Raw genomic sequence first — 119,128 nt, 5'->3', positions numbered from 1 at the left:
TTAGGGGGATTCAAAATTGATCCAGGAAGCGTTCCAGGTCGGATTTTCCAGGAAAAAAAATCGACCTGGAACACTTCCTGCGGACCTGCGCTCCTTCTTCCTATGCCCTTCCAGGTCCTCCAGGACGACAGGAGATCAGGAAAAATATAAGCGCACAAAGACATAAATTCGAACTTTTTTCTTGAACACCGGTCCCCCGGCTCTTCCCCCTATCCTGTCTTTTTTCGGCACCCATCACCACATCTTTGCTAGCAAAAAAATTCATACAACACCATGCCACCTAAGAAGAAGAACAATCCTACCTCCGCAACGTCCGCAACACCGATCAGCACCGCGAGCCAACCCAAGAAGAAGAAGCCCCCTGTAGCGTGGGACAAAGATGGTGAGGATGGCCGAGATTCTAGCATTCGCATCCTCCTCGACTGGCTCGCTGTTGAAGGCAACTACGAACGATGGCGCGGCGATACCAAGACCGGGTCAACCAAGTCCGCCCTAGCAAATGAAATCTTAGCATTGATGGTCGAAGCTGGTATCACCCACCGAGACAACAAAGGAGTGCAAACCAAAATGCAAGAGCTTCAAAACTCCTACTCGAAAGCTAACGACTTCCTCCGCAATACGGGCTCTGGCCTCCAGGAGGATGACATAGCCAATGGAACAACTACCCTCAAAAGTATGTACATTTTTTTCTGAAAATCTCTCCTCCGCTGCAACTTACTGTTTAACACCTTTCAGTTGCTTTGACAAAGATCTGTAAATATTGGGACGAACTTAGTATCATCATGGGTACACGGACTGTCGCAACTCCTCTGCACACGGTCACATCGCATGACTTACCGGTACCGAACCTTCTGCGCGACGGCTCACCTGATAACGGTGATACCTCAGCCTTACAACAAGTGCCCAATGCAAATGTCGGCGCCAGCTCTGAGCCGAATGAAAATCTGACAGACGATGACGATGACGAGCAAGAAGAACCCAACACGGGCCGGACAACTTCCCCTGGTCCCACTGCTTCTGCCCGCCGCGGCGGCACAAAAAGGAAGGCCAGTGCCAAAAGTTAGTGAAAATTTCACTTGCCTTGGCTTCTATCATGTTTCTCGGACTGCCTAATAATTATGTGGCTTGGCTCTAGACCGCGACCCCCTTGGCTTGGAGAAGGTTCTAGCCGAATCTAACAATTATCGGCGTGACTGTTATGAAGCGCGCAAGAAACGCGATGAAGATAAAAGAGCATCAGAGAAGAAACGCATTAAGTTGGAAGCTTCACGTAACAAGGGGATGATGGAGATTGAAAAGAGGAGGGTCCGAGTTCTTGAAATGGAGGCTCAGATGAAGGCACGACGAACGGAGCTGGATGAGGTCCGCGAGCGTATTGCCATCATGAAGGAGCTAAGCGACTTGGGCCACTCCAAGAAAGAAATTGCGAAGTTCATGAAAGCACAGTTCAGCCAAGGCGAAGGCAGCAGCAATACCAAACCCTCCAACGATCAAACTCCTGGCAATGTTGGCTCCGAAGACGATTCCGATGACAGCTCGGACAGTTCAAGCAGTGATTCAAGTGAGGAATCAAGCAACGATTCAAACTAGTTCATCTTATTTGTTGCCCGAATCTTTTGTCTCTTTTGAATTCTCGCCATAATTTTTTCTTCGCACAACACACCTCCATATGCCCAACCAATTATCATGTCGTGAATTACATTTTTTTCCACCACTTGAGTATCCGGAGGGGGGTCTTTGTGAACACCTCAGAATCCCAACTCGGTTTTTATCGGTGCTCTGTCACAGTGTCTCAAACAGTTTAAGCCCAAAAACGGTACAGACTGAAACTGTACAGGATCTTGCCTCGGCTCCCAAGTCCGCTTGGGCTCGAGTTTGCCTATATCTGAGCATCATCCACAAGATACATATGTTCACTCGCCGGAATGCCAAAATCATTGCTCGACTTCGTTCGCTACAAGTTTAAGTTTGAAGAGACCGTTTTGCCAAGTAAACCCCGAAAGCGATCAAAGAAGAAGAATAAGAAGGAAGCAGTCAAATCTGGATCAACACCGCCTGCAAACAAGAAACAATCCGTTGATTCTGAACCACTCACGGCCGCAATCTCCATTCCAAAAGAAATCAATCATGCTCAGCTCGTTAATCAACCAGTGCCTAGCCTTGTTGAATCGTTAGAGTCTGATCTCCCAGAAGTCGATGTTTTGCTTGAGCGATCTTCGGCATTGGATGTCCCACCAGCTGGTGCCTCAAAAGAACCTGCGGTTAACCTGATGAAAGAAATGCAGGACGAACTCATGGCCCACGGGATTTCAATCGAGCCACAAGATGATAATTCTACAATCCACCCAGCTTTCCGACCTCGAAGTCATGGAAGATTGGATAGAATAGATCTTGAACATGATCTTGCGGAGTTAGAAAACGAGCTACATGCTGATGCAACTAATCCAAGTTAGTTTTCACTTTGGAGTTTGCAATGCCCACTTTCTTTATACGGCACTGTGCTGACATTAACCTCTCACAGATGATTTATGCTCCTTTTGTGACGAGTTATTACCCAAGAAACCATCAAAAATGCTTGTAGATTTAGCGAAGTATCTCAAAGGCCGTCCCGATGTCTGTCATAGGTTTTCACCTACAAACCCAAAGGCTTTGCATTTACCTGTGAGTGTCGTAATCTGCATGACATTCCAGCAGGTTTCTCACAGGTGCTTTCTCTTTAGTTTTCCGTTGTAGCCGATTACTGCCGCCGCCATCAGGATGAGATTTCCGTAATCCCAATGGGGCTGGAAAGAGGCTGGCCTGCACAGATTGATTTCTCAAATCTCCAAATGTGAGTTGAAGTCGAGTTCAAATTGAGAAATCTTTGTTATCTCCCACTGACAGTTTTTTAATAGCCGCTTGAAAACTATCAGCGGTCACCTATGGTCGGTAGCACATAAGCAAATTCCATCAGAGTTTTTAGATTACGCGTCAACTATTTGGAAAACTCTTGGTTCTACAAAATCTCAGAGTGTCTTCTATGACATTGATACCTTTAAGATTGAGCAGCCTGGATAGTAAGTTGCCCAGTGTGCAGTGCCAATTTATGAATTATATTACTGATCCACATGATTTCAGCTATGGGCCCCAGGGATTTGAGATCATATACCAAACACTACACAAAGAATTCCTTTGCTTGAATTTGGACTTAACCACTCAGATTGTGCATCCACTTGCTCCTGAGTATTTTTTGCGGAAGGTTTTAATTCCAGAAGCTGCACTTGGATTGATTGCACAGGACTTTGATTTACCGATCTCACATCCCATTGTGCGAAAAACCCTGGATGACAGTAGAGATTTTGGACTGGCCATGTATCCTGATGATCAAGAATGATGTTTCATTATTGTGATGTAAAGCTAAAAGTATCACACTTATTGATTAATACCGCCCATCCTCCTCCCTAAATTCCCTTGCAAGTTTGAGAACCTCTTGTCGCCTTCTTTTGCCTGCAACAGTGCCTTTTTCTGCGGGGTTCCTATTTCCAAATTCGTCGTCAGGATCATCGGTTTCAGGTTCAAAGTCATTGAAATCTAAATCAGATCCTTTATTTAGATAATTATGCAGAATCGCACAGGCCTGTAAATGAAATTTTCAGTTTAATCTAACTAAGCAATCAATCTCGAACAAGAGAGACCAACCATGATCCAAGCTGTAGCACGAACCATGTCCTTTTTGCTGGCAATCCGTAAGCGCAAGCCTTTCAGGCTTTGAAATCGATTTTTTAATAATCCAATGCAATTTTCAATCCCAACCCTAACTCCCGAGAGGTGACGGTTGAAATTGTGCTGCTCATCGGTTAGTGGTTTGTTTTTCTTGCGTCTGAAGGCCGGGACAGTATTTGCTGTTGGTACAAAGGCTGAGTCGGCTAGAAGGTACTCCCCTTCCGCAAAAAAATCCGTGGGACACGTGTTGAGAGTGCAGTTGGACATGAGTCGTTGATCGTGAGAACATCCGGGCCATCCCGTGTAGACATAGATTATATTTTTGTTTTCATCGCAAACAAGCAGGGTGACGATCCCGTAAAAGCCTTTGCGATTGTAGTAATCCGGACCATCCTTCTCCGGGCAGGTAGACAGTACAACAAGCGTGCCATCAATTAGCCCAACACAACCATCAAAGCCTACTTCCTTGTAGCTTTCTTTGATAATTTTGCGTGCGGTATTGTTTGGCCAGGTGAGTAGTTGGGATTGGAGGGCTACTATGGCCATGATGCACCGGTTCGTATAGAGCTCAACGGTACCATCGCCAATTCGATAATAGGTTGCAATTATACCAACTGCCACACCATTTCCAAAGCATCCAAAGCGGTTGAGTGCGACCATCATCTGTTTGATTACCGGACGTTGAGGATGATTGGAGTTGTTATGGAAAACTGGGTTGCCTTCAATCTGTTGGCATAGATTGAAGAACGATGACCAAGACATACGAAAAAATTGCTTAAACCGATACTCTTGCATCCGATTTAGCAGAAAATGGTGTGCGTCCGGACCCTTCTCGATACGGTGACGACCTCCGAGATAGCGCTTGCCTTGGATCTGGCCAAGTGCTTTTGCCTTAGCTTCTAGGTCCGCGATTTCCATATCTTCATCCTCACACTTATCGTCCTCGCAATCGGTATTGTATTCTGAGCTCGAGTTTTCTTCTTCGTGATCAGCTAATAGAAAATCTAATGCCTTTGTTAGGGTTGTGATCAAAAGCTTCCTACGAGAAGTTCGCACCATTCTGGTTGTTTTATTTGGTGAGGGTGAAGGAGCCGCAAGTGCTGATGTCTCAAGGCTCCGCACTTCATGTCTCATACAGGTTTTACAACAAAACCAAGTATTGGTTTCTCTCAGTCTCCTCGATCAAGTACCCTCTACCAAGGCCCCGGCTGAGATCACTTCCACTAGTGCTTTCCAAGCGCTCACATATGTATGTGACTGCATTCCCACTAGGAATAACATGATTCAAGACTCCGAATGAGAATGGCTTGCGCGGGGGAACACAATGGCGATGTCACAGAGAAAAGGTGGTGATGTACTATGGTTGCGTTGCAGATTTAAAAAACATCTTCTTCTCGAAATGGAAGCCGTCCCATTATGGGATGGAGTTGCTCCCAGTATCTGAAAAGCGAGCGAGCATGTGCTGGCGCAAGTTGGTCAGCTAAAATGATGGTTCACGGGGTGGCAGTTAAGGGGCCTCACTTTGAACGGTGCCAATGGCAGTGTTGGGATCATTTGCCAGCCCAGAATGCTCGAGTAAGTCCGCAACATGCTGGTAGCCATGTTTGAGTTGATCTATCTTCATGGAAATACCTGGAACAAGGTTGGTCAGCGATCAGCTCAACAAGCAAGCAATAGAGGGCTCTCACCACGTGCAGTGCGATGAGTTATATCATGATGACTCATAACAGCCAGGATTTCAGCGCAGAGGTGATCCCTTACAGGTGTAGTACACCATTGAGCATAGTTGTTGTTCGCGGTGAGCCAATCCAGAAGGATTGTGATGCTGCTAGGTTGACCATTGATGCCATCGGTGTCCCAGGGAATTCCACGAAAAGATGAAGGCATTTCTTGGGGAGTTTTGGATCCGGAGTGTGTGAAAACTGTGACTTGAAAAGAATTTGCACCACTAGACGGTCTAATGGGATGCGCTTGTGGTTCTGGGGGGGGGGGGAAAGGTTCAAGAAAGGGTTTTCCGTTCGGGACCCCGGAGGCATGGACAAAACACAAAGAACTATTGGATTAGTTCCAGGAGGCATGCTCCTGGATTCGAATCCAGGAAAATTCCCCTTTTGGGGGTTTCAATGTAGAACCTCCAGGAAATTCTTTTTGGCAGTGTTTTATTTTTCCTGGAATTCCGACCTGGGACACTTCCTGGATCAATTTTGAATCCCCCTATTCATTGTTTTCTTAATGATTGGTGGACAGTGTGACTGGATGTGGCTTTGCAGGATGATTGACTTGTGCATGGGCTGGGGGTGTTTATCGGGGGTGGACCTTTGACTTCGAAGATGATCCGGCCGATAGAATGCGGGCAAGTCGGGCCCGGGCAGTTGGCTGGCACCGGCAGTTGTGATAGTGGTCCCGGCGGCAGAAGAAGTTTGTCATTGTGTAAACGGCTGCGCCACACTGCGGTCGCGGACAGCGGTAAACCGTTCGTACATTATACAAAGCGTCGCATGTGCCGTGGTCATCTCCACCCTGCCGGCACCTTAGGGCCGCATTACAATGTGCGAGGGGGCCTTCGTCCACGGCCTCCGCCCCGACTTCGCATTCGGTGCACATGTGTTCAGGTTCGTTGGCGGAAACCGTCGCCAACAGCGTCACCTGGAGGAGAAGGAGCAGGCGGGGGAGAAGCATCATTGGGAGCTGTGGTCGTGTTGATGGAAGAACAGATGAGGGCTCGAACCACGGACGGCTGGCGACGAATAGAGCTGTGGCACCGGTGTTTGACGGTTCGACTAGTGTCGAATGATTGGGTGGGGCATTCTGCCAGTTTGGACGTGAGGTTTGCGCTGGTTTGGGCAGCAGGTGGGCTCGGGCTGAGTCAAGCTGGGGGGTCGCAAGGGGTTGCGTCGAAATGTCTCAGGGGTTCCGAATTACGACGTTGTGTGCTTCTTCTGACATTGGGTTACACCCGGGGAGTCCATCCACGGGGAAATCACGCGGATTCCACGAGGACTCCACGTGGTGGCCGCGCACGAGGTCGGACCAGCGGCTGTTGGTCGGGTCTCCACCAAGTGGATCACGGGGGCACCTCGTGATGGCCCCGAGGATCCCACGGATACTTACAGATGTGTGTTTGCCCATTACTGGAAGCGTAGCGTGAAGTGTTTAGTTCCGTGGATACTCTAGACGCGTCATCCCCCCAAGCGCCGGTGGAGCAAAACGCCACGTTTATGCTACTGCCGACCGAAGAGGATGCGAAACCCCCATTAGGCTATGGAATGAAACCATACATGGCTAAAAGCGGGAACCACCTTGGAACCCTTCCGTTTCCAGAGGCTCCTTTAAAAGGGTGACCCGCTTAGGGAAGACCAAAGGGGTTAACCGCTCCAGCCAGTCCCCGGGTACTGGTCCCCATATAAATAGTGGGGTGCCTCTCCCTCTCTTTCCCCCATTGCACCGTTACCAAAGCGAACCCCGTCTCCCTTAGCTTCTCAGCGCTTTTAGTAAGCGTTGCTTGAGAAATTAGCTCCTAATTTTTTCGACCTAGAAATCTGAATCTTCTTGCTCTCACTTACGGTGAATCATTCTTCATACCTACTTAGCATCTTCACACGCTATGTCCGACAGAGTCCAAGCAGTCACGGATGGCTTCCGTAACAAGAACCAAAATCCCGTAACCGACCCTAATGCTCCTCCCCTCGAAGACCCTACTACCACTGCTAGCTCCCCGGCAACCCGAACTGCAGCCCCAGCCATTCCGGCTGAAGGGGTAACCTCTGCCCTTCACCATCCCGCCCCTTCCATGCCCCGAGATGCCGCGGCAAAAAAGAGTAAAACCCATAAGAACCAAGGGAAAAACGGGAATCCGACTCGCCCCGGTAAAAGCTCCGCTGACGCGGCCCCAAATTCTGCAAACAAGACTGGGACTAGGAATGATCCGGACCTGTCCAAAAGATTCGAAGCGGACAACAGTAAGTCCAAAACCACCTGTCCGAACCATTTCGGTAGAACAGATGACTAACATTCAAAAAAAAAAAAAACGAATGAATTGTGAACGCGCGCGCATATTACAGCCGACGACGAGAGTACGGAGGCCGGGATAGAGGTTTTAGATCCGACCCCCAAGGATTCCTCCAAAGGTGTGCTCCTTGCCCTGCTTCTACTCAAGTTCATCGCTAGCCGAATGTGATTCCTCACTAACGGTCTGGTTTTAAAAAGGCAAAGCCTCTCCCCCAGTTGTAGCCCCAAAAAGTCTTGTGTTGAATGACGAGACCATTGCTACTCTCGTGGAAAAGCATCTGGCGGCGGAGAAAGCTGGCGACCAAGAAGCATCAGACCTCTACTTCGCGATGTTCAAATCCTTGATGTCAACAAAGCCCCCCGCGCATTCGGCTCAAACCCCGGTCTCAGCCTCGGCCGAAGACCTCAGCAACAAGGCGCGTCCAAAAAAGCTGGTCAACCCCGACCCTTACGCTAAGTACGCCCTGATCCCCAAATACCACGAGGACGAGGAGAATCACTCGGATGGTGAATCCGTGGTTGGCGACATACAGTTCAATGTTGAAGCCGTTCCCCGTCATGACGAGATGGGCTTTACCCCCTATTTCGACAAGAATATAAGGGAACTCAAGGTCCCCATTCCCTTGACAATATTTAACAAGGCATGGAAGAACCGCGCTATCCTCTATTACGCGGAAAAACGGTCCAAGTTTGAAGATTCTGCCTCCGACCGCAACCGCTACACGGGCTATCCTTACCCGTCGGAGTGGACTCAGTCATTTAGCGACTGGACTTCTAACCACCAGAATTTCTACAATACCCTCAAAGTAGAGTACAACTTCAAGCGCATGGCCAACTGGCTTCTTGCCCACAAAGCTAACGCCAACGCTATCCTGGCCGAGGACGGCTTTATGGTCGCCCTCCGCTATGACATCCAAGTGCGCACCAACGCCTTTGCTCATCGGGTGGCGCTAGCGGACGGTTCCCAATCTGTGGCAAACATCTTGGTTTTCCAAAGCAAGATCGCCCACTCCTGCTACGCCACTGCCAGGAAATTTGATGAGCTTGACTTCACAGACAACCCATACGCGGAATTTGGCACTCGAGCTAACTGGGACCCAACTACTGGTGCCCCAAAAACCGAGAAAAAGCAAGCGGTCGCTAAGGCCCCGAACGTTGCTAACGCAGCGGGCCCGTCTTCCCTCCCGGCAAAAACCGCTGGCGGTAGAGCCCCGAAGGGTAGCGGGTATAAAGGCAACAGTTTCGACCCGAATCACGCCGCAAAGCAAGGCGCGCAAGGGAACGGGAAAGCTCCCCAGTAGGCCTCCTTCCTCCTTTCTTTATCGGTTCAGCCATATGGGCACCGTAATCTTTGTCATCTCTACAGTACACAGTTCCATATAGCCTCCCCACTGTCCCTACCAAAAAAAAAAAAAAAAAAAAAAAAACCATTAAAAAGTCTTTTCCCGGTTGAGCGTCACCTCACCCTTGATCATGTCCTTTTTTCTGACCAATGAAATGAATAATCTCCATAGTGTGTTTAGTGAACATTCAGAGCAGAACTCACCCGAGTCCCCCCGTCAGCCCCCATGTGACCAAGGTGCTCCGGAAATTGCCGCAGAACCGGGCCCCTTTTGCCCCAATTCGCATAGTGCCTCGCCCTCGCGTTGGCCGACAAAAGTCTCCTGCGAAATGAACATTGAGGCTTGGGAGGCGGCTCTTAAAGACGCAGACCTCCTGCCTGAGTTTGCCGACGTCCTTGATGGCTTCAAAAACGGTTTCCATCAAGGAATTCTGCAACACTCGCTCGGCCCAAATAGGGCTTTCTTCACCCCAGACAACCATGCCTCGGCCTGGGAGGTGAAAGACTTAATAGAGGAAAAACTGCAGAAAGAGCTCTCAAGCGGATGAATGTTTGGTCCATTCAAACACACAGAGGTCGCTAAAAATTTTAGCTTCTTTCGCTCCAACCCGCTAGGAGCGGTGGTTAACGGCGATGGCTCGCTGCGCCCAACGAACGATTTATCCTACCCTCACTCTAGACCGGAGACCCCTTCGGTCAACTCTTTTGTGAACCCAGATGACTTCTCTACTACTTGGGACGACTTTAATATTGTCTCTAGCTTCTTGCGACGAAGAGAAAAGCCCTGCCTCCTAGCCATTTTCGACTGGGAAAAGGCTTATCGCCAGATACCCACAGCCATGGACCAATGGCCTTATCTGCTGGTGAAAGATTTTGACGGCAACCTCCTCTTGGACACTAGAATTACCTTTGGAGGGGTGGCAGGGTGCGGTTCATTTGGCCGTCCTGCTGATGCCTGGAAACAAATTATGCTGCATCGCTTCGACCTAGTTTCCGTCTTCTGTTGGGTCGACGATAACCTCTTTGTGAAGGATATTGAATCCACAACCAAGATGGACGACATCGTGGCCCTTTCAGGGGTTTTGGGAGTCAAAACAAACAATGAAAAGTTCTCGGCTTTTGCTCCAGAACAGAAATACATTGGATTCCTGTGGAACGGGGTTGACAAGACTGTCCGCCTACCGCAGGGGAAGTTATTTGAACGGGTGGACCAACTCAAAAAGTTCTTACACCAACAAACATACTCTTATAACAACGTCGAGGTCATGGTAGGACGCCTTAACCATGTGTCCTATCTGTTGCCCCAGCTCAGATGTTACTTGTGCAGCTTATATCGATGGCTCAAGAGCTGGGCAATAAAGTCCGCTTTACGGACGCTTCCGCAAGACGTGAAAGAAGATCTGGACCGATGGTTCCACACGCTTATCACTTTCAAAGAGACCCGACTAATCCCAAACCCCGCCCCAACCGAAATCGGGTGGATGGGTGACGCATCGACCGGTTTCGGCATCGGAGTGATGATCGGCCGCCGATGGGCCCAATTTCAGTTGTTGCAAGATTGGAAGGAACGCACAAACCAAGAAAGGGGCATTGCCTGGTTGGAAACAGTCACGATCCGTTTAGGCCTACTGATGCTAGAATCACTTGGCGTTAAGCAAGGCAAAACATTCATAGTTTGGACGGACAATACCACCACCGAAGGCGCAATCCGTAAACGCAAATCCAAAGATAAATGGGTGAACGAAGAATGGAAAATTATCCAGGATATCTTGGTTAGATTACAAGTGGATATCGAAGCACGAAGAGTAACCTCGGCAGAGAACAGAGCAGATGCGCTCTCTAGAGGCGTCAGGGACGGACATGAATGGCAACGAGCAATCCCCATTCACCTCCCTACTGACCTAGAACAATACATGTTCCAGATCTTGTACTAGATGGGTCCGGACTAGTTGCGATGTGTTACTTGTGTCAAACTTCCCCCCCCCCCATCCTACTGTTTTGTGTCTTGTCATGTTTCACCTGCGTGCCATGAGAGTATATAAGTAATGAATGCTCGCCCCTCCCAAATAAAGATGGTGTGAAGTCCATTGTCATCCTAAGGCATGCTTCCACTCGACAAGATCAAACCTTTTCTCTGAGATGGAAGCATCGAGAAAACTCCGACGCCACAAAACCTTTATTTTTTGAGAAGTTACAAACTAAACTCACTCCTCACACTCAACACCGCAGTCAAAAAATTCTCCCGCTTCAAAGCGGCGCAAGGAGTCAAAGACTATTGGTTACCAATCTCTGAAGAAAGCACTCTTGAAAAATATCTGAATGGTATCAAGGTATGGCACCTTTACCACCGTACGCGCTACCCCGACTCCATGAACAAAACAGTAAAATTTTTACTGCGGTCCTCAGCCAGAGCGGACGCCTTGGTCCCGGCGAAGCCCAAGAAAGGAGCTGTGCACCTTAAACACCTCCTCTATCTAGCCGAGCAACTCCAATCAAAAGGGCCACTAGAACAAGCGGTCCTTGACCTCGCTATTACCGCCTTTTGGGGGATGGCCCGGCTCGGAGAACTCACCTACAGTAAAGACTTGGGACCAAGACGACGTCTATGACTTTTGCTTCTGGGCCGGAAGAGACGAAGGGAAGAATGAGACGCAGGCCATCGCCGCAAGCACTCTTGAAAAATATCTGAATGGTATCAAGGTATGGCACCTTTACCACCGTACGCGCTACCCCGACTCCATGAACAAAACAGTAAAATTTTTACTGCGGTCCTCAGCCAGAGCGGACGCCTTGGTCCCGGCGAAGCCCAAGAAAGGAGCTGTGCACCTTAAACACCTCCTCTATCTAGCCGAGCAACTCCAATCAAAAGGGCCACTAGAACAAGCGGTCCTTGACCTCGCTATTACCGCCTTTTGGGGGATGGCCCGGCTCGGAGAACTCACCTACAGTAAAGACTTGGGACCACTCAACCCTGCCCTCTTGCTGTTGACATTGGACGTGAAATTTGTCACCGCGGCCGGGAAGATAAAAATTAAACTTGCTCTTAGGCACGCCAAGACCTGTAAACCGGGCGAAGTCCAACACATTGATCTAAAGGCCATCGGTAACGCGCTCTGCCCTGTAGAAGCCGTGAAGCGCCGGATTCAAGAGTCGAAAGGCCATCAGTCATCTCTCTTTGGGTATTTCGACGCCTCAGGAACTCGCCGACATCTCACCAAAAAAAATGTCACGAAAATCCTTACCGCCGTCTGGAAGAAAGGAGACTTCCAGGGGATTTCCGGTCACTCCTTCCGAGTTGGCGGGGCATCTCTCCGAAACGCGATGGGCGTGGACGTCAAAGACATTTGCCGCCTGGGAAGATGGGTATCGGAGTGTTACAAATTGTACATCCGGCCTTACACGCCAAAGGAGAAGTCCAACGCTATATCCCTGTTGAATGATCTGGACCGTTGTTGGGCTGCTGCCTCCCACTGTACGGCCAATTAGAAATGATCCCCAATTGCACTACCCCGTCGGGGGATTGAAAACAATAAAGAAAGGATACTCCCCGAGGCTCGAGCTCACTCGAGAGTTGGGTCTGAGGTCGTACCCCCCTCGCCCTTGTGGCGAGAACTTTTGTTTTTGTAAAGGTTTCCTCTCCCTCCGCCACGAAGCCAAGCGGCGCAACTCATTCCTCGTCTCGAGGTCGAGTTGACGTCCTGAACTCGTCTTCCGGAGTGAGGCACCTTAACCCCGACCCTCACTCGGCTAGCTTGGGAAGCAGTGTACACACCCTTCCGGGATAGCCTAGGCTTCTGGATCCAACCAGAGCTGAAAAAGTAAAGCAATTGAAAACCACACATATTTAGTGCGCAACCGCGCAAAGTAACAGCGCGCCCTTGTGCGCCAAACCTAAGTTACCCTCAGCCCCGACGTTGTCGCGCCGAGCGATGTGTCTATGAAACACTGGGCCGTATAGGCCCCCCGCCCCGCTGGCACCGCCTTGTACCGTATGAGTAACACAGATTGCCCATTACTGGAAGCGTAGCGTGAAGTGTTTAGTTCCGTGGATACTCTAGACGCGTCATCCCCCCAAGCGCCGGTGGAGCAAAACGCCACGTTTATGCTACCGCCGACCGAAGAGGATGCAAAACCCCCATTAGGCTATGGAATGAAACCATACATGGCTAAAAGCGGGAACCACCTTGGAACCCTTCCGTTTCCAGAGGCTCCTTTAAAAGGGTGACCCGCTTAGGGAAGACCAAAGGGGTTAACCGCTCCAGCCAGTCCCCGGGTACTGGTCCCCATATAAATAGTGGGGTGCCTCTCCCTCTCTTTCCCCCATCGCACCGTTACCAAAGCGAACCCCGTCTCCCTTAGCTTCTCAGCGCTTTTAGTAAGCGTCGCTTGAGAAATTAGCTCCTAATTTTTTCAACACCACCCACCCACCCTTGGGTCTGAGGTCGTACCCCCCTCGCCCTTGTGGCGAGAACTTTTGTTTTTGTAAAGGTTTCCTCTCCCTCCGCCACGAAGCCAAGTGGCGCAACTCATTCCTCGTCTCGAGGTCGAGTTGACGTCCTGAACTCGTCTTCCGGAGTGAGGCACCTTACCCCTGACCCTCACTCGGCTAGCTTGGGAAGCAGTGTACACACCCTTCTGGGATAGCCTAGGCTTCTGGATCCAACCAGAGCTGAAAAAGTAAAGCAATTGAAAACCACACGTATTTAGTGCGCAACCGCGCGAAGTAACAGCGCGCCCTTGTGCGCCAAACCTAAGTTACCCTCAGCCCCGACGTTGTTGCGCCGAGCGATGTGTCTATGAAACACTGGGCCGTATAGGCCCCCCGCCCCGCTGGCACCGCCTTGTACCGTATGAGTAACACGGAACCCGTGGAATCCACGTGACCACGTGTTAGGCAGGCCTTAAAAAGACAGCAGGAGCTGCCTGTTCAAAACTGTCGCAGGTGGGAGTCAAACTCAGATTCAAGGCGGAGGACATGGATGAAAGGGAGTGCCACACAACATGTACAGCCATTTCGCATTGTTGAACCCAGCTTCTTTACACACTATCAACCCCCCAAACAATGGTTTGCAATAGGTTTTTTTGTTAAGATTTTTTTTTCAATTTTTTTTTCCTGTCTTCAAAATCAAGTTTTGTTGGTCTTTCAAAACCTCAGGACCAGCCTGAGGTGGTCTTGGCTGGAAGGAAAAAAAAAAGAAAATGCCGTGGAACCGACGTGAGCAACAAGCTGACGTGGTCTCCACGCGTTGTGGTGGACAATCTGGTACACGCGTAGGATCAAGCTTTTTTCCGCGCATGGCGCGCGCCAGAGGACGTCAGGATTCAAGACATCAAGACTTCAATTTTCCGGCCCTCAAGGCTTCCTCAAGATTCAATGGCGCGGCGTGGCGCGCATCCTCAAGACGTTTCAGGTTTTCTTTTCCTTCTTTCTTTTTGTTTCTGTTTTTATGTCTTTGTTCCCTTTCTATTTCACTTTCATCATGTTTTGTTATTTTCCTCTTTCATTCTGCGCGCGTTGGATAGGGTTTGGATGAGGAGGGTTGGTTTTTGTCTTGTTTCCTTTTGTTTTGTTTTGTGTCTGCTGTTTTGTTTGTTGTAGCGCGCGCGTGCGCGCTAGGTTGTGATGAGCTGTCTGTTAGATGTCACGAGCTCCAGGGTTTGAGTTCAGTTCGAACTCCGGCTTTGGAGCGGCATGGACCTACTCTGAACCATAATTTCAGTCTTCCATCAAAATCTAAAGTTTATTACTCCTGGCGTCTTCCGCCCGTATTTCTGAGTTTTCTCACGCCTTCAAGGTTCTTTTCCCCTCAACGTCAATCCTCTCCAACTTCCTGGTTTAGATCACCCCCGCCGGCAGTATCCCCGGCTCCTCTCTCAAACAAAAATCGCCGACGCGCAACTCCAGCCGTCGTAAAATCAACCCCCCCCCACGCTTCAAGTTTCTTTCTGCGCTCACTCACGGCCAATCACCCCGGAGGGCATACGACTAGTTTCCTTTCATTTTCATTTTCCCCTCCACAAACTGCTTCCGGCCTAGCACCGGCCAGAGTTCCATATTTGGTCCCCCGAGCCGGGATCGAACCAGCAACCTCAAGATTTACAGTCTCGCCGATTTGAACGGTCAGAGACGCTTGGCGGTCTTTGTTTCTTTTTTTTTTCAGTTTTTAGTTTTTTTTAGGGTTCAGCGGCGGAGGCATAGGGGACTAGAAGTAAGTCCTCCCAGTTTGTGCACCTCCAGGGCTCTACTACCAATTCGTCAAAGCATTACATCGCCACGGTTGTGAGCCGCCCGCATTCGCTTCGTATTCCGTTTCAGATTAGCAAGCAAATCAATCGGCGCAATGGCGGACCCTGTGGCTGGAACATCCGAAGGTCGGATGGTCAAGATTAAGCCTCAAGACAAGTCTTTGGGCTTTGATGGCTCCAACGTGGAGAGATTTTTGGCCGATTATCAGTTGGCGGCTCGACTCGACGGGGCTTCAGAATTCGACATGGCCCAGCAAGTTCGGTTCTTCATTCGGAGCGCCGAAGTTAAGGACGTGGTCGAGACGCTTGATGGGTTTGACCCTCCAGATTGGACGGCTTTGAAGGCGGCCATGTTGTCACATTGGGGCAAGATTGATACTGCGCGTTTCACGACGCAGGATCTGGAGAATTTGGTGCAGAGTTGGAAGGGCAAAGGAGGAGTCGCTTCTGTCGTCGATTTCCAGGACTTTCGGAAGACGTGGCAGCCTATCCAGTCCTATTTGCTCAGAAAGGACCACATCGACTCGGTGGAGGAAATCAAGCGCCTTTACTATCAGTCATTTTCGTTAGGCGTACAGGAGCGGATTCGTGACCAGCTCATCAAGGATAAAACCAAGATTACGACGCAAGACAATCGGTTCAAGTTGCCCACCTTCGAGATCCTTAAGAAAGCGGTCGAAGAAGTCATGCGCAATCAGACGGCTCTTACCTTCGAAGGCTCTCGCGCGGAAGTTCCGGTACCGGAGGGTTCTTTCAAGCAGTCAAACGACGTCATGCAGCGGATGGAGGCCGATCGACGCCCCAAAGGGATTCCAGAGCAGGTTAGAGCCCCGGCTACGGTAGACGAGATTGAGCGGATGCTTCAGTCATTCGAACAGCGCCTGGAGCAGAAGTTTGCGAATCAGGCACGGCCCTCTACACCAAGAGGTCCAATGGTGTGCTACTCCTGCCACAGGGAAGGACACGGGCTCGGACGATGCGCAGAGCTGCAGAAGGATAAGGAGGCGAAGTTGGTGGAGCAGAGGGGAGGTAGTTTCTTCCTCCCGAATGGCGCGCTCATTCCGGTGGATAACTCTCGCCCAATTCGACATGTCGTGGCATCCTACAATCCTAAGGCCGCACCAGCTAGCGTTTCAGAGGCCGAGTTCAGGACTACCTGCGGATCCCTCGACCCCTGGCAGCCGCCTTCCATTTCATCTCAGTCTTTTTCTGGCACCTATCAGGCCGATCCCGCGCGAAAGAAGCACGAAGCTCCCAAACCGTTCAAGGCCCCTTCTGTACCCTCCGCCGCAGCACTGCGACCCGTCAGGAGAAAGTCTACGCCCAATGCGGGTTCTGATACGGATGAGATGGCCGCTGAGCCCGAGTTGTTCGAGCGAAACTCGACTCCAGCAGTGGACGATGTTGCTCAGGAAAACCCAGCCTCGCCGCCAGTACTCAAGCCGGTGCCTTCCGCTCCTTCCAAAGTCCGCTTCGAGAGAGGGATCGCGAAGGACCACCCAAACGTGACTGAAGGAATGCTTAAGAAAGTTTTTGATCTCCCGGTGCCCAACGTCACCGTGTCTGAACTTTTGGCCGTGGCTCCATCGTTGGCCGAAGGAATGAAGAGATGGGTATCGAGGCGGAGAGTCGAGGTTGGAGCGGATGAAATGAGAGTGTCGTCTGGTACGTTGGCGGAAGACTCGGAGGGAGACGGACGGATAGACGGCATGAAGCTCTACTCCTGTCCGCTGGGGTATATGCCTTGCTTGGTCGGCGAAGAGGAGAGTAACGCTCTTCCGTTAATCGACTCTGGATCTCAGTTGAATCTGATCTCGGATTCAATGGCTAACAAACTTAACATTAGCCCACGAGTGAATTTTAGTTCGGCGGTCTACGGCATAGGGAATCAGGCGTGCGAGCTAGTCGGCGTCGCAGAGGACGTTCCAATTCGAGTGGGAAAGACCATTGTCGGCTCCTGTCATTTTTGGATCACGCGCATGGACGGGCCTCTCATCTTTGGCCGACCTTTTCTCATGGACTTCAATGCTAGTCTCAACTTCGACAACCAAGTAGGCGAACGGATTCTCTTGCCAGACTCAACAGGCCGCAAGATTGAAGTGGCTTTGTGCTCAGTGGATTCCGGTCGTTGGGAGCGCGAGTTTCCAGGGCACGGGCGCAAGGCGGTCCTTTCTCACAAGGGAAAGGCGCGCGACGACCCGGTGGAGGGCCATCATTTTTTGTAAATGTGGTTGATCCGGGAGGCGGCAGATCTAATTTAGGGCTCCGACATCTCGCCGCTGGATCAACTGTTTATCCGAGGACCCATGGCTGCTATCTTTCTTTATCTTCTCACGGCTATCTTGAAAATCAACAACTAAATCCCGAAAAACAGTCGAAAAATTCACAAAACCTAGAAAAAACATTCCCTTTGGTCCACTCGGTTTCTCAAGTTTCTTTCTCATCTTCTCAAGCGTCAGGAGGGCCTATTTTCGGCAAGGACTTTGTAGGCGAGGGCGGAAAGGTAGAAAATGGGTGTACGTGGAGGCAGGAAGAACAAGAAGTAAGTTCCTTCCGATTATGCACCTCCGGGCAAGATGCCACGCTTTCGTCGAAAACTCTACCATGCGCCACATTTGTGAGCCCCACCAGCTATTCCACTTCCTCCTCTCTTGCAGATGGCCCGGCATCTCAGTCGACACGTCTCCGCGACGAGAATAAACTAGCCGCTACCTTACGCCTCCGGAATGAGGAAAAACTATCGTCGGTTCCCGTTATTTCATGGCTCCGTAACGAGAATAAACTAGATACGTCTTTGGACGTCCTCCGCAAGGAGATTAAACTAGCTCAGCTCCGCGATGAGCCTAAACTCCCGAGCCTCCGCAACGAGGAAAAACTAAAGATCCTCTGGAATGAGGTAAAACTACAATTCGCCTTGGACTGCGAGGGTGGTGAGGTGGAATTTGGCGCACCGTGGAGGGACTTTGGACTGAAAGTAAGTTCCAACCAAAGTGCACCTCCGGAGCGTGATGCTACGCAAAGTTGTCGTACCCTACCGCGCGCCACAGTCGTGAGCCAAGGACCTTCGCCCTGCTTTTCTTTTGCAGATAAGGCACCTTTCGAAGATTGCACCGAACACCGCACGTGGACGCTGATGGACTGCGGCTTGAGGTTTCAAGAGCAAGTCGCGCTGTCGGACGCGTGGACACGGGGCGAGCTTCTCTTGTTTGCGGCGAAGTATAAGCCGGTTTCGAAGAAGATTAAGCCCATCAATCAGGCCATGCCCCAGGGTCTCAATCCCCCCCTCCGCCGGCCAGCTCTATCACGCAATCCTTATCGACCTCTCCCACGAAGCCTGGCGGGTCCTTTCGAGCCACGTGGTCGCGTCAATGCGGAAAGGCTTAGAGTCGTCAACTTCGGCCCGGAAGGCTGGCTATGGCCTGAAGAGTTGAACCTGATCAAGAACGTCCTAGCCAAGCGTAATCTCGCAATAGCCTTCACAGAAAAAGAGCGCGGTCTTTTGAAGGAGTCATATGGACTCCCCTACATCATCCCCGTGGTCGAGCACGAGCCGTGGCAGAAAAAGAAGATCCCAATCCCCGCGGCTAAGTTAGATGAGTTCATCCGCGTGGTCCGCGAGCGTGTTGCTACGGGACTTTACAAACAGTCAACGTCGAGTTACACGTCTCCAGTTTTTTGTGTCCTTAAAAGCAACGGCAAAATTCGGGTCGTCCATGACTTGCAACCTTTGAATAAGGTTACGATTAAAGACGCGGGTGTTCCGCCAGCGACAGAGGAATTCGTGGAGTCTTTCGCTGGCCGAGCATGCTACGGCTTGGGAGATATCATGGGCGGCTACGACGAGCGCGCTCTGGACCCCATCTCTCGACCACTGACAACCTTTGACACCCCTCTCGGTCGTTTCCAGCTTACGCGTCTACCTCAAGGCGCGACCAATTCCGTCGCCGTGTACCAGGCACAAATGGTCTGGATATTGCAGGACGAAATCCCTGATCATGCAGGAATATTCATTGACGATGGGGGCATTAAGGGCCCGGCTTCTGACTACGGAAACGAGACGCTACCCTGGCATTCGGGAATCCGATGTTTCATATGGGAATATGCAACTACTCTCGAGCGGATCCTTTTTCGCATCGAGGAGTCTGGGCTAATGGTTTCCGCCTCTAAGCTGGCAGCATGTGTCCCCGCTCTTGAGATTGTCGGACACGTGGTATGCAAGGAAGGGCGAAGAATGGCGAAGACAAAGGTGAACAAGATCCTCTCCTGGCCTACCCCGGCGAATCCTACGGAAGTACGCGGCTTTCTGGGCGTGGTGGTCTACGTACGGATTTTTATACCTCATCTGTCCGAGATTTGTCTCCCGTTGAGACGGTTGACGCGCAAGGACTCGGAATGGATCTGGACCGTGGAGTGCGCGGCCGCGTTTGAACGACTCAAGGTTATCGTGGGAAAAGACATTGTCTTGGTAAAACTTAGGTATGGGTCGGACGCAGGTCTACTTAAACTAGCGGTGGATTCGAGTTTTCATGCCGCTGGAGCGGTACTCACGCAAGAAGATGGGAATGGCTTTGATCGTCCTGCCCTTTACGAATCCCTTCTTTTCTCCGAAGTCGAATCCCGTTATTCGCAGCCGAAACTCGAACTCTGTGGTGTGGCGCGCGTCCTCAAGAAGATGCAGACGGTCTTGTGGGGGCAACACTTCGAATTGCAAGTTGACGCCCACTCCTTGATCGAGATGATTAATGCCCCAAGTCTCCCCAACGCGCCCATGACACGTTGGGTGGCTTTCATTCAGCTTTTCTCTTTTGAGATCGTGCATCGGCCGGGAAAGGGTTTCACTATGCCCGATGGTCTCTCTAGGCGCCCGCAAGGGGACGAGGAATCGGATCCCCCTTCTGACTTTGATGAAGATGAGCCGCACATCAAGCCACGGTACTCTTACGCGCTGGGCGCGGAGGACACGTACTCCGGGTTCCAGCAGGGTTATTGGCGGGACTTGGAGCGCTTTCTAGCTACGATGACCAAGCCAGACGGAATGGACGCGAAGGAATTTCGCGCTTTGAAGCGCAGATCGTCAGAATTCTTCCTGCAATCCGGGCGTCTCATGAAGAGAGGGAGCCCCCTACCTCAAATCGTCGTCACAATCCCCGCCAAACAAGAATCCATTCTCAGCGAGCTTCATGAGGGACTGGGCCATCGGGGTGCTATCGAAACTTATAGGCGCGTGTCAGAGCGCTTTTGGTGGCCCTCTCTGAAGCAATCTGTGGCGCATTGGTGCCGGAGCTGTGAGGCCTGTCAAAAAAGAGATCTTCGTCGCCCACACGAGTTACGCTACCCGACAGGCGAGTCAACGGTGTTCGGCCGCGGTTCACTTGAAGGCGAGCGGCGCCAAGTATTTGATTGTCGCACGGGATGATTTCTCAGGCTGGGTTGAGGCAAAAATCCTCAACAATCTCACTTCGGAGGCGGTTGCCGGCTTCCTTCAAGAGCATTGGACGATGCGATATGGTTTGGCGCAGGCATATTCGACTGACGGGGGTTCCGAATTCGGTGGCGCGCTAGCGGAGATGTTGCGGGCTTTACCGGGAAAGCATCGAGTCTCTACGCCCTACTATCCGGAGGGACAAGGAATGGTCGAACGTGGGCATGGTCCTCTCAAAGCCGCACTGGTGAAGCTGGCTGGGGAAAGCGGCAAGAATTGCCGGAAATTCCTCCCCCTAGTCCTTTTTGCCGACCGTATCTCAACCAAGCGCACGACAGGGTATTCACCCTATGAGCTAGTTTTCGGCCAGCGGGCCGTCCTCCCTTTGGATTTGGAGATCGAATCATATCTCGGCGTCGATTGGGACAACGTGAAGAGCACCACCGACCTCCTTGTTGCGCGGTCCACGCAGTTGGAGCGCAGCGAGGAGACGCGCGGCATCGCGTATCGGAAGATGATGGAAGCGCGCAAGGACTCGATGCGCTACTGGGAAGAGAAGCACCCTGGACGACTGCGCGACGCCCTCAAGCCTGGAGATAGGGTCCTCGCGTACAATCGGTCTCTTGAGACGCAGTGGGGGCAGTTATTTGCGCATCGATGGAACGGCCCCTACCGCGTCGTGAAGCAGGTTGAGGGCGGGTCGTATGTTCTGGAGGAGCTCGATGGCACGGAGCTGAAGAGGCGCTTTTCTGCGGATCAGGTCAAACGGTTTTACTCCCGCGAGGACATTGCTGACCACAAGTAAGTTCCCCTCCAAGTATGCATCTCCTGGGTAGTTACTACCGCGATTCTTGAAAACTCTACTTCTTGCCACGCTCGTGAGCACCGCGGGCGCGCCTGGTTTCTTTCTCTTTCCTTTTCAGGGCTTGGATTTTCTTTAGGCACGGGCATTGGACAAGCAGTCTAGGGACAGACTGCAAGTCGTGGGTGGATGTGGTGGACAATCTGGTACACGCGTAGGATCAAGCTTTTTTCCGCGCATGGCGCGCGCCAGAGGACGTCAGGATTCAAGACATCAAGACTTCAATTTTCCGGCCCTCAAGGCTTCCTCAAGATTCAATGGCGCGGCGTGGCGCGCATCCTCAAGACGTTTCAGGTTTTCTTTTCCTTCTTTCTTTTTGTTTCTGTTTTTATGTCTTTGTTCCCTTTCTATTTCACTTTCATCATGTTTTGTTATTTTCCTCTTTCATTCTGCGCGCGTTGGATAGGGTTTGGATGAGGAGGGTTGGTTTTTGTCTTGTTTCCTTTTGTTTTGTTTTGTGTCTACTGTTTTGTTTGTTGTAGCGCGCGCGTGCGCGCTAGGTTGTGATGAGCTGTCTGTTAGATGTCACGAGCTCCAGGGTTTGAGTTCAGTTCGAACTCCGGCTTTGGAGCGGCATGGACCTACTCTGAACCATAATTTCAGTCTTCCATCAAAATCTAAAGTTTATTACTCCTGGCGTCTTCCGCCCGTATTTCTGAGTTTTCTCACGCCTTCAAGGTTCTTTTCCCCTCAACGTCGATCCTCTCCAACTTCCTGGTTTAGATCACCCCCGCCGGCAGTATCCCCGGCTCCTCTCTCAAACAAAAATCGCCGACGCGCAACTCCAGCCGTCGTAAAATCAACCCCCCCCACGCTTCAAGTTTCTTTCTGCGCTCACTCACGGCCAATCACCCCGGAGGGCATACGACTAGTTTCCTTTCATTTTCCTTTTCCCCTCCACGAACTGCTGCCGGCCTAGCACCGGCCAGAGTTCCATAGCGTGCCATCAAGGCACATCGTGGAACCGACGGGGAAAAGTGTGAAGCCCATCGGTTCCACGTGGAAAAAAAGTGTTTTGTGGAACCGACGAGCTTACCAAGGGGTTACCGAGCCAATCCTCGTCGGTTCCACGGATTACCCTCCTCTCGTCGGTTCCACAAACGGGCGGGGCAGGAAGTACCCCCGCCGTGTAGATCTGCAGCTCTTATCAGAAGGCTGTCTCAGTGGAACATTCACTCATGACGTGTGGATCCAGAGAGATCCAGAGTCTGGTTGTCGGCGCCACCCCTCATGGCGCGCCTAGGTGCGCCCGCCCCGCACCCGCGCACCTAGGCGCGCCCTTTTTCTGAAAACTGTTGTGACATATTGTCTTTTCCCCAAAGCTTGGAACGATACAACTTTTTCTTGTTATTTTTATGTTCTTATAACCCTGCAAATCCAGCACTTGACCTCTGACTTGGGACTGAACTCTGTAAGGCTGTAACCCGGGGTTTGGGACGGGGTCTGAGGGTCATCCCGAACCCCAAGCCCCGGAAAAGCCCCGGGGTGCCCCAAAGCCCCGGGGCATGACTTTTTTTTTGATATGCTCACCACCATGGTCCGCCCATGGTTCATGAGCTGAGTTTTGCCCTAGTTAGGGCTATTGGATCTATCCATCGGGCTTCAGCGGTCTGTAACGGTGAATTATTGAAGCATTCTCCAAATTAACCTTGGTTTGAAATTAAGTAGTAGCCTCAATTTTCAACAAGATGAAAAGAAGAAAACCGTCCGATTTACTCTCATCTCAGCCGGAATCCTCTGCATCATCATTGACAAACTATATCGAACTAGATGACAGTGAAGAAGAAACTACTCCAACCCAACCTAGCAAGCGCAGTTGGGTTTGGAACCACTTCAAGCCAACGGCGGACGGAACCGAGGCTATCTGTCAAGTTGTCCAAAAGACCGGAAAGTGTTGTGGAACGAGGATCAAGAAGGATAAAAGTGGAAGTACGAAAAGCTTCCATGGACACCTTATGCACATCCACCACCTTGCAGATCCAAAACTGCTGAAGAAAACAAAGAAGTCTTTGCACATGGATCTTGAGAGCTGGTCAAAGTCAGGTGCTTCAAAAACAAAAGTGAGTCAAATGAATTAGAATTTTTAATCCCTTCCCATCCTTTGTGTACAAAAGCCATGAGAATTCTGAGCAACTGACGGGTTTTGAGTTTTCATTTCAGGTAGAGCTCAACAATGAATCCCTCAAGAACGCATTGGTTTACTTCTTAGCCAACAGTGATCTTCCGTTTGCCATGGTCAAACGAAAGTCGTTCCGTGAACTCGTAGCCCTACTCAACCAGGGCGCCATCCCTCTAATGAACGATGTCAGCCGAACTGGCATTTCCGACCACCTCATGAGAGTGTATCTTCAATCGCAAGAGACAATTAAACTAAAATTCCTTGCAAAGCAAGATTCAATCTCCTTTACGACCGATGCTTGGACTGCTCCCAATGTCACCGCTTTCATGGCGGTAACAGCTCATTACATCAACGAAAAGTTTGAGATGAAAGACTTGACACTTGCAGTGCCTCATATTGAGGGTACGTCTTCAGTTGTTGACTCGCTATTTCTCCAAGAAGAAAACTGACCAATAACTTCCTCCAGGCCAACATACAGGCAAACGATTCGCTGAACTATTCTACGAGACACTTGAAAGCTATGATTGCATCAAAAAAATCCACACAATTACCGCAGATAACGCTGCGACTAACAATCGGATGGCAAAAGAGCTGTCTCTTCAGATCCCTAGCTTCAACACCTCGATGGAACTACTCGGATGTGTTGCTCATGTGATCAACCTCACTGCCAAAGCAGGAATATCCGCTCTTGGAACTGTAGATGATGATAACAAAGGCAAAGCGCTGCCAACTGATCAAATGGACTCTTCGGAGAATGAGCAAAGTCAAGCCCAGCCCAATCGGATGGGTATTGGATACGTGACAAGCGAACCAGATGGCGCTGATATCAATGCAAAAAGCATTCTCAAAAGAATACACGGCTTATGTACTTGGGTTTGGTTTTCACCTCAGCGCCGTGAACGCTTTGCGAAGGTCGTCAGCTTGATTCAGCCAGACCTCTACAAAAAAAAAATCAAGTGTCTTGACATTGATGTCTCGACTCGATGGAACTCGACGTTTGCAATGTTTCACCGGGCTATCTTACTCCAAGAATCATGTGATCATTTTTGCCTAACTCAAACGGAGACTCGAACCTTTAGGTTAAACCAAGAAGAGTGGAATCAGGCCAAGAACATCATGTCACTCCTTGAACCGCTCAGTGAGGCGACCCAGATGTTATGTGCATCTAAATACCCGACCTTAAACACAGCATTGCCTGTCTACATGCTGTTGATGGAACACTTCCACACAAATAGGCGAGGCCTTTACGATCAAGCTCAACTTATCAACCCAGCCGCAGAAATGATTGAAAAGATCAATGGTTATCTCACCGATGCACTTTCCAAACCCGTTTACATGTGCGCAATGATTCTAGACCCAACGTTCAAGACCTCGTTTTGGAAATCTCATGCTCGATTCATACACGACCATTACAATCTCACTATTGACGACCTACTCAACACCTTCCACGCGGCTGCCGAAGCCTTTCATGAAACGTTCCAATCTGATGAAAACGGAGCGAACAAGGAGAGCCACGCCCCGAATCCCTCCAGCTCTGCAAAACCGAGCTTCTTCTCTGCTGCGCTGTATCAACCAAGCGCGCCTATCGAGGGCATCAAAGCCGAAATAACACGCTACTTGAAGGAAGATACCGAACCGGAAGGGGTCAAACCCCTCGACTATTGGGTCGGTCGTCAAAAAAGCTATCCAATCCTTTCCAAAATGGCTCGCCGGTACCTTTCCATTCCGGCTACCAGCGCCGCCTCTGAACGAGTTTTTTCCAAAGGCCGACGAATTGTATCATGGCAGCGAGCCTCCCTCAAGCCAAGCAGTATTGAACACCTTTTGTGCCTCAAGGGGTGGTACCAAACCTTTGGTGGTCAATTCTAGGTGTTCTATCAGCTCTTCGCCTAATTTAAATACCTCGTACATAGTAACATGGTCATTAGAATGCATAAAAAATAGTAAAAAAAAAAGACATTGCGCCCCTCCCCTCCCTCTTGGCAGTTCTCCCATGCCCTGGGGCTTCGGGGTTTTCAAGAGCTCTGTCCCGAACCCTGTTCCCCGGGGTCAGACCACGGGGCTAGACCCCGGGGTGCCAGTTCGGGTCGCAGCCTTAGAACTCTGTGTTGATCGGATATTCATGCCAGTTGGGAATCAGGCAACTGTGCAAATCCTGGAGTCACGACGACTGCCTCGACATCATACCCGCAAGGTTGGATATTCAAGATGGGGAGGGCAGGTGATCTGATGATGTGATGCTGTGCACACAGACAAACAGCAAATCTGTGGGTGGATTGTCCCCCCCCCTCGCAGACAGCCCCCACCTCATTTTCCCCCTGCCAGACAGCCATTGACCTCCATGATCCCCGCCCCTGGCCAGACAGCCACTACCACAATCCCCTTCTGACTTTTTGCCGTCCTGTGCTTGCTTGCTCATCATGGGTTTCTGCAAGTTCGACCCCGGCACCAAAATTGCAGCAATCCAATTACTCACCCAATCCTACTCCAGGACCAAAGTCCGTGAAACCCTGGCTGTCTCAATCTCAAAGCAATCCTTCCTCCGCTGGATGCACCTCTCCCGGGAGACCCAGCGTGTTATTTGTGACCCCTCCAAATACAAAAGGAGGGGGCGTAAATTGTTACTAACCACTGAAGATCAGGTGTTCATCAAGGAGTTGCTTTGATCCAAGCCTGGCTTGTTCTTGGACGAGCTGGGAGAACGACTTTACAACGAAACCAACACACTCATGAGTATCACTTTGCTCCACCGCAACCTGGTCAAAAATATGGAAATAACATTGAAGAAAGCCAACACCATCAACATCAGGAAATCTCTTGTGGCAAAGTTCAAATTTGTTGCTTGGATGCAGAGCATCCCAGCTGAGTATATTATTTTTACCGGTGAGTCCTATCATTATCAATGGTCCATAATTTAGGAATGATTTGACCTTTGCTGTTTGACTCTGGCATCCAGATGAATCTGGGATCTGCTCGAAGGATTTACTTCACACACATTCACGTTTGGCCAAGGGTAGACAAGCCGATCGGACTATTGTGGACCAAAATGCCAAACGTTACACTCTTTTACCGGCGATTGGCTTTGACGGAGTCCTGGCGATGACAGTGACTGACAAGAATATGAAAGGTGCCAACTTTGCTCACTTTTTGAAATATTTCTTGGTGAGTTACATTCATGATACAACATCCCAATGAGGCTTGCTTGCTAATAATCTTGATTTTGACGCAACTGAACTAGCTCCCCCGGATGAACCGATATCCGGATCGTAACTCAATGCTGGTCCTCAACAATGTGCGCATCCACAGCAGTGAGCGAATAGTTTGATTGTGTCGGGCCGCTGGTGTGGAGCTTGTCTTTTTGCCCACCTACACCCCAGAGCTCAATCTGATTGAGTTCTGCTTCTCCCAGGTGAAGTACAATCTCCGTTGAACTCAAGCGCTTGTTGGCTGTCCGGATGCAAAGTGGGAAATTGAACGCACATTGTATCAAACGGTCTCAGCTTGGCTCTGTCAAAAGCTCTTCAAGCATGCGGGTTACCATTGTCCGGACACCTCAAACGATTCCGACCTCCACGAGTTTCATTTCTCAGGATAAGTTTGCTCTAGCTTGATTAGCTCTGTGTTTGTGGCTACAAATAGTGTGTCTCCGATTTTGGACTCTTCCAAAGATTATCTCTCATATAATATACAATATTATTGTGGCCTTTCTGAAACCATGTCTCAAGTGGCTTGTCTGTTCTGTCCTCAAATATCCCGTTGCTCTATGTCCGCGCTTCCAGACCCATCGCCCTTCCAACTTCTATGTATGCCTATGCCCACAGCAAGCGGCACGCAATGAATGCCCATGGTCGGTCTTTCGTCAAACTTCCATGCCCCACTCTGTGGGGCGGCACAGAGGCCTGGCCCAGGTTTGGTCCGTCAAGTAAATGTGCTCACGCTGATGCGTGTGATCCCAGTGGGATGGATCACATGCATCCGGTGTGTGATATCATTCCGTAGCACATCTGAGATTGTCCGACCCACTGTTCACGACATCGCGCAGCCAGGGTGGGTCATGGGGTGCAGCCTGGCCCTTGGATATGTGGCAGTGTTGGGTTTGTCGCCGGCCGGCCGGATGCCCCCACTTGATACCCAAGGGGATAGTTGTAGGATATAAAAAGGTGGGTTGTCTCGCACTTCCTTGTTTCTTCAAGCTCTCTATCCTCATCGCGCCACATTTGTTAGCCTGACCAACACCAGCTGTTATAACTGTTCACAGGCTTTTGTTCATAAACCCACCAAACACCCTCCAATCATGTCTGACAATCCAAGCCGCGTCCTTTGCCCAGAGACGCAATTTGATGAAGCCGAGCATCTGGAGCGACCGCCTCCAGTGGCCAGCGTGGCCGTGGATTATTTGCTTTGGGTTCGCAATCTGAAGGAATCCGATTATCCTCACTGCAAGGTCCTAACTCCGGGCCGTACGTGGACGGTCATCACGCCTGTCCGTCCGTTGGGGTCAATGGGTGTGGATTTGAGATCTATGACTTTCCACCGCTTCCAACACGAGTTTGTGAACTAAATCAACAAGCACGGGAGACCTGGCAATTTCCTGCGTGAGGCCCTTGCACGTGGCGACCTCAAATGGCAGGCTTTCTTATCTGGACACGCAAGGTACGGTCCGAATGTCCTCATTGACCGCCAAGCGGAATTCAATGCATTTGCGGAGGCGTCATACGACTTGTGGCCCAACCAATGCCTAATTAAGGCGATCATGTGGAAGCCTGTTGAGCCCAAGGATAAACCAGCCGATGTAAGTCATAGTCTTTATATGCGCATTGGATGTCGCCGCTTATATATCTATTCTCCGACGCCTCTGGCCTCACTCTGTTCCGCAGGCAAGTCCCGCCACACGAGCCCGCCCAGGAGATACCAATGAAGGTGCAGTGCGACCGGGGCCTGCCTTGGCCACCTCCACAGCCGTTCAGCCCGCCAGAGGCAGCAAGGTATTATTCTTCTGTTTTTGTGAATATGACCTCGATGTAACGATTGCTGACTCTTATCGCTTGCATGCACGCTTCCCTGACTATGCAGGGCTGTCCAGCCAAAGAAGCCAAACCCTTGGATGGTACTGAAGGAGTAACGCAACCCGTGCCAGCCTTGACCACCTCAAAAGCCGTTCAGCCCGCCACAGGCTGCAAGGTAAGGCTATCAGTCATGAGATACAACCGGATTGATACGACCGGTTTTTTGATGCTGACTGACTGCGTGTACCCGCACACGCGCATCTCATCTCAGAGCTTGCTGGGAAGTCCCGCCAAAAAAACCCAACCTGGAAGCGCCAGTGAGGGGCAAAAGCAACCACTACTGACCTTGTCCGCCGCCAAAGCAATTGACGTCTTCAAGGTCAGCTTCTGGAGTACCTCAAACAAATTTTTTGATATGATTCATTCTCAAATTGATAACCAAACCACCAGGCAAGTCCCGCTAAACGAGCCCACCCCGGAGACGCCATTGATGCCACCCGCCCGGCGCCAGTCAAACACATCCGTAGGGCCGCCAAGCCCCCAATGGTATGTCTGGCACGATTCAATGCCTCCCGGGATCATTGTTGAATTATTATTTGGTGTATATGTTTTTCAGGAAGTCAAGGATGTGTTACCGGGGCCGCGCGGCGAAGGCCCCAGAGCGGACAGCGAGATTCAAGAGATAGAATTCCTCTCCGGCCCAGCCCCGGCCCGAGGCGCGGGATCCTCACCGATGGCCCCTGTTGAATCGCTCATTGATCCGCAAATGCCTCTCGGGCCCGAGCCAGAAAACTTGGAGGCCATCAGCATGAAGACGTTCCTTGCGCAGGCTCGCATCAAACGTGGCGACAAATGGACGCACCACTGATTGAAAATACACGGCATATCTCATTGGAAATTCTTTTGCAGATCTACGGAGGACCAGTTGGTTGGTCTTGGTTTTCCTGTGGGGACTGCCCGCCTCCTATGTGAGGGCGCGCCTCGATTACGAGCCTATGTAGCCAAGCTCCTCTAGTCAACGGTGGGCCAGCTACGCTAACCGTAGCGTTAGCGTGGTGTAGCGTAGCGGAATCCCGCCAAACCTCAGCGTAGCGTTAGCGGAATTGCGCCTTCTCTGCGCTAACGCTACGCGCAAAGGGTGCACAGCTAATTTAGCTGTTAGCGTAGCGTTAGCGCAGATGCGCGCAATTGCACTAACGCGACACACGCAGGGCGCAAAAGAGCGCGCGCTACGGTGCGCCACAGTGCTTTTAGCTGAAAAAAGGCCTTTTTTTCCGCTAAAAGCGCTGTAGCGCAGCGTAGCGTAGTGACTGTAGCGGCGCGCTAACACTAACAAACAATTGGCGCGCTGTTAGCGCCGCTGAAACGTAGCGCAGCGTAGCGGCGCTAACAGCGCGCTAACGCTACTCAAAATGGGCGGGCGCATTTTGCCGCTATGCTAACGCTAAGTGGCCCTGTAGCGTAGTGTAGCGTAGCGGCCCACTGTTTCTCTAGTTATTTAGTGTTGTTATGTGTCCTTTGGGCACAACACCCCCCCCCCCCCCCCCCCCTCACTTGTAACTGTGACCCTCAAATCTGAAGCTATGTAGTCAAGCCCTTCTGGTCAGTCAATGCCCCATGTAGTTGGATTGTTGCCTAGTTACAGCCTGCAAAAAAGTGTACTCCACAATGACACGGAATTTCTTGCCATGTCTCCATCCAACAAATGGGTGCACCAGGCTCCGCGCCATACTTGCCAAGAAATGGGTGTCTGGTGGGTCTGTGATTCAGTAGTTGGTTGTGGGATTCAGTCTACCCCCGTTACTCTCACCCATCCCTTGCTTCCCGCCGCTCTGCCTGCAGGCTTGCAGACCTTGCTTCACACAAATATTCCTTCATATCCCTTCCCTAAAAACTGGCCCCCATGCCGACCGGGCTGTGGTGGCTGAAGTTTTCATACAGCGGCCTCACACCACTGTGAATTCTCATTCAAGATCTATGCATGTATTTATTGCTTGTATAATAAGTAAGACCATGGGGAAATGAAAAATATACAAGACTAAATGGGAAACAGAAGAGACTAGACCAAGCATGACTACAGGTGTCAAAAGACAATTTCATGTAAAGCGCGAACATGATAATATTGACGGGTGGGAGGGCTCATTTTTAACTTGATTTGGATTGGGGAAGAGGGGTGAAGATTTATGCTATGCCTCCAGGTGAGTGGACTGCAGGCAGATTGGGATAATCGGTGAGTGGACCGCAGGCAGATTGGGATAATTGGGTAGATACCCAACCAAACAAACAACAAGAAAGGTCGGAAACACATTAGCGGGAGACAACTAGCCCATGCCTACATAGACATCACCAGAGGAAATCAGCACCGAACCCAAAATCTGTCGCGTGCGAAGAGAGCGAGGGGAGGGGAAGATCACCGACCGTAAATCATCGCGCTACTGTCTGTCACGCGCAAGGCTGCGCTCGTAACGGCCTACGCTCTTCCGGAGCTTCGCCAGCGTCCCGTTGGCCAAGCCGACAGCCTTCAATTCTTCCACGGGCATGTAGCCATCCGCAAACATCTCGTAGCTGTCAATCTTGTGGGCGGCCAATTTTTCCAAGGTCTGCTCCAGATCAGCCACACCAGCAAAGTGTAGGTAATCAATAAACGGGCCGGCCGGGTTGAGCGGTGAAAGGGAAACCCGGGCCCTGTAAGCCCCAGTTGGACCACCACGCTCCACACTTGCCGGCGACACTGGTTGTTTCCCCATGGCATTGCATACCTGGACGATGGTTGCGACTATCTCGGAGGTAGTCATTTGCGGGGGAGGCGGCGGGCCCGGTGAAACTGGCCCTTGTGCGGCAGATTGCTTCGTCTTGCGGTTGTAGTACCTGATTGAAGGTGGCGGAGATTGCAGAGTAACCCCTGGTCGTTGCTCGTGCTGGAGATTGGGCAGTCAGACCAATAATCCAGAGAGGATAAAGATAAACAGGGAACATTTAAATGATTACACACAATTGCTTTGGCCCACATTGACACGTTTCCAGCTGTAAGAATGATGTATTGATTGACATCAGTGGAGTCCGGGTAGATCAGGAAGGAGGGGTCCACGCCAGTATTGTTCTTGTAGATATATTCAAGATATCCTCTTTGATAATCAATCTTGCGTCAAATCCTTTGTCACATGAATCCTCCTAATATTCAATTCAAGATTAGTTTATATCATCAGTTCACGATTCAACACAGACGCAGAACAGGAACTCACCTTGAGATCCTCATTGCCTATCCCACCCAGGCCCGAACCGGACTAACTGGCCTGAGATGCGGCTGCAAATGTGGCCGCCCAAGCCTCACAACGCCGGACAGTCTCCGCAAGCAAATCATTGTTCTCCGCTTCCTTTCTCTTATCCTCTGGGTTCTCCATGGTGATCAAAACCCCGCCTTTGCTGGCGCCAAAACTGGTGATGGCTCGGCTCCAGGCCCCAAACGCCGCTGGATCTGAGATGCTATTTGCGGCCCCCTTTGGCCAGTTGGCCTTTGGCTTGCAAAGAATGTAGCCGTTCTAGAGAATTGTTGGGGGGCTCGCGTGAGTTCCTTCTTGAAGCACGGAGCCAATCTTGGCATACCTCTCGGAGCACGCCGCAGCAACCAACTTCTGGAAGCCAGGCCAATCGACCGTACGGATGTCAAAGGCGATTGAGACGGTATGCGGATGCTTCGGGGAACGGATCGCTTGATGTACTAACTTTTTTTGTTGATTTTTCTTTGGGCAGTAGACAACGTAGGATAGATTGCATTTAAACATGTGTGGCAAGGGCTGGAGAACTGGACGGGATGGTGCACCATGGTGGTTGATTTGGCCCAATGGGGGTTGTGGATTGACATTTGTAGGCAAATCTTCAAATTCTTTGGGGGAGGATGCTTGAGAGGCGCAGATTACCATAGAAGAAGCGCGGAAGCCAGCTTGAGTTAATTTGGGAGAAGATCGATGGGGCGGGCCGGAAGCTGCAGGAAATCTGGAGTACGCCATGTGGATTTGGGAGGTCGGTGGGTATGGTTGATAGGGATGGTTACCCGGGACCACATTGTATGGTAAATCCTTGTTCATGGCCCGCAAACCAACACTATTGAATGATGAGCAAGAGAGGCCGGGAGTTGGGGCAATATGGCCGGAAGTTTGAACGGGGCGGCCGGCGGCGTCGAGGTCAGTGGATTGATATCCTTGTGGCGCTATGCTATCCGGAAGGGGGTGCCCAATGTACGGTTGAATCGGAGCAGATTGAGGCAGTGACACCTGAAAAGTCAAGTCGTGGTCAGACATTGGGAACCTGTTAAAAAAATAATCAGGTGTGATTTTGGAGGGTTCAGCGGGTCAGACTGTTCAATGGATGTGGGAGGGAGAGAGGGTGGAAACAGAATCGACTGACCCAACCGCAAGAGCTCCGTTGACCCTCTCGACTGACCCACGGTTTTGGATATGTATGCTGGCGGAAAGGCGCCCAGGTGACGACTGCATCTGCCTGGCCGTTGATGTTGCAGTCGAAGTGGCGCAACACAAAGTTTGGTGATCCTTTGGCTCTTTTTTGGTCAAGCCGCATGATTTGGGCCTCACCTGCTTGGGATTTCCCGCATTAGACTTTTCATAAACTCAGTTTTATGCGATTTTCCAGGATTTGTGAAGAAATTTTTTTTTGGCGAACGTTCCAAGCTTTTTGGAAAAGACAATATGTCAGATAGCCTACTCGGCTGCGGCTCAGCCTGGAGAAGGTACTTCCCCTCCGACCTGGTACTAGCAATACTATAACACTATCCACTGCTCACACTACAACAGGTTATGAGCCCTTAAAGGTGTCTCGCCCCCAAATACCAGCCAATAGCTGAAGAAATCCAGTTTTACCAACGAAGAATACCTTTTTTTTTCACCCTCTTATTTCAATCCGGAAAAAAATACCGGACTGTCATTGAACTTTTATTTTCCCTGCAAAACTTCATTGCCTTCCAATGGATCCCTACTCGTATGGCGCTTATGGTCAGATTCAACTTTTCATGGCCAACCTGAATTGTGTTCTGGGAAGTTTGATGCCTCTGTACCCCTACGGGCCCACTCCAACTTTCAATCAAGCAAGAATGTCTGGAAATTTCCACCTCGGCGGTTTCAATGAGCAGCGATTGCGCAAGCAACCAACTCTACGTTCACAATCATGGAAGGAAACACACTCAAAAATCTGTCCTTGTAGATCCCAAGATACTCGTCCGCTCCCTCGGTGAAGCAATGCCAGCCCAATGTAAATCATAGACTTGAAAATATTGCTTGTCCTCCGTCTATTAGTTGATCACCTCTTATTGATCTACATCCCACTGTTGAAGACCCTCGCAAAAATGACCATCGTTCGCCAGAGGAATCTCAGGATGAAGATGGTAGTGTGAACTATGATGAGAACTTGGTCGCCAATAACGACTGCGATTTGATTGATACTGATTTGTAATCCGAGCTTGGCAATCACCAAGAACAAGATGATCAGTCCAATTTGGACGTCAACCTAGGCCCAGAATGTGGTCAACCAGTTGGGTTGCCAATCTCGACAGTTCCAACGCTCGAGTATAATATCAGTTCTGATATAGGTGAAAACAAAGAAAAATCCCGGTCTAATCGATTCATCAAAGTTTTTTCTGATGCCAAAGACCCTGCTGTTATGTATGCTAACAATCAAGATGCAAGTGCTCACAGCAACACCAATGAACCATAACTTGACAATGTAACTTGCTCTCAATCAATTATGGTGTTCAAAGTTGGTTTGCATAGTTTTATGCATGCATAAATCATAAAATCATAAAAATATTTTGGTGAGGAAATTTTATATTACATAATCAGACAGTCATATCCCCTGCAAAAAAGTTTATGATTTTATGATTTATGCATGCATAAAATTATGCAAACCAACTTTGAACACCATAAATCCTAACGCCAATGGCACCATCAGAACTCGGCATTATCTCTCTCCCTCAAGCTCTGCATACCCCTTGCTTCCACAATGATAGCCACACAAATGATGAACCAGCTCAACACAAACCTGATCATCCTGATCTTGTCAATTATGGTGTTCAAAGTTGGTTTGCATAATTTTATGCATGCATAAATCATAAAAGTCTGATTATGTAATAAAAAATTTCCTCACCAAAATATTTTTATGATTTTATGATTTGTGCATGCATAAAATTATGCAAACCAACTTTGAACACCATAAATAACAATACCACTACCAATGCCAAAACTATGATAGAGTTAGATGTGACTCCATACAGCCAGCCCCGATGACTTATCCAATGGTTCCAATTCCGTTTCCTTTCATTCCGATCCCCTACCAAAATGTCTCAGTTCCGCATCAGCCTCATCCAATTGCCTATCAGCCTGATCCAACGTTGCACCAGCATTTCTCTAATTTTCAACCAAACTTTCATCCTGTTCCATCTTCCCCTACTACAGTCTATCCTCTCCCGCCTGTCCCTTTTCACCATCATTATCCGCCACTATCTCTTCCTCATCCAGCAATTCCAGATCTAGTCAACAATCACCCTGATCAGAATCATCAACCTGATAATCTTCAAAAACATCACACTGAATACTATCATGAAGACAATAAATCCGACTACTCTCAAGACTACAATTCCAATTTTGATGATCACCAAGATGCTCCCAATGATCAATTTGACTATCAACAATCTGATTCTGGCGGTTTCAATGAGGAAAGAAATGATTTTGACAATTATGACGGGGATCACAACCAGGACGACTACAACCAGCAGGATGATTACTACTAGCTAGTTTTATTTTCTAAACTCCTTTTCTAAATCTTGTATCTCATTTTTGTACATAGTTGGAGCCCCCTGCCAGGTTTCTTAGGGCCTTGCCGAGGGGGTGAGTGTTGTGACATATGTCACATAGCCTACTCGGCTGCGGCTCAGCCTGAAGGAGAAGGTACTTCCCCTCTGACCTGGTACTAGCAATACTATAACACTATCCACTGCTCACACTACAAAAAAAATGAGGGTCGGCGCGCACCCCAAGAGACTAATTTTTTCAGGAGCTGGGAAAGAGTGTAAAACAAGTCCCAGGACCATCAATCATGGAATTTGAATCCCTGATGGCCCTGGGAATTGAAGTTCAGAGTGTTGAACTCAAGTGGAAAGTAAAGAGTGAGGGCTAAAGAGACTCACCTAGGCTTGAGGAGGCATTCATTCTTACCTGTCTCTGTGTAGGTGGTCTTTGTAGGATTATGGACCCAGACCCTCACCCGTAGCTACCCGCAAGGAAGCTCGCGTGGTTAACCCCAGACACGCAGCATTCCGCAAGGAAGCTCGCAACCAGACTAAGCCCAGCTGCTAAGAAAGGTAAGCGGATTAAGCCCCTTTTGCAGTACAAAGCCCCAGTCCATAAGCTGACGATGTGGTAAGACCAATCAATGTGGTATTTCTTTTAAAAATAAGGGTGTTCAAAGTTGAAATCATAAAATTTTCAATGCATAAAATCATAAAATCATAAAACTTTCAAGTGATGATTTCATATGTACCATTCTAGAAATGTTGCTCTAATTTGAGTGCTTGGGTGCAACATATTTTCTAAGCTTAGAATTTTATGATTTTATGGTGTTATGATTTTATGCAAGTCAACTTTGAACACCCTAAATCTATAATTTACATATTTCATATAAATTACAACTAGATGCATACTCCAAAAGCGTGGATGTTACAATGTAACTATGTTCTAAGATGTTACATAAATTTTTCTGTGAAACTTCTTCATCCAAAAGCGCACCCATTAGCTGGTTTTTCATCTATACATAAGTACTAGGTTTTGTCTTCACACGTCACAGATATGATCATCTCTACATATTAAATTCCCATTCTAGTTACATTTCAAAGCTTAAATCTAGTCTAAGTAATTAGGGTGAAAGCCAGGAGTATTTTATTTCATAACATCTTCCCAATTTGGTATATTTTTCACTACACTCGGAACAGCTTTCCCAAAGTAGCTATTCCTTTTCACACTATATTAAATTCTTCTTTTCACACTTATCCAAGTTTATTAAAGGCACAGATTTGCCAGAACTTTAAAAAAAAAATCAAGGGTTTTGCCTACAATTTACAAACAATTAACAATAATGGAGACAAAAGTGCCTATCCCCCAACGCAAAAACATAAATAATAACAAATACAACCAACCTACAATATACAGTTAAATAAACAAATTAAAATTGAAAAGAAAATTTCAAATAGCCTTCCAACATCAGCAGAAGTGCTGTGCCACAGACTCAGCCCCCAGCCCGCGTCAAGCGCACGGGTCAAAAGGACTGGACATGAAGGCCCCCGGCCCGCAGCAAAGGCTGCAAACCAGTGGGGGGCCCACTCTTTGCCCTTCAAACTGTGCACGTGCAACAGCGGAAGGGTTGAGGGAGGTGGTTAGCTTCACATTCAGCATCCCCAAACTCCCTGGGGAACAATCAAACATCCGCCGGTCCTACCTATATACACAAATGCCTACTCGACTATTCGACCGTTGGACCCTTCCTCATATCTACGCCAATCAAAACGCCAAATTCACCCGCAATGGTTTCCATGTGAAACATTCCTTCCTAATTGGCCATCCTCGCGCGGGCCCAGAAAATCAACAAACAGACGAGCACCGTCAGGCCCACAACACGTCCATTCCTTCATCCTAATCAAGTGTTGAACCCTGCAGCGGTATCCACGAGAGACAACCCTTCCCATTCCGCCCCCTTTGCGCAGACCCGATAAAGTCAAGGAACAAGCCAACACCGTCACCCCCACAACACATTGTTTCCTTCATTTCCCATTACGGCCAGCCCGTCGTCTCACATTTTGACGGTTCCAGCATAAATTACACCCCCAATTCAATTAACCAATACACCCCAGGTCAACTGTCACAAGGCGCGACTTATCGGGCCAAAGTGCGGTCAAGGTTACCGTTATGCCCAGCCGCGCCCAGCCAGGCAGATCTGATTTTGGTTTTTCAATAACGCCTTGGTACCCCTCCTGTCGAAGTTCATCATGCGTCACTAGACCAGCGAGGCCAGGGGATGTCCTGAATGTGAACCCCACCAGATACTTGGCAACCCTCATCGTGAGCCTGAAGGGCTACATTATTTAAGATAGACTGCAGGACTGACTTTCACTGTTCCCCATCCTCCCATCAGACAACTGCCTTTCACTGCTTCTCCATCCTGTTATCAATCAATACCGCCGTCCGAATCCAGCTCTTTGCATAAAGTCAACGCTTCTCTACAACTTTCAACCCTTAGCCTTTGCCTCCCAGCAAGACGAAATTTTTGTGGAGCATGACGTCAGTCAGTTGAACCTTATCTAAATGGACACTGCTGACATTCTTGCGCAGGTTTCGGCGGATATCGATAGGCTCGGCGTAGTAGAGACTAATCTGATTTGGGCTTCTCTCCGGTCAAGCGGGCGTGGGCCGATGCCATTGTTTCCTGTTAACTTGAGCGCGAGCATTTTCAACGGAACGAACATATTTTCTAAGCGAATTTACTCAATGAAAGGTTCAATTTGTGGCTTCAGTCGCGACGGATCGCTTGAACTTGACTTCAGGTTGGTGATTCCTCTCCCAACTCCGGACTCAATGTCTCATTCAGGTTTTAAGTGTAGGAATACGGCTCCAGACCCGCACCCGCAGCAACCGTCAAGGAAGCTTGCGCGGTCAACCAGAACCACAGACACAGTAGAGATGGATCCGTCACACCCGGGTACCCGCGCGGGCGCGGGTACCCGCGGCCTGTTTTGACTGGATCCTGACATCCGTACCCGCATCCGCACTCGTTGGCGGGTACCCGCCGGCCTGGGCGGGTACCCGCGCGGATACCCGCGGATACCCGCTCCTTGAAACTCATCTCGGCGACCGGAAGGGGCCCCTTTCGGTCGAAGAGGGATGACCTCGGCGACCAAAAGGAAGCCGTTCTGGTTGCAATAAGACCTCTGGGACCAGGAGGTTTCCTTCTGTTCGCCGAGGTAACTTTGACGACCAGGAGGTTTCCTTCTGGTCGCCGAGGTAACTTCAGCGACCAGGAGGTTGTCTTCTGGTCGCCGAGGTGGCTTCAGCGACCAGGAGGTTAGCTTCTGGTCGGCGAGGTAACCTCGGCGACCAAGAGGTTGCCTTCTGGTCGGCGAGGTAACCTTGGCGACCAAGAAGTTGCCTTGATCTGGTTGGCGAGGTAACCTCGGCGACCAAGAGGTTGCCTTCTGGTTGGCGAGGTAACCTCTGCGACCAGGAGGTTACCTGCTGGTCGCGCGCTGAGGTTATTTAACCTCTGCGACCAGGACTATTTCCTCTTGGTCGCCGAGGTTTTACAAACTTTGTGACCAAGATAGTATCCTCCTGGTCGCCGAGGTTTTGTAACCTCTGCAACCGGGATGATTTTTTCCTTCTGGTCGCCGAGCTACAGCCCCGGTGACCGGAAGGAATCCCTCCTGGTCGATGAGGTTGTGTGTCCTCGGCGACCAGGTGGATTTTTCTGGCTGCCAAGGCTGTAAAACCTTGGCAACCGGAAGGGATCAGGCCTTCCGGTTGAAGCGGTGGGCGGGTGCGGGCGGGTGTGGGTTGAATTATCCGGGTACCCGCCCACTTTTTCCCGGAATCTCAGACATCCGCACCCGCACCCGCACCCGCTGGCGGGTACCCGCCAGCGGATAGCAGGTACCCGCAACGGGTTCGCCGGGGCCATCTCTAAGACACAGCTGCAATGAAAGGTAAGCCCCCTTTCGCAGTCCAGACCCCCAGACCCAGAACCCTAAGCTGAAAGTATTGCTCTGACAATCACAGCCGCGGAAGCACAAGCTAGAACCTTACTGGTCAACGCCAAGCAAAAGAACAGCCAAAACCCCAGAACCTTGTACGTACCCGAGATTGGACGTAAGCAGACTTTAAACAAAGTTGATCTTACTCCCGTTCTTATACAGAACACTCACAGAACGACTCGGATCCCAAACCCAGCAAGATCTGCTCAACAGAATCTCAGAAGCCGCTTCGGAAGGACCAACCATCCGTAAGCCCCTCACCAGCCCTCAATGGGTAAAGAAACAGACATACTCAGCTGATGCAAACGTATCACGTTCGCTAAGCAGACCAAGATATGTATAACGGACTTGTTCCGGCAAGACAAAACGGGACTACTCCGATAGAACGGTGTCGTACTCGTAAGTCAAAGAAAGAACAAGTCAGAGAAGAAAGAAGTAGACAAAGCTAACGAGAAGCCTGCCGCCGTTAGGTGCGAAGATCATCGCAGTCCCCAAGCCTATTGTCTAAGACCATTCCAAGTCTTGGCTCTCCTCATCTACCAGAAGCAGGCACATCTCGTTCTGCTTTCAGGTGCATCTTCACCTCCCAGATCACACTTGCTATTCTTTCTCTCTCTAGATTATTTGTAACAGATTATCTAATCAGAAATGAATAACTTTCAGTTGTCCTAAAACTTTTAGATTTACAGTCTCGGACGCTCGATAGCTCCCTCAACGCTCAACTGAAAGCAGGACCTGATGGCCAACACGAGGAACCAAAGAACTGCCAGCACGGAAACAGCTCCACAACCTCCCAGGACTGACGCCTATAGCCCCGATAAGGACCACGTCAACGTCCCGAAGTTCAATGGCACCAATTTCCCTCTTTGGGAAAGGAAAATCAAAATCCACCTGCGGCCGCGCCATCTTGAAGAATCTTGACGAGCCCTTGTCCAAAGATCCCGATGAAGACGAGCTCCAAGGAGCGCTTCGGACCTGTAGCATCCTTAGCGAAGCAATCTCCAATGAGATCTTCACAAGCGTAATCAATGACGATAACAAAACAGACCCTTACAAAATCTGGAACGAACTCAAGACCATCTATGCGTCGGATTCCCTCCTCTCAGTCTTTCAAGTGTGGAACAAATGGCTCGAGATACAATACAATTGAGACATGAATACATACATTGTCAAAATGGAGGCTAGTCTAGCTGAATTCAGCTCTCTTGGATTAAAAGTCCCGGACGTACTCGTCAGCTGCGGCATTGTAGGCAAGATCACGAAACGACGACCAATGCTCATGCAGGCTTTGTTTGCGGATCTCAAAGCCCTCGGCAAACCTCAAGAAATCATCGCCAAACTGAGGGACATTGGCCGTCACGAGACCACCACCAAGAGAAAATTCATCAACGAGCCTGAACAATCCACCTCCACTGCCCTAGCCACCAGTGCCAACCCCAACTGCAAGCCAAAGAGAAGCTCAGGGCCTATCATCAGATGCAGCGGTGGGAAACACAACCCTAGAGCTACAACACACACAGAAGAGACGTGCTGGACGATACATCCCACGACTCGACCTCCTGATCAACCACTTCAGGAGCAGGAGCGACCGCACAAGAAGCAACGTGGATATCACACCACCGCAGAAGACAAACAGCAGGAAGAAGCTCACCACACAGCCATTGCCAAACCAGCCTTCACGTATAACACCACCGGCAGCGGCTCTCCCCTATCCACCATCCTCGACTCAGGAGCCAGCAATCACATGCTGAACTCGCTCCAGTACTTCTCCCAGACAGAACCGGTGCACATCAACATCGTCACCGGAAGCGGCAAATCTGAGTTAACCGCTGTGGCGCGAGGCACCGCACAGCTACTTCTGCAGACGGGCCAGACAGTCACTCTCAATGAGGCGCTATTTGTCCCTAACCTCTCCAGAAATCTCATATCTATGATGCAGCTGATGGGGACAAAGGCCTCCATCTACAAGGAAGCCGGAAACTTTAAGGTCAGCCTAAATGCACTCCAAAAAAATCCCAAAAGCACTCCAAAAGTGAGTGTATGGAGTGTGCACTCCAATGATTGTTGGAGTACAGACTAGAGTACTCCAACTTGATTGGAGTGCAGAACTGGGGACTCAAGAATCTTTGGAGTGCACCACAAAGAACTCCAGTGGCCAGGAAATGTAATGAGTGCCCATGAGTCTCACTCCATCAGAATGGAGTGCATCCCCCTAGCACTCCATTCCTGATATTTCTCCTCCTCAAAAGGGGAGTGCAGTACTGTGCACTCCAGCCAGAGCTGGAGTGCCTACAACTTCAACCGGGCTATGTACAAACACACCCCACTTGATCCTCCTGATATCCATGACCGGTACAGACCGGCATTGAGCGGATGAACATCTCCTCTCAATGACCGGTCTGTACCGGACCGCCGGTCATTGAGGGAAATCACACCTCTCGATGACCGGTCTGTGCCGGTCATCGAGGGGAGTAACATCTCCTCTCAATGACCGGTCTGTGCCGGTCATCCAGGGGAGTAACATCTCCTCTCGATGACCGGTCTGTGCCGGTCACCGAGGGGACTCACACCTCTCGATGACCGGCGCGGACCGGTCACACCTCCCGATGACCGGTCATCGAGGGGACTCACACCTTGATGATTGGTCACCACCGGTCATCGAGGCTAATAACACCTCCTCTTGATGACCGGTCATCACCGGTCATGGAGAGGGCTCACACCTCTCGATGATTGGTCAGTCCGGTCATCGAGGGTAACAACACCTCTCGATGACCAGTCATCACCGGCCATCGAGGTGAGTCCCATCTCTCGATGACCGGTCAGACCGGTCATCAAGGGTAATAACACCTCTCGATGACCGGTGATGACCGGTCATCGAGGTGAGTCACATTCCTCAATGACCGGTCAGACCGGTCATCGAGAGGTGTGAGATGGTGTGAGTCCTCTCACACCTCTCGATGACCGGTTAGACCGACCGGTCATCGAGAGTAGCACCTCCTCTCGATGACCGGTCATCACCGGTCATGAAGAGGGCTCACACCTCTTGATGACCGGTCACCACCGGTCATCGAGAGGACTCACACCATCTCACACCTCTTGATAACCGGTGATGACCGGTCATTGAGGTGAGTCACATCTCTTGATGACCGGTCTGTGCCGTTCATCGAGAGGAGTAACATCTCCTCTTGATGACCGGTCTGTGCCGTTCGTCAAGAGGAGTAACATCTCCTCTCGATGACCGGTCAGACCGACCGGTCATCAAGAGTAGCACCTCCCCTCGATGACTGGTACACACCGGTCATCAAGAGGTGTTATTACCCTCGATGACCGGTCTGACCGGTCATCAAGAAATGTGACTCACCTCGATGACCGGTGATGACCGGTCATTGAGAGGTGTGAGTCCCCTCAATGACCGGTCTGACCGGTCATCGAGAGGTGTGAGTCCCCTCAATGACCGGTCTGACCGGTCATCGAGAGGTGTGAGTCCCCTCGATGACCGGTCTGACCGGTCATTGAGAGGTGTGAGTCCCCTCGATGACCGGTCTGACCGGTCATTGAGAGGTGTGAGTCCCCTCGATGACCGGTCTGACCGGTCATTGAGAGGTGTGAGTCCCCTCGATGACCAGTCTGACCGGTCATCGAGGGGTGTGAGTCCTCTCGATGACCGGTGGTGACCGGTCATCGAGGGGTGTGAGTCCTCTCGATGACCGGTGGTGACCGGTCATCGAGGGGTGTGAGTCCTCTCGATGACCGGTGGTGACCGGTCATCGGGAGGTGTGACTGATGACCGGTCCGCGCCGGTCATTGAGAGGTGGGAGGGAGTCCCCTTGATGACCGGTAAAGACCGGTCATCGAGAGTAGCACCTCCCCTCGATGACCGGTACACACCGGTCATCGAGAGGTGTGCCTGATGACCGGTCCGCGCTGGTCATCAAGAGGTATGAGTCCTCTGGATGACCGGTCGTGTGCCCCTTGATGACCGGTCCAGACCGGTCATCGAGAGGTGTGATTGTGGGCACTCCAAAAAAAAGGAGACATTGGAGTGCACCCCAATGCACTCCATTTGGTATTTGCCAGCTGGAGTGCAAAGCCAAAATCCTCCACTGAAAAGGTGGAGTGCTTGGGCTTGCACTCCATTTTTTTGGAGTGCATCTAGCTGCACTCCCCTATTTTGGTCAATTTTGGAGTACCCAGTTGTGTACTCCAATAAACATGGAGTGCCCATCTGGGGACTCCATGTTTTGGGAGTACAAAATTAAGGCACTCCAACTTTTTTGGAGTGCTGGCCCCCCAAAGCCAAAAATTTGGAGTGCATGAAGTAAAAGTTTGGAGTGCATTTAGGCTGACCCAAACTTTATGGCTAAGCTCAATCACCTGCCATCGTTCCAGGTCAACATCTCGAATGATCTACTTGAAATCGTCAGAGTCACCCCAGTCAAAACCTCTCCGGTAAACCTACATACTGTTCCAGCGTCAACCCTGTCAGATCACCAGAAGTGGCATAACCGCCTCGGCCACGCTAGCTCCGGTCGGATCGCTCAAGCCGTCCCGGACAAGCTCTTTCTCACTAAATCCCACTTGTGCACTGCATGCATGCAAGGGAAGCTCACCCAAGTCCCCTGCAACGGTACCTTCAAAGAGGCTACAGCCCCTCTTAGCGTTGTACACGGCAATCTTGTAGGACCCATCTCGCCTCCAACGAATGGCGGCGCCAGGTACTTCCTCACGCTTGTCAATCAATACACCGGACTCATACACACGACAATCTGGAAGGAGAAGAGCCAAGTGACTCAAGCAATCCAGGATTACCGCGTGTTCTTCGAGAAGCAAACCGGACATCAGCTCAACAAACTGATCACGGACGGCGGCGGGGAGTTCGTCAACGGTACGTTGCATGAACACCTTTGCAGCCAGGGCATCCAACACAACGTTGCCCCAGCATACACCCCCCAGAACAACGGTATAGCCGAGAGGGCTAACCGCACGGTCATTGACATGACCCGCTGCCTCATGATGCAGGCCAATCTCGCTCCCGAATGGTGGGCTGAGGCAGTCCAAGCGGCGACGGCCACCACCAACTGCCTTCCCTCGCTATCAAAGACTAAAAGCTCCCCACTGGAGCTGATGTTCAAAACAAAGCCGAACATCCATTTCTTTCGACCGTTCGGTTGCAGAGTCTGGGTCGTCAAGCCAAAGCCAAAATGTGAAACGAAGTTTTCCGCCATTTCCTGGGAGGGAGTCTTGCTCGGCTACGAGAACGACTACTCGTCCTACAGGATCTACCGCCTGGAAGACAAAGCGGTCATCACCGCAAAGCATGTACATTTTGACGAGACCGTATTCCCAGAATGCCCGGCTCTCAACAAAAGCCACACGGTTATAGGCCACAACAAGCTGCCCAGTTTCCGGGCTGACGAACTTCTCCCGTTCGCCGAGGAGGAAGACCTTGAAGATACTGCACAAGCAACCCAGGAGCTCAATGACGAAGAGCAGGAGATGAGCGACATCATCCATGATCTCAGTGCGTCCAGCTCCGCACCCCCAGATACCAACAGCACGCAACCTCCAACTACGTCGACAACGCCTCCAGCTGCCATCCCTCACGTCATCCCCTGCGGCAAAAGACATGCCTGGACCACCGCGCCGCTTGCCAATGAAATCAAAAGCAGCATAGACCCCAGCAACATCGTGCAAGGCAAGCGTGCTCGGCATGCGCTTCTAGTCGAGATCGAACTGGACCCAAAAACCCATTGACAGGCCATCAGCGGCAAGGACCATGAAAGCTGGATCCAGACAGAGCTCAAGGAAATAGCCAACATGCTCAAGCATGAGGTTTGGATTGTCTGGGCAAGGACAAATGAAGACAAACCTATACCTTCGACATGGGCACACAGGCAGAAACTCGGACCGGCCAACGAGGTCATTGAGTTTAAAGCTAGGATATGCGCCCAGGGCTTTCGTCAGGTCTACGGCAGGAATTTCCTCGCCATCTACACGCCCACCGGCAAGGCAGCATCCCTGCGACTCCTTATTTCGTTTGCCGTGAACAACAATCTCAAAGTTCACCAACTAGACGTTCGAAGCGCCTTCCTGACCTGCCCACTAGAAGATACCGTCACGCTCCTGCCACCACAGGGGTATGATTGTCTGCCCAACTCAGTCCTCCAACTCAAGAAAGCTATCTACGGATTGCGTCAAGCGCCACTAGTCTGGTACAAACGGCTAACCGCTTACCTCAGGTCTCTCGGTTTCCAAATCGCTGTCTCCAACCCATGCGTATTCTGGCGCGGCGAAGGCAAGGGGAGACCAGCAACATGTCTTTTCGCCCACATGGACGACATAGTCATAATCAGCCAAAACTCAGAGATCTTCCGGCAGGAGATGGAGCAAGAATTTGACATCAAATATCCGGGCGAGGCCGAATTTCTACTTGGCATGAACATTGAAAGGTTCAAAACGGGCCTCCAGATCAATCAGACACAGTATGTCGAACGCAAGCTGGTCGAGTTTGGCCTAGACAAGGAACATCCAGCCTCGTGCCCTCTAAATCCTCGTGACCGCCTCAAGAAAGCATCTCAACCTGAAATCGACGCTCTCAAGAAACTAGACGTTAATTACCGAGCACTTGTTGGCTCACTTAACTACCTCAGTATCCTCACAAGACCTGACATCTCGTTCGCGGTAAGCCAACTATCACAATACCTAGAGAATCCAGGTATAAAACATCATCAAGCCGCCGTACAAGTCTTCCGATACCTCTCAGGAACACGGCACGTCGGTCTCACGTTCAATCGCTCTGACACATTTCAACTCCAAGCGTACTCAGACGCGGACTGGGGCAATTGCCTTGACACGCGCCGCTCCACCACCGGCTTTGCCGTCACAGTCGGATCTCACCTCATCAATTGGAAATCGTCCAAACAGACCACTGTCTCGCTCTCGACCGCTGAGGCCGAGTACAAAGTGCTGTCGGATCTAGGAAGAGACCTCGCGTGGCTTGCAACTTTGATCAAGGAGCTCCAAATCCAGAAAGCAGTTGAACACATCGAAGTCTGCGTCGACAACAAAGGGGCCATTGACCTGGCCAACAGCGAGACGTCCCAAAATAGCTTCAGGACAAAGCACATGGACATCAGGCTGCACTTCGTCAGGGAGCTGATAATCCACCACCTCATCAAGCTGCAATACATCAAATCCAACGCCAACACCGCCAATTTTCTCACCAAGGCGCTTGGCCGCTCAGTCATCCGGAGATCCCTCCTGCAACTAGGAGTAATCCAAATCTCCGAAGCTGCTTTGAATCGCAAGACTCAAAGCATGTGAGGCTGTAGGAATACGGCTCCAGACCCGCACCCGCAGCAACCGTCAAGGAAGCTTGCGCGGTCAACCAGAACCACAGACACAGCTGCAATGAAAGGTAAGCCCCCTTTCGCAGTCCAGACCCCCAGACCCAGAACCCTAAGCTGAAAGTATCGCTCTGACGATCACAGCCGCGGAAGCACAAGCTAGAACCTTACTGGTCAACGCCAAGCAAAAGAACAGCCAAAACCCCAGAACCTTGTACGTACCCGAGATTGGACGTAAGCAGACTTTAAACAAAGCTGATCTTACTCCCGTTCTTATACAGAACACTCACAGAACGACTCGGATCCCAAACCCAGCAAGATCTGCTCAACAGAATCTCAGAAGCCGCTTCGGAAGGACCAACCATCCGTAAGCCCCTCACCAGCCCTCAATGGGTAAAGAAACAGACATACTCAGCTGATGCAAACGTATCACGTTCGCTAAGCAGACCAAGATATGTATAACGGACTTGTTCCGGCAAGACAAAACGGGACTACTCCGATAGAACGGTGTTGTACTTGTAAGTCAAAGAAAGAACAAGTCAGAGAAGAAAGAAGTAGACAAAGCTAACGAGAAGCCTGCCGCCGTTAGGTGCAAAGATCATCACAGTCCCCAAGCCTATTGTCTAAGACCATTCCAAGTCTTGGCTCTCCTCATCTACCAGAAGCAGGCACATCTCGTTCTGCTTTCAGGTGCATCTTCACCTCCCAGATCACACTTGCTATTCTTTCTCTCTCTAGATTATTTGTAACAGATTATCTAATCAGAAATGAATAACTTTCAGTCGTCCTAAAACTTTTATTAAGCACCTAACAGTAAACGCCGTTGGGACGATCGTAGAACTCTCAATGTCATTAAGCAATCACCCTGGTCTGGGGCCGGAATATTCAATTATAGCAGTTCACGAGGTGTGTAGTTTCCGATATTGAGGCCGAGTTGATAGGAACTGATACAATGTATAGGTCAACTTTAAGCGGGTCCATGTAAACTTCGTCATTTCTCCAACCCTAGCTACAACGATAGGCTTGAACTCAAGTCTCTTAGGGTATTGAGCGTGGTTTTTGGGCTTTCTGGTTGGTGTTGATCATTGGACGCGGCGGTGTATTGTTAAGGTGAGATGACCTTCTACGGGTGAAGATTAATGGTGGTTTGCGATTGATCTTGAAGTTGCAATTAGGTTCATTCAGGCCGCGTCGCCGGCGCCTCCAATAGTGATTAGCGCTTGGGATTAGCCCGTGGTTAGATGAATAGCTCTCTTTGGTAACAAGATCACTCCTTGGGCCTTTACAACTCGACTAAAATACTTGATTTGATCGAGTAATTTTTTTTTGAGGAAGTCTGACCATGTAGTGAAGTGTTAGTGGGGATGTTGACTGTATTGATGATAAGGCCTGAGGTTGTGGGCTTGTTCAATTTTTATCCTGAATTTTTCATGAGTGCAATGCTTAAATTCAATGTTCTGTTAGCCTAGCTGATCAGATGCGCCTTGGCTATAAGGAAAGTCCTGTAAATTTATTTGTCCATTTATTGGACCTGCCCTTGGTCCCCCCGGACAAATTAAATGTCATCGCGATTTGACCTATTATAAACTGTAAAATGTTAACGCTGAGGTCAATACGGTAAGACCCCAACAGGGGTATGGTGGGGAGCGTCTTGGCCTGTGTGATATGAGGTTATTAGAGATGTTACATTGAATCTTTTGATAGTTCACCTGAACATGGTGTGGCATAAAGCTTAACTTTGTTAATGGTACGGTTAACTTTGGGTTGAAACACACAGCGGCGGAGCCGCCGTGGCCTCTAGTTATTATTATTTCACACAGTTTATTATTTCACACATCACAAAACCACTCTCAGACGTGTTTTTCTCTATAAAAGGAAGCTTTCCTTTCCCCTTCTTGTTTCCTTTTTCCCTATGTCTGCACTAGTTTATATATCCAAGTATATACAAGTCTCAGGTTCGTAGAAAAAAAATTCAAGGGTTTCCCCTACAACTTGACAAATTACAAAAAAAAATTCAGAGGTTTTCCCCCCTAAAAAACAAGCAACAACCAAACCGCAACAGCCACAGTAAAAAAAAAACACAAAAAAAGCGCACAAAATTACAAGTGTCACAGAGGGGAAAAAAAAAACCCACGCCCAGCCACCTAGCGCAGCAAGCTGACGCATCGTGGCCCTCCGCCCTTCCCTGTCTAGCAGGGCCAAAAGCGTCGGGAGGAAGGCCCCCAGCCCTAAAGCACAAGGGGGGCCCACAAGTATCCCCCCCGGACTGCACAATTGCAACAGCGGACGGGGGTGAGACGACCCCCGAGCTGGAATTACAGCTTGTGAGTTGCCTGAGGAAAACTACCCTCATCCCCCCCCCCTCCTTTTATAGACCACGCCGATCCTTCAATACCCTCCAGGCACACTACCCACCCCCCCCAAGCCACGGACACCAAACCCCGCCGCATCTAGCTACCACACCGCAACTGTATTAACGGCCGCTACGCCACACGACCACTGCCTTGACAACAGAGTCACATCACCAGGCCGACACTACATAACCCCCACAACAACCCGCACGGCACACGACAACGCCGAATACACACCCGGGCAAATCGGGACAAGCTCCTGCGCCCACCTGACGCAGGAGTCATACATGCGCCAGGTGGGCGTTACAGGACGCCAGCGTGACTATGAGTCACGCTGGCGCCACCGTCATACACGGCTGGCCGCCCGAGCCTAGAGGGCGTCAGGTCGACCGTGATATTGACAGGTGCCGCTGAGGGCGTGGGCCAGGCGCCTCCCCGGGTGGCCAGCCATGCGTCACGGTTGAGCTGTCGTCAGGCTGTGCCGCGAACTGGGGTCGGCAGCCGATCGCACAGCTCATCCTGACGCCGGCTGGGACCCGCAGCGAGCGGGCGTCCGCATGTTGCCCGCCGGCCTGGTCGCCGCTTGGGCGCCTCGAGGGGGCGTCAGGCCGGGTGGCTCGTTGGGTTGCGACCTCTGGCCGGTCAAGGGGCGACATGATGGGGGAATTGGCATGATCTCCTCATATGCCCCATCCGCCTGCCAACAACCACCCGTCATCGTTTCAGACGACGGCGACCTCAAACGTGCAACATGCACATACATACAACACAGGGTCGTGTCACACCCCTGCCCCGCCCCCAAGAGTGCATTTGGGTCGGTTACCTCGGTTCCCCGCCTCAAGACAACAATTCAGCACATCCGCCGTTCAAACAATCATGCAAACCCCGCTTTTGACCACGCAAACACAATGGTTCCCCCCGACGGATCAGGTTTGCATGATGCACCGGCCCCCGCTCTGCGTGAACTTGAGAGCTATTCAACTGATGATTGTATTGTGCCCCCCTCCTTTAGAGTTCACCTACACGGAAGGTGTTTATTACTGCAAGCTATGCAGTTTGGCGAGGGGGGCAAATAATTGGCGCCAGCATACCCGCACTCAGGCACATAAACTGAATGTGCAGCGACACAAGGCCATGACGAGGCCACAATCACCCAACCCCATCGCAACCGCGCCGCCCCCGCGGGCGCAGGAAGATAATTCTGCACACTTCGATCAACTTGGTGCAGTCAAGTTATTGGATCTCAATGAGCACCCCCCCGTCACAGATAGGGTTCTCGGACTCACACTTGCTGGTTCGACCTGGGGATTGGTTCCTTGAGGCTGATAATCAATTGGAGACCGCACGGCCCTCATAGCGTCCTACGTGGGGAGACCAAGGGGAAGTGCGTGATATCAAGCAAGAGCTGGACTTGAGATCGAGCGAGAGCTGGCCCAGGGCCCCTCCCGAACCCTGCCCAGCCGGGCCCCTCGGCCCATGGGGCCCGGGGCCGTGCGGTCGCGTGGGGTGGACGACGCGGTTGGGGGGGGGGGGGGGCGTGGAGTGTTGGGGAGGCCGGGTGTGGTGTGGGGTGACGGGGGGGGAGGGGGGGGCGGGGGGTCAGCTGGCCTGGGGGGTCCCGCGGATGCTGAGTGGGGCCTTGCAGCGGCGAAGCCGCTTGGCCTCTAGTTTACATATAAAGCATTCATCACTTTGAAATATTAGCTTCATAAATTACCCCCTTCAAATATTGAACTCTTCTAAAAATTGAACACTTCTAAATTTGCCCTCTTCAAACAATTGCCTCAAATCTCAAAACTCCTACAAGGTTTAACAAGTTAAGTTACTTAGACTAAAAATCTTCAGAAGATTGCGCCACACTAAAATTCTAGTGTACTCCCAAAGCTTATTACAGGAGGGCAGCCTTTCAAGCACCCTTGTAGCGTGTCATTATTGTGATACTTTACATTTCCCCTCCAAGCTCTACTTACCCGTTGCGTGAGTGTTCCACAAGTGGTGTCCCAACAGTGGCAAAACCTTCTTTCAGACTTTAACGTCTAGAAATCTAGCTACAAACCTTATTCTTTTCCTTATTTACGCGCTTTATTCCCGCGTATACGTCGCAAAAATTCATCTGCGGCACTTCAACCCTAGTTAAATTCTAAAATTAAAAATTCTTACGTGTATTTTCCATATATTTACGCGTATCTTTTATTATAAATAGCTTCATTTAAAAATTAGCGTATCTATTCTATTTCATAAACTACACGACTTTTTTTAGCCTAAATATTAACGACTTATTCGAGATGGAGCCTATGCCGCCACCCATCAACCTTTATGCAAACCCCGGCCAGTTTTGAAACCCTGCACGGCCCTCCTCGGCCGCGTCATTTCATCCGTTGGATCACGCAGAAGAAATTCGAGCGTGTCCTAGAACTCCGGATTCAGACAATGGATCATCAGTGGTTCCCTTTCCAGAGATAGAACCAGTAATGCTGCGATATGACGCGCCTGCACTGGGAGCTTGAATAATTAAAATTAAACCAATGGACAAAGAGTTATGCTTTGATGGAACTAACTTACCAATTGACAAATTCATCTTGCGTTACAAAAAAGCCGGTAAAGTCGACGGAGCGGCTCCGGAAGACCTAGCTGATGAAAAACAGGCTTGATTACTGTAACTAGAACCAGAACTAAAAAACAAAGACAATTCAGATAAGAGGAATAAGGAGATAACAACTAGGGAGTTTGAGCATACCGCGAAGTGAGGTGGTTTTTTGAGGGATCAGAACAGAGAGACTGAAGAAGACAAGATCAAACAGGGAGAGATAGTAGACACTGGGAAGAAGAGAGGGATCAATATCGGGGTTGATTTGAGAGCGATTGGTTTCTTTTCTCACCAAATTGGGAAGAACCAATTCAAGTATTGAAGTGACAAGGTCGGAGCTACCAGCAGGGCGTCAGTGGTTGATGTTGAGGATTTTGACAGGCGCTGGTTGTGGCTTGATTGGATGAGCAGGGAGATGAGCAAAAGAAGATAGAGGAGGAGTGATGGAAAGAATTGGAGGCAAAGGGGAATCTTGAAATGAAGTGAGCAGAGAAGGCGGTCGTCGAGGATTGAAATGAGGCTGCTAAGGAACCGGAGATTAATGTGAGAGTTCAGGTTTTTATAGACGAGAGAGGTCGGTGGTCGACTTGTGGTTGAGGAGGCAGTTGTTGGCTGACTTGTGGTTTGGATAAGAGTGTTTCAGGGATTGTTGTTTGGCTTGTGGTTAGGAGTTTGGCGATGTCGGGAGCATGTTTCAAGGAGAGTCCGGATTGGTCTAGTCAATATTGAGTGGTTTGAGGACAGGACGAATCCGGGCTGGTGGTAATGTGTTGTGACGGACGATTGGGGGAGAGCGGAGGCTGCGACAGGGAGAGCTGCGCACGGCGAATTGAGCGGGCAGAATTCCAACAAGTTGCCGCATGAATCGCCTGGCCAACAATTTTTGACTCCTCTAGCTGCGCTTTGGCTTCAGCCAGATTGGCCGCACGTTTTGCCGCAGAGAGATGAGGGGGAGGGTCCATGACAAAAGAAGCTGGCGGTGGGTGATTGGGAGACGGGGGTGAAGGTGGAATTTCGATGTTGGAGGAGTTGTCTTCCTGAGATATGACCGGCGAAGCAAAAGAGGGGGGGGGAGGAGGAGGTGATGGAGCAGGGGGAGGAAAGATTGTGGGAGGGGAGCGTAGTGTTGTTCCGTCAGGGCAGCTTTGGCGTCAGTCGGTAAAAACGCTGCAAAATCCGGGAGTTGCGGATGGTATCGATTTCCGGGAGTGGCCGGACGTGCTTGTTGCCAAGCACCTGGGATCCTCTGGTCTATGACTGTGGTTTCACCGGGTGATTGAGTTGATTGGGCGGGTTGATTGCTGGGACCGGGGATTTGGCCGAAAATCTGATTCAGACAATGAGGAGTGTCTTGAATCAATGCTGTGACTGCGTTGACTAGATCCTGTACACTGAGTTCGGTGATTGATCGTCCTGACCAAGCAGAGGAAGTGGATGTGCGGCGTTGAGAACCAGAAGTGGGGGCCGGTCAAATGGGGTCGGGCATAAAACAAAAGAAGCGGAGGGGGGGAAGGTGGGGAGGTAGACCAAAGAGTCAACCAAGGCAAGCGAGCAGACTGAAACTATATACTTGATTGTCTGAGTTCTTCGGAAAAAAAGGAGAGAGGAGTAGATGTTGGAATAATAAGATTGCGTCTAAGCCCTACCCCGTGCCAGGGAGTAGATTTTACAGTGTTGGCGCACCGCTTCGCTTTATCACAATGTGCTTGTTCTTCCGCTGTCAGTGAGGGTTGTGGTGAAGGCGATGAAGACTCAGAAAATCAAGCAAACAGTTGCAGGTGCTTGATAACCTTGGAAGATCCAATGGTCTGCCAAGCAAAGAGAGCCAAAGAAAGAAAGAAAGGAAAAGGTGTGTTGGGACGATTATTCCCTAAGCTGGGATACCCTTGAAGATTGATGACAATTTTTGAAGATACTGAGAGAGACAGGTTGATTATGCTTGATCCAAAGCTACCTTGTTGATAGAGAGATCAGGAAAGAAGGTATGGCCTGGTATGGCGAGATTTACAGGCTGATAACCTCATAAGACAAAAGCAATGAATATTGATGAATTGGTGGAGAATAAGCTCTGCAGCTTATTCTCCGGGTGACTCAGTATGGTCTTCGGGGTAGGCAAGTGTCACCAATTGTAACCTAATTGGTTAGGTTACAACAATGGGGGCCAGTTGGGTAAAAAATGGTGAAATGAGATTGCAGGCTACAAGTCTGTCTACTCAGATCTTTTTTAAACTAAAAACTACATTTTTAAAAACATTTTGAAAAGAAAATAGGTGTTTTTTTGCCAGAAATTCTCGAGTCTGTAGGGCCATGGTGTGACTTGAGAGGTAACCCTCTCCTTCGGAGGCGCTTTGCGCCTCCTCGGAGAGACTTAGTTAAGCTCGGTACATACATACCCCCGGCGTGTAACCTGCGCAAAAGACATGGTTGACACCATCACTCGTTTATTTTGATCAAGAGACTTGTAATTTCAGTGGACCAACAGGACACTGGAGGACTTCCCGCCGATTTAGAAAGCTGGCTTTTCAGTTTTTTCTATTTTTCAGCAGAGAAATCAAGGCCAGTTTTTTCTATTTTTCAGCAGAGAAACTGCTTGAGAATAGATAATAGAAATGGAAAATCACATTTTGCCGGTCTTCTAAAACCGACGGGAAGTCCTCCACTCTTCTCGACCATTTGATGCTTTTCTCAACAAGTCTATGTATTTTCATTTCTCTTGCCACCCAACTGTGACTCTAACACACGCCGATCACTATGATCTGAAAAAAAAAGGACGCTATGAAAGATGGGTTACATTTGGCTGAAATCCCTTTGCCGTTCCTAGCGAGTCGTAAGGTGTTGAAGGCGGTGCATATCCTATTGGCGATCTCGAAGGGGCATAAGAGCATCTCCACCGCGGGAGCTAAATCGAGGGACTAAACCAAATTTAGCTCCCCAGATTCAATTTAGCTCCTCCACCGGAGGCGCTAAAGGCTACCCTAAAGTAGGAAAACCTCTCCGGGGAGCTAAACCGAGACCAGATTTAGGATACTATAGCACCTCTCTTCACTTGCCTTTTTTTCACTTTCCTTGGTTCTTCGGTTGTTGTATGCGGGGGTCCCCGGAAGTGTTGCTTACGCAGGTGGTGTGGGCGAAGGGACTGGCATCCGTGTTTGCGGAGGAGCAGACTGCTCTGACTTGTTCGAATCGATTTTCTTGGTTTCCACTCTTGGATTGCTAGGTACGCGTTCGTCCAGACGGTCTATGTTCCGGTTAATTCGATAGATCGATCCAGAGCCTTAATTCTCCACCAAAAGCACAAGAAGAACGATGAATGTTTTCAATCAGTTGCGAGGCAGTGCTCCTGCTCGCCATGGACTCGGAAGAAGCAAGACCCGGTGGCTCCAGGCCAGGCCACTCACAAGCACGCGCCCGGGGATGGACATCGGCACGGATCGCCGACCGGCCAAGCAGGACGAGGTGCAGAACTACGACGTGGTGATCGTTGGCGGTGGCGTGGTCGGCCTCACCCTGGCCAACGCATTTGGTCAGCCTCCTTCAGCTGAGCCCACGAATCAACTCGTTGGTCTTCAGATCGGTCCCGGAAAGGAACGTCCGCTGATTTCAAGAGCCTCTTCTGACTTCCTTACTATAGCGTCTTGCAGAACCCTGCGACAAGCTGGATATCGGGTCGCCGTCTTGGAAGCCTCTGATCTCACCAAACTCAGCAACTGGTCTCTCCCACCCGATCAATGGAGCAATCGAGTCAGCTCGATCACCAACGAGAATCTTCAATTCCTCAAGCGTGAGTCTTGTCCTGGATTTCTAGACATACATGAAAGTTTACCGCTCACCATCTTATCTTTTGTTTTTATGCTTGTTTCTGTTGATAGAGATTGGCGCTTGGCAATACATAGAACAGAGTCGGACCAACCCCGTTGAACGGATGCAAGTAAGTATGTGATACTTGAAGATGTGAACAATCTCTCCGATAATGATGACCCTGGGGCTGAGCCGGCTTGGATGAACTTTGGTTCTAGGTATGGGACGGGCTCTCGGATGCACGGATCGTGTTTGACTCGCTCGACGGGCTTCCGCCATCACATGAGCCGACGGGCGAAATCCCTCAGATGGCCCGCTTTGTCGAAAACGTCCATCTCCAAAAGGCCCTCCTTCAAAACCTCGATAATCGCCCGCTCATCGACCTCTACAATTCAACAAAGGTCGCTAGTATCTCACCGGATGAGGCCAATTGGCCTCTGATCAGAACCGAAGATGGCCAGCATCTGAAGGCCCGTTTACTGGTATGAGCAGTCTTTCTTCTCTTCCTCTAAATTTTGCTCACTTCATGCGGTTCTACCTTTCCGATCGTACTTACATTCTCAGGTCGGCGCCGACGGCTTCAATTCACCGGTCAAGTCGTACTCACAAATCACGTCGACGGGCTGGAACTACAATGCGCATTGTGTCGTCGGGACACTCGAACTGGAGCCAACCATGTACAACTGGACCGCTTGGCAGAGATTCTTGACTGCCGGCCCTCTGGGGTTCCTCCCGGTAGGTCACGCTTTCCTCGTGATGTTTGTTGAAAGATTTGCTGATCGGGTTGGCTGGTGGTCTTCAGCTCTCCGATCGACATGCATCGCTTGCCTGGTCTACTCTGCCCCACATCGCAGCCGGGCTGAAGGCCTTGGACGGCCAGACCCTCGCCTCGGCAATCAATGCCTGCTTCCGGCTACCTCACGACTCGGTGGCTTACCTGCTCGGGCGAATCGGTGCTCATTCGGCCGCCACGCCACTTGACTCGGCGGAGATCCAAGCGGAGATCGACTGGCGCTTGTCCCCTAGCGTGCATCCGGCTGGCTCCGTCTCGGACGGGGAAACGCCTCCAAAGGTCCTTCGGGCCAGGATGGAGACCATCGCTAGCTTCCCGCTGAGAATGTTCCATGCGGATCAATACCTCGGTACCCTCGATGGCTCCGGGGATCCTTCGTCAGAAAACGTGTCACAACCAACTCGCACCGTCCTTGTCGGGGACGCTGCTCATGTGCTCCATCCGATGGCCGGACAAGGTCTCAATCTGGGTCTCGGAGATGCCAGGGAGCTAGCCAAGACGGTCCGAGTGGCAATCGAAAATGGTCAAGATATCGGTGAGCGTTTACTCCAAAATAAAGAAATTTCAGTTGGAGGCCGAATGCTGATTGGCATAAATGTTCGTTTTACCTTTTTGTGTCCACTCCAGGGGGACTGACAGCCCTTGCGCCTTATGCCAGGTCGCGTTATTTGGCGAATCATCTAGTGATGGCAACGGTCGACAAGCTCAATAAGCTGTACTCACTAGAGACCCCACCGGTCGTCTGGGCCCGCTCGGTCGGCGTCGAGGTCCTGAACGAGCTACCGAGCCTTAAGGCGGCCATGATGGGCAGCGCTGGCGGCTCTGCGGAGGGCGCTACACAGGCTGGACCCTGGCCCGCCCTCGCTAACGCCTACGAAGCTGCCCAAAAGGCAAGAGTTATCGCCGAAGGCCTTGGGAGCCTTGCAGCCGGTGCCATCGTCTCTGCCATACACAGAGCAACCGCTCCAAGAGTCTGAGCAAAAGTAACATACCCAATTCTTTTCTCACGCCCTTCGTTGTCAGCCATCTCGATGGATAAAGAGACCATATCCAGTCGCCCAAGACAACTTGATCACTCGTGTACTAATAAGGCACTGTATGCTACGATTATCCTATTTTTTAATAACTCAGTTCTTCTTTGCTTGCTGACTTGATTAGAAGAAAACTTGTTCTCATTTATGTAACCGGCATATGTAAACACAAAAAGGTACACGTCGCAGTTTCATGCCCCATGTCGTGACATAATTATGATGTATAAACTTCTATGATTTTGAAAGCAAGGCAACAAAGAGTCAATGCTCGGACAAAGTAGATGATGATGTCAATGATGAGTTAAGGTTAAACAAAGGTAGGAGCAACATGATCTCAAATCTTGTAGAAAAAAGTGCGACCTATCTAGGGAAAAAAGTCTAAAAACACGAAGTAACATGTGGTACTGCCAACCCCAGAGAGCTTTTCTTCTGACAATGCAATTTGGTAGGTAATCTCATTTATATATCTTCCTTCAGTGTTTTTTATTTATTTCACGTGTTTCTTCTTGGCTTGGATCCATCATCCATGTAAGCAGCTTGTTTTGTAACTCATTTCCTGAGCCTCAAGACAAGCTGGCACGGGTATTCAAATTGATGGAATTTTAAGTATATTCCGATAACACCTGTGACCTACATACTTCTGGTTTCCAGGCTTCATGTGATTTGGTTTCTTCTCAATTTTCAGGTCTTCAGGACTGCTTGGGGCACTACACTTATATTTACACTGGTACAATATGACTGACTAAATTTTACTTGTCACGGGTGCCCACCTGTATTTCTGCTGCAACAGCCCAACATGCTTCAACCAATCCTTTGGGCCCTTGGGCTCCACTGAAAACTATGCGGATGTAATTGTGATATTTTTCAAGGATATAGGTGATTTATATTAAGGATGTATACTAGGTGCTTAATTGTACATGTATTCAAAATAAGATAAGATGAGTAAGAATGATTTAAAGGCAAATATATTCAATATCAAAAGGTTAAAGTTTGGAGTGAGCTCTCCGGCTTTGTTAGTGCAGGCTGTTGAAGTGCAAGCATTGAGTGTGTTTCATAGCTTGTGTCTCAGGTACCAAATGCTACATAAGATTCAATTTTTGGATCGGCGCCCTAGTGTTAAAGAAGGAAGGATTCATCATAGTTAGTTATCAGATTGCCCGAGTTTAAAGAAACTGCTGATAGAAATGGGAAATTGATTGAGTTGAAATTTACCTGGCCATTTTGCAGTCGGACTGGCGGCGGGTGTGATGGGCGAAAATTTCGAGAATGGCGGTTCCGGTGGTTCATCATTCATTTCCAAAAAGCTTGGTGGTGGCGGCGGTAAGGGATGTGAGGAAAGAGGGAATTTTGTTGGAGGCGGGGGCGGATAACGCAAGTAGTCGTTTGATGCTTTCCCGGATCTCAATTCGTCTACAGACAGTGATAAGTTCGGTAATGAGCGAGGGAGATAATTGAAATGGAGGACATCAGGATTAGTCCCTACTCTCTAAATCTTTGCGTAAGTCACTGCCTGCAAAGAGCTCGACTTTCTCAGAGGGATATGTTCCAAGGAGCCCAGCGATGAAAATGAGGGGTTCATGGGAGGAAGTGGGGAAATCAATCTAAGGGAATTGTTGGTCTGACCATCTGTGGGATCACCTTTGGTGTTTTGTTCGTCCAATGTTGCCGGAGTCTCCTTGTTTCTACGCGTGCGTTTTTCCTGAAAAACATCCCAAGTAACACCCACCAATCCGAAAATAATAACAACGACGTAACATGCCAAGAGTGCAAAGTAAGTAATACGCTGCTTGAGGAGCGCCTTGGTATAACGATCAATCAATCTGTCGACGAAAGTAGTGGCCATCGTTTGATTCGCGCCCGTTGGATCGGGTGTGGACCCATCTGGATTTGATGAGGCAATCGAGTTGACAAGATCCTGTGTCTGGCGAGGTTTGATCATCAGGGCTGTCGGACTGATTGTAGGCAGATCGACGTGCGCGTGGTCATGGACGAAAGTCAGAGCTGCTTCGATCCCAGCTACTTTCGAACCAATGAGGCATTGCAAAAGCTCTAATGCCGGATCCTTCAGGGGGGTGTTCCCAAATGTGTCTTGAACAACCTTGGTTAGGCCGTCATAAAAGGTAATGAGGGTGTTGTTTAAAGTGGTGGTGGTTGATCCGGCCCAGCCGAGCATATGGTCATTGACGTCGGATTGAAAATGAAGGATGACGGAGTTGGTATCATTTGCAAAAGTTGCACTCATGTTGGCGGTCTCCTGATTTATTTTATCAGTCAACAAATTCGTCAAGCCATCGACTCCTGTATTCGCTTCCTGCACGGCATGATTTCGAACGCTATGAAGGGAGGCCAACTGAATCTCAACGAAGATTGTACCGAGAAGACCAGCTCCGAGGAACATTAATGCGCCCGGCCAAGTGAGATAGGCAATAAGCCAGGGTGTCCGATGTCTCCCGTTTTTGCTCTTCTGGCACATCTTATTGGTGACCCGTGATAACATGGGAGTTTTCCTGTCCAAAAATATAACGGGCGATGCGAGAAATGAATTTATGTTAGCTGGGTTTGGTTTGGTGAAGAAAAGCACAACTGCATCAGGTAAAACACGTACATGGATTGGAGAAACGATAGTAGCTTTGAGGTGGAAGGGTTGCTTTCGTTATTGTTAAGCCAAACTTCGCGAGAGCGGTGTAAACTAGCAATCATCCGTCCCCAAAGGAATCTCTCTTTGACAATGTTGAACAGTGTGATCAAGACTATAACACTCAAGATCGCTATGATGAGTATCTTGATGCCTTCAGAGATGATCTTCCCTATCACGTCGATAAAAGAGGTGTCCATGTCCTGATGTAAGGTGCAGCACTGTTAGAATGATATGGGTTGTGAAAACTAAAAAAGAAAGAAAACTCACTTGACAGATTTGAACCTTCTTCAGAGGGGGGACCTGCAACAAACTGCGATCGATGGTGGCGTTGCTGAGTTTGGATGTTACTTCCACTCGCAAAGCTTCAAAGGGCGTGGTGACTAATTTATCTAACGAGTCTCTCAGCTGAACAAGAAACGGATTCATCAGTTTGCAGAGCCATGATAAACGATTTGAATACACGTAGAAAACGCACATCCGCAAGTGTGGGCAAAGATGCATTCAGCTTTGATAATCCATCGCTGAGGCCAGTTGGCATTTTGAAGTTTTGAAGCGCGTCTAAACTAGGTACCTCGAGGTCTGGTTTGTTTATATGGACGAGAGGGAGCTTATTTAGATCGTCGATTGCTCCTGATATCAATGACTCCGCTGCCCCAATCGTCGATTCTAACGAAATCCCGCATACTTGTCAGTTCCGGAAAACAGTAGAGGAAATCATTCTTCATCTTGCGTGACTTGGTACTTACGAATAGCAGTTCGGACCCCATGAACGGCGTCGGTAAAAGCTTTCTCTGCCTCTTCGGCTACCGCAATCAATAAGGCTAGCGAGCCTCTGACGACGAATTCGGCCAAGCAAACTAAATACAACACGTTAGTACACACATTGGAAGTTGAACTCATGGCTGTGTTGTAGAAAAGAGAAATATATCACAAAATATACGAAGCTGGACTGACGGTATAAGCTCCGATATGTGTCAATCACATACATGATGATGGCCTCGATTGCCCTGATGGATAAATCCAAGACGAGTGCCAGTCCGTGGACGATGTTTTCGGCTCCAGCTACCAAGAAATCGTTGGTTTGGTCGGCCATAAAATGTGGAATACTGACGGCGACGCTTGCTGCGCCTTCAATGCCAGAGCAAGCGGCTGCCATCTCACGTTTGGCATCGCCGACGCCGTCTTTGACGGATTGTAGGGTAAGGATGAGCTGGATGAGAATCAACCCGAGGATCAAGATAGGGTATGCTAGCCATGCCAGCGATGTTCGTGCCCTTGCGCCGAGGTATGGCTGTAATCCTGGGCTCGTTGGCGGAAAAGCGACTGGCGGGCAGGAAAATATTGGCGGACTCTTGCGACTGGAAGACATGTAAGACGGCGGAAAGTTGGGTCTCAAGGTTGCTGATGATCGTCTAGGGGATCGAAACACCATGTCGGAAAAAGATTTATTATAATATGTGAAGGGTAGTTCCTCAAGTTCACAGTATAGGGTAAGGAATGAGGGCTTGAGGAGAAAGGGTTATGAATTTCCCTGCTTGAGTTTGAGTTGGGGACGATTGTTCAGACCGATGAATAGTGGGATGGAGGAGGGTGAGCTCTTTCGAAAGAGGGATATGCGAGCGGCAATGAACACTGCCAGCGAAGTGAAACTCAGTTGGGGTATGTATGTAGTCGTCTTTCCCGCTCAGTCAGTCTGGTACTTTCCAGTATTCTGCTGAGGTTGTTGAGCTTTCAGCTTTATGACTCAGGTGCAAAAGTAAAATGCGCTCAAAAGTCGCCTGAGGGAGAAAGCCGTGTGGAAAGCGAAAGCTGTAGTAAAGGAAATGTCATCCATGTTTACTTCAAACCGAATAGCACGAGCATTCCGAGTTCTGTGTTATTCTAACCACCGCCTGGCTAGCCTGGCTATCGTTCCCCAAGACAAAGATGCATAGCTCGGAAGGGATACCATCGCTACATCGGATAGTCACTGAAAGGAATTTTACGACATCGGATATTGTGAATTGATGTGCGCTCATCGACTAGATATAGGGCCGGGCCTGAGTCATCCGCTTGGTTTGAAGCTGGAAACCCCATAGCCTAGCAACGAAATCTGGGTCCTATGTTCATGTTGTAGCAGGGCTCAAGGAAGCATGACTTTTCCAGACTAGTGACTGACCCAAGACGCTGGTTTGTCTGGACGGACTGCGAACAGGTGATGTAGTGTATGTATGCATAGTCGTTGGGTTGATATGAAGAATTCCGTTTATATTCAGCATATGGGGATCCCCTTTCAGAACCATAAATATATAAACCACCATCGCACCGGTTGCCATCTCTAGGCGGGCCGGAGCTTTGTTGCACTGAAAAGGCAATAAATACTTGCAGAGGTATCCTTGTAAGGGGAGACCGGACAGTCCCGGAAAGTACCGGGGGCTCGTACCCGCTGTGCCGACTTATTTTATTCCGGGGAAATCGCCTCCCGGGATCCTGGGCCGAAGAGCGGTCGGCTCCTGTCGGCTCTGGTCGGCTGCATTAATTGAACAGGGAGAAGGCTCTCGGGGAGAAGAAGCCTGAAGAAGCACTGGCACCTTACCACTCACTTTGACTGACTCAGCCGCCTGCAAGGTTGAAAAAAAAAAATTGGTGGGCGTCAGCTCAGCTAAAAGAGGGTCGCCAGCAGCTGTACTGCAGCCAGCCAAGAGTCAAACTGCAGAGTCGGAGACTGTAGTGTGACCGCCGGGCTCATGAATCGGTTATACTCGAAAGGCGTCCAGCAGACAATGTGATCGCCCGTGAATGGCTATATATTTCACACTTGATGTAACTTTTTTCCTTATCAAATGAACTTTCTATTCGAGAGAACAGCAATCTTACTCCCTGCAGCCATTGCTGGGCCGCAGGAAGCGGGTAGGTCGAAACATCGATTACACCCATCAAAACAAACTGGCCGGAGAATTTGCTGGGGCGAAATGTAGAGCTGATGTTCGCCCGTTTCCCCAAACTTTTGGCATAGGCCGATTCGGAGCACGATGAGTTGGAGGTTCTGGAGGGACCAGTGACAACGCCGCTGCCCTACCGACAAGTGGCCGTACTATGCTTCATGCGAATCACCGGTGGGTACTGCTCCTTTATTCATTGGGAAAGGCTATGTAGAGCGCCGAGCTGACCTGCTCGTCTTTGCCACCACGCACACGGAGCCCATCTCCCAAAGCTCATTCATCAAGTATGTCGACTGCCCCCGCCGTCTTTTCTTTCCTCTTGTCATTCCGATCGGCTGTCCTTCTTCTCGCCGCCCCAGCCCGTGAGCACGCAACATGCCAACTGATCTGACGACCCCCCAACAGCCAAATGCTCGAGGACTTGCACGTCACTCCCGACAGGACTACCAGTAAGTCATCAGATCATTCTGCAGACTCAAGCCCCAGGTCAAAAAAAAAAAGAAAGAAAGAGGAAGCACCCCAGATCACAAATATATCAATTTCTTTGACGAATGAACACCAGATTTTGGGTGGGCGACGTTATCGGACCGTAATGGGAGGAAGCCCATCCTGCTATCCGGCCTGACCGTGCTAGCGATCAGCATGATAAGTCTGAGTCTCCAGACAAGTTTTGCGGGCATGGTTGTTGCACGATGTGTTGCAGGAATCATGAATGGTACGTCCAACAGTCTATGGCTCACTGAGTTGGATGGACGCTGATCGGACGATTACAGGAAACTTGCCAATGTTAAAGGTCAGAGGCATTCCTTGCCGCACGATCATCCCGGTATCTTCCAGAATCGAGAATCTCCCAGCCCAACTGATTCCTCTCTATCCCTTCGAAACACCCAAAGAGTGTCCTGGGAGAGATCACAGATGAGACGAATAAATGATTTCGGCGTCTGCTGGCAGGCAGGCAGATCGACGCTGGGCTGTTTTCGATACTGTACCGTAGAGCACCCCGCCCAAGCTGATTTCATTTGCCTATGACTGTTGGTTTTCTGCTAGTGTAGAGCGTTCTGTTAGGGCCTGTACCATAGCGGTCCAGAAAACTGTTTTCCGCCCGGAAAACAAGTTTCTTTGAGAAAAACAGTTTTCACCAAAAAACATGTACCACAACACATGTTTTTGAGGAGAACCGAATGTTATTTTTCTTTCAAAACGATCGATTTCCAGAAACAGGCATGACCCTGTTTCTTCACCCGATTTCCGGTCTCGCCGCTCATCATTGCCCATCACTGGCGGTCAGCTCATGGAAATGCAAAATATCGATCCTGCAGTCCTCATGGACACCCCACCACCCACCGTACCATCCAGCATGCCTGCAACAAAGCCACCACCGCCAACGAAAACTGCTCCCAAGAAACCTAAAAAAAAAGCCAAGGACGACCAAAACGACGACGATGACGATGTTGAATCCAAATCACCACCCCACATCTGGACAAACAACGAACGGTCGGCCCTGCTGGAGCTTATAGCAACACAATATGCTGCTGGAAGACCTCATCCAGTAGGAATCGAGTGTATCGAGCTTGCCCTTCATCGCCATAATACGCCTCGTAGGTATTCCACAGACTCCCGAGGTACTTGCAAGCTACTCCGGCGGCGGCTAGTGTAATCAAGATGTGATCCATTTCCATAATTGCTGCTCCGGCAGCAGCCAGGGCAGCAACAATCTGGTTATTGATCATTGTTTCAGAAGTGCTGGATGGCCGGGGTGATTTGTGTGGTGCCTTGATGGGATCGGGTGGCTGTTGGTGTCTTGATGGGTGGACGAGTTTGTCTGGATGTTTGATCAGGTCGAGAGAGGGAGTCTGTGGTACGCGTTTATCAACAGGCTGTTTTGCGGTTCCGAAAAACACAATATCAAAAAAAAGGAACTTGTTTTTTGTGCGAGCAAAAAACAAATTTCCTATGGTACAGGCCCTTAGTATTCTTGGCTACATAGGCTGATTTTCCGTGCCTCGAAAGAATGTCCCCACCCTCTGACCCCTTTCGGCTTCTTCGATTGATTGTTTTTTTGCCCAACCACCTTGGCCCAGCCTTGATCCCGATGTGCAATATAAGTAGACCAGCTTCGCCAGGTCTCGGAAGGGTACTCATTGGCCATCTCATCGCTCTCTCCTTACATTATTGGCCATCGGAATAATTATTGGCCCGTTGATCGGCGGATATCTGGCCAAGCCGGCGAGCCAATATCCTGATATCTTTGGAAATATCCTGTTCTTGATCGACTATCCCTACTTCTTACCCTGCTTTATTGCCGGGATGATCAACCTCTCAGCGGTGACCGTAGGCTTCTTCTATTTGGAGGAAGTGCTTCGAAACTTCCCCGAGATCGATTCGCTACAAATCAGTTCGATAAACACGCGGGCTGACATATATCTGTGCTCTGACAGACACCTGCCACGAAAACAAACACCCGAAGTCCACCGCTGAGCCTCGAAAGTGATGAAGAAGTCGAGGAACTCGGCGGCTCGGAGCCCGACGAGAGTCTCATCCAGCCGAAACCGAAATTTTCAGCGATCTTCACGCCTACAGTCATCAGTGTTCTCCTCGGCTCCCTCTTGGTGTTTTTCCAAATGTCGTCCTTGGTGACTCTGATTCTACTCTTCGTCTACACTCGTAAGTTGCTCGAATCCAGAAACGCAATCGCTCTGGGCTCGTGAATCATGATTTCCCTGTTTTTTTTTTTTTTTTTTTTTTTTGCCACTTAGGATCTGAGGATGGTGGACTTTTAATTTGCGACAGATGGGTAGGTCAAAAGCTGTAAAGCAGAGCATGATAAGGGAAGATGGCTGAAGCAAGATGAGATGAATGATTGCAGGCGCTGCGCTCACGACGAACGGGTTTGGAGCAGTGATAGTGCATACGGCGATGTTCCCGTATCTCCAGCGGAGATGGGGGACGATGAAGGTCTTCCGGTCGGTCCTTCTGATCTGGCCGACGGTCTTCGCCCTCCTGCTGTAAGGGTTCTGTGAACCCTCACTGGAAGGATCGGTGGGACGGAGGGCCAAAGGCCAGAAGTCTATAAAAAAGAATGTAATTTCCTGAGATCGGCCGATGAAAGGAGGAGAAGGGTGAAGACCAGCTTAAGGGAAGAAGAGAAAAATGAGAGAAGTCGAGTACTACAAGCTTATATAGTGGATCCTACAATGTAGATGCATATGCATATATGCATCTAGCTTGACTTCTGTTTCAGTAAGGGAGAAACCCTTACACCTGCCCATGGTCCGCTGGCTCGTCAATAAACAGAGAGAGGCCTCTGGAGTCAATGCAGGCTCCAAGGTTGCTATGATTGGCTTGATCGTCGTCTTGGCTATCAAAAGCTTTGGCAAAATGTCCCGCGGTATGTCTTGCCTTTGTCCATCTGTCAGATTCATGTTGGCTTACCTCCACCTTCATCCCAATATTCTCCCTTCAACTCTCATATCATCCGGGACAAAGCGTGTCTTACTTTGTTGGTCAACTCTGCCGCGCCGTCGGCCTCCACTTTGGTGCTCTGAATGGCCTGGCCCAAGTAAACAGCTTCCCTTTTTTCCTCTATGGCGAGCGCTTACCCAAACCTATCGTCCTCTCTTTTCTTGTCTACCCTTTCCTAGTCGTGCTCAGAGTTGGCCAGGAAGTTTGCCCCGTTCAACACCGGCGCGCTGTTTTTGATCAGCATCAAGGAGCATTACCTGGACGGAAACCTAATCTGGCTATGTGGATTGGTGGTAAGCATCCAGCTTGCCTCGAGAAACTCAGACTTGCTCCAAGAAGCAAATCTCTCGGAAAGACGGAAAAGGTAATGGAGGTGTGGAACCTAGCTTAACAAAGCCTCTCGAGCGGAGGGTCCGGGGGACCCCTCCCGGAGGGCTCTCCGCAGGAGAGGCTTATGTGTTATGTCTTGATTTAAGCAGGAGCAGAAAGGATCTGCTACACTAAAAATCCCAACCAATATAGAAAAACTGAATACACAGAGTTTTAGGTTCTGTTCTTGCAAGGAATTTGAGCCACTCACTTATCTTGTAGCCAGGAAAACAACTCCTGGAGTCCCAAACAAGTGGAGCCTCATTTGGAAGACTTGTGCATTTTTGATCTTTTGAAAAGGTCAACAGATTGGGATAGAAAAAATCTGAGTAGACCAAATTGTAGAGAAAGAAAAGTAGCATAGGGTACAGATAGGGCATATTGGTGGAGAGGCTGGGGGAGGAGCTATAAAATTTTTAAAAACCTCTCAGCCAAATGAACTTTCTGCTCCCGCGTAAAATTTGGGATAATGCGCAAGTTCCTCCCTGCGGGAGGGGCGGCTTCGCCGCCAGCCACAGCGCTCCCACCAGGGGGGACTTGTGTTAAGTTAGTGTGGAACTGACTCTGGGGACCAATTAGATGATTGGTCTAGTTGTCTTGCTTGGCTCTATTCTTTGCTCAAACGGTCAAGATCCAGCCCGCTCAGCTCAGGAAAAGGAGCTCTGCCCAAGGCCCATCAACGTCCTGATCCCACCAAGACCCGTTGCAACTGAGTTCCTCTCCCAGAGAAGGCGCCTCGAGAGCCTTGCCCAGGTCATCTTTTACTCCCTCCAACCACACCTTACTTTGTTATACTTTATTTCTTGTAGCCAATTCGAGCCTCCTTGTTACTTTGATAGTCTTTTCTTGAATATATGCCCCCCTCCCCAGAGAATAGTCCCCTACATGTTCTGTGTTGTTGGATTACTTGATTGAACTGTGTACCTCTGCCTATCTCCATCCGCGCGCCACCCCTAAAACACATGCATTCTTCCTCTCACAAAATCTATAATACATGTAATCTGTAGACTATCAGTACCACATAGCTTCTTGCCCTCATCTTGTTACAAAATTCTCATCGCGTTCTCAAAATCCAAATCCAAAACATTAGTGCTGTCTACATGCTGGGTGGATTGGATCAAGTCGTGGATAAGATCCTGTGGATGACACTGTGTATACCGTGATAATTCTGTTAGATATAAGGACAATAATGATTAATTTGCAGTTTCTTGTTAAAAATTTACATGCACCGCAGATTGCTGGCCACCAATGAAACTGAACTGATACCCATAAGGAAGGTTTTTTTTCTAGCTGGTATATATATGCACCTAAAACTAAATGTGGTGGAATTTTTCTGGATGGTTACATACACGATGATATTTTATTAGAGGAATAAGTTCATTCAGCTTTTACCGCGTAAGGTTGGATGATTGCAAAGATATAAAGAGACCCAAAACTAAACAGATTGGTACCTAAATGCCGTGAATTGTTTCTTTGTAGTCTTGACAAACCTAAAACTTTTGATAGACTGGAAAGATGATTTATCAGGAAGGATTGTTTGGAAAGCTGCCAAGCGGGTTCCAACCGAGCCAGTCGAAGAATTCCTGATGTTCATCCTGGACCATGAACAGTCGTGGATCTTCCTCCACCTCCGAGTCTTGGTTTCCGAGGCAGGCACCCGACGCGAAAGAGAATTCCCTCTGTTCTTGGAAGCCGGCCATCGCTCTGGTCGTTTGGTCAAGCGGATAGAACGGATGTGAGAAAGACCTTGACCCGAGCGATCCGCCTTCCTGACTACGATCGTCTCGAAGGTCCTGAGTCGCCCCTGGCTCCGGCCCTCGCCCGGTGGAAGAGTGAAGCATACCCCAGTCGGAGGAAGACGCGTTCAAAAGCGCCGAATAGTCTTCAATGCTCACATTGGTGCATCGGCTTACTCTGGATTCAATCGATTCACTCGAGTAACGGCTCGCCCCATCCACGTCACTCACTGTGGAAACGCGATCCAGAAGAGAAGAAGAAAAATAAACGGATGCGCGACTACTTGATTGGATCGCAAGGCAGTCAACTCTTGCTACTCACGTTCTGACCATCGATGGACTTCATGGCCTAGCGAGCTCCAGTTGGTGTTTGGAGCCGAGCCGAGATCATCTTGCGATACCCGGAAGCAAATCCCGTGGTCCGCGTCCATATGATTGACAGAGGAATCCGTGGACTCAGCCGAAGGCTCCCGAAAAGCATTCGAAGGATTCCGAGGGGTCGTGTCGACGAGCTGGCCGTTTCCCGGATAGCTGAACCGGCTATCCGGTCTCAGCCACGTAGGCGTTCCAGAGACCATCCGGCGGGCTGTGGAGACGGAATAGTCTTGAGAGCTGTGGGCCTTTCCCAAACCCAAGCGATAGATATCACTATGACTAGTAGATCGGGCGTTTGCCGGAAGGATATTCGGAGGCTCATTGTGATCGGTAATAACATTTTGCCTCTGTTTGGGGGATGCGGTTTGGGGATCTGTCGCCAGGCGGGGTACAAATGGCGCACTAGGATCGCAGATAATTTGGTCAGCCCGGCGCTGCTTGTGGCAAACGGTTGCAGAGAGGACAGATCCTGATGTTGATTGCTTGTTTGCTGAAATGTAACTGGGAACGTCGTCCGACTGGCGTGAAGCTGAAAGATCCGTGTCCTGTGGCCCAAAGCAGGTTTTGAGATCTGATGAATAACCTGGACTAGCTCCGAGTGCCAAGGGGGAGCCAGGCAGGAATCCATTCCTGTTGGGCTCGCTGCTCTGATCTTCTTCCCGGTCAAGACTTCTGTGGACAACGCGCTCGGCCAGTGGGCGGAGCCTGCAGCGAATCAAGAGGGGCGGTCTGTGCGGGGCGGAGGTGGGAGAGGCCGGTGGGATGGTGAACGAAGATGGATTGGAACTGAACTGCAAGCTCTGGCCGTCCCCGGAGGGTAAATTTGGCTTAACCCTGTGGTCGGGCTTGGCTCTGGACATGTTGGGATTGATGAGACTATCGTGAGATGATTGTTTGATCTGATGATAGCTGGGTGGATGATACTCTTCGTCGTGCTCGTGTCTACCGTGCCGAGCTTGAGGGATAGAGGAGGGCCTGGAGATGGCTTGGTGGAGAGCTGGCGAGGTGGATGGGAGGGGTGAGCCGGTTTTCTGGTCCTGTTCGAGCAACTCTTTGCGCTTGCGCCAAAACCAACTGTTAATCTGCAAGGGAAACATGGTCAGGGACAGGTGTAGGTGAAGAGAGCAAGACTGCTGCAGACAAGTTTCCGCTTCAGGCCGGTCTGCTGCATGAGTCGGCGACTTGGGAGTGGGACGGTGAGGGGTTGGCGTCGAAGATGGCCGTGAGCACCAGAGTGCACGCGTAGGGATGGCCGAAGGGTATGATGTGCCGCCGGTTGGAATGCGAGCCATGCCGGCCAAGGTGATGATGTCGGGAAGGCATCTCAATCTCAAGCCGGGGCAAGGAAAACAGCCAGTGACGGCTGTTACGAATTATGTATCTGATCAAATGGCTTGCCAACAACTGGAGGAGCAGCTTGAGGGGGAGGCCAGCCTGGCTATTTAAATATAACGGTTGGAATCCATCGATGCCCCAGCAAGCCAACCATTGAAAACGACTTCAGATCGACTATTGTATCTACCATTGAATACTTGCAGACTTTTTCTGTATTGCTAAACGGCTACTCTACAGCTTGAATATGTGGATACAACCTCGAACCCCTCCATACCCTATCTATGCAGAGGATGAACATGATAAACAATGGATCGAAGGGAGAAAACAAAATGGTTTGGGACCAATGAAAGAAATGAGTAGGGTGAATGAGAAAAGAACAAGACTGTTTGATGAAAAGAGGATAGTGCGGATGACAAGAGAAGGGCAGTGTGATTGCAAGTTGACGGTAAGGGCCGTCCAAAGCCAAAACCCTGAAATGATCGGAGATTTGTCCTGAAAAACAAAAGCTAATCAGGACTTTATTCCGACTTGAGCGGTATTTATGCTAGCCTGCTCAATGAAACATGAGACTTACAGGTTCGCTTGGACACCTTTTGTTGGGTGCTGCTTGACCGTTTTTCTGCCCCTGAGTCGGTTTTGGACGGTTTGGGTGGTTTCTGGGAAGGTAAAAGTGCTTGAGGTGTCGGTTGCTCAGGACCCCTCGGATAGAAAACTGGGCTCAAATGTTTGGTCCATCGTTTTGTAACTTCCAAGTCTTCATCAGGTTTATCGTGAAATTTCAGCAAGTCATCTGGTACCGCGTCAATCAACCGCTTTAGCTCGGAGCGCATCTCAGGCGTAAGACAAGCGATATCATTCAGACCAAGAAACTGGTAAGAAACTCTTCCGGTGTCATTGGAGTCTATCGGCTTTTTCCATTCTGGAGCCTCACGAGAGGAGGTTCTCAAGCCGAATAACAGGACAAGATAGGGATTGTTGATCCCTTGAATCTTGGCATGACTTTTTGACCAGTCACAACTCTCAACCCAGCGAATGGAGCCCTCATTATTTGTATGAACACCGCAAAACGTGATGTTTTCAAGGTCTAGTTTTGGGGATTCGGACGTCGGTGCGAGGTAGATGGTGAAAAGCTCATCAAACCCAGTTTGCCCAGGCTTGCATTGGACCGCAACACCTCGGTACAATAACTCCAAGAAGCCACTGGCGCTGGGCGTGTAGGAAACGGGTAAAGTGGTTGAAAAATATCCGTCCTTCTTTTAAGAGTCTTGCTTTGTTGCCTTCCGCGATACAGTCAAAATCCATGGTATATGGGTCTTTGCCGGTCAAGGTTTCGAGGAAATCTGCCAATCGCACTGAATATCCATCGGGGATTGAATCAGTTGCGTTACAAGGAATTGCCTTGGTTTTCTGCATAGCGCGTATCAATATCAATCTGGTCGCCATTTCTCCGACGTCTCCGACGGTAACGAGTTGTTTGTTTACTGCAGTAGCAAGAACATTGATGCACTTGATCCAATACGCCTCGTCGGATGCAAGAATTCTGTTAGCCGCCAATGCGTATATGAACTGCGGGGGATAGTCGACAACCATTTCTTGATCTGAGCTGATGAACATACAGTGCGCCGCGTGACTCGCAACGAGTTCCGAGTTTATGGGCAAATACGAGCACACCCGGGTCTGTATCACAGAGCCCAATATGGCGAAGCACTGCGGGCTGGACAATTCCATTGCTTCGGTAGAAACCGATTGAGAACTACACACTAATTTTGCCTCTGCAATTTTCGAGGTGGATTCGACGGCAGTACCTGGCACACCTTTCATTACACCTCTCATTACACCCTTGAAATACAACCCATAAAATGGGGAGCCATAACTGAAGAGCCGTTCCGCCGAGAGCAACTCATCCCATGAGCTCGGTGCTTTCGGGACAAAGACATCAAGTGATGATATTTGGTAGATCGGTGGAAATAAATCGACGCCTAAAGCGAGGCACCGTAAGCTGGAGTCTTGGGTTAGCGCCGGCTTAAAGTTAGCAACCCGCAAGGTTGTATCGGTGAAAACGCCAAAGAACCCCAATTTGACAGGTATGTGCGATAAAGCTCGACGGAATACACAAAAGTATGGGATTTGGAGTTCTCTGTCGATCTGATTGTCTAGGTTGCTGGCCTCGTCTATTGCCAACAGCATCTTGAGTCGTCTGTCTCCTTCTAATTCGATACTTTGACTCATCCTAGTAGCCGCAGCGCCGAGAAATTGCATCGGCGCTAAGCCCTCTGCCTGTATGCTCTTCATTTCTTTTTCGACATTGGCATTGTATTCAGCCTTCGGAGTCTTGTCCATTTGGAAGCTGTAATCAAACCACGCAGCTAGTCGATCTTCCAAGCTTCTAGCCCGTATATCTGGCCTTGAAAAGAATTCAGAGACGGTGTTCAAAATCGCAGCCAACAAGTAGGAATAGTGCTTCTCCAGATCCAGCCCCGCTTTCACATTGGGGAAAAAGTGTGTGGCAAGTTCGGACCGAGGAGGCTGGCCAGTGGAGCCGAGAGGTCGGAGACAGATATAGGCCACACAGACGTGCTTAGCTAGCTCCTTGAGTAATCGAGTTTTGCCGCTCATGGATGGGCCGATAAGCAAAGTATAAGGTGCCTCGTATTTATCTCTTTTCCATTGCCCTGCAAACCTTTGGAGTTTTTCGAGGGTTGGAGCAACAATCAGATTGTGTCTCTGATATTCGGCATCGAAACCTTGCCGGACTATATCGGTAGCCCACTGGATTTGGTCAGCCGGCTTAAGTTTCTCTCCTGCGGATGCAGTGGAACCGTCAAGTGCAGCAAGCATCTGATCTTCTGTCAATGTAGAAGCGTCGCGCTCGGGGAATCGGACAAAGTGAGCCCGCCGGATCAGGGTATTGACTTGGTCTCCATCTGCTTCATCGGTGAGTTCAAGCACCTCCTTGAGGACGTCCAGGCATTCTTTTCTGCCCTCAGTAAAATGCCGCCAGAGCGAGCTGACTATTCCTTGCTTTCCTTCGCTCAGGTCCGAGTAGTGAAAAACACTGGCTAGTTGGTTGTTGTGTTCTCGCACCTTTTCCACTTCAGATTGGTTGGAATGATCAAAGATGCAAGAAGATCAGGCGATGTTCTGTAGCTTGGAATCAGCCAAGGAGATTCACTCACAACCAGCAGTGTCGAGAAGTTTACCGAATAGCTGGGTTGCGTCCTTATGATCGGCGTGGAGATCCAAAAAGCGATTGCGTTCGGCAAGTTCTGGTGAGTCGGGTGTGGTACGAGTAGCTTCAGATTTCTTTCGGAACTGCTGGAAGGTTCGAGATAGAGATACTGCAGGATTCACTTGGCGAGCATGGGCACCTAGAAAGCTAAGACGAAATCTTGTTGAGGCCATTCGGAGAGGGCACAGACTGAGCTCGGAGTAAGTGCGTATGATGGGAGCGGAAGATCTGCTTTTAGTTGTGCAGACATTCTTAAGGGTTGCAAGAGTATGTGCGCGTAGAAAGCTGAGAGAAAATCCTGCTGATGCCATTGGGAGGGGGCAGAGTGTATCGGAAAGTGGACTGAGCTGGGAGGGATGGGAGCGAAAGAGTGACTGGTACACGGCGGTTGCGGGGCGCCGCCAAAAAAGGTGCAAGTTCGATGTTCAGATTGCCGGACCCTTCAGGCCCTGAAAAGTTCAGGGTCGTTTGACCCCTCACAACGGCAAGCCACCGGCCACTTGCCAGCCCAACACCACACACCGGTCCCTATAAATCTTCCCCGAAGCATACATCGGGCGCGAGCGAGAGGTGACCAGGGATCAGACCCCAAAATTACATTTTCTCTGATCAAGTTGCTTCGAACCTTGCTTCTACCCATCAACTCTCTCTCGTCGCCGTCATGGGCAAGAGGTTTCGCAGTCCTCGTCAGGCTGGGTAGGCCGCGCCCTTCTGCTCGTCTCCCGGAGATTGTCCTGAATCCTTGATCGCACATGATTGATTGACTCGCTCCAGGTAGCTCAGTCATAGTTGGAGTGATCTTCTCAAGGGTCACAAGGTGGGTCTTGGCCGACATTTGTCTTCATGATCACAACGTTTAATGGCCACCTCATCAGAAATTATTGTCGCGGCACCCACGCCATCGATATGTCGCTTCTCACTGGTTTCCATCGCATGTCATTTCTCAGTCAGAGACAATCTTGCGTTTTCGACTTGTCAATACGAAGCATGACAACATGATCTAACATGATCCCAACTACGACGTCACCGTGCATAAGAAACCGACAAGAAGTTGTCAGGCGTGGGTCATCGCTTCTTGGGTGTTAATGCCGAAGAAGTGTTTAAAACAGCCCAGCTTGCCTGTGGAATTACCTCCGAGCAAACATCGTACATAGATAACCCCACAGGACATCAGCAACACAGTAACCCAAGACTCGTCACAGATCACTTCCTGCTTGAATCATCGCACAACATGGTATCTCTCCTCCTCCGCGCTGTCATCGCCGGTAAGTGCCCTATCAATCCTACACACAAAGGAGGAGCGATGAGATTGACTGATTATTTGCATCTTTGCATCAACTGTTTAACAGCTTTGTTGGTTAGCGTCTTGCCAGCCACCGAGTAAGAACCCTCCAACCCTCGCCAGCTGGCGCCCTCGCACCGTGGCATTCAAGCTAACGAACATTCTTCCAGTGCCATTCCCATGACCACCACGACTACCAGTAGCAGTAGCAGCTCCTCCGGATCCCATTACGTCAACGGACAACTTGTCGATGCGCATTGCGAGGCAAGCAAAAATGGCTACAACTCGGGCTGCGGTGATCCCACATTTCGCGCGGTTCCGGACAGTATCACCACAGTCACACCAGGCAACTTTATGCCGAATTTCCCCCCTTTTCCCAACATGAACTTTGGGAATGGCTTTCCATTCTTCGGACAAAATCAGTTCCCCAACTTGATGAATGGGTTCCCACCACTAGCCCCCCAATTCCCCTTCAACAACTTCAACCCGTTCGTCAACTTGAACAACAACTTCGGCGCGTTCCCTGGCTTTGCCGGGTTCCCCAACTTCTAAACAAACGACCTTCGAAGGAGCGGTCAGCGGCGGAGAAAAGGTCACGTGACCAGCTCTGAAACAGTTAGATCATCTTTTCCTTCATCCGCTTTAGGTGAACACTTCTTCAGCGTTCTTATTTGATTCTAGACGCCTTCACGACGTCACTATTGTCATTCGTTTTTGAAATTGTACTGCATCATCAACATCGTTCCTCACTGTTTTTGCTCGTCATCACCGACCTACATGCACTAGCATTTGTGTTCATTTTTTTTGATCTGTCACAATCACAGAATGCCGTCACAATCCCCTTTCAATCTGATACCAAGCTTTTTGTACTTTTTCGTGTGAGAAAGACGATTGGTGTGGCGGTGCCACTGCCAAGCTCATTCAAACGTTTCTTGGCTAAGACACCAAGAATCATAGCAACCATTTATTTACGGTATTCAAAATTGCATATGTCACTATTTACATAAAATCATAAAACCAATTTTGGCTGGGAGATGTCAGCGTGCATAAAACTTAAAGTGACATCTTCCAGCCAAAATTGCAGTTTATGATTTTATGTAAAAAAAAATTATGCAATTTTGAATACCATAATTGTCATTTGTTGATTTATGGAGTGATCCTATACACCAGAAAGAAGCAACTGTCACTAGCCTACAGGTGACATCAGCCAAGAGTATCTCCACCGCAGTCCCTATATGGCTCAAATAGAAAGATATAGGGCCCGGCGCCCGCGCTGATTATCGTTCTCCACCGGGCGGGCCGTGTTGACTGGTGACAGCCGAGTGATCGGGGCTGTGGTGTGTGTGAGAATGTGTGAAACCTTTTGAGGTGGGAAGGTTTCACACAGGACATTTCAATAGGGCCGGCCCCCATTGTGTACATATATACAACTCGATAGGGACTTTTGACCCAAACTTAACACAAGTCCCTCCCTGTGCTTGCGGGGCGCAAGCACCCCCAACAATTGGCTTGAGGCTGCCCAGCCAAATGTTGAAAAATGCCTTCTAATCCACAGATCACCAAACACCCCTCTGATTTCTTGACAGCCTCTGGTACCATTAGAATCAGCTTTTATTTCTACATAATCTCATGTATTCAAACCAAGACCTACCACCATCCCCTGAAAAACAAATTGATGTAAAAATTCCACCTGAGAGCCTATCTGGCCTGATGTAAACCGGATAGCCTGTCCGACCTAAACACAGAAAAATTAGGTTAGACATCATATGCCAATACCCTGTTGGAATCCAGCCTATGCACTCAAGAGACCTGCCATTCTTAAGTTAATACTGAAAAAAACTGTGAGAGTCTTTGAGGTTGACCTTTGGATGATTCAATGGCCTCTTTGTATTGCTCAGGAATAGCCCACACAAGGATCACCACTGAGGGGACAGTTTTTGAGGGATTTACTTAGAGCAATATGTATAAGACAGCTCATATTGAGGGCTACAACCTGGTATATGGGGCTTTAAATTGAAATTTGAGAGAGAGAGGCAATATGGATGTAAATACAAAAGTTGTGATTTTCTGCATAAAAGCTTGTCAGCCTCATGCAAAGAATGTGAATTTAGGTGTACCTGAATGTAGCCTAAACAATCATAAATGAATATGGGTGTTGATTTGCAAAAAAATGTTAAAAAGGCACAACTTTAAAAACACAATCAAATGTGAAAAAGTAGGTAAGTGGATGAGCAATGACATGAATACATACCCTAAGCATGGCTATTGGGTGGGCTTGGGCCGCCCACATGCCAGACTGGCTTGGGCTGGATAACAAATGGGCAGGTTGGGCCAGGCCAGTTTGACTCAGCTTGCCGCCTGCCCCAAACCCAATTAGCTTGCGGGCTCAAGACAAAAACTCAAAAAATTATTTTTTTCTTAAGTTGGAGCATGGGCTAGGCTATTTTGAGCCTAAAAACACTTTTGCAAACATTTGAGAGGGGGTGGCTGGTCATAAAAAAAAGAAGAATACCTGATTGCTTCTTGCAACGGTGAAAGGCTACGCTGCGCTACAAAAAGCGCCCATTATAGCGCAGCGTAGCGGGCACCCGCTACGTGACTGACCCAAAAAGCTGTAGCGCAGCGGGTTAACCGCTGCGCTAAAGCTACACGTAGTGCAAATGCGCTTTTCCCACAGGGAGAATAGCAGAAGCGCAGCGGAAAACGCTGCGCTTTTGCGCTATAATAGCGCAGCGCAGCTTGAAAACGCTTTTACGCTATAATAGCGCAGCGCAGCTTGAAAACGCTCACTGTGGCGTGGTCCCTCACCATTCCTCCCACTTTCCTAGCCTGTCACCCACATAATCCGTTATTTATCAAGTAATTTAGTTTCTGTTTCTCCTCTGACCATTTCTCTATGGCCGCCAAAGATGATGACCCTGGGCCCATGCCATCTACCCCTCCAAACAACCCCAAACTTTCCGGCAATCAACCTCAATCAACCCGCCGAGAATCCTCCCGTATGCGCACACCAATTTCTCGCCCTGGATTTATAGCCACCCAAAGTGACTCTCGCCGAGCTCTTGTCCCTAAAGTGGTCAACTCCAAGCAAACCGTTTGACCTCCAGCCATTGAAGAGGGTGAAGAAACCGATTCCCATGATGACACAGTTACCATCCAAGCCAGTGAACCAAAAAATGCTCCACGCAAAGGAGCAAGTGCAGTTGGTGCAGTCAAAAATGTAAGCTTCTTCTCTAATTTGCTCAAAACGTTTAACTTCATTTTGACCGGATGGATCTTCTTTCTAGGGAACCTCTGGACTCAACCAGATTGCTAGCCGCACGGGTAAGAATGTAACCGTCAATTTGGAACAGGACTCCAAAGATGAACATGACCTTGTTGCATTCAAACAAAAAGCAAAAGACAAGGATAAAGATGGCTATGATCATCCGCGCTTATAATTTTATCCTTTGGGGGAAGGACCCAATCAGGTTTGTTGCAAGGTTGATTGTTCATATTCATTGCTTGGTGATGTAGTGATGTTGTACTGATTATTCTTCTCCCTATCGCAGACTGAAAGCTCAACTGCATATTGCTGTAGGTGGTACCCAAACCAATTCAAAGCCTCCGGCCATTCAACCTACAACCTCAAATCTCACCGTGATGGTGCCAACAACAAAAAATCCATCCAAGCAGCCTGCCCCGGTCAAGCAAAGGTCATTGCAGCAGGAGCTAATCTCCCCCCAACGGCAGCAGAGCTAGTGAAAGAGAAAGCAAAGGCCCAACCAGCAGATTCCAGCAATCTAATTGCCTATACGACAAAAGGCAAATTCGATAACAATACACTCAACAAATTGTTCGTAATCTGGATTGTTCGACACTTGCTCCCGTGGTTCCAAATCAAGGACTTCCTCCTTTGAGTGTGCTTTGATTACAGTGTTCACAACTCAAAGCTTCACTCGCGCGTCTGGGCAGCATTGCAGGCCCACCTCCTCTACCTGGAACAGCGATCACAGGTTGTGAATGCAATCAAATTGGGGTTTTTTAATTGCATGATTGGTTGCTTGTTGTTAATGCTTGGTGTTGTTCTCATTTGTAGGCCTCCGACTCAAAGATCTCACTTTTTTCAGATGTTTGGACCACCAAGGGGAGCCACAAGGCATTTGTCGGAATAATGTGCTGCTATATAGGTAAAGATTGAAAATATGTATGCCAGCACCTTGCAATCAAATACATTGCATGGCACCACAACGGTAAATACTTGGCTGCTCCATTTGCCAAAGTTCTAACAAAGCACGGCCTGCACAATAAGATAAGTCTTTTATACTCATCTCCGCTGTTTTGAAATTTAGTCAGGCTAATTTTTATTGTCCTCTTCACGCCCTCGCCCAGACAACCGACTCAGGAAGTAATAACTTCACAATGGCGAGAGCGGTTGCTGGGATACTTAGGGCTCACGACTCGACAGACTGGGACGTTCAGGCAAATCATCACCGATGCATCTGCCATGTTATTGTGTTGATACTTGGGGCTGGTTTAAAGGTATTGAACCTCTCAAAGGAAATGGTAAGACCGGAAAAGGCCAACCAGTACTTTCCAGTTTTAGATTCGATCCCTGAAGAAGACAAACAGGAGAATGCCGAGATCAGCAAGATCCCGGCTGACGACTCCGACAATGAACATGAGGATGTTGTAGACCCAGATGATGCTGAAGCCCCGGTACCTGAGCCGGGATGGGAGGACAACAATGACAATGGATGTGATGTCAAGGGTATTGGTTTCACGTTAAAGAAGGTAGCTGAGATTCAACCTTTCTCTCACATGCTCCGTTATCAATGTAATCCAGATGGTTAAAACTTATCCTCTCCATAAAATCAAGATTGACTACATCTGCTGCAGGATCACAGCGTCTCCACAAAAACAAGCCGAGTGGAGACTCTGGGCTTCAAGGCTTGGCTTCAAGGGCCGAGGTCTTATTGGAGGCTACAGCATCCGTTGGAATATAGTGTATGACAGCCGTTCGCGAGCGTACAAGGGCCGTCGTGTTATCAAACAACTCTTGGAAAAAGAGTCAGATAAGTACACTGGAAAATCGGCCGGGTCACACTTCTTCAAATCTTATGAACTCTCTGCACAAGAATGGGAGGATGTTCACTCGTTGGATAATGTCTTAAAGGTATGTTGTCTTTCTATAAATGTTTTGAATAACAAACAGGATGCTTAATAGGAATTCCTCACCCTTTAAACAGGATTTCTTGGAAATGACAAAAAGAATGGAGGGGGATGGCCCCAAGTTGGCCATGGTCATCTACGAATATGTCCGACTCTTGGAAAACCTTGAAAAAAAGCAAGCAGCAGCAACAGCGACTCCTCTCAAACCAATGTTCAAACCCATGATTTGGATTACAAATAAGTACCTTGATTTAGCGTTGAAGTGCGATACAGTCATCTTGGCAACCTTCCTTCACCCAGCATGGTGCATGATGCTGTTTACCAAAAAATTTAAACACCACGTCAAGCGTATTGAAAAACTTATAAGATACACCTTCCAAGATCGCGAGGACCACCTTAAATCACTCGAGCCTCCATCGCCATCGCCAGCGGAACCACAACCAAGTGCACCCCGAAGTGAACCTGAATCCGAAGACAATGAATTCAATTTTTACCCCAAGGACACATCACAATCTGTCGCGGCGAACACAGAATTGGAGCGATACAACAATGGAATGTTTCCATTGGAGAGAAAAGGGGATGTTTTAGCATGGTGGAAGGTAAGCCAAAACTTTAGTTTATGATTTGTCCGTGTAGCTGACTCTGTCTTTTGTTCTGCCCAGACCCACTGCCAGGACTTCCCTGTCATGGGCTCCTTGGCAAGAGATTATCTCGCCTGTCCCGCCAGCTCAGCTTCTGTGGAACGAACGTTCTCGGGTGCAGCAACAGTGTGCTCATCAGGTCGGTTGAGTCTTTTGGTCCGAACAATTGAGCGCTGCATCAGCAGCCACATGTGGCTGCGCAACAATGTCAGGATGGGAGGCGAGTTCAAGGATTTCCAGAAACTGATTGATGGGGCGCTCAAGAACCCCAAATTTGAATCAACTGCAAACAAGATGGATCCTGGAAATTTAAAGTAGTTCCTTTCTACTAATGGCCACTCAAATTCATCTTCCATGTTATTGGTTCCCCCTCAAAAAATTTCTTACTTTCTCTCTCCTCTACATAAAATCTATAATGAAATAAAAAAACGCTACTTCCCCCCCCTCCCAAAAAAAGCGCCTCAAAAGCGCTATAAAATAGCGTAGCGCGCTATTTATAGCTGTAGCGTAGTGCATTTGCGCTATTTTATGGCTATAAATACAAAAATAGAAAAGCTACAAGCTTGTGCAAAAAAGCGCAAGCGTAGCCCAAAAACGCTACAAATTAGCGCAGCGCATCCGGGTCAAAAAACGCTACGCTTTGCGCTATCTGCAGCGCAGTGCTTTCACCATTGCTTCTTGGCCACTGGGTCAATGTTCTTCATCCAGTCTTGGGTTCAAACAAAGGGCTCAACCACTTATTTGCTTAAGTGCATCAGATGGTTCTCAAGAAAATGTCCACTAACCAGTTCCAGTTGGCCAGTGGATAGTTGAACTGGGAGAGAAAAAAGCAGTGAAATTTCAATGATTCCCAATAGAGAATCTGTTAAGTTTGTCTTCCATCCTTCTAATTGGCCTCATGATGCAAACTTTCAGAGATTTATTCTGACCAGCTTCCATATATAAGCAGAAAAGAGAGCTAACAATAAGTAGAGAGAGAGGAACTCTAACAATGGATATCATATCTCTCTGGATGTGTTTACTGATGCATTGGAATGCTCCAGAGATGAAAATTAATTGAAAATTCAAGACAGGAGTGCATGTGAAATCACAAAGAAATTTGTTCTAGTGAGGGAAATTTATGTATTCTTTTGTTCTATTTTTGTCTAGTTTTCTTTTTGAAATAGATTTTTTGGATATTTCATTGAACACTCAAAATTTGGCCATGATTTATGAAATGTTGAAATTATCCCAAGAAATCAGAATCCATGAAGGTCAAGAAGCGCTATGGAGAATACCTTCAACAATGCATATTTTTTAGCTGTACCGCTTTGTGGCAATCTGGCTGTCATATATTATTTGCAGCCCATCTTCCAACATACTCAAGCATGAAAGCTGATACAAAAGTCATCAAAAAGCGGTAATCTTGCTGGTCCGAGGGTATTTCTGCCAAGGTTAAGAAATTTTGCCACAAATGAAGACCGATTGTCCAAATTGCAACAATCGCAATCCAATGTTTCGTGATACGGTCGACGCCTAACTGTGCCTCATTGAATCCAGGAGCCAGTTCGTGATGACCCTGATTCACGCGAGGTGCTTGGTTCAGCTGATCCTCAACATTCTCACTGTTTGAATTAGATAGAAATGCTGGCTTTGGCCCATCTTCAGCATTTTCTTCTCTCATGTCAGTGGCAGATGGAGATACATGCTTGATCTTCTCCTCGACGTTGGACTTATTTGGGTTAGAGAGAGATGTGCGCTCCAGCTCATCCTGGATAATCTCATCCTTCGAAGATGCCTTCCCGACCAAGTCTTGAGCCGAATCACGAGCCGATTTGGCATGGTTTTGAGTGCCGACAGGTTGCCCATGGATGGGCGTATGACAAGTTGAAGACCCAAAGGAATATCCAGAGTCTGAAGCTTTATTTAGCTCATCCTCTACAATACCATCCTTCAAGGACGACATCCCGGTTTGTCCTTCAGGTACCAATACCCAACCATCGTCCTCTAGCTCTTGTACAATTTGGCCATGAGCCGCAGAAATAGGGGCTGAGAAAGTGGATGAAATCACAGTAAAAGTCTATCCAATCGGTTCAGATTGTTAGTCATTTGTCTTTTCAAACATATAGAAAAGCAAGGTAATTAAACTCAACTATGAGGATAATTTGTAAAAACAGCATATTTGCCTATCAATGCCAGAGGCAACCAGTGAGGAAATACCCAGATTATGTCCGAGTTCTGCTGCAAAATTGTACCCAATTATGAATCAGGAGATAGTCAAACGAGCTGGGGAATCAGAAATTCCACTTGAACAAGGCATTTATTTATATAGATGTCAAGATAGTCGCTTGAGTCTCGGCGGAGGTCTCGACCTCACGAATCGCTCTTGCCGGCCTCTCATCCAAGCTTCGCTGGGGATACAGGCCCGTCTATTGCATCCTTTCACTGCGCTAGCTATAAGGTGAGCGTCATACCAAAGCTCCAGAGCGGCACAAATAAAGACGCTGTGGGGTTTCAGCTTCTAAGCAGCCTGGCTGGAAATACTCCATCTGATTCACACAAGAGATTTTGTGCGCTTGAGACAGCTACAAGTTCTGTCTCTGCTCGGTTTTCCCGCCCTGACTCTGACCTCCGTGGGTATTCGTACGAACAACATACTTGCAGCTACAGGCCCGATAAAATGCCGTTAACATGAATCATCATTGACGCAGGCAATCAGATTGCCGCAAATGACTCTGATCCGAGGTTGCAGCGACTCTTCAAATGTTAGGACTACCCAACGTGATACAGTTTGGCCGGAATGGAGTGCGAAAAGGACTAATCGAGTTGCTTCAAGCTGTCCGACACGTCATTGTTGGTTCCACGTAGAGGTCTGGTCAGTATTTCCTGTCTCATTCGAACTCATTGGCCACGAGAAGCCAAGCCAGGCAGTACAGTGCTGAGCATACCGGCAGTCTCACCGGTTGCTGGCACTGCCCAGTACCTGAGATGGGACATATACCCCAGAGCGGTTGTAAGAGCCGGAGCTCTTCACTGAGCTATGGCGTTGGCACAGGGGAGACACCGATCTCCTTAGTTTCTGATACCAACGTCGGGCTTGATTGCAAATGGGGAACTAGCTCAGAGAGACAGTCAGTCAGGGGTCGCGTCTCTGCTATATACAATTGATCTTAAGGGAAGGGAAGAGGAGAATGGAAACAAGAGAAACTTACCTAGCTCAGAGAGACAGTCAGTCAGGGGTCGGGTCTCTGCTGAGCTAGGAGGGGCGGTGACGGCGGGACTATAAGGAACTGTTGTTGTTCTGGTGACATGTTTGTGAACTCCATAGCGTCCGCGGCGCAGGGGGTTTACAGTCTCCCCCCCTATAATAAAGAAGGAAGTGTGAGATTTCACAGAACTAAGATATATATTTCACATAAGAAAATTTGGTCTATCTGGCAGGCTCAGAGACATAGAGAAAGAAAAGTAAACAAGCTTTACCTAAGAGCGGAATAAGGGCCGACTCTGGTAAAGTGATTGGGCTGCCGGGCAGCTATACGCGCACAGTAGCGATTGAGGGACGAGTACGTCTGAAGTGATCTGATAACACTTCACGGAGCGTCAGTGCTGAGACTTTGGTAGGTGAAGCTGTAGAGAAGGATGGATTCTCTTACGATGACTCAGTAGGCTCTGCGCTCCACGCTTTAGCCAATCCGAGCTATGAGGTTGCAGGTGCTGCCGGTTCCTGCTATGTATGCAGTGCTTCCGTTGGCTCCTGACAACCTGATTGGGCTCTGCAGCGCAGGACTTACCTCCGTTAACGGGGTTGGTGATCCTGTCGCTGAGGCTTGGACCTAATTGGTCTGTGGCTTCGGAAGTTATCGAGCTGTATCAGGAGTTAGAGTCCTGTCAGCGTAACATTCCTAGCTGTGACGATCCTAGCATCTCGACTTACCTTGTAGGTGTCTGAGTCTGCTTTGGTCGCTTGGGCACTCCGTCGATTGCTGACGTGGCTGAAAAGAAGAGGAGCAGAGTTTCAGCTTGAAGCTTGAAACCACTGCCTGAGAGCATCATGCATATGCATGTGCCTGGGGTTGCGCGGACTCACTGATCCCCCTTGCGGGGCTAGGGTTACAGTCCTTGCGCTTCCTTTGGTCCAGATTTGGTCCTGAACCTTGACAGCCCACCATGCTTCGATCTGGGAGGGTCGGAGCAACTTGTGAGGAAGGATTAATGCCAATGACTTCCAGTGCCCCGGCGGATGATGGCGCGACCAAGCGGTTTTGTGAGGAAGTCCGCTGTGTTGGCTTCAGATCAAATGTAGCCGAGTTTCATAAGTCCACAAACCACTAGCTCCCGCACAAAGTGAAGACGAATTGCCATGTGCTTCGTGCGAAAACTGTTCTGAGATGTTTCGCTTTTGGCCAAATCGATTGCACCCCTGTTGTCCACCATTACTTGAATGTTTTGAGAGTTCAGACCAATATTGACTTCTGAGAGCAAGTTGGAGAGCCAGGCTAATTCACGACCCAGATCAGACAGCGCCTTATATTTGGCTTCAGTTGTTGAAAGCGATACTGTGGACTGTTTTGATGATTTCCACGCGAGCAGGTGTGACCCGGCCATGATTGCAAAGCCGGTTGACGAGCGGCATGTGTCGGGACAGTTTCCCCAATCCGCATCCACGTAGGCTTTGATTGTTCCAGTGGCCTGCTTGAGATAGGTTAGGCCAAGAGTTTTGGTACCGGAGAGATACCTGTACACCTGCACCGCGGCATGGTAGTGGATTATACCGGGTTGCTCAAGGTATTGAGAGAGCGAGCTCACTGCATAGGCAATGTCGGGGAGGGTTAAAACGCTGAGATAGTTTAGAGAGCCAATGAGAGCTCTATAGTTGACGCCCGTTTTGCGAAATTCTTCTATTTCTTGCTGCGTAGCCTTCCTTAAGTAGGCCTTCGGATTCAGAGGGCACGAAGCCGGATGCAGCTTGTCGAAGCCAAATTCCTGCAGTTTACGCTTGATGAATTGGGATTGATTCACGTGTATTCCCCGTTCGGAACGCTCAATGTTCATGCCTAGCAAGAACTTGGCCTCGCCCATATACTTGATCCTGAACTTGGACTCCATTTCTTCCTTGAATTTTAGCGGCTGTTTACTGATGAAGACCAGGTCATCAACATGCGCATACACAAAGGTGTCCTCCCGTCCTGGTACGCCGCACCAATAAAAGACACAAGGGTCGGCTACTGAAGTCGAAAAACCAATCTTCTTCAGGTAGGTTGATAGCCGATTGTACCAGACCAGAGGAGCTTGTCGGAGACCGTAGATGGCCTTCTTCAACTCCAGGACGGTGTTTGGCGGGAGATCTAGACCAGGCGGTGTGGAACTACTCTTGGGATGAATAGAGCTGGAGAGGGAATGGTGCTTTAATGGGCTGCCTCTCTGGGAACAAGAAAAAGATATAAGAGTGTGGACTCTTATGGAAAGGTGTGGCTATAGAGGATTCTTGAGGTATGTCTTGAGGGTTACTTTTCTACTAATCTAATATTTTGTACACAGATAACAAGCTTGTCCAATCTGATTTATTGGCATAAGCAAGGCTAATGATAGGTGACCAGTGATCTGAATTACTTTGACAGGATCTGATGGGGAACAAATGAAAAGGAAAACAACCCAGTTTATATACACAAGAAAGAGGAGCCATGAGGAAACAAGGATAACCTGGAGGGAAGCATAGAACATTCTACTTCTATAGGATGAAACAGCCCTGTGGTCAGAGTAGTGGGTCAAGGAGTCACATGATGGTGTAATAGTGGGTGGGGATGATGCCATCTTCTGGGAGCTATGGTGCAATCTTCCTAGTTGGAGGAGGGGATATGTGAGACATAACAGGGGTAGAATATTCTATGATCTAAGATAGGAGGAGTTAGGTGTTTCAGGAATTGTTTCAGGAAGTAATAATGTAGGTGAGGTTTGGGGCTATGTCTATTATAATGTGTATCATGTTGGGTTTGGAGGGTGAAGGGTTTCAAGGTTGCTTATACATCTTTGAGCACATGGTTCTAAGGAAACACTAGAAGAAGGGGGTAACATGTGATCTGGGTAGATGTTTGAGACTAGGGAGAGGGTTTATCCAAGAGAGGGGGAGTGTGGGAGGAGGGAATACTATTATCCAGGGTATGACCATTGAGTGGGGATGTTGAGGGCCTTGGACTTTGCTGACAAGGGGGCCAGAGGTGTGGGATTTAGTCTTGAGGTGTGACAGCCTTGTGATTGATGCTTGCTGGTTTTCTGGGTAGATCAGGATTGGCTTACCACAGCGGTGGCAGAAGAGTGACTTTGTCTTCCAGAGGGCAAGTTAGAAAGGCACTTCGAACGTCTAGTTGATGCACCTCGAGATCATAGGCGACAGCGAAAGATATGAGCAAACACAGGGAGCATGGGCGACCAGTTGGAGCGTATCTTGCTTCAAAGTTCAGGCCATAGGTTTGCCTAAAGCCCTGAGCGCAAATCCTTGCTTTAAACTCGACTACTTCATTGTTGGGACCTAACTTCTTGCGGAACGCTGTGGAACTACTCAAAGGGGAGAATAGAGCTTGGAAGGGAAATGGATAGCAACACTAGTACTAATGTAAGCTATGCAAGGGTGCTGATGAGGCTGCCTTCCTGACTAATGCTGAGGGGATGAGAGTAACACTAAGAAAAAGAAGAAAAGGTGTGGCTGATTTCTGCTTGATCTTAGGAGCTAGTACTATGAGCTTTAACTACTGACTACTGAGGGTAAGAGAGTTGGAGGAGTGATGAGAGTGGGGAATGCAATGGCAAGGTTCAATGGCAATGGGTTGATGAGAATGGGCACTTATAATTTCTGTATCTAAAATTATCTATAAATTCTGCATGAGGTACAAGTGAGGGGGAAAGACAGTTCTTATATGAAGGAAGGATGAGCACAGACAATGAGGAGTTCTGGCTATGAGAATGAAGGTTGTACAAATGAGGAAGAGTGATGTGAACATAGTAACAGTATGTAATGATGAGCAATGCTGAAAGGGGAATGCTGGTTATGGGAATAAAAGAATGTACTAATGGGGAAGAGTGATGAGAACATGGTAACTACTTGTAATGATGAGCACTACTGAAAGAGGTAAGCACAGATCCAATGATGTAATGTGTACAATAGGCATAGTACATAATGAGAAATGTATGTAAAGGGTTTAGTATGTGAGAATAAATATGTAAAAGGAATTTACTGTAATGATTCAAGTAGGTTACTAATGAAATGAGTATTGTAACTAATGAAGAATGTAGGTTGTCTGTAAGTCTTATATCCTTTATAACTACTGAACCATTGAAGATAAGGGGGTACTATGTGTGAGTGACTATAGGTAAAATTTGGCGTAGAATCTGAATATGCAATAATAATGAGGTATTTGTGAAGGGTTATGGGGAAATGGGCAATGTAATGATGAATATATGTAAAGAAAAGGCAATAAAATACTACTTATGGTTTGGAATGGAGCACCACATCCTCCCCCAACTTATTGTCTGTCCCCAGGCAATGCACCAAAGAGAAGAGTGATCCAGAAAGAGTTGAAGAATGTTGAGTCCAAGAGTCCAAAGTCCAAAGCCCAGTGTTCTTCCTCCAAAAGGTGAAATCCAAAGTCCTGAGTAGCAGTCCAAATCCAGAGTCCAGTGTCCAAAGCCAATAGAATCCAAGTATAAGCCAAGTCCAGTATATCTGAGTCCAAGGTATCCAAGTCCAATCCAAAGTCTTATAGTCCTATGTATCCAGAGTATCCATAGTCCAGCATCCAATCCAAAGAGTCCAGTATCCAAAAGAAGGTCCAATTATCAATGAGGGTTGAATGTATAAGAAGATCTAACTCTGCTGAAGGCAATATCCTTGAGACAGACACATATTAGACTAATTTCCACTCTGAAGAATACAATAATTTTCCTGCCTAACTGAGGCCAATGGAAGAATGCAATGATTGATGATGAATGATGGGGTTGATAATTGTAGTTTCTGAAGGTTGTGAATGATTTGGGGTTGAATGGCTGAATTTCTGAGTATCTGAGTATATAATGTAGAGTTCTGTGAAGAGAATTTGAAGTCCAGGGAAGTTGATAAGCTGTCCAGAGAATGTTACTGATCCAATTGGGTGGTTTCTGAGCTGTAATGTGTTGGAAGAAATTGATTATAATGGTGAATGAATGAGTGATTGGATTGATGGTTGAATAATTCCTAGAATACAAAGTGAAGATGATGAAGAAATTCCAATATTGAGGTGGTTGGATGTCCAGTAATTGCTATGGGATGGTAAGGAATGATGATGCATGATTTGATTTCTTCATGGAGGAGTGAATGAGTTGGGGTTCAATGAATGATTGATGATTTAGAATGAATGGATCCTCCCCCTCAGGAATCCCCCCAAATTCATGATGGCAGGGAATGATTGATTCTTCATGTTCAGTGCTGGCCACCTTGGAGTTCACCATTTCATCGAAAAAAAAGCTTTGATTTTTGTCCAGATGGGGAATGGAACCTAGGTCCATACGCATGTGCTGTCGAAAGAGGGGTCCTATTGTCTGAGCGGGGGCTCCATGCGGGAGGCGCGCGTGCGGAACGTCGGAAGAAAAAAGAAGGAAAAGGTCGTCCTGTTTCTTCGGAACGGCTTGATGAAAATCTTCGAGACCGAGTTCATTCAAAAGAGCCAATTCTGCAGATTAAAATGGTATATACTGGTTATTTTTAAGGGTTGAGTATCGATTGTGTAGGGCCGGTTAAAGATCCAAGTGAAATCCGCGGGCGCGCGTAGTAGGAATGCCGTGCAGTTTTAAGAGACCATCTTCCTTCGCATATAACTTCAAAACCCGTCGATGAAATTCTCTAATTACGGTCTTATTTGAAAGGCAGGGTCGAGAAGATGAAACTAGAATAGATTAATATTGAGATTCCTTTTGGCCGATAGGTCGCCGTAAACGTTTAATGAATGGCACCTGCGGGGCCGCGTAAATCCTTGGGAAACTTTGAAGGGTTATATCTTCTAAACAGCTCGATAGAATCGTCTAGAACCGAGTTCAGATGAAAGGCAAGATCGGAAAGATCAAACCTGAAACCGGGAATGTTAATTTTGTGGCCGGCCGAATGGTTGTTGGAGCCGTTCAAAGCATTATTATAATTTTCCGCGGTTTTCATCGTATAATAGTTGAAAGAAGATGAATACATAATGAAATAACTTTAAGGTAGCGCCAAGGAGCTATCCAATTAGACTCCTGACGCTGGCCAATCGATTGAAAAAGGTTGCAGGCGGAAAGAATGATGTGAAAGCGTTCCACAAATTAATTAAACTGGGTCGAACACCAGAGTCAATATTAAAGAAATGAAAGAAAAACCGCGCCAACCAATCCTGAAAGGTGAATGCGTCCATAGTGACGTCATGAAGTGAGGAAGGAATAAATTCTATAAGGCCTAGGTCATTGGTCAACGGAAAAGTTCCCGTTATCGCCATTTGTTATCCGTAATGTTTTCCTCCAGCGCCACTTCCACGCCCTCGTCACCGAAAGAGAACCTTGATAACTCATTAGATTATTCGTCAAACACATCCATAACCTCATCTCAACTTGACGAAGAGGCCGCTATTAGGCCTTCCTACGAAATCCCCTTCTCCATTCGCAGAGCGCACTTGTTCGTCGACAACGTTCACGCGTACAACACCAGTATGAGAGACTCTTTTAAGCCCAAAGAAGTCGATGCCTTGCGCCACTATATCCAACAAGGACTCCTCGCCTTCGCTCGTGAGGACCTCGACGACCCGGTTGCCGCACGAAACGCACGCCTTAAATTGTATAGCCGGTTCCACGACGCTTTTACACATGTATGTCGAGTGGATTCTGTATGTATATGAATAAGAATTTGAAAAAAAAAGAAAAAAAGAAGATTGATTATAATACTGATATTTTTCCTGTTTCTATAGATGGATACCCATTCAATCATAGATGCCATGATAGCGGAAACTGAAGAAAGGAATGCCCTGGAGTTGTTAAGGGTGAGGGACCAAGTGGAAGAGGAGGAAGATGGTTGGAGGGTAGAAGCAGAAATGGAGAGGATAAGAGCTGAGGGTAAGTTCTATTTTTTTTATTCTACTAAGGTTATGCTTAAATTTTCTTTGTTTGTCTTTTGATTTTTTTTATTTTTTTTTAGATAAGGAGAAGGGAAAAGAGAAGGAGAAGGAGGAAAGTGAAATGGAAGAAGGTGATGTAGTGATAAAAGAAGAAGAGGTGAGCTTTTTTTTTTTTTTTTTTTTTTTTTTATATTTAGTTATTTTATTTGAGCGTGTTTGAAACTGATTTTTATTGATTTATTTCTGATTTGTTTATAGATTTTATTTTATTTTGTTTTTATGTTATTTGTGTAAGAAGATGAGAAAGAGAAAAGAGAAGAGAAATGAATTGATTATTCCTTATTTATTGTTTTTACCTGGAGTGGTATTCCTTGACATGAGTTGCAGCAAACCTTCTGGCCAATTCTGTGCCATCTAATTCTTCCAAGATGTAAGATCCTCCTGGATTTTGAGCCTTGATTCTGTAAGGGCCATTCCATTTATTTTCAAAGAGCTTGCCAAACTGAGAGTCCAAAGATTTGTTATACACTACTACTAATTGACCTTTCTTTAGTGGCTGCCTTGATGTTTTCTTCTTGTTCCAATAGTCCACAGAGTTCTTCCTGGAATCCATGAGCTGCTGGTGTGCTTGCTGCAAGATGGTATCCCTGTTTTCAAGCTGCTGAGTCCTAGCCAATAAAAGATCCTGAGTTGATTCTACCTTTGACCAATCCACTCCAAAGAAGGTTTCCAATTCTAGGTCAATGGGTAAGGTGGAGGGCTGTCCAAGAACTAGTTCATAAGGTGAGTATCCAGTTGATCTTTTGGTGGAAATTCTGTCTGCAAATAAAACCAAAGGTAAATAATTCCTCCATTTCTTGCCTTCCTTTCCACAGAGCTTGACCAAGGTATCCTTAATTGCCTGATGTCCTCTTTCTACCATACCATTTGCTTCAGGATAATAAGGAGTGGTGATTTTGATTTTGATTCCAGATTCCAGAAGGGATTTTTGAAATTGCTGTCCAAATTCAGAGCCTCCATCCACTGTGACTGACCATTAAGGGGCTCCATATCTGTAGATCCAGTTTTCCAAGAACCACTGAGAGATTTTCTTTGCCTGAATCTTTTCTAGTCCAACTGCCTCTACCCATCCAGAAAGGTCATCTCTTGCAATTACCAGGTACTTCCATTTGCCAGCTTTGATGTGAACTGTATCCAAACTGACTCTTCCAAAGATGGTTGCTGCTCCTGTAGGTTTCTTGGGTTCCATTGGCAATTTTGAACTCCTCTTCTGGCAAGCTTCACAAGACTGGACCCACTTGGTAACACCTCTCTTGAGACCTGGCCACCAAAATCTGAGTTTAATTCTTCTGTAGGTTTCAACAATACCTCTGTGGCCTAAGGATTCATGAAGGGAATTGAGGATGGAATTCTGAGCTGAAGGGGAGGTGACTACTATCTGGGAGAATGGTTTGTTGATCCTGTGCAAGACTCCATTGGAAAGGAAAAAGTTGGCTGATTTGTGCAAAATTTGCTTGAATTCCAGGCTGCTGCATCCTGGAGGTTTGTTCATGGTTGAAAGGTATTCCTGGAGGTGCTTCCAAATTCCTTGCTGCAAGTTACTTACCCCCTCCCCCAACTTAGCTGATGTCCCCAGAAGCAGGCCAAAAGAAGAATGTTTAGTTCCAAATCCAGGGTGAGGTTTGATCCAGGTTTCATCTTCATCAAAGCTAGGACAATCATCTTCATCAGAATCAGGGGGTCTTCTTGAAAGTCCATCAGGTAAGGTGAAATTTTTTCCAGGAGTGTGAACAAGGTCATAGGAGAATAACTGAATAAATCCAATCCATCTGTTCATAGGGGCATTGGGAAGTGAAGGGTTGTTGATCATTCCAATAAGGCACTGGGCATCCACTCTGAGTTGAAAATGTTGGCCCCACAGTTTGGTTTGAAGTTTCTTGAGGATCTTGGCAACACCACAGAGTTCTAATTTGGATTGTGAGTACTTTGATTCCCTGGGTGAAAAGACTACTGACTCATATAACACAGGCCTATCCAATCCATCAGAATCCTGTTGAGTAAGAACAGCACTTGCAGCAATAACACTGGAGTCCACTGAGAGTTTGATTAAGCCAGCATCAGGGCCATAGTCCAATTTCTTTAGGGTGATATCAGTTCCAAAAATCCTTTTAAGGTCCTCAAAGGCATCCTGGCAATCTTCAGTCCAATCCCAAGAGGAGTCCTTCCTGGTGAGTCTTCTGAGTGGAGCAGTGAGTGTTGAGTAATTTTTAATGAACATTCTAACATATACACAGATACCTAGGAATCCTCTGACATCTGAAGGAGTGGTGGGAATTGGCCAGGTTTCAATTTTGTTGAGCTTCTTGGTGGATATCCTTCTGCCTTCCTTACAAACCACATGGCCAACCAGATCCAGAGCAGGTACACAGCAAGCAAATTTCTTCCCAGAGATGGTGAGTCCAGCTTCTTCAATCCTGAAAAGAATCCTTTCCAGAGTAATGGCATATTCATAGATAAATCTTCTAATCTGGGGGTTGTCCTTTAGAGTTTCTTCATTGTAGTCAGAGGTTGGTCCTTTTATACCTCCATCATCCACAAAGATTCCCATATGTTGAGGTAGTTCATCCTGGAGTATCCACATCATTTGGGCCTGGTAAACTGCAACTGAATTGGTGGCTCCTTGGGGTAACCTGGTAAGTTGAAATCTTCCAAGGGGTGTTTCAAAGGTGGTCAAAGGTCTGGATTCTGGAGCTGATTCTCTTTCATCATATCCCCCCATAATATCACCTAGTCCATAGCAAGCCCTTCCAGTGAATGATTCAATGAGTTCCTCTGTCTTTGGTGGTAGTCCAGCGTCCTTAATGGTGACTTTGTTGAGTTTCTGAAGGTCATGTACAATTCTGAGCTTACCATCCTGCTTCTTTACACAAAATATAGGGCTGGAATAACTGGAAAAGGATTGTTCATAGAGGCCAGTGCTGAGTCTTTCCCTTACCAATTCTATAACCTGGTCCTTGATGGGTGCAGGAATTGGAATTGGTTTCTGTTGCCAAGGTTCATGGGGAATGACTGGAATAATATAAGGCTGTCCATAGGTGTGTTTAAGAAGGCCTCTTTCTGTTTCCAAAAAAGCCAAAGCACCTTGTCTAATCACAATTACCCATACCAGCAGGAGATATTCTTGGGGAGAGAGCCATCCAGGAGGTCCAAAGTTGATGAGGTCCAGCCTTTCTTGAGTAATCTTAGAGGTAGGAGTGAATGGTGGAGGAAATGGGTTCAAAGGAGTGAGGTAAGGATCTCTGGAGAGTGGTGGCCTTGATAATGGGGGATTGAGGGATAATGGCATTGGTTGGTTTACTGGTTTTATTTTTTTTAGAGTTGATTTGTATTTTGCTGAATGAGTGTCTACAGTTTGTTGCTTTTGGTTGTTTTCCAGGGTTGCAGTTGTAAGGGAAGGGAACTGAAAACCTGGTCTCAATCTAAAAAATTTAACAGTCCAGAATTGGAAGGTATGCTGGTTTCCCACTTCTGATTACTGGGGAGTATAATTGGAACCAAAAAAGTCTGACCAGCTGAATCCATGATTGAAAGTGCTTCTCCTCTGGCTCCATTGTAGTTGATGTTAGCTGAGACATCCATCAAGAAAGGCTTTCCAATAATCATCTGAACTGGTCCTTTGGCTACCCAGAAATGAACTGTCCTGACTACTTTCCCAATGGTTACCTCCACATCTTCAGCAATTCCAGGTATATCAGTAAGGTGACCTCCAATTCCTTTGAGCTTCATAGATTTAGCAGTGAGTACTAATCCAAGTTTATGTGCAAGAGTTTCAGGAATAATGTTGACCATAGAGCCAGTATCCAAGAGTGCTTGATGTTTCTCTCCTCCAATAGTGATGGTGATGTATCCAAGGGGGCAGGAGTAGTGAGTAGTGGGTTGCTCCTGTGCTGGTTCTTCTCCATCCTCCATGTCTGTGAAGTTTGCTGATTTGACACCATCCAATGGGACCCTTCTGTTGGTTATCTTCTTCCTAATACAGTCAGTAACTCCTGGTGATGTAGCAAAGATTTCTCCAAAGGCCAACTCCATCTTTCCTGCAGTCAACATCCTACTAGCCACTTCCTCTTCAATTCCTGGGTACTCCTTGGCCAAAGTCTTTTCCAAATAGGTTTTATTAACTGGTTTGTCCTTAGGTGCAGTGGTTGAATCCTTGTCCTTATCCTGGAATCTGACCTGAGGGGAGCCTTTTGAAGTAGGGGATTTGGAAGCACTAGGAGTATGGGGCTGCGTCATGTGAAGTAAGTCCTCTGTATCCATGTCCATTAGGTCCTGTTTCTCCTTCCTGATCCTTTTGTCTGACTTGGCTGATTCCTCTTCATCCTGATCCTTAGAGTTGTTTCTGGTCCTGTTTCCAAGGTCTGCTTCATAACTATGGGTTTGATAATAGACTGGGTCCTCCTCTAGTTGGCCAAAAGAAGATGTGAGCTTAGTTTTAGAGTACTCTTCCACTGGGGTTCTGATTGGTCTGCTTGGAATCCAGGGAATAACTGATTTGTCTGGAAGTCTGTAATCCCTTCCATCCTTGATAACAGCACCACTAGACATGTCCTGGGCAAGTTGAGAGCAGCTGTTGGTTCCATGGGTTTCCTGATGACAATAATAGCATTTGAATGGCCAGGTCCTAGCAGGTTTATCCATGTGGGGAGGTAGTCCTTTGCCAGCAGTGAGAGATGCAAGTTGTTTGGTAAGGAGTTCCACTTGTTTGTCCAGAGAAGTAGAGGCAGTAGGAGCAGCTCCCTGAGTAGCAGGTGTGAGTTTGGAGGTCCTAGGTGAGTTGTCCAAAGTGAATTTCTCTTCTGCCCTCCATTCAGTCCTTCTGTTGACCACTGATCTTGAGTAGACTTCCTGGTGAATGTAGGTAAGAAGAGTTTCAGTGTCTGGCAAGATATCACCTCCATCCTTTGAGGCTAGCATTTGATTGTTCTTCATCAAGCTCCTAGTAACCCTTTGATCCAGATCCTTGTGAAGAGTTTCCAAAAGAAGGTGTCTGAATTCCTCCAGGCTGGTACTGTACCCCATTCTTACCAAGTAGTGAGTGATGGTTTCAAACTTGTTTCTGAATGTGTTGAAGGTTTCCAAGGTGCTGATTCCTCCATCCTGAGCTGATTTGTAAACTAGTTTCCTGAGATCCTCCCTGGTATATCTGACCAATGGCTGAGAGGTTCCAAATCTGGTGAGTAACTGTTTCTTCAGGGTTTCCCAATCCAAGTTTTCATGGCCTTACATGTCTTCCACTTCATCCTTAAGGTCCAACCCTTTGATAAAAGCAATGATTTGTCCAGCCAGTTCCTTAGAGTTAGCACCATCATCTCTTCCAGCACTTTCATACCTTCTAATGAATTTCTCCACAGGCATGTTGGTTCCATCAAAGAAGAGCTCCTTATCCATGGGTTTGATCTTTACTCCTCTGCTGACAGGATCCTGATACCTAGGCATAGCTGGTTACTTATTTAAAAAGTGAGTGTTGGACCTGGTGGAGTGTGTTGAGTCGTCCCTTTGGCTCTGGAACCTGGGAAAACGGGGTGGAGGTGCCTCTAAATCTTCTGAATCTTCTGAAGGCTGATTGGTATCTCTATATCCTGTGTATCTAGGAATACCAGAAGTCTGAGGTCCAAATGGAGGTCTGTAAGAACTGGAGTTGACTTGTGGAGTAGAAGAAACCTGAGGATCTGGAGCATTGGAAGAAGCCTGTGGACCTGGACCAGTAGAAGAAGGTTGGTAACCTGGACCAGTAGAAGAAACCTGAGTCTGACCAGCATTGGAAGTGGTGGAGTCCTGAACTGCAGCATTACTGGATGGATCCACTGGAGGGTAAAGACTGGGAGCAACATTGGTGTTGGGAGATCCTTGGGCAGACATGATTGAAGCAGGTAAGTTGAATCTAAATCTGAAGAGTGTTGAAGGTTGATAATGGAGATGCTGATAGTGTTATTGTTGGTTGAAGTTGATTCTAAAAGCAGGAGGTTGATTTATAAAGAAAGGAGTATGAGGATGTGTAGGTAAAAGTAGTATGTAGCTGATGGTAAGAGTGTTACTAGAGCTGAAGATATCTGAAGGTCCAGTGTTCAAGCCACTGTTGGGACACCACTTGTGGAACTACTCAAAGGGGAGAATAGAGCTTGGAAGGGAAATGGATAGCAACACTAGTACTAATGTAAGCTATGCAAGGGTGCTGATGAGGCTGCCTTCCTGACTAATGCTGAGGGGATGAGAGTAACACTAAGAAAAAGAAGAAAAGGTGTGGCTGATTTCTGCTTGATCTTAGGAGCTAGTACTATGAGCTTTAACTACTGACTACTGAGGGTAAGAGAGTTGGAGGAGTGATGAGAGTGGGGAATGCAATGGCAAGGTTCAATGGCAATGGGTTGATGAGAATGGGCACTTATAATTTCTGTATCTAAAATTATCTATAAATTCTGCATGAGGTACAAGTGAGGGGGAAAGACAGTTCTTATATGAAGGAAGGATGAGCACAGACAATGAGGAGTTCTGGCTATGAGAATGAAGGTTGTACAAATGAGGAAGAGTGATGTGAACATAGTAACAGTATGTAATGATGAGCAATGCTGAAAGGGGAATGCTGGTTATGGGAATAAAAGAATGTACTAATGGGGAAGAGTGATGAGAACATGGTAACTACTTGTAATGATGAGCACTACTGAAAGAGGTAAGCACAGATCCAATGATGTAATGTGTACAATAGGCATAGTACATAATGAGAAATGTATGTAAAGGGTTTAGTATGTGAGAATAAATATGTAAAAGGAATTTACTGTAATGATTCAAGTAGGTTACTAATGAAATGAGTATTGTAACTAATGAAGAATGTAGGTTGTCTGTAAGTCTTATATCCTTTATAACTACTGAACCATTGAAGATAAGGGGGTACTATGTGTGAGTGACTATAGGTAAAATTTGGCGTAGAATCTGAATATGCAATAATAATGAGGTATTTGTGAAGGGTTATGGGGAAATGGGCAATGTAATGATGAATATATGTAAAGAAAAGGCAATAAAATACTACTTATGGTTTGGAATGGAGCACCACAACGCCCACGTTGCCAGTATCAGAGCATCATCAGGAAGATGCAACCGCTGTAGCCAGACATCGTGCTGGATCATGTTGGCCACTTCCTTGAGCTCGGCCTCCTTCCAGTCGAGCAATTCCACCGATTGCATCGCCTGCGCATGATTCTTCGGCTCCACCACCACAGTGGCGTGGTACATCTGTTGTCGCTTATAATTTCTGATATTGCTGGGGTCAATATCACTGATGATCTGTGTTGGATGACGTGGGCCAATAACTTTGATTGAACGAAACGGCCGCAATGGCTCCAACGGTAGTCCAGGTAGGTCGCGCTCTCCTGATTCAGCCAAATGTTCTTCTTGAAGATCTTTCTGCTCGTCTTGCTCTTCTTCTTCGAGCTGTGGGCCAGGCGCCATGCCTTCAAGGATTCTGTTGAGGTCTTCCTCCACTTCCGACTCCTGCTGTGCCTGCCTACTGCTTTCGTCAAGGATCTCTTCTTCAGAGAACGGTAGAGGTTCACTTTCAGTGAACGAAGGAAGCTTGTTCACACCGTGAGTGTTATGGCTCTTACTGAGAGCGGGACACAGCGGAAAAGTGATCTCGTCGAAATGAACTTGTCTTGAGACCACAAACGTTTTGTCGGCCGGCCGAAAAATGCGGTACGATGTGAAATCATTGTTGTAGCCCACCATGATTCCGTCCCAGGCTATGGGGCCAAACTTGATCCCGCGATTTTGCTTTGGCTTCACTATCCACGCTTGGCAGTCGAAAGGTCGAAAAAATTGCAGGTTTGGCTTTATTTGGAACATTAGTTCCATTGGTGAAGCTTGAGATTTAGAGAGAGATGGCAGGCAGTTAGTTGTTGCCGTAGCTGTCTTCACAGCTTCTCCCCACCATTCGGGGTCCATTTTTGCCTGCATCATGAAGGTGCGCGTCATTTCAATAATTGTTCGGTTAGCCCTCTCTGCAAAGCCATTGTGCTGGGGCGTGTACGGAGGCGAAACATTGTGCTGGATTCCGGCCTCTTTGAGAATGGCGTCCAACGATTTGCTGACAAATTCACCTCTGCCGTCCGAGATTAATTTCTTCAGGCTCCTTCCCGTTTGCTTCTCAAAGAAGGCCTTGAATTCCAAGATTGCCGCAGGCGCATCACTCTTCAACTTCAGTATTTCAGTGTGAATGTACCCGGAGTGCTGATCTACCAGGGTTAAGAAGTAACGAGCACCGCCGTTGGTTGCGGGCGTAATCGGCCCTGCAAGGTCGGCATGCACAACTTTGAGTAGGTTGCTGGTGGACTTGAAATGGCTGGTGAAAGGCAGCCTAGATACCTTTCCCGTCATGCACGCCTCACACGCTCGAGTGGGTTCAGAGGTTAATTGCTGACCCAACATCGTTTCAATGCGTTTCTTGCTCGCATGGCCCATTCGACGGTGCCACATCTCAAATTCATTCGGTTTCACTACCGGAGTTGCTGCGGCAAGATGAGCTTCCGGCTTAGAGGTGGTGAGATCACGCAACCCAACAATTTCGAAGATGGAATTTGAGGTGTCGATAGTGAGAGCGCTCAAATTGTCAATTTTCACCTCAAAGCCAGCAGGGGCCGGCAAGATTGTAGCCGAGTTCTCCATCAATTGAGCGAAAGAGATTAAGCAGGGCGTGAGATTCGGTACGTAGAGAGCGTCCTTTAAGACTACCGTAGCACCGTTGTCGAATTTGAGAGTAGCGTTTCCTCTGGCGACTGCAAACAGTTTGTTCCTATCCCACTTATTACCAGTAGCTATGCTTATTCTTACTGGCACAGTGGTATCGAACATGTCGATGGCGTTGAGCATATGATGGCTTGTGCCTGAGTCTAGAACCATTCGCATCTTCTGCTCCGATTTGTCCAGACCCGTTAGGTAGCCGAATTTTGGGCAAACAATATTGGCGGCGTCAGCAGAAGCTTGAGGAGCGGTAGTGACTAGACCTGTTGGTTGGTTTGAAGCTGTCTTCGCCTTCTTGTATAGTCCGGGATGGAGAGTCCAACAATTCTCTTCCGTGTGCGAAGTCGCTAGGGGATTATGCTGCTTGTTGGTACACGAGTGCGGATTGTATCGGCACTTTTTCTGGTTGTGGTTGTTATGGGACGAGCCAGACGCTTGTGTAGCTAGTGCGGTCGAAGAGCTGGCTACTGAGTTCTCTTCTCTGTTCATGGTAGCGGTGACAGCATCATGGTGTGCTATATCCCTAAGCTTGGCAATGATTTGCTTGGGATGTGCCAATAGATCCGCGTTTCTAATTAAGGTCTCCATTAACAAAGGCCTCTTGCGGGTGATTCGCGCTATAATTGTGCAGCTCAAGATAGTGTCCGGCACGTCCAATCCCATGGCTGCAAACTCAGCCAGCATAGCTTCGAGTTGGGAGATGTATTGGTTGATGTCGTCCTTGTACTGGATATCTTCCCATTTATGCCAGGCGTGATAAATTGCTAGCACCGATGCCGAGGCATATTCGTTCTTGAGTTCTTTCCAAATGACGAAGGCGTTGTGAATGTTCTGGTCAGTTATAATGTGGTTGTAAATGTGATCTTCGATATGACCGCTGAGTATTGCCGAGGCTTGAACATATTCCAGTTTCACTTCTTCGGATGCGTTTGCCGGCAACGGTTGCTCAATACACTTTAGTAAGCTTTTGACTGCGAGGTAGGTTTTGACCTTCCGTTGCCATATAGGAAAGTTGTCCCCGGTGAATGTTGGACATTTGAATATATCCCGATCATTGCTTGTGGCTGCAGTAGCAGTAGCAGGGGTAGACGAAGTAGAGCCAACGGGATTCTGTCGGGTTCCGGCCATTGCAATTCCGCTCTTAATTCTTGTGGATGAGATCGGTAGGTTCCGCGATTTGAGAATGTAAATCTGTGAGATTTCACAGAACTAAGATATATATTTCACATAAGAAAATTTGGTCTATCTGACAGGCTCAGAGACATAGAGAAAGAAAAGTAAACAAGCTTTACCTAAGAGCGGAATAAGGGCCGACTCTGGTAAAGTGATTGGGCTGCCGGGCAGCTATACGCGCACAGTAGCGATTGAGGGACGAGTACGTCTGAAGTGATCTGATAACACTGCACGGAGCGTCAGTGCTGAGACTTTGGTAGGTGATGCTGTAGAGAAGGATGGATTCTCTTACGATGACTCAGTAGGCTCTGCGCTCCACGCTTTAGCCAATCCAAGCTATGAGGTTGCAGGTGCTGCCGGTTCCTGCTATGTATGCAGTGCTTCCGTTAGCTCCTGACAACCTGATTGGGCTCTGCAGCGCAGGACTTACCTCTGTTAACGGGGTTGGTGATCCTGTCGCTGAGGCTTGGACCTAATTGGTCTGTGGCTTCGGAAGTTATCGAGCTGCATCAGGAGTTAGAGTCCTGTCAGCGTAACATTCCTAGCTGTGACGATCCTAGCATCTCGACTTACCTTGTAGGTGTCTGAGTCTGCTTTGGTTGCTTGGGCACTCCGTCAATTGCTGACGTGGCTGAAAAGAAGAGGAGCAGAGTTTCAGCTTGAAGCTTGAAACCACTGCCTGAGAGCATCATGCATATGCATGTGCCTGGGGTTGCGCGGACTCACCGATCCCCCTTGCGGGGCTAGGGTTACAGTCCTTGCGCTTCCTTTGGTCCAGATTTGGTCCTGAACCTTGACAGGAAGAGTGGAGGGAAGAGTGAGAAGAAACAGAGGAGGGCAGTTTTGGCTGGATGGGAGAGTTTATGTAAAGGGTGGGAGAGGCAGAAATTTGAGGTTGGGGAGATGACAGCGGGAGCAGTGTTGACTCTGGTGGGGTCGGTGGGACGGGAGGGGAAGGTGTGGGGCAAAAAAACAAGGTGGGCACTGAGGAGTGTAGCTTGATGGTCAGGAATCTGTTGTTATTGAGCGTTGGTAGCCGTATCTTCCGTACTGTGTCAACGGTACCGCGTAAGCATCTACCCGCATGGAACTGATGGAGCACTCAGGCTGGATTCATATCGTGGGTTGGGTGAGAGCGGAAATACCCCTCATCTCCGGAAGCGTCCTCTGCCAAGCCTTGAGTCAACTCGTCAAACGAACCTGTCTTGAATAATGGCACATTCGCCTCCATCGCTTCGCCCTGCCAGAAAAGCCGTCGCTCCAGGTCAAGCAGCTCTGCCATGGCCGCTACCTGTGCCTGAGTGGACGGCAGATCCGCTCCGTCGTTCATCTGTAGCGTAGCCTTGACATCCGCCCGCAGCGTAGCCTCGATATCCAAAAGTGAAGAGATTGCCGCCGTATAGTACTCCTCATACTCCATCTCTGTCGGAGAGCCACGATCCTCTTCCACTCCAGCTACTCCTGCCGGTTTCCCCACTGGCCCGCCCGGCTGTGTGGAAGTCAAACGCTGCCCCATTGCCTGTGCCTTCGTCCAGGCCTTGGGGGCCACATAATCCGCGGGTTTTGGGGGGACGATGAAGCTGGTGGGAATCTCAACAGGACCGCGGTAGACTGGCCCGGGACACGTGCCAGCTGCGTAGCCACAGTGCTGCTTGCAATGATGGCACTTACTGAGCGAGTCGAGGTAGGCCTGGATCCGCCAGACGTACTCTTCCTTGGGCAGATTTGGAACGGCCAAGGTGTTCGCAGTTTGTTGGGAACCACCGGATGACTGGCCAAAGATAATCTTGGTGGTTTTCTTGGGGAGAGCCTCATAACACGCGCCAACCCGTCGGACGAACTCTTTAAATTTGAAATCCTTCTGTTTGAGGAGGTCCAGTTTGTAGACCTCCTGTTCGAGTTTGTTTGGGACCCCAAAGGTCATCCCCTCCGCAAGCTTGTAGTCGGTGAGAGATTTGCCCTCGAAGTCAATCATACACTGAAGAGTGCGCGCTCGTGTGTAAATTGGTTAAACGACTCTGCATCCGTCATACTCATATTGCGCACCTGCCTCCCCAGAACTCTGGTCCAATCAGACGGGAGCGCAGTGTCAAATAGTTTGTCTTTGACGTCTGTCCATGAGAGGGTGAGGAGACAGGCGGCCGCTGACTGATAGAAGGAGAGAAGGTTTGTCTCCAAGATCAACCGGCCGATGAGGAGAGTTTTATGCCAATCCTCCGTGATTTCTTTTGATGTGAAAAAGATTTCCACGCCATTGATCCAGACAAGAAAAGGTTCAATCTCCATGTACGGGCCCGTGTATTTAGGGGTGTCAGTAGTGTTGACTTTCCAAAGGTCCACCTGGCCTGATGGTTGTTGGGAGGGTCGGTTAAGAAGATTGATGAACGCTTCCTCAAGTCAACCCATGTGGCCTTTGTTTACTTTGTCGCTGCGGGCCAGGCGGGCCGTATATTCTGCGCATTCCGCTTGTGCCTGAACAATGCTAGCCTGCTGTGCCGCCATCATCATCTTCATGTAATCCTTTGTCGAGAGATTGGAGGTTGTCAAAGAAGGGGCTGGGGCCGAGGATCCGGCTGGGGTGGTGGTATTTCCCGCGTTTGGCAACCCAGTGTGGTCCATTGGTGTGGGCTGTTTTTTGTCTACAGCCAAACCGGGCGCGAGGGAGGAGCCGTCCATGAGTGCTGCACGAGTGGGTGATGGTGGAAGAGGGTGGGCTTTGGGTGGAAGAGGGTGGGATTTGGGTGGAAGAGGATGTTTGGACGGGGAGATTGTCAGGGGTGTTGGCTCAGAGGCTTCAATGTGGGTCCTAGTAAGTAGAGAGTCTTGGAGAGGGGATGGAAGAGAAGCTAGAGCCGAGCCAACAACGAGAGGGGGGGGGGTTTGGAAGGGTCTCAGACAGTTCAGTTGGGTCCGGAAGGTATGATGTCGGTGTGGTCTTGGTCCTTCGGGCCGTTAGGGCAGCCTGTTGCAATCGTTGTTGTTCCGCTCGCGCGCGGCGTAGAATTTCTTCAGGGTCAGTGAAAGGGAAGAGTTGGTCGGAGGAGGTCGTTTGCCGGGTTGACATCAACAAAGAGAAAGAGGTTGGGTGGGCAAGGAAGTTAGGAAGAAGTAAGGGTAGTCCAAGTAATAGAGTCCAAGAGTCCGTCAAGTTGGCAGGTTAAGTTCGGATAGTCCGTGAGTTTGTAAGATAAGTCCACGCAGCGGAATAGTCAGATCCAAGCTTCAGTCAAGTTGGTTTGCTGCAATCAAGTTCGGAAAAAAAAATTCTTTTGATTGCCATCGTCGGAATCAGAAAAAAAAAGTGTAAGAGCTGGAGCTCTTCACTGAGCTATGGCGTTGGCACAGGGGAGACACCGATCTCCTTAGTTTCTGATACCAACGTCGGGCTTGATTGCAAATGGGGGACTAGCTCAGAGAGACAGTCAGTCAGGGGTCGCGTCTCTGCTATATACAATTGATCTTAAGGGAAGGGAAGAGGAGAATGGAAACAAGAGAAACTTACCTAGCTCAGAGAGACAGTCAGTCAGGGGTTGGGTCTCTGCTGAGCTAGGAGGGGCGGTGACTGCGGGACTATAAGGAACTGTTGTTGTTCTGGTGACATGTTTGTGAACTCCATAGCGTCCAAGGCGCGGGGGGTTTACAGCGGTATCCCTGTCAGACCTAGTTTGGGTGACAATTTATGGGTGAAAATTTATACTAGTGCTACTGGCAACAATGGGCCTTTAATATACAGATATTGGTATAGTATAGTTATTGTATTTTTTTTTTGGTCCAATAACAGTACTGTTATTTCCATTTTACGTAATGAATTTTTAATACTATATCCAATTACATGAGGTTTTTTTTCTTCTTTTTTTGAAAATACTATATGCAAATGAAGCAAGAAATAAAAAAATCTCAATACTATACTGGCCAGATGTGGCCAGTACCACTACTCAGTAGGGATAAAAATCTATCTATTTTGTGGGCTTGGGGATCAGAGCACCCAAAGCCTTTCCGGCCTGAGCAAAGTCCCCTGAGAGGGGAAAATCTTCACAAAGCCATAAGGCTGCTGAAGGATTTTAAGGGAACAAACCACCACATTTGGAGCCACACACGTCTGCAGCCACAGAGAACAATCTTTCAACAGAACAAGACCTACCTGGTGTTCCTAAATAAGCCCTTGCTATTACTGCAAGGACCAGGTAGGTAGCATGGGTTGCCTGTAAGATCATCAGGAGCCCACAGGTCAATGCCTTATGTTTATAGATTATGAATCTGGCAACTCAGGCTTTGCACTGTAGCTTAGTGATAAAGCAGGCACCTAGAAGATTCCCTCCTGGAGCCGCGTCCGACCAGGATCATCAAGATCATTAGCCCAACACACCCCACGCAAATCACCAGCAACATTGACCCAGCCAAAATCCGCAACTACAGTTGTTGGCAACTATATCACACTACCGCTTTGACTGACCCGGCCAATCACAAGCAGGCCATGCATTCAAATGAATCATTGCATTGGAAGGAGGCCACTAAAATGATTCAGCATGAGGTCTGGCTGCAGCAAACTCAAGAGCCCGCTGATGCACCCATCCCGGCAACATGGGTGTTTTGTAAGAAGCTTGACCCTGACAATCAGGTCAAGGAGTTCAAGGCACACATTTGTGCGCAGGGTTTTTGGCAAAATCATGGAGTTGATTTTGAATTGTGATTTGCCCCAAATGGCTGCCCATGTGTGCTTTGCCTTTTCATTTCTTTTGCGGTGGACAACAACCTTGCAATACATCAACTTGATGTTCAAAGCACATTCCTCTCTCAAGGACAAGGTAACTCTTTTACCTCCACCTGGGATTGACTTTCTTCCAATGCAAAAAGTGGATCAGGACTTGTCCAGCTTGTAATATAATCTGATCTATCAATGAAACTCACTCTTGTCTTGCACAAAAGGCCAATGAGGCCACTTGAGATTCTCATTTGGCACAAATAAAAAATCCTCACACCAGGGATTAGGATGAGGAAGGGCCGCCAAAGGGTTGTTTGTTGATATGCCATTGACCTTGCTGACTGGGATAGAGTTCTCCTGAGGTGTTGGCATGGGCAAGGAAAATTTGCCATCACCTGCTTCATATGAAACTGAGCCCTGGAAAAAATCAAGGAGGTGGAGAGACAATGAAACTTCCAAGGTGGCAGATGCAGAAACAAGAAGGAAATAAGAAATACCAACAAGGGGAAATACAGCTCATATGGGGGGTTGTATAATGCCAAGGCGTATACACGATGTCATTAGAAAGGGCTGTGGCTTGTACCAAGGGAATGATTTAATAAGGGGTAAAGACAAGGAAAAGGGAGAGGCTGAAACAGTACAAACATGTGGCTGAAACCAGATGCTTGGAAATTGATGGTCTTCCCCTTGGATCAGGATGGAATTGCATGGGGGACAAAAGGTCTTCATCAATCCCAACTTTGACTCCAGCAAAGATTGCTATGCGCCAAACCCTTGTGTCCGACACACATCCGCAACCGCACAAAAACAACTACAAAGCGCTAGACGCTCTGAAACAACAAACTAAAGAGATCAACAACATGAAACAGGACAAAAAGGGTGGGAAAGGATAGTAGAGAAAAGAAAGCCACAGTACAATCAACAATGAGAGTCAGAGAAACAAGAAGGCAAGAGCAAAAAAGAATGTAGGCCAATATAGCTCCAAAATCCAACAGCTGCTTGAGGGACCTCCGTTGGAGTGCAGGCAGAGATGGAAGCAGAGGCAGAACCATGAATATCCTACTCTGCCGTGTTGAATCTTGATCCTGAATCATCTTCCACTGAATCCGCTGGCTCCGCTTGTGATTACTGAACTCTACCACCTGTACCAGTGGGAACACCACACCATCATCCAGACCATCACGAGACCATCCCGCCAAGCAATTTTTCTGTTGGTGAGCAGGCAGTTCCATCCCCTCGCCCCCTCCCCCCCCCCCCCCCCCCCCCCCCAATTTCCATATCTGACCTCCCTACCCCCTCCATCCTTTGCCCGGCCCACTTTCCAGACCAGCACAAGCCCCTCAACTCCACTTCTGAATTATTTTCCCTTTTACACCCGTCATTTGAGAAACTGGTGCATTGTTTCCCCTACTGCGCCCTGTTGTGACACCACTAGAGTACTTGACTGCAACACCTCTCACAGAATCGTGTGGATGCATTATTGAGTTCTTTTCTCTCTCTACTTGATACAAGTGTCAAATCTGTTGAACTACCCGCACAACACACCCCGCATTGTTCCGCTTCTGGCTGACCATTCTCCCGTGCGATCAGATCATTCAGGACCAAACTCCTGCAACCACTTGTTTTACGCTCACCCTTGGCACCTTGGAGCCGCTGCCGTTTGCAAACGTCCCGGGTGGGACACAGGAGTCCTACCTTGGGCCCTCCCAGCCACCGGACTCGCCGGACCGCCTCCTTGCCCCGACAGACAGAACCTTACACTGGGCTGCCATGAAAATTGTTAGCCTTGAAGGGAAAAGCCTTGTCCCACCCTTCCCATATCTGTATTCTTTTCATTTCAAATTTCAGATACCATCATGACCCAGCCCATTGAACCCTTCCCTGCCTTGGAGACACACATGGCCTGGGATTGGAAAACTTTTTTGTTCAATACAGTATATCCCAAAGCACACACCATAATAGGAGTGTGCTTGACACACTCCTATTACGGAGTGTGCTTGGTACACTCCTATTACGGAGTGTGCTTGGCACACTCCTATTACGGAGTGTGCTTGGCACACTCCTATTACGGAGTATGCTTGGCACACTCCTATTACGGAGTGTGCTTGGCACACTCCTATTACGGAGTATGCTTGGCACACTCCTATTACGGAGTGTGCTTGGCACACTCCTATTACGGAGTGTGCTTGGCACACTCCTATTACGGAGTGTGCTTGGCACACTCCTATTACGGAGTGTGCTTGGCACACTCCTATTACGGAGTGTGCTTGGCACACTCCTATTACGGAGTGTGCTTGGCACACTCCTATTACGGAGTGTGCTTGGCACACTCCTATTACGGAGTGTGCTTGGCACACTCCTATTACGGAGTGTGCTTGGCACACTCCTATTACGGAGTGTGCTTGGCACACTCCTATTACGGAGTGTGCTTGGCACACTCCTATTACGGAGTGTGCTTGGCACACTCCTATTACGGAGTGTGCTTGGCACACTCCTATTACGGAGTGTGCTTGGCACACTCCTATTACGGAGTGTGCTTGGCACACTCCTATTACGGAGTGTGCTTGGCACACTCCTATTACGGAGTGTGCTTGGCACACTCCTATTACGGAGTGTGCTTGGCACACTCCTATTACGGAGTGTGCTTGGCACACTCCTATTACGGAGTGTGCTTGGCACACTCCTATTACGGAGTGTGCTTGGCACACTCCTATTACGGAGTGTGCTTGGCACACTCCTATTACGGAGTGTGCTTGGCACACTCCTATTACGGAGTGTGCTTGGCACACTCCTATTACGGAGTGTGCTTGGCACACTCCTATTACGGAGTGTGCTTGGCACACTCCTATTGCGGAGTGTGCTTGGAACACTCCTATTGCGGAGTGTGCTTGGCACACTCCTATTGCGGAGTGTGCTTGGCACACTCCTATTGCGGAGTGTGCTTGGCACACTCCTATTGCGGAGTGTGCTTGGCACACTCCTATTGCGGAGTGTGCTTGGCACACTCCTATTGCGGAGTGTGCTTGGCACACTCCTATTGCGGAGTGTGCTTGGCACACTCCTATTGCGGAGTGTGCTTGGCACACTCCCATTGCGGAGTGTGCTTGGCACACTCCTATTGCGGAGTGTGCTTGGCACACTCCTATTGCGGAGTGTGCTTGGCACACTCCTATTACGGAGTGTGCTTGGCACACTCCTATTGCAGAGTGTGCTTGGCACACTCCTATTGCGGAGTGTGCTTGGCACACTCCTATTGCGGAGTGTGCTTGGCACACTCTTATTACAGAGTGTGCTTGGCACACTCCTATTACGGAGTGTGCTTGGCACACTCCTATTACGGAGTGTGCTTGGCACACTCCTATTACAAAGTGTGCTTGGTGGGTCATGATGGTATCTGAAATTTGAAATGAAAAAATACAGATATGGGAAGGGTGGGACAAGGCTAACAATTTCCATGGCAGCCCGTGTGCCAAGCACACTCCGTAATAGGAGTGTGCCAAGCACACTCCGCAATAGGAGTGTGCCAAGCACACTCCGTAATAGCAGTGTGCCAAGCACACTCTGCAATAGGAGTGTGCCAAGCACACTCCGTAATAGGAGTGTGCCAAGCACACTCCGTAATAGGAGTGTTTCAAGCACACTCCTATTATGGTGTGTGCTTTGGGATAAACTGTATTGAACAAAAAAGTTTTCCAATCCCAGGCCATGTGTGTCTCCAAGGCAGGGGAGGGTTCAATGGGCTGGGTCATGATGGTATCCAAAATTTGAAATGAAAAAAATACAGATATGGGAAGGGTGGGACAAGGCTTTTCCCTTCAAGGCTAACAATTTCCATGCCAGCCCGTGTGCCAAGCACACTCCGTAATAGGAGTGTGCCACGCACACTTTGTAATAGGAATGTCCCTGTAAGCTATTCTACAAAGTTTTGCCGACCCAAGGCAACCACTCCATCCATGCTACTGGCGCCCCCACAACCACAAAACATACACACCAAGCATTGCATATTTTAGCAAACAGTCGCGGGCCAGCTGGCCATGGCCAATCCTAACGTGATTGTCCATAAAAAGCAAGCCCTTGCAGAGGTTCAAAAAAACTGGGAGAAGGTCACCCCAAAAGGCACCGCGCTCTTGTCGTTGTTTGTGCAGCGGTTCACCTAGGCGAAGTTTTTTTTGGACCTTGCGGCGGCCCTGGGCAAGACAAAGATGCACCTTGGGACGCACATTGACTTAATGGAAGCCAATGGGCTCATCAAGTGGCAGGGAGCTGTGAAGAAGCATCCCGTGTTTGGTGTTGGAAGGAACACCGTCATTGCGTCGGACGCTGGTTTCAATCCATCTGTGGACGCAATCCTGTCGAGGCCCAACTCCAAGGTGATCATGGCTGACCCCCGCCAAACAGGCAAAGACCGGGAAAATGTGAGTTCTGCGGTTGTCTGAGTATGTTCTGCTCCCTCCCTCAACTATTGAATGGTGTTTGTCATCCTGGGCAGGAGCGCACTCAGTCCGATGCCCTGGTGATAGCCTATGGGTCCAACAACAATCAATTGGCCCTTGAAAGGGCCAGTGTCCGGGTTGCCCGCAATGTACGTCGCGGACAAGGTGCCATCTTTCTTCAATTGGAGTGGGGCTAATGTTTTTTGTTGGTCAGCCCCATGCAGATGTTGATGCTCAGGAAGGGATGAGGATCACCCAAGAGCTCTACAACTATCACCATCAACTTTACAGTGGGAATCAAGAGTCTATGTGCATCAAGGACCCAGCTGACCCCGCAAGATCTTTTGGCGTCACGGCTGATGGATATAAGACTTGGGCCATGTCAATAATGCATGGCGCACAGGGGGTTGATCAGAATCACCTGCCCAGAACTGATCAGTTTGTCTCGGAGAAGGAAGTGGTTTACTCCCTGGCCGTGTTAGCTGCTCAGGCATCCAATCGCCTGTCAAAGCACAAGTCTGCCACCAAGGCCCCAGAAGATCCGCCATCCAGAGCCCCAACACACGTTGTGGTAAGCCAATCCTGATCTACCCAGAAAACCAGAAACCATCAATCACAAGGCTGTCACACCTCAAGACTAAATCCCATACCTCTGGCCCCTTGTCAGCAAAGCCCAAGGCCCTCAACATCCCCACTCAATGGTCATACCCTGGATAATAGTATTTCCTATTCCCACACTCCCCCTCTCTTGGATAAACCCTCTCCCTAGTCTCAAACATCTACCCAGATCACATGTTACCCTCTTCTTCTAGTGTTTCCTTAGAACCATGTGCTCAAAGATGTATAAGCAACCTTGGAACCCTTCACCCTCCAAACCCAACATGATACACATTCTACTAGACATAGCCCCAAACCCCACCTAGATTATTACTTCCTGAAACACTTCATGAAACACCTGACTCCCCCTATCTTAGATCTTTAGATTACTTCTTCCTGAAACACTTCCTGAAACACCTAAATCCTCCTATCTTAGATCATAGAATATTCTACCCCTGTTATGTCTCACACATCCCCTCCTCCAACTAGGAAGATTGCACCATAGCCCCCAGAAGATGGCATCATCCCCACCCACTATTACACCATCATGTGACTCCTTGACCCACTACTCTGACCACATGGCTGTTTCATCCTATAGAAGTAGAATGTTCTATGCTTCCCTTCAGGTTATCCTTGTTTCCTCATGGCTCCTCTTTCTTGTGTATATAAACTGGGTTGTTTTCCTCTTCATTTGTTCCCCATCAGATCCTGTCCCAGCAATCCAGATCACTGGTCACCATTCACTAGCCTAGCTTATGCCATTAAATCAGAGTGGACAAGCTTGATAAGTCTATGCCAAATATATCAGGTTGGACAGACTTTAAATTACCTTTAACTTGCTATTAGATTAATAGAAAGTAAACCCTTAGACATACCTCAAGAATCCTCTATAGCCACACCTTTCCATAAGAGTCCACACTCTTATATCTTTTTCTTGTTCCCAGAGAGGCAGCCCATTAAAGCACCATTCCCTCTCTAGCTCTATTCATCCCAAGAGTAGTTCCACAACGTTCAATCTACCCCGGCTGTGGATAAGGCGCAGCCTTGGCCCCCAGTGTTTGCTTTGGTGGGCCAACAGACCACCTTGGTGGGCTGCGTCCACAATCCCGCGCTTGCCAGCCAATTCAGCCAACCCCAGCAGGTCCACGCTGCCTCCCCTGCATGGGGCCTCAACGCTATCCACCCCTGTGTTTACACCGGTCTGAAGATCCATTTCTGGTCAATTTTTACCACCCCGTGTGTTATTGACTGCCCTTGGCGCGCAAGCCAGCCCTCTGGCCCGAGTTGCAAATCACTTGCCATTGCCCACAAAGGCCCCTGCAGCTCCGTTGGGTCTGAAACTTGTGGACAAAGGAGCCGGGGGGCCAGACAAGCTTGACATCTCTGACCAAGACAAGCTCCCATTCAGCCCAGAACCATCTTTGCACGTATATTCCACCCGTCAGAACAGCCTGGCAAGCACTAACATTGAAATCCTCCCGCCGCCCAAGTCAGAGGAAGATTGCAAGGGTTTTGTCCATCAATCTTCTGCACACAACATCGCACGCAGCCCGCACGGCAAAGGGATTGCTCGCACCATCAGCCGCCTCAACAACGCTGGGCCGCTACAGGGCCACTTAGCGTTAGCATAGCGGCAATAACAGGAGGCCAGACTTCCTGTAGTTTTAGCGGGATTTTACGCCGCTAACACCAAGCTTTGGCGTAGCTTTTTTTTCTGCGCTAACACTTTTTTTAGCGTTAGCGCAAAAACAAATCCGCTACGCTAACGGTTAGCGTAACGGGATAGGCGCTAACGGATTTTTTCTCCCCCACTAGCGTAGCGCAATGAATTCCCGCTACGCTAGGGCGGCAGAAACTGGGCAGAAATGACATTCTGGTTTTTTTCCTGTATTTGCGTGACTGCAGGAAAAAACATGGAGTGTTATTTCTGCCCAGTTCCATCTCTGTAGTTGCGCGGGGACAAAATTGGGCTGTTTCTGCCCAGTTTTTTCCTCAGGCAGCGCTAGCGTACAAAAAATCTACGTTTGAATTTAGTGTAGCTTTCTTTTAAGCTAACACCGCTACGCTAACGCTATCCAGACAAAATTGTAGCGTTAGCGGCTGTAAAAAAACAACAACTAATGCTACACAAGTGCTTTCTTCTATGTTGTTAGTGTTAGCGGGAAAATCCGGCCGCTAACACTAGCGCCACTTTAGCGTAGCTTAAAACAGCTAACACTACGCTACGCTTGCGCTAATGTTAGCGTAACTGGCCCACCGTTGGCCTCAAATTTGGCAGGCCCTGATCCCCGACCCGGTTTGCCAACTTGCAAGACCCCTGCCTCTTGTTCCTGCTCAGATTCCATGGCCTCCTGGGTCATTGAGTCAGTGCCCACCCCAACTATCCGCTCAATGACGCTGTGGTAAGCCAATCCTGATCTACCCAGAAAACCAGCAACCATCAATCACAAGGCTGTCACACCTCAAGACTAAATCCCATACCTCTGGCCCCCTTGTCAGCAAAGCCCAAGGTCCTCAACATCCCCACTCAATGGTCATACCCTGGATAATAGTATTCCCTCTTCCCACACTCCCCCTCTCTTGGATAAACCCTCTCCCTAGTCTCAAACATCTACCCAGATCACATGTTACCCTCTTCTTCTAGTGTTTCCTTAGAACCATGTGCTCAAAGATGTATAAGCACCCTTGAAACCCTTCACCCTCCAAACCCAACATGATACACATTATACTAGACACAGACCCAAACCCCACCTAGATTATTACTTCCTGAAACACCTGACTCTTCCTATCTTAGATCCCTAGATTATTACTTCCTGAAACACTTCCTGAAACACCTAAATCCTCCTATCTTAGATCATAGAATATTCTACCCCTGTTATGTCTCACATATCCCCTCCTCCAACTAGGAAGATTGCACCATAGCCCCCAGAAGATGGCATCATCCCCACCCACTATTACACCATCATGTGACTCCTTGACCCACTACTCTGACCACATGGCTGTTTCATCCTATAGAAGTAGAATGTTCTATGCTTCCCTTCAGGTTATCCTTGTTTCCTCATGGCTCCTCTTTCTTGTGTATATAAACTGGGTTGTTTTCCTCTTCATTTGTTCCCCATCAGATCCTGTCAAAGTAATTCAGATCACTGGTCACCTATCATTACCCTTGCTTATGCCAATAAATCAGATTGGACAAGCTTGTTATCTGTGTACAAAATATTAGATTAGTAGAAAAGTAACCCTCAAGACATACCTCAAGAATCCTCTATAGCCACACCTTTCCATAAGAGTCCACACTCTTATATCTTTTTCTTTTTCCCAGAGAGGCAGCCCATCAAAGCACCATTCCCTCTCCAGCTCTATTCATCCCAAGAGTAGTTCCACAAGTGGTGTCCCAACAGTGGCCTGAAGATCTTCAGTTTTCAGTCTTACTTTTGGAGTACTAGTCTAATAGATAGTTACAGATTAGCTAGTGCATTTATTAAACTTCATATTTTAACAAATCTACATACCTTTACAGATTTCCCTGACAATATCCCAAGTTCCCCAGGATTATCTACCATCAACCCTTACTCCCATCAATTCACAGAACAAATCCTCATCTCCTTCTCTCCAGTCATTTAACAATCAACCCTTAAATATGGCTAAGCACTTTAGATCCAACTCTCAGTCCCAATACCTACCTAGAACCACCTTGGAGTCAGCCATAGAAAGATTTGTCATGCCTGCATTTGTTGGATTCTCCAGAGAAGCAAACCTTGGTCAAATACCTACTACTGGAGGACAACCCAATCTTGGATCAGCTCACATCAACCCTGGATACACAGGACAACCCCAGCAAGAAGCCCATGGGTCCACCCACTTTGGGGGAAACAACTTACCTGCAAACCCTGGAACTAATCAATTTGGAAACCCTGGACCTACTGAACAACCCTGGAATAAAAATTATGTCCCTGCAAACTCTGGAGTCAACTATCCTGGAAACCCATACCTACCAACCAATCCTGGCCCCATGAGGAATGCCAATCCTCCTAGTTCTGGAAGCCCTGCCTTGGACCCTCTCCCTGAACCATTTCAACCTGTAGCAGCCCAGTCAGCAAGTACCTCTGCAGCCCAAAATTACCAGATGGGAACCAACACTAGCAATCCTCGCCATTTCTTGGAAGCCAATATCCAACTCCCAGCCTACAACCCAGAACCTTTTGGAAGAAAACCTGTCAAGATCAAATCCATGGCCAAAGGCCTCTTTTTTGATGGTTCCAACATGGAAATCAGTAACTTCATCAAGAGGCTAGAAAATGCTGCTCAACTGGATGGTGCCCTAGGATGTGATATAGCCATCCAAATTACTGTCTTCTTGGAAGGAGAAGCCCTGATCAATGAGGTACAGGAAATGACTGAACAGGTTGGCCATGATTGGGAAAAGCTTAAACTGAAATTAGTCCAAAGATGGGGAAAAATGTTACCTCTCCTCAAGTACACCAGGAATGATTTGGACAAGCTCCTTTTTACTACTCAGGCCAAAGGAATCAAAACTCAGAAGGAATTCCAGGACTTCAGCATCAAGTTGGAAAACCTGGTAGCTTACCTAGTTAGGTGTCAGCATATGGCTAGTGCAGAAGAAATAAGACATGCAGTACTCAACTGTGTCAGCACCCCCATCAAGGTATCAGTCTGTAGGGATCTCCTTAGGGATAGACAAATGAAAAGCTCTGTGGATGGTTCCCATATTCTCCCTCCTTACCTAGTCATTATGCACTACATCTCCAAGGAATTCAAGACCCTGTCAATTTTGGAGGAAGAAACAACCCAGGAAAAACCCTTAGGAATTCAACAGCCTGCAAAAATGAGTCAACAAAACCAAACTCAGGATAAATCCATGGATCAACTCACTAGGAACCTTGCCAGTTGGAATGTCCAAAAGCCTTCCCCCTTTATCTCTTCCAGTCATGTCCCCTACAAACCAGCTCAATATGAGAGGGACCCTGCAACCCTGAAGTGCAATTACTGTCATATGATGGGCCACACCATGCATAGATGCAACCTAGTAAACCTGGATGAACTCAATGGCCTCTGCAAGAAAGAAGGGAATACAGTCAGACTCCCTGATGGATCTCAAATTCCCTGGGACAGGAATACCCCCTACAAGGCAACTGTGGACCAGTTTCACCAAGCAAAGAAGCAACCAGGAGTTATCAACTTACCCTCTGGAACACTCAACCCAAATGCACAAGCAAGTAACCTGGAACCTCAGGTATCCTTTGGAATAATAGAGCACATGGACCAAGATGTGGAAGCCTTGATGATCAGTTCTAGAAGATTACCCTTGGATTCAATGCTGAAGATCAAAGTCAATAGTGAAGACCTGGAAGATGAAGACAGCTCCCCAGTTAGACTTATGACACCTTTCTTATCAAAAATCACATCCCAGGTCTTTGGAAATCTTGGAACCTCAGAAAAATTGGACAACACAAAAGCAGAGCAATTAGGATCAGCCAGTGGAACCAATGAAGAAACTTCTATCCCTGAGATTCTCTCACCAAACTTAATATTTAAAGAACCTCCAGATACTCTATTTGCCTTTGAAACTAAATTGGAATTAAATGAAGAAGAGGCCACAGAAAATCTCAGCCAAAATTTTCCCCCAGAAGAAACTCACTCACCCAAGCATGACTCAACCATTGAAGCTACATCTGAAGAAAAGAAAACCTCAAAAGAACCCACCCTTGCATGTTGCCAATCCTTCTTTCTAGAAAATTCTTTTCATTTGAGTCCACTACCCTTGGATATTCTTGGAGCCCAGGCAGCTTTTATAGATAGTAAAATAGACTCTTCCTTGGAACAATTCCCATTACTTTCCACTCAGAATTTTGAGCCCATTCATCTTTCCAACCAATTCTCAGCCAAATTAGAGACCTGCATTTTTCAGAAGGATCCTGGTAAACTTATAGACAAAATATCTTCATCAGCCTCCATCACAAAGAGATCAACCTTGGATTTAGTAGGAAAACCCACATTGGAATTTGGTCCACCTTTTTTTGAAGAAAATTATTCCCAGCCAAACTTGCCTTCCTCAAATTATCATGGTGCAGATTTATCCCTAGTTGATAAAACCTCCATTCCCAACTCAGCATCCATTTGTAGTCTGGGAAGACATGTTTTTCACAAAGACCCTGGTAAACCCACAGAGAGAAAATTGGAATCAGCCTCTCTAACAAACAATCCACAGGAATCACATTCTCTCCCAACTCACCAGTTTATCCCTAATCACCTTGAATATCCACTCTTCAAACCCCCTGACACAAGCCAAAAGGATTCTGGAGCTCAATTTTTTCTGAAATTCCTAAAGCAAATAATCAATTCAACCAGTATTCAGCATAAACTCCCAGTACCTTGGTTTTCCCCAACTCCCCTTCCAAAAATCCGAAAAATTAATCTATGGAATATTTGGATCCTTGCTAACTTCAAGTTCCATAGGTTGAAGGGCATGTCTCATATTGGTTTTGGTAAAACTCCAGGAACTTTCATATCTAAGGGACATGGACTATCCCTACTAGTCAGAATCTCATAAGCCTTGCTACCTAGTCACACTCACCCAATTTGGGGGTGGATGTTGTTGTTTCCACATTTCCCCAAGAGATCAGTCCCTTCTCTCAGTTTTTTTTAGATTAATCTTCACACCCCAGCTCAAGCTCACCCAATTTGGGGGTGGCAAGCCAATATACTTCCCTTTCCTCTCATGACCTCTCCCCTCAAATTCAAGTTCATACATAGGAAAAAGGTGAAGATATAAAAAAAACATGTCTCCCCCTCAGCCTTCACATAAAATCTTTCTCATCCTCAATTTCACTTTTTGGGCATCATAAAATCTACACAACATAGTTTCTTTTTTGCTTCAGTTCATCTCTTCCTTTGTCCTCTTTCATATGCTAGCTTTTCTTCTCTCCTCAGGATTGGCCTCTTTTCTTTTTTTCTGGATGATGGGGACATCATCTAATTTGGGGGTGGATGTGGTAAGCCAATCCTGATCTACCCAGAAAACCAGCAACCATCAATCACAAGGCTGTCACACCTCAAGACTAAATCCCATACCTCTGGCCCCCTTGTCAGCAAAGCCCAAGGTCCTTGACATCCCCACTCAATGGTCATACCCTGGATAATAGTATTCCCTCTTCCCACACTCCCCCTCTCTTGGATAAACCCTCTCCCTAGTCTCAAACATCTACCCAGATCACATGTTACCCCCTTCTTCTAGTGTTTCCTTAGAACCATGTGCTCAAAGATGTATAAGCAACCTTGAAACCCTTCACCCTCCAAACCCAACATGATACACATTATACTAGACATAGCCCCAAACCCCACCTAGATTATTTCTCCCTGAAACACTTCCTGAAACGCTTCCTGAAACGCTTCCTGAAACACCTAACTCCTCCTATCTTCAATCCCTAGATGACTTCTTCCTGAAACACTTCCTGAAACGCCTAACTACTCCTATCTTAGATCATAGAATATTCTACCCCTGTTATGTCTCACATATCCCCTCCTCTAACTAGGAAGATTGAACCATAGCCCCCAGAAGATGGCATCATCCCCACCCACTATTACACCATCATGTGACTCCTTGACCCACTACTCTGACCACATGGCTGTTTCATCCTATAGAAGTAGAATGTTCTATGCTTCCCTTCAGGTTATCCTTGTTTCCTCATGGCTCCTCTTTCTTGTGTATATAAACTGGGTTGTTTTCCTCTTCATTTGTTCCCCATCAGATCCTGTCAAAGTAATTCAGATTACTGGTCACCTATCATTAGCCTTGCTTATGCCAATAAATCAGATTGGACAAGCTTGTTATCTGTGTATAAAATATTAGATTAGTAGAAAAGTAACCTGTTGAGGGTAACTGAGGTGACACAAGACTAAGAGAGATTTGACGAGGTGTCAAGGACAAAGTCCGAGCACAGTAAGTCAAAGTAAAATCATCATTCAGTGAGAGAGGATAACAGCACTGCCAGCATATTTGGCTGGGTTGAGGTTATCCCAGTTGAACTGGGATGCACTCAACCAATTTAAACTTGGGTGATCTCTACTGATGAAATATAAATCCAAGGTACCCCCCTTGGGTTTATATTAAATTGGTCGAGATCAACCAAGTTTAAATTGGTTTAGTGCATCCCAGTTAAACTGGGATGACTTCAACCCAGCCAAATATGCTGGCAGTGCAGTAAGAAGAACAACTAGACTATATACATGTATAATATAGGCTAAGTTGTGGGTGTATAGGTTAGAAGCATACTACATAGGTAAATGCTAATACACTATCTCAACATAACCCTCAAGACATACCTCAAGAATCCTCTATAGCCACACCTTTCCATAAGAGTCCACACTCTTATATCTTTTTCTTGTTCCCAGAGAGGCAGCCCATTAAAGCACCATTCCCTCTCCAGCTCTATTCATCCCAAGAGTAGTTCCACAACGCGGGGAAGGCCCTCACCATTGAGGGCTTTCTGGATTTGTTGTGTTTCAACAAGGGTGATGTGATCAAGGCTGAAACACTCACCAGGGGTGATTTTGACGCACTCACCAGAGAGTGCCATACCATACCCTTTTTACAGAACTGTGCTGGATGCTATTGGTGAAAGTAGTGTAAGAAATAATGAAAAATTCTTGAACTCATCCACAACTGTTCTGAAACTGATCCTGGATTCATCCATAAATCATCCAGAATTCATGCAGAACTCAACTGGAACTCAATCAGAACACAGTTGAAACCACTAAGACAAAATTACCGCAATTAA

General features: G+C 48.4%; 13 protein-coding genes across 13 annotated transcripts; 7 read left to right on the top strand and 6 right to left on the bottom strand.

The window, feature by feature from the left end:
- Positions 1–6,003: 6,003 nt before the first annotated feature.
- Positions 6,004–6,384, bottom strand: PtA15_6A303 (uncharacterized protein; the record flags this gene model as incomplete). Its single annotated transcript, XM_053169995.1, has 1 exon — positions 6,004–6,384. The coding sequence occupies one exon, from the start codon at positions 6,382–6,384 to the stop codon at positions 6,004–6,006; it is 381 nt and encodes a 126-aa protein (XP_053021230.1).
- A 922-nt stretch (positions 6,385–7,306) lies between these two features.
- PtA15_6A302 (uncharacterized protein) lies at positions 7,307–9,011 on the top strand (the record flags this gene model as incomplete). Its single annotated transcript, XM_053169994.1, has 4 exons — positions 7,307–7,661; positions 7,764–7,829; positions 7,909–8,217; positions 8,878–9,011. The coding sequence occupies 4 exons, from the start codon at positions 7,307–7,309 to the stop codon at positions 9,009–9,011; spliced, it is 864 nt and encodes a 287-aa protein (XP_053021229.1).
- Positions 9,012–27,995: 18,984 nt separating this feature from the next.
- PtA15_6A301 (uncharacterized protein) lies at positions 27,996–29,575 on the top strand (the record flags this gene model as incomplete). The annotated part of the gene is made up of 7 exons (XM_053169993.1): positions 27,996–28,184; positions 28,272–28,493; positions 28,579–28,686; positions 28,775–28,882; positions 28,979–29,086; positions 29,158–29,253; positions 29,324–29,575. 7 exons carry the CDS (start codon positions 27,996–27,998, stop codon positions 29,573–29,575), a joined length of 1,083 nt encoding a protein of 360 aa, XP_053021228.1.
- Positions 29,576–31,139: 1,564 nt separating this feature from the next.
- On the bottom strand, positions 31,140–33,200 carry PtA15_6A300 (uncharacterized protein; the record flags this gene model as incomplete). The annotated part of the gene is made up of 5 exons (XM_053169992.1): positions 31,140–31,625; positions 31,700–31,731; positions 31,997–32,246; positions 32,334–33,012; positions 33,112–33,200. 5 exons carry the CDS (start codon positions 33,198–33,200, stop codon positions 31,140–31,142), a joined length of 1,536 nt encoding a protein of 511 aa, XP_053021227.1.
- A 16,170-nt stretch (positions 33,201–49,370) lies between these two features.
- PtA15_6A299 (uncharacterized protein) lies at positions 49,371–49,861 on the bottom strand (the record flags this gene model as incomplete). The annotated part of the gene is made up of 2 exons (XM_053169989.1): positions 49,371–49,389; positions 49,695–49,861. 2 exons carry the CDS (start codon positions 49,859–49,861, stop codon positions 49,371–49,373), a joined length of 186 nt encoding a protein of 61 aa, XP_053021226.1.
- A 5,237-nt stretch (positions 49,862–55,098) lies between these two features.
- On the top strand, positions 55,099–57,360 carry PtA15_6A298 (uncharacterized protein; the record flags this gene model as incomplete). Its single annotated transcript, XM_053169988.1, has 8 exons — positions 55,099–55,315; positions 55,424–55,573; positions 55,662–55,720; positions 55,809–56,072; positions 56,155–56,325; positions 56,393–56,918; positions 57,011–57,041; positions 57,339–57,360. The coding sequence occupies 8 exons, from the start codon at positions 55,099–55,101 to the stop codon at positions 57,358–57,360; spliced, it is 1,440 nt and encodes a 479-aa protein (XP_053021225.1).
- A 1,144-nt stretch (positions 57,361–58,504) lies between these two features.
- PtA15_6A297 (uncharacterized protein) lies at positions 58,505–61,484 on the bottom strand (the record flags this gene model as incomplete). Its single annotated transcript, XM_053169987.1, has 8 exons — positions 58,505–58,524; positions 58,627–58,824; positions 59,038–59,921; positions 60,020–60,252; positions 60,320–60,457; positions 60,528–60,718; positions 60,799–60,909; positions 61,007–61,484. The coding sequence occupies 8 exons, from the start codon at positions 61,482–61,484 to the stop codon at positions 58,505–58,507; spliced, it is 2,253 nt and encodes a 750-aa protein (XP_053021224.1).
- A 1,294-nt stretch (positions 61,485–62,778) lies between these two features.
- Positions 62,779–63,732, top strand: PtA15_6A296 (uncharacterized protein; the record flags this gene model as incomplete). Its single annotated transcript, XM_053169986.1, has 5 exons — positions 62,779–62,802; positions 63,048–63,147; positions 63,188–63,257; positions 63,379–63,422; positions 63,536–63,732. 5 exons carry the CDS (start codon positions 62,779–62,781, stop codon positions 63,730–63,732), a joined length of 435 nt encoding a protein of 144 aa, XP_053021223.1.
- Positions 63,733–65,280: 1,548 nt separating this feature from the next.
- PtA15_6A295 (uncharacterized protein) lies at positions 65,281–65,785 on the top strand (the record flags this gene model as incomplete). Its single annotated transcript, XM_053169985.1, has 3 exons — positions 65,281–65,304; positions 65,412–65,637; positions 65,730–65,785. The coding sequence occupies 3 exons, from the start codon at positions 65,281–65,283 to the stop codon at positions 65,783–65,785; spliced, it is 306 nt and encodes a 101-aa protein (XP_053021222.1).
- A 2,542-nt stretch (positions 65,786–68,327) lies between these two features.
- On the bottom strand, positions 68,328–70,012 carry PtA15_6A294 (uncharacterized protein; the record flags this gene model as incomplete). Its single annotated transcript, XM_053169984.1, has 2 exons — positions 68,328–68,770; positions 68,863–70,012. 2 exons carry the CDS (start codon positions 70,010–70,012, stop codon positions 68,328–68,330), a joined length of 1,593 nt encoding a protein of 530 aa, XP_053021221.1.
- Positions 70,013–72,616: 2,604 nt separating this feature from the next.
- Positions 72,617–73,652, bottom strand: PtA15_6A293 (uncharacterized protein; the record flags this gene model as incomplete). Its single annotated transcript, XM_053169983.1, has 3 exons — positions 72,617–72,649; positions 72,960–73,342; positions 73,427–73,652. The coding sequence occupies 3 exons, from the start codon at positions 73,650–73,652 to the stop codon at positions 72,617–72,619; spliced, it is 642 nt and encodes a 213-aa protein (XP_053021220.1).
- A 1,058-nt stretch (positions 73,653–74,710) lies between these two features.
- PtA15_6A292 (uncharacterized protein) lies at positions 74,711–75,313 on the top strand (the record flags this gene model as incomplete). The annotated part of the gene is made up of 3 exons (XM_053169982.1): positions 74,711–74,744; positions 74,829–74,859; positions 74,932–75,313. The coding sequence occupies 3 exons, from the start codon at positions 74,711–74,713 to the stop codon at positions 75,311–75,313; spliced, it is 447 nt and encodes a 148-aa protein (XP_053021219.1).
- Positions 75,314–79,303: 3,990 nt separating this feature from the next.
- PtA15_6A291 (uncharacterized protein) lies at positions 79,304–82,349 on the top strand (the record flags this gene model as incomplete). The annotated part of the gene is made up of 2 exons (XM_053169981.1): positions 79,304–79,499; positions 82,327–82,349. 2 exons carry the CDS (start codon positions 79,304–79,306, stop codon positions 82,347–82,349), a joined length of 219 nt encoding a protein of 72 aa, XP_053021218.1.
- Between the last annotated feature and the right edge of the window lie 36,779 nt (positions 82,350–119,128).

Source organism: Puccinia triticina, chromosome 6A (genome assembly GCF_026914185.1).
Source record: "Puccinia triticina chromosome 6A, complete sequence".
Lineage (NCBI taxonomy): Eukaryota > Fungi > Basidiomycota > Pucciniomycetes > Pucciniales > Pucciniaceae > Puccinia > Puccinia triticina.
The sequence above is the reverse complement of the archived record's forward strand: the minus strand, read 5'-3'. Positions and strand labels throughout refer to the sequence as shown.